Genomic DNA, 121896 nt, shown 5'->3' with positions numbered 1-121896 from the left:
AGTGGGGGAAGGTGAATGTGATAAAGGGAAGTTGAAAGTCAGTGAAAGTTCTTGATTTTGGTATATGGACGATGAATGTGGTATCTGGGGAATGTCTTAAAAAATTTTTTTTTATTTACAAGACAGAAAGAGAAGGAGAGAGCATGAGCGGGAGTGGGGCACAGAGAGAGGGAGAGAGAGGGAGAGAGAGAGAGAGAGAGAGAGAATCCCACATAGGCTCCACTCTCAGCAAGGAACCTGATGCGGGGCTCCATCCCATGACCCTGGGATCATGACCTGAACCAAAATCAAGAGTCGGTCGCCCAACTGACTGAACCACCCAGGTGTCCCCAGGGGATGTTGTCTTGATAGGAGGAGATGGAAGGATTGAAGGAGGAAGATGGAAAGAGCAGGCTCTTCCTCTAGAAACAGCTAGGGTGTCTGGATGAAGAATGCAGGGCACGTCACTTTGGGTTGTGGCGGTGAGAACGGAGAGGAAATGGTGAGTGGCGAATGGGGGATTAACTGTTGAATTGGGGACAGGAAGCGTCAGAGAACTGATGGAAGGGGTGGGGTCAGAGCAAGGCTTCTGGAAAGGCTCTTGAAACTGGCAAGAGGAGGACACTGGCGATAATTACGCTCTGTCTTTAGAATCAGTAAGAAAGCCTGTGGGCTGTGCACTTAACATAGGTACTGCTCGTGGTCAGTGGACCATTCTCATCGTCTAATGGAATTGATTGGTTATTGTCACTGAATAAACACAGAAGGAAGCTGGTTGTCTCCAATAGTTACAATTCCCTCTATCCCAACTATAAGCCTCATACTGTCCTGAGTGTTCTGTATCAGTGGTTCTCAATGGGGGGGGGGGTGCGATTTTGCCCCCCAGAGGACATGTGACAATGTCTGGAGACATTTTTGATTGTCACAGCTTGGGAGAAGGGTGCTCCTGGCATATGTAGTGGGTAGAGGCCAGAGAAACTGCTAAACACACAGTGCGTAGGACAGCCCCCCCATAATAAACACTCTCCAGTCCAAAGTGTTGATGGTGCTGAGGTTGAGAAAGCTTGCTCTCTGTATGTCGAAATCTCTAGGTCCTCATGACTTGGACACAAAGATAGTCTGTGTCTTTCTCATTCTAGAGGTGAAGTTTATGAGACTCTGAATGATCCAGTGGCTCTCCACTAAGTATGGCACTATCCCCTAAAGATATTTGAAATGTGTGGGATGATTTGGCGGGGGGGGGGGGTTCTCCTCAGGTGGGGCACTGCTTGCAATGATGAGTGGGTGGGTGGTTTTTAGGGTAGGTCCTATGATGAATGGACCCTCCTGCCATTACCCTTCTCATGGAGGAAGCTCTGGAATCCATGTGCCCAAGGCCGATGGCTATGGGGGAAGAGCCAGGCTTGGAACCTCGGCCTGACTGCCTACCTCTTCTTCTTCTGGGATGTGTTTCCTTAGATCAGGGAACTCACAGCTCTGTGACCACCATCTCCTACCAACTATGAGCAGAGTTCATCTCAAGAGGACTCTCCGTTGGCCAAGATGCACCAGATTCCCCCGCCATCTATCATGAACTTCATGTACTAACGAATGTCCTTGATTCCTCACCTGTAAAGTGGAGGAAACAATAGAACCCGTTATTATCATGAGGATGAAATGAGGAAGTCCTATAAAGTCTTACATATTGCCTACGACACAGTGAGCGGTGACAGTCTGGGAGGGGGACGACTTCACAGCCCTCATCAGAGAACCATGAGCGGAGAACCCAGTACTGGAGTCGTCCACGACTTCAGGTCCGTGAGCGTCCTCTGCAGGGCATCAGGGAGGGCCCGGGGAAACATAATAATCGCTAGAGACCTGCCGTGGAGTATAAGCTGCTGTTGGTGAGTGTGTTTGTTCCCTGGGCTGCCGTAACAAACCCCGATCGGGTGGCTTGAACAACAGAAACGTAATGTCTCACAGCTCTGGAGGCTGGAAGTCTGCTATCACCGTGTCACTGGGGTTGGCTCCTTTTGAGGGTGAATAGGACCCTTCTATCAGAAATCACTGCCCCTCTCAGCCCACCCAGTTCCTCTTCGACCATTCTGAGACACACACTGAGGGTCCAGCGGTGAAGGAAGCCTAGATTCTGGCCCCTCCGTGGCCAAGTGCAAGGCCCAAAGCAAAGCAACAGTGCTGGCTGTTATCCTGGGAAGGGAGCTCTTCCAGAAGAGTGACTTCAAGGAGAGAAACCAGAACTGCATGGACCCCTTTACCACCACCCCTGAACCTCACACCAGGGAGCTGTCGCGTGTGGCAAGAAGCCGATCCGGCACATATTTTTCGCCTTTGAATTATGTGTCCCCTTGCAACGTTAGCGGATGGCCATACACAGTGGCTGCATGCATGCAAATAGTTTTGCATTGGGTGTTCCTCAAAGGCACACGGAGAACAGCATTTGGTTAAGTCCAGTCTGCACCCCGATTAATCCCAGCTCCCTTTTCGCTTTCACACATTCCCTCCAACCCTTATCACTTCCTGCTTTGGGATGCCCTGGCTCTAAATCTCCGGGTTTCTGTTGTTCCATTGCCATGAATCACCCACTGCTGTTATCTCACGCAAATAAGCAGGGACGGGTCGGGGGACAGCTGGTGCGAGGCACCTCGGCAAACTTCCCTGGTCCCCGCGCGCAGCAGCTAACATGCAGATTGCAAAGGGCATAAAATAGAGGAGTCAGTCGGCCAGGGCAGAGCCCCGGGGCGGTCAGCCTGGGCCGCTTCTGCGGGGCTCGTGGAGGTCGGGAGCTGCTGGCCGTGACTGAACTCTAACCTGCTCTCGTGACCTGCCAGAGCCATTCATCCCTTCCGAGGTTCCTCACGGATGCCACTGCCCTGCCACTTCCCGCCTCGCAGGAGGACGGTCCCGAGTCTCGTCCCTGGCTGCCTCCCGGCCTCATGCCCACACTGGCCTCCGGTCTGGGTATCTGCCTCAGCCATTTGCACACACGGTTCTGTTGTTTCGAATGCTTTTCCCTTAGAAGGGCCCAGGGTGGGGTGCTGTCTTCATGGAGAGGTCTGCTGGAATGTTCTCTTCCCAGGGAGGCCTTCCCCCTGGACTTTGTGCACAATGGCATCTCACGAGCTCTCCGTCGCTTGCCCTGGCCTGGCCTGCCTTTCCTCCTAGCCCTTTGGACCACTCTGTGCCATCGGCGTTGTCTGCTGACAGCATGTGCCTCGGGCCTTCACCTTTGTCCCTCTGGTCACCGCCGTGACTCCACAGTACAGAGCGAGTCTGGCCTGGAGGAGGCCCGCTGTGTAGATTTGAAGGAAGGGACCACCAGACCACGCTCTCCCAGCTGTGAGGCGCTTTCACATAGGACATGTCACTTGTCCCTCACCGTGGCTCCGTGAGGTGTGCGGGGTGGGGGGTGGGAAGCGTCGGGGCCGTTGTGTAGGCGAGGAGAAGGTGGGTAGAGGGTCTCTTGGTCTCGGGGGTCAGTCGGCGCTGCATTCGAATTGCAAGGCATGCAGATGTAGAGAAACTGTGTAACGTGTGCCTGGAAGGCAGGGATGAGTCCACCTTTGGTCTCATATATTGTTGGCAGATTAACTGAGGCCTTGCATGTGAGATGCTTAGCACCTTGCGGACCCAGGACGCCCTTCACCCTGGGGGCTATTATAATTACTGCTGCTGTGGCGGTTATTGGGGCTCTCCTGACCGTGGCCTGCGGCTGCTGGTTCCCGTGACTCTTCATCCGACGTCTGTTCCACCGGCTCACGGAGGGGTCCCCATGCGGCGTGTGGAGTGTAGGGGGCTCAGGGCAAGAGGGGGACTTGTGAATCTCACCTGCACGTGCCCCACCTGCCTTCACGGTGCTCCTTTTCCATCAGATTCAGTAACTATGTTTCTGTCTTATTCCCTTCTTTCTAGACTTTCCCATCACACCCCTCCTTCGTTTCCTCATTTCCTGCAGCATTTCGAATCGTCACTCTTTCATATTTCCTTTTCTTCTCTGATCAGATTGAGCTGGTCACATCTTCTTTATAACACATTTTTTTAAAGCCAGCCACCGTGCCGAAGTGTCTTGAACCCAGCGCCGAGCCATCAAAAAAGAGATGCTCGGCCATCTGCAGTAGACAGCTGGGGAGGGCGCAGTCCAGGTGCCCCGTGTCACAGATGGGTGGGGAGGCTTTCTCTAAGCTTTGAAGCTTTGGTGTCAGCAGAGAAATATGATCTCGTTGATTTCATTTTGCATTTCCCAGCTTTTCTTGGTAAGTTTTGGAATTTGGATTTTAAACCGTGCCTCTAAACAGCTTGAAGCCCTAAAATCTGTCCTCGCAACTGCTCTGGGGAATAAAGAGGGATTGGAAGGAGACACTCTGGTGTCTGCCCCACTTCCATGACACCCTCGTGACTTTGTTTTGCCGTATGGCGCGGGCATTCACATGTGAGTTTTCTGAAACTCAGCAGCTAATATTTTAGAAAATCACCATAGTGTATTTTTATATGGTTTGGAATCATTTTCGGAGATCTCACTGTACCATGGTGTAACCCTCTTGTTCTAGAGAAATACATCTCCAGCTCCTACCATAAATGCCATCAGGGAAATACGATTTGATCCTTAGGACTGTGCTTAGAGAAAACTTTCCAGGAAAGGGAGATGTTGCAAATGGGATATTCCTATCACAGCCTGGGAGTGTTTGGGACAGATTATGTTGCACTCTGACTTTATTATAGCATTTATTTATTCTTTTAAGTACATATCTGTTGTGTACTTATGGTAAGCTAGGCATTAACCAGATAGCAGGGAATAAAGACCCAACATTGGTGCCCTTATGAGGTTTACTGGTAGTGAGGGAGACAGACAATAAATATATTTGTACCATTCATGTAGATAGTGATATACTGAGAAAAAAATAAAGCGGGGTCAGAGGACAGACAGAGTAACCACAGGGCTGTCGCAAGTAGAATGGCCAGGGGAGGCTCCCCAGAGGGACACAGGGAAGCAGAGACTGAATGAAGTATGGGAGCAAGCCATTGGCATGTCTGTGGGAAGACATTCCAGACAGAGGGAAGAGAAAATGCCAAGCCTCTGAGGCAGGAACATTCTTAGCATTTTCAAGACACAGCCAGAAGCCCAGAGTGGCTAGAGTGGAGTAAATGAGGCAAAAGTCCTATGGCAGGTGTTCAGAAAAGTAGGTAGGGACCAGATCACAGAAGGTCTTAATGGTCAGAGAAAGGAGGTTGGATGTTATTATCATTTTAAAATACATTTGTCCCGGGGCACCTGGGTAGCTCAGTTGGTTAAGCGTCCAACTTCGGCTCAGGTCATGATCTCACAGTTCGTGAGTTCGAGCCCCGCGTCGGGCTCCGTGCTGACGGCTCAGAGCCTGGGGCCTGCTTTAGATTCTGTGTCTCCCTCTCTCTCTGCCCCATCCCCACTCATGCTGTGTCTCTCTCTGTCATAAAAATGAATAAAACATTCAAAAATTAAAAAAATAATAAATAAAAGACATTTGTTCATCTGTTATCTTTACAGACTGCATTCCTGGAGAGAGGGAACATGGCTTCTTTGTTTTGCATTTTGGGGATCTGGGGACAGAGTGAGTGCTCAGCAAATACATGTTGAAGGGTCTCTTTCGGTTCCATGCGAAAATCCAAGTGGGAATAACTTCTCTCCCTCGTCTGTCTCCTTTTGGCCCGTGAGCTTGGAGGAGGGGTGTGGCGGCCCTCAGCAGAAGAACCCAGAATGTCTTTAGGGTGCAGCCTGTATGGCAGCATCTCATATCGCTGCTGCCCATTTTCCATCATCCTTTCCTCAAAACTGTGGCCATCAGTGCAAAGGCCCTCTGTGTATTCTCCACACACTAGCCCCCCCCCCCCCCCCCCCGCCCCTGTGTGTGTGTGTGTGTCCATGCGGCCTCAGGGCAGAGTCTCGTGGATTTGAATGGAGAATAACAACAGCCCGATTTGTAGATGTTCCTGAAGTTTTTAAAGGCCTCTTACGGACACTGGATCCCGACTGCCCGAGGGAGCGAGTGTCGGTTGGGCGGCTGAGAAATCACCATCCGCAGCAAGCATTTTGCTTCTTGATTCCTTGAAGGCCCTTTCAAAGCTGGATGGGCAGGGTGTGGAACCGGTCATTTCCCCGGTGGCCCCGGGGCGGGGATGGGACGAGGCAGGGGGGAGATGGTGTCTTTCTCTCCTGAGTGACTCCAAGAGCCTGTTAGTCTCAGCCTCTGACCAGAAAGCAAGATTTATTTCTCACTGGCTACAAGAGAGTTATTTCAAAATCTTCTTCCTCCATTACAAAACTCCCCTCTGGGAGCGTGGTTGGCTAAAGCGGCCACAATCTTGGTTTCTCTGTCTTCTGTGCATCTAGAGTTACATGCAGAAGTGAGGGTTGGGGTTATGGAGGGGCAGGCTCGGGGTCCCTGCTGTCCCTGTAGCTGTCAGCTGGCCGCCCTGGAAATGGGGCCGCCTTCTGCTGCATTCTGGAAGCCCCACCTTCTCGTTGTGCGTGCGGACAAATATTCCCTCTTGGTAGAGACGCCAGCGAAAACAAACCTCCAGCAAAAGCGTGGGGAGTTCTGTTTGTTTTTACATTTCTATTTTATTTTTTTTGTTTGTTTGTTTTTCTTTTGCTTTGCATAGCTCTCTTGATAGAATGCTCAATTTTTAGCCACAAATAACTATAGCTGAGTCCCAGGAAGTTAGGGAATCTTGGAGTGGGGTAGCTGAGCCATTCACTTTAGGGAGGCATTGCTAATGACCTATCCTTTTCGGAACTGTGACCAACGTTCGTGTCCCGTGTTAGCGTGATGTCTGGCCCTGCTTACCATTCTTTATAGTGGGTATCGCCGTCTGAAGATACTGTATGTTTCCCTGGGTGTGTTTGCTCTCGTCTCCGTCCATCCCCATTAGAACATTCATTCCACGAAGACAAGGAATTCATTCTAGTTTGTCCACTGCTTTGTTTCCAGTACCTAGAACAGAACCTGTCCGGGGCAGGTTCTCGCTGAACATCTCGTGAAATGACAAACAAACGTGCCAGGCACTCAGCTGTACCTGTAAAAGCCTTACCTCACGTTTTTGTTTTTCCTCTCCAACCTCTGTCCATAGGCATGGCTGTTCTCCCAAGCATTTGGATGAGGAAACAGGATTAGGGAGGGGATGGCACCTGCCTGGGCTCACAGGGCAGGTGAGCAGTGGGGCGAGGGGGTTGGGGGGGAGGTACCTGAAGTTTGGCAGGGGCACTGGGACTTGGCTGAAGCACGTGACCCCCACACGTGAGCACCTTTGGAGCTTCGCTCGCTCTGTCGTGGTCCAGCCCTGCCTGGCTGAGCGCCCGTAGGACCTGAGCTTTTCCTCACGGGACGGACCGGTCTGTCGTGTAGGGATTAACCCAGACACACTCGCACACAGTCACATACGCTCACACACGCTTACACACCCGTCCGCTCACACATGAACGCTCTCACGCTCACAGTGTGCCTGCACACACGCGCCCACTATCATGTTCATACTCACATGGGCACACACCCACCTCCCTCGCCCACACAGTCTGACGCCGATGCACCCACACACCCACACACACAGACACATACACACCATGGCCTTTGGTCGTGCTGCTCCTTACCGGGCGCCAAGAAATGGGCCCGGCTCAGCACCTTTCAGATTCGTGTTGTAAACGGGAAGCATGCTTCCTTTGGGCCCACCAGCTTTAGAAGAACCTAGTAGAAATGACATTTCGACTAAGCCTCAAAGAGAATCTACTGGTGGTTCCCAAGTCTGGATGCCTTGACCGCTCCCTGAAAGCCCATCAACCAGAACTGTTCCCAGGCCCCAGCCTCAGAGAGTTTGGTTCACAGTTCTGGGCACGATTGGGGACTGGGTTTCTTTTTTTTTTAATTAAAAAAAAAATTTTTTTTTTACATTTATTTATTTTTGAGAAACAGAGTGAGACAAAGCGTGAATGGGGGAGGGGCAGAGAGAGTAGGAGACACAGAATCTGAAGCAGGCTCCAGGCTCTGAGCAAGCGGTCAGCACAGAGCCTGATGCGGGGCTTGAACCCACAAACTGTGAGATTATGACCTGAGCCGAAGTCGGACACTCAACCGACTGAGCCACCCAGGCGCCCCCGGGGACTGGGTTTCTAATCGCTCCCCCAAGTGACCTTGAGGTTACCAGTCTACGGGCCAGGTGGCGAAGCTGAGGATGTCTCCTTAAGGACAGAGCAGGCCTTTGGTGTCTAAGGGGGAAAATATGCTGAGTGTCACTTACGGCCGAATGGACGGAGCACCCCTGGAAGATAGGTAGGGCCGAGTCACCTTTTAGCACCAGTGTCTTATTCCTCCTAGAAGATTCTCCCTAAATATTCGTTGAAGCCATTTGCCATCAGAGGAGGGAGCAGTAGCCGATTCTGAATCATTGCCAATTCTATAATTACACAAGGTTTCTCCCAACAAAGTCTAGACCTTAGCAGCATAGAAATCTCATCATGCTTGAGGCTACCCCTACCCCATTCTCACTTAATTGACCTGGGGTGGGCCCACATCACTTATTTTTGCAACTTGCCAGGTGATTCTAATGTAGCGCTAAGGTTGTCACTGTTCGAGACCAGGAGCTCGCAAACATTTCCTGGACAGGGCCAGGTTTTGAGGGTCACAGGATCTCGGTCACAATTATTCAACTCTGCCATTGTACTGTAAAAGCCGCCACAGTGTACAAACGAGTGGGGAAGGCTGTGTTTCAATAAAACTTTATTTGTAGAAACAGGACATGGGCCACATTCTGTCCATGGGCTATAGTTTGCCAATCCCCATTCGAGGCTATCCTAGCCTCCTGAAATGTGTGGTGAAAAGCATCAGAAGGATGTTTTAAACTGCTCGTTTCTTTTTTCTTTTTTTTTAACGTTTATTTATTTTTGAGACAGAGAGAGACAGAGCATGAACATGGGAGGGTCAGAGAGAGGGAGACACAGAATCCGAAACAGGCTCCAGGCTCCGAGCTGTCAGCACAGAGCCTGATGCGGGGCTCGAACCCACGGACCGCGAGATCGTGACCTGAGCCGAAGTCAGCCGCTCAACCGACTGAGCCACCCAGGTGCCCCTAAACTGCTCGTTTCTTGAGGCACCTGGGTGGCTCAGTCAGTTGAGGTTGAGTGTCTGACTTCGGCTCAGGTCATGGTCTCACACTCTGTGAGTTCGGGCCCCGCATCAGGCTCTGTGCTGATGGCTCAGAGCCTGGAGCCTGGTTTGGGTTCTGTGTCTCCCTCTCTCTCTGGGGCTCCCCCACTCATGCTCTGTCTCTGTCAAAAAATGAATTAAAAACGTTAAAAAAATTTTTTTTAACTGCTCATTTCTTGGCCCCCTTTGATGGTCTCCTAAGTCTAGGTGGAGGCCTAGGAATCAGCATTGATCAGAAGCCTCCCAGGATCTGGGGCTATTCTGATTATTGGGAGCTGGTGACCCACACTTCGAAATACCCAACAGTCATCTGGCTCATCAGCCAAGGCGCTAATCTTTCTCCAACGCCTTCACCCTGCCAGGGTGTCTCACTCCAGAAGTGTGTCAGATTACCTGGCCCATGTTGCCTTCCTTCTCTCTTCCCTCTCTGTTCTTTGTGCCTTTGTCCTTCAAGCCCTTCTCAGACATCAGTTATTAACTCCAACCAGTGCAAGGAGAGAGTTGGTGCCAGGCCTTTTGACCTGACAGGGTGGGAGGGAGGTGGCGAGGCAGGCTATGGGGACAGCAGGAAGGTGGCCCACTTCGAGGCTGCCCTTACTTTACTATCCACAGGCGTGACTCTGGCTCCTTCGAAGCCCAAACTCTGGTTCTCTGCACCCTGCCGCTGATCGCTGGCTTGTTTTCACAGGGCGAGGTGACAGGAGCCCCTCCCACGTTTCTGTTTCGTGATAAGATGCTTCTCTCCCTGGCCTTCTCCAAGCTCCGAGGTGATGGCTCTGCAGAGGCCCCAGCTTCTGCTTGGTTGTTGTAATTAAATTTGAAATCGACTTGAACAAGAGGGCTTTGGGAGCTCGGTGGGCTGTGGGCCAAGGGCCTGAGCAGCTACCACGGAATAGCACCACCTCCCACAGTCCTGATCCCCGGGACACGTGTACAGATTATGGAGAAATCCTTCTGCAATGAAGTTATATTAACTCTTTAGCCTGAGTGCCAGATTTCAAAAGCAACCACAGATCAGGGGCAGAGAACCCTGGCTTTGCTTGCTGAGTATATGGAGGGGTTATCTGGGGCCATGGGAATCAGGATCGCCCCTGCCCCAGGACTTCCAGTGTGGTGACTGGGGATCCTCGAGTCCTAAAACATGATTCACTGCACCAACTGTATCCCCCCCCCCCACCTTTATTAGAGGATTTTCCCTTAAAGTGACCTAAGGAGTTGGTATATCCAGAACAGAATATCTGGGGCTTTTAGGAAAAATACAGAGTACAGAGGTCGGGGTGGTGCCAGACTTCTACAGACAAGGGACAAGGAGTCAGCCCCCCGCAGAGGCGAACACTTCCTGGTACCTCCACATGTACAACAGTAGGTTCTGGGGAGTGCTTGTGTGTCACACACAGAAAGCAGTGGGAGTTGTGCAAGGCACAGTGGGAGATAATACCCAGCACATGCTTTAGGTTCGCTCTCTTATTGAGTCATTACAATAACATTGGCGGTCACCATTATCTCCACCAAAAGATGAAGAAACTGAGGCACCGAGAGGTGAAGCAATTTGCTCAAGGCCATACAGGTGGTAAGTGGCCGAACTGGTATCCGATCTCAGGTTCGCCTGTCACCAAAAGCACTGGGAAATGTTTTAAGATTTTACTTATTTATTTTGTTTATTTATTTATTTTTGAGACAGAGAGAGAGAGAGAGAGCACACGTGGGAGAGGGGCAGAGAGAGAGAGGGAGGGAGACACAGAATCCGAAGCAGGCTCTAGGCTCCGAGCTGTCCGCACAGAGCCCCACGTGGGGCTCAAACCCATAGACTATGAGATCATGACCTGAGCCAGAGTTGTATGCTTAACTGACTGAGCCACCCAGGTGTCCCAGAACTGGGAAATGTTTTTTTTTTTTTTTTTAATCTTTATTTTTGAGAGAGAGACAGACAGACAGAGCATGAGTAGGGGAAGAGCAGAGAGAGAGGGAGACACAGAGTCCAAACAGGCTCCAGGCTCCGAGCTGTCAGCACAGAGCCAGACGTGGGGCTCGAACCCACGAACCATGAGATCATGACCTGAGCCGAAGTCGGACACTTAACGGACTGAGCCACCCAGGCACCCCCAAGAACTGGGGAATGTTTCAAAGGTGACAGCGTATGCCCCCTTGTCACAACTGGAAGATGCTTTCGAGGCAGTCCAGGAGCAAATGCAGTGTTGCATGTTAGGGTCTGGAGGGAGGTCAAGGCGATGGCAGGTTCTTGGGGTGACCGAGAACTTGGAGAAATGGAGTTATTAGTGATTACCTCTGAATTCTTCCCGCTGCCTATAGCTGCAGGGAAGTGACACCAGTGTGTCACCGAGGGTCACATGCAGTGTGACAAGCAGTGGCAAATATAACAGCCAAATGAAGGACGAGTAAGGACCACCGAACACTGAGACCAGCCCTGGGCAGCACTGTGAACCCGTGTCCCTCTCCCCTCCTCCCCTGCGGCGGCTGATCCTTTCTTTCAGGGCCTTTTCTGACCTTCAGGCTTTCTTCCTCCTCAAGCCTCTCTCTGTTTTGCTTCTGTCCCGATGGAAGGAGGTTGACTAATAAGGGTTGTGTTGTGTCCCCCTCTCTCGAAAGTCACATGTTGGAGTCCTAACCCCCAGTCCCTCAGAATGGGACCTTATTTGGAGATGGGGTCTTTACAGAGGTGGTCAAGTCAAGCTGAGGTCATTAGAGGATGGGCCCTAACCCAATATGACTGGTGTCCCTATAGAAAGGAAATCTGGACACAGGGACACACATAGAAGAAAGATGATGTGAAGAGACACAGGGACAAGACGGCCATCTGCAAGCCGAGGAGAGAGGCCTGGACGACCCTTCCCTCGGGGCCCTCAGAAGGGGCCAGCCCTGCCCACATGTTGACACTGTCTTGACATCGACCTCCAGCTTCCAGAAGATGATAGGCTTGTATGAAGCCCCGTTCTGCGACACTTTGTGACCACAGCCTCAGCAAGCCAAGACAGCAAGCGATTTATATCCCAGCATGAAGCAGGGTTCCCACAATTTCAGGAGAATTTTCAATTTAAAACAAGAGAAAAAGGCCAGAGAAGTGCATCTGAAGGGATGGCATCCAAGGCTGTCTGCAAGGCGGTGGGGCAAACGTGGGTGTGGGGAGTGGGGGTGCAGATCAGGCCCCGGGCTTCCTGGCGTCTTCCCTTCTGAGAACTTGTGTCTGTTTAGCTGCTTAGTTTTGGTATCCTGGAAACTGAGCAGTGCTAGGCACCACCCCCCCCCCTCGCCCCCCAGCAAGCAGGGCTCCCTAGAGCTGTGACTTCTGGAAACAGAATGTTCCTGCTTTCCCGAAGGTGAAAAAGTTCCCTGGGGTCACTTTCTCCTTAGCGGCCAACGGGTAGTGGCCAAGCTCTGCTGAGTTTTACCCAGCAGCTCTATAGCCTGCCCTGCTCAGCGTGTGGCTCTCACAGGGGAAGCTGCACATTTAAACGTAGGGCTGCATGAGGAATTTGGGAGGGTTTGGGCAGTCTTTGGTGGTGCCTTTATTTGTGTCTTCTGCGGGGCAAGCGGAATTCCTCTGTTTAGCCGTGTGCTGGGGAGACCACCATGAACATGTCTGGGGCTCTTGGGCCGTCCATCCAAGGGGGGGAAGCGGATTTTCAGATGTGCTCATTGTTCAGAAAGGGAGAGTGTGGATTCCATGCTCCGTGCTCCTAACCTGATGTCTGTGGACCTTTATGTGCTTGTTCCCATCAATCTTAGATAATAAACGTTGAGGGCACGGCCATGTTGCCGCCATATTTCCTCCTAGAGACTTCATGTGCTCCCAGTATATGAAGGAAATGGCTTTTTTTTTTTTTTAAACTAACATATTTTTTTTTCAACGTTTATTTATTTTTGGGACAGAGAGAGACAGAGCATGGACGGGGGAGGGGCAGAGAGAGAGAGGGAGACACAGAATCGGAAACAGGCTCCAGGCTCTGAGCCATCAGCCCAGAGCCTGACACGGGGCTCGAACTCACGGACCGCAAGATCGTGACCTGGCTGAAGTCGGACGCTTAACCGACTGCGCCACCCAGGCGCCCCTGAAGGAAATGGCTTTTACCAAACCTGAGCAGACATTCATCGCTTGGGGAGGTTGTGAAAATGCAGCTTCCTTGGCCCTGCCTGTAGAGGGTCTGAATTCATGGATTAGGGGGAGGGCCCAAAGATATGCATGTTTTTAAGTTTATTTATTTATTTTGAGAGAGAGAGAGAGGCAAAAAGAGAGGGAGAGAGAGAGAATCCAAGTAGGCTCCATGCCAAGAGCACAGGGAACCACATGGGTTCAAACCCACGGACCAGGAGATCATGATCTGAGCCGAAACCAAGAGCTGGACACTTAACCGACTGAGCCACCCAGGTGCCCCAAGGATGTGCATTTTTAACAAGAACCCCACACCCCCAAGTGACCAGGATAGTCGAAATGTGTGCAGTACAGGAGAACATTCTCCTAGGATCCGGGGCCACTTGATACTTTTCTTTGTATTTCCACAAAGGAGACAGAAGAAACACACACACACACACACACACACACACCCCAAAAAACAAAAACAAAAACAAAAACCTGTGAAACTGGCAAATGTCAACGAGGAAAAAAAATATTTTGCTGAAACTAGCAAGTCAATTAAATGATGTTTGGATTGAATTGGATCCCTGCCATCAGAGAAATTTATTATTTTTTTTTGAGGCTTTATTTATTTTTTTTAGAGCAGTTACAGGTTCCCAGCAAAACCAAGAGGAAGGGACAAAGATTCCCCATATACCCCTGCCCCTCACACGTACCGCCTCCCCCCGTTGTCAACACCGGAGTGGGGCATTTGTGACAAAGGATGAGCCTACGTTGACACGACCTTATCGCCCTGAGTCCACAGCCGACATCAGGGTTCGGTCTTTGGCACATGCTGTGGGTGTGGACAAAGGTGTGAGGACGAGTGACCCCCATCCCAGCGTCCTAGCTTCACCGCCCTCAGAATCCTCGGTGCTCCCCCTATGCTTCCCTCCCTTCCCCTAAGCCCTGGCCAGTCCTCATCTTTTCACTTTTCTGTTTTTCAGGATGTCAGGGATTTGGAATCATACCATAGGCATCCTTTTCAGCCTGGCTTATTTCACTGAGTGATACGCGTTGAAGGTTCCTCCGTACTTTTTCGTGGCTTACTGGCTCATTTCTTTTCAGTGCGGAGTAATATTCCACTGTCTGGATGGACCACAGATCGTGTATCCCGTTGTTTGTTTTTCTAAGGGCAGTGGGTCCCTTAGACCAGCTGTGGGTCCCTTTCCTTTTTACTCATCAAGAGCCCCAAGAGCCCCGAACTTTATGGTGTTTGATTGAAAAACTTTCCATCAGAGATATTTGTCTGGTCCTTGGATCCCTTTGATTTTCTTATGATTGGGGGCTTGTTAATCACAGATCCTGGACTCTAGTCTGGACTGAGATGACAAGGTAGGTGGACGATGTCACCTGTGTGCCCATCCTGGAGCCCACAGGTGACAAGGTGGTGGAGAACTGTGAGGTCAGTGTCGCCATGGAGACAGACACGTGGGGTCCACGCACCAGCACTTCTGCATTGTCTTTGCACATTGTCTTGTCCTGGGGGCCAAAAAAGCGAAGTCTGGCCAGCCAGCTGGGTTGCTGTGTGTCTTAGATAAACTCCTTGCCCTCTCTGAGCTTTGGTTTGCTTATCTGCAAAACAGTGGTACCTAAGAACTGCACTAACTTGGACATTTTATGGCGTGGCTGCATCAAAGTCAGAACTAGGTCATCACCCTTGCCTCATCGTCCCCATCCTACCTGCCCTGGTCCATTTGTCAACCCAGGTCGGGAACAGTGTGAGATGCAAAGTAAGCACTCCGTACATGGGTACGACCACTCTGTGTCTTGGCATATTTCTATCTGAGTGGGTTAGGAAGAGAGAAGCTGGAGCCAGTGATATTTTTGCCCTTAGGGATTCCCCTCCTTCTCCTTCAGCCCCATCCAGCTGCTGGCACCCTGAGCCCTTGAACGTAGAGCCAATTTCCTTCCCACTTCTTCTGACTCATATCTTTCATCATGTCTCAGGAGAGCAGCGTCTGTCACTCCCTTCTCCTGGTGAACAGGAGGGGCTTGGGCGGAATCTGAGCTGGAACCCAGCACAACCGGGAGCAGGCATAATCCCGGAGCAGTTGGCAAAGCCGCGAGGCCTGCTTCGGGGCGCCGTGCACATCGGGGTGAAGGAAGTTTCCTGGCCACCTTCCTCCCTCCCCCATGAAGCATTAAGTAGAAAGAGGGAAGCATTCTTGCTTCTCGGCCCTCTCCTCCTGGAGGGGTGACTCTGAAGGACCCTGCACATTATCTTCTTTGCTGTGGAGGCTTGTGCACCACAGTGCACAGCAGGACGGACACACTCAGGGCCGGTGTGGACATTAGAAATGCCAGAGTCTCACCTCCTCCCACAACTCCGGCCTCTTTTCCATGAGATTTCCAGAGCCCATCCGTGCTGAAAACCCAACCCGAACCCTTGCCAATGTGTTTGGGAGAGGAAAGCTTACTTTAGGTGGGCACTCGAGTGCATTCCTATAATTACAGCTTGATTCTAAAGCACTAAATGGCTATTATTATAAAACCAGTGTGTTTTTACTGCCAAGGCGATAGGAAAGACACCCTGTGAGCCACACCAACACAAGCTTCGGGGAGATCAAGACTTTTCACTGGATTTGAGAGTAAGGCATAATGGTGAGAACAGAAGACGGGGCTCTTTAGCTGTTCTTAGGGGGACAGAAGAGAAGGAAGGAGATGAAATGGAGGAGAGAACCCCCTGAGGACTGGTGGCAGACACAGAAGGGACTTTGCACAGACACGAAGTCAAATAACCATTTGCAAGGATTCTGGAATATGCAGACTGCTGTGTGATGTGGAAACGTAGATTTCCCCAAACTCGTACTCATTTCCAAGTGTTTATATAGTGTGCTATGTGCCAGGCATTGTCCCAAACCCTCTACATATATTAACTCATTTAATTAAATTTCCATTGAGTTTCACAGTTTCTAGATTTATGGAATTTTCACCTGGAGACTTAGTCAAATCTGTGATCACTCCTCACCCAAAAGAAGCTCTTGGAACGGTGACAGATCATTCTAGAGTCCAGCCCACACTTTCTCTGTTAGCACCTGCACCTCTGTTGCCTGGCCTCTCTACTTCTGGGAACATTTAACCCTTTGTGTGCTGGATAAGACGAGAGCTAGTGAACAGGAAAGGGGAGGGAGGAGAGGTTGAAGGATCAGGGGAGAGGAGAAGACAGGTTGGGGAGCAAAAGGACCCGGATCTGAAAGCAAACTCGGAGGAAAGCTGCAGCCTAATCATTTGAGACTCTTTTTCCTAAGACGTACCACTGAAGCAGCAGGAGGGAGGTCTGGCGAGACCTCTGATTCTGCCACGCCTCCCCCTTAGCTCCTTCTGTGCAAGTTCATCTCACAGCAGCGAACAAGGAATTTGTGGCGGGCTAATGGCCTCAGGAACTTGGTAGAGGGGGTCATCTTTCTCGCCAAAGGCACTATCCCACTCTTTGAAGGATTGGTTTTGAAGAAGGCCCAAACTCAGGCTTGATGCGGCATAAACAGGGCGCACGGTGGCTTTGCTTTGAGCCCATTAAGAATCAGAGGTCAAAGTCTAGGAGCTCATGCTAAGAGGGCCAGAGGTAGACCACTTTGGAAGAGGTCCAAGCCCAGTAGTGATTGAGAGGGTGCCGGGTCTGGGATGAAGCAGACAGCACCCAAGACGGCCACGGGGAAAGGCTTGGGGGGCGGGGGGGGGGGGGGCGAGTGCTCCCTTCGGCATGGCACGTTTGGGGCTGCTTGGAGAGGTCATAAGCAGTTTCCTTACAGAGCGAGGCCAAAAGTCTGTTGTGGCTCTGTTAAATGACACAGTTCATGACGAGTGCCTAACAGAATGCCAGATATCAATATTTATTAGGTTAGCTTTTAGGATTATATTTTGTGAACCAAAGTCTTCAGAGGTCATAATAAAATTCACCGCTGTCTGGCCCGCTTACCAACAAGCACATGGTGCCATTTGCTTCAGGCGGCAGGAAACAGCCGGATACATTTTCTCCATCCCGGCCTGATATTTTCGGAGTCCCGGGTCGGTGGGTCTGTGGTAGTTTGCATGGCACAGAAACACGCGCTGTTGAGTTCGGGGAACTATAAAAAGAATCTAGTTTCAGGTTTGGGGATTTGAAAGAGGAGTCGCCGAGAAGGCGGTGGTAGGGTTTGGTTGCTCTCCAGCAGGAGTCTGACAATGACTTGGAGACGGAACGGAGGCAGCTTGGTTTATATGTATTTGAACTTGAGGATCCTTTGGTGTGTCTGAGGGGTGGGGAGGGGGAGGGGAAGCGGGCTGGAAGCGCCGGGAGGCAGACGATAGGGAGCTCCTTGCTATGAAGTCATCCAGAGCAGTGTTCCCCAACTGCAAGGGCGCCCCAAGTTATATTAGCTGGGCTAAAACATTTTGGGACTCCTGCTGTATCGTAAGCGGTGACACGATAGAATTCCGTTTGTTTGTTTGTTTGTTTGTTTCCTTGAAGCCATTTTTCTCTTGCTCCCTCCTTCGACGTGGCTCTGTTCCCAAGAGCCTTGCTTCTCTGGAGGTCTGAAAAAAGGCAAAATATCTTAGAAGCTGGAAAACCAGGGGTGCTTGGGTGGCTCAGTCAGTTAAGCATCCGACTTTGGCTCAGGTCATGATTTCACAGTTCGTGGGTTCGAGCCCCACATCGGGCTCTGGGCTGACAGCTCGGAGCCTGGAGCCCGCTTCGGATTCTGTGTCTCCCTCTCTCTCTGCCCCCCCCCCCCTCTGCTGGCGCTGTCTCCTTCTCTCTCAAAAATATATAAATGTTACAAAATTTAAAAAAAAAACCAGAAGCTGGAAAACCAGACTGGAATTGGGGTGCACCCCTTCCCGGCCGGCTTCCCCTGCATCCTCTTGTTCCCCCAGCCCAGGCTTGGCTTGTTGCTAAGTCGCATTATACCCAAGAAGCTGCAGGCCGGTGGGGCTGCAATGGTCGGCTTGACTCTGTCTCCCATCTCTGCTGGACTCAGGCAGCCGCTGATTCCTGCCATGACCAACAGAGAGAGTCAGTTTCAGGGAATTTGCAGTAATGATAGGAACGGTCTGTGAGAGCAGCAACCTAACACATGGGGAGACTGTCTGTTCTCTGGGGTGCAGACTGATCTGCTCCAGGAACCACGGTCCGGTGACCAGACGCTCGAAGGCAAGGCCGTTATTTCTGGGGTGGTGGGGAAACGGAGTCGGAGGCCAAAGGGGGCTTAGCGCGCAGTGAAGGCTCCATGGATTCGAGGGCTGGTTTGGTATTAGCGATCCCATACTTCAAATAATAGAAACTCACACATAGTTAGGGGCCTACTTACAGACATCCCGTGTTGGTTATATGATCCAATTTTCAAGGTAATATTCTAGATAAAAGCCTTTGTATTTGGACCTGGCTGCATTTATTGAGGTCATCGATGCCCTTTTCTTCTGTTGGCACATTTATTCTCCGTTGTATCTATTTGAGATTAAAGACTGGGAGTGGCGTTTCTTCTTTTATTTCATTTATTCAAGTATTCGCTCCACAGAATTTTATGAGTACTCACTATACCTGAGTCTAAGCCCTTGGAACATAAAGACAAAAGAACGTGGTTCCTCCCTTGGAAGAGAGCAAGAGACAGATCAACAACCCCATAAATGTGAATCTTCTGGTGTGGTCAGGAGAGACTCCTCAAGAGAGGAGATCCTAGAGCAGAGATCCCCAAGGCAGGCAAGAGGGGCACAGGGTTAGAGAAGAGCTGTTTCAGACGGATGAAAAGCAAGTGTCGAGGCACTGAGGTAGAACACGCGGTGGTGAGCACCTAGGGGTGCCTGGAGTATCGCACACGAGAGCAGCCATGATGAGAGATAAAGCCGGACAAGAGGGGAGGGGCCAAGCTCACAGAAAGTCTGATGCCGTGAAGGTACCTCTCCACCTGCCATCAGTAAGGAGCCAGTGAAGAGCTTTACACGCATGGGGACGAGATGATCATTTTTGCGTGCTGGAAGGATGACTCTGGCATGGCACACAGGATAGAGGGTAGGGAGTTAGGCCGGAGGCAGGAAGACCAGATAAGGGAATTTTCCAAATTCCGGGCAAAGGAAACTGACAGTAATGGGATGCAGGTGGTGGTGCAAAGGGGGTGGGCGGTTGAGAGATTTGGGGGATCAACCAGATTTAATTTTTAATTACAAGTGAGTAATGAGGGGAGCATTCAGCGTGGCCCTTGGTTTTCTCATTTGGACAATTCAGCGGTTGGTGGTTCTGTTCGCGGAGGCAGATAGAGGGGAGACGAAGGGAGCCAGTGGTTAGAGGGGTCTCTGACGTGCTGAGTCTGAGGCGCTCCAGGGAGGTCCCAGTGTGGATGTTCGGGATGCAGCTGGCAAGCAGCTGGTATGGGAAAGGAGGTAGTCTTGGGAAACACCGACATTCGAGGGATGGGGAGAGAAAGACAAGTCTACGTAGGGCTAATGGGGTGCATTGGGAGGAGAAGAGAGCCGATTAGGAGGTAGTGGCGAGTGTCTGAAATAAAGTCAGGAGGACATCCAAAGAAGGACACGTGGGTGACATGAAAACGTGGCAGAAAGGGCAACCCAAACCACTGAAAATCACTCTTGTGTCTGGAGGAGGCCACATGGGACCTTGGAGGGAGCTGTTTCAGTGCAGAGAAGGAGGGGACACATCCAATGAGCTGAGGGGTGTTGACAAGGGACAAAGTAGCTACTCTAAACATAGGCTTCACTGCAGAAACCCTGGTAGTGTGCATGCAGGGAGACAGACGGACGACTGTTCAATGGGTACGTAGATGATAAGTAGGCAATGGGCAGTATTCAGAGGGGATGCCTCTGAATTCAGAGTCTTAAAGTCAATAGACTCTTTAAGATAGAAGACTCTTGAAAATGTCGATAGACTGACAGGAAGAAGTCAATGGAGAGAGAGAAGTAAAACACACAGGAAATATCGAGGCCAGCTGTTCGAGGGAGGTTATAGGAGAAATGGGCGTGACATGTGGGTGCATCTTGGATGCAAGGCAGGTACCACTCGTATTAGCGATGTGGGAAGGAGGTATGGATGCAGGGAGGGGTGGGTACCAAGTGAGGAAGTTTATGGCCGCTTGCCTCTTCTTTCTTTCCATTTTGTTTCAGTGAAATGGGCAAGGTCCCCTCTGATAGGAAAGATGGCAGAAGGGGCTTCAATTATGTCATTGCTGTGAGGCAAACGGGGCATGAGGTTGATCAGAAACTTGCAACAAGGTGGCTGAGCACTGAGGGATTCATCCGAGTCTGACCCTTGGCACACGGGGGTCCCGCCCGTGTCGGGGTCTGTGAGCAATTCTCAGAGGTGCCCGGCCATCAGGACGTGGGAGCAGAGCAGACCGGTGGCTGGGCTGGTGCACGGTTGGGGCTGGAAGTGGAAAGAAACCCAGCATTGTTGCAGTTGTTGGCATGACGGTGGCCGTGGCTGAATGAGCTTACCTGGGAAGAAAAGGACAGTAGGAGGAAGTGACAAAGTGTGAGAAAGGGGAGGGGTCCAGAGTCTAAAGAGCATGACGAGGTGAGAGATTGAGCAAGAGAAAGAGCTGGAAAGTTGGGACACTATGTCAGGGATCTCAGGTTTTAAACGTCAGAGGCAGGACAGTTTGGGATGAAGGCAAGTCCAAGATGTGGGCCATAAAAGTGGGGTGGTGACAGGCGAAGAAAGGGACAGGCACTTAAACTGGGGCCAAAGAAGTAAAAAGCTAGAATGTCCACTGGACATCAGCCACCTCTGGGGCACTTGCGTGGTTTGTTGTGGGAAGAGGCCCAGAGAGAGCGGGCATGAGATGGAAGGATCCAGAGAGCTCAACAACGTGATTCTCATTTTAGCGAGAAGGACTCTAAAGTCAGAATTCTTGATAAACGTGGTCATCCCGAGCAAAACAGATGAGGGGCCGGGCGGGCCCCTACTGTTTGGTTTCATCACCTTGTTCTGCCAGGCCCTGGGCCTGTGGACCTCGGCCTGTTTTATTTTTTATTTTTAATTTTTTTTAATGTTTATTTTTAAGAGACAGAGTCCAAGCAGGGGAGGGGCAGAGAGAGCGGAAGACACGGAATTAGAAGCAGGCTCCAGGCTCCGAGCTGTCAGCCCAGACCCCGACGCGGGGCTCAAACTCGCATACCATGAGATCATGACCTGAGCCGAAGTCAGACGCTAAGCCAACTGAGCCCCCCAGGCACCCCCCTCTGCTTGTTTTAATAGCGAAGGGGCAAAGCTAGTTATTTCCAGGATGTGGAGAAATGGAAACTTCAATAAGCGTGTTGGTGACTTTGCCCAAAATGACACCACCGAAGTGTTGACCTCAGTCTGTCACCTCTTCTCCCTCCCTGCTTGGCTTCCTCTCTCTCCGTTTAACCTATTGCAGCAGAGCTGGTCCACACGGGCTTCCTCGATGCATGCCCTCCGGAGATCTGGCACTGAGCTCCGATACAGGGATGGGGACGGGAATTTTCCCACTTGGCACAGCGGTGTGAAAATCAGGAGGGAATGTTTTTCCTGCTCGGCAACCAGAGGTATCAGATCATTACTTCTTCTTTCTCCCTCCAACTCTGTTGCTATTTATGTACGTGTATCAGTTCCATAACAATACCTTTTGCTTGGAAAGGGCCTTCTCTTACTAAAAGTAAAAGAAAGAAAGAAAGAAAGAAAGAAAGAAAGAAAGAAAGAAAGAAAGGCTATATTTTTAATTCACTTCTCTCTCCACTTCCACCTTAAAAAAATAAATAAATATGATGATCTATATATACATTTACCTCAGGGCACTGGGTGGCTCAGTCGATTAAGTGTCCAACTTCAGCTCAGGTCATGATCTCACGGTGCGTGAGTTCGAGCCCCGCGTCGGGCTCCGTGCTGACAGCTTGAAGCCTGGAGCCGGCTTGGGATTCTGTGTCTCCCTGTCTCTCTGCCCCTCCCCAACTCGCGCTCTCTCTAAAAAACAAACAAACAAACAAACAAACAAACAAACATTATATATACACTCACCTCTCACCAATCTGACCCTTGAGATGTTGTGAGATCCTTGAAAGTTGGGCTCTACCGAGTCTTACTGATTTCAGAACGCTCTAAACTCTTCCGGTCCTTAGCACACAGCAAGTGTGTTTGTTGAGTGAATAAGGTATGTTTACTGAATGAACAGTGGTTTTGTCCACCGCTCTAAAGCAGGTGCTTTGAGGCCTGAATAACTGTGACAGGTTTCATTCTGCCCAGCCTTGGTCTCTGTTCTCTGTGGTAAAGGCCACATCTATGGTAAAAGGAAAAAGGACCAGGTCTTAAGACAGCCGGGTTTAATCTTGGCTTTACCACTGGCTGTGAAGCCTCGGGTAAATCTTCCAACCTCTGCATCCAAGTTTGTTCAGGCGAAAATTAAAACTCCTTCGTTCGATTATTAGGAGGATTAAATTAGATGTAGTCTGGTAGCCAAAGTCTGGGAACTGGTCAATTAAGAAAAGATTCTTTCTTGACTCCCATCCATATGGACAACCATCTACCCATCTTTGGGTCTCAGGGCAAGTGTCTCTGAGAAGTTGAACTGATTAAGAGTTGGTTCCTAAAGCCACAGAAGAGCTTTTTGCTCCGTATGGAATTAATCTGGAACTCCTTTCATGATCGGGGCCTAGGACAAGCCATGCTCTGAAAACACTAATGAGCTCAGGTGCCCATGTCAGGAAATTGAGGCTGCACGTAGAAGGTTCCCTGTAAATCATTGTCCCTCCTGTCACTAGGCGGTACTTTGGTTCAGAACACAATGAGAGGAAGCTCTTTCCTGAAAGAGATGAGGAGACATGCTGGTGGTGGCCAAGAACCTCGAAGATCAAAGAAAGGACATGAGAACTTACTTTTGTGGATATTCACCACGTCTCAGGCATGTGCTGTTTGCTCTCTATTTACAAAATCTTTCTTTTTTTTTTTTAATTTTTTAATGTTTACTTATTTTTGAGAGAGAGACAGAGACAGAACATGAACAGGGGAGGGGACAGAGAGAGAGGGAGACAAGGAATCCCAAGAAGGCTTCGGGCTCTGAGCTGTCAGCACAGAGCCTGACGTGGTGCTCGAACCCACAAACCGTGAGATCGTGACCTGAGCCAGAGTTCTATTTACAACATCTTTGAATTATTGAACAACACCCTTCAAGGGGTTGGGAGAGCTGGAAACCTGGAGGAAAGGAATTCTGGATATGTCAAGCTTTCAGACTACCTCTGAGTTTTAAAAAACAAGGGTACAGATTGAATGGTGCCAAGCTGTGCAATGCAATCAGAATCGAAAGGAATCAGAATCACTGCATGTGGACATATTCCAGGACATTCTCTGGACTAACAGTAGACTGCAAGACACAAGAAGTCGGGGTCCCGTCTGTTTGGCCCACACTTGTACAGTGCTTAGCAGATGATAGGTGCTCGGTACAGAGTTTGATGTTTGGATCTGCAGTGGCCATTTTGTGACCATGAGGAAAATTTCAGGGAAGGTGACCCAGAGCCCAGACACGTTTGAGCTGCCAAATTAATTCACCTTGGGACCACCTACCTCCAGGCCTCTTACTCTATGATATAATTAAAGGTTTTTATTCTTAAAAGTCATTTTTCTCTATTTTTTTTTTTAAATCATGGCCAGAAACATCTTAATTGACCCAATCTCCAAATAGGAGCTTGGGCTGGCCACTCGATGTTTTTGTGCTTCAGTTGGATGAGCACAGTCGTTCTGTATAATGAGGCAACACCATATGTGAATGATGGCAGGCATCTATTTCTTCAGGCTAAACCATAAAAGTTGTTGGGACCCTTGCGCGGATCTCCCCTACGTTTAAACAAAGTCTCACTTCATCCAGAGTTGGATTCCCGGCAGCGCGGGTGGTGGAGAACGAGCCTGGCCGTATTTGGTTTGTCAAGGGTGCCCCGTGGAGCTAGCTGGGTGTTATGTTATGTGAGCTGGGCCACTTCTCTGACCCACCCGCTGCCATGCCCCGTGGCAGGCCAGCAGTTGAAACAAAAGCATAGTTCACATTCTTCCCTCTCCTGGAGAATGCTATGAGGAAAGACACCTGAACTGGTGTCCTAGGCATTTCCTCCTTCCTTTTCCTGTTGGATCTGCATCTCTTGAAGCTAAACCATGCTGGGAGGGGGGCGCTGGTGCGCTCGGAGGCATTATTAACCCTTCATCAGAGAAGACGGTGATTTGCGTTAAGTGTTCAGGGCAAATATTTCGGAGTATGTGTGACTGTGGTGGGTGGTGCATCTGTCTCTCATGTAGATGAAGCCATCTGACTTCTTTGCCTCAAAAACGCTACCCTGACACACGGCTGGCTGCCTTGAAGAGCCTTTCCATCCTAGTAGCCCTGGATCCCCCTGTGACCTTCCCCGTGGGGACTCAAAGTAGTAAGGATAGAGGTGACACAAAGCCTGAAATGTATCCGGGGAACTGGTGCTGGAAGGTTTATTAATACTGGATAAGCAGGGGCTGTGTTTTCAGCTCCTTCTCTTGGAAGAAAGGAGCTCTTCCTGCTGAGTCTCTGTCATTGCCCCAGTGAGCTGCAGGCCCCCAGGCTCTGCAGAGAAGAGCGGGGAGAGGTCCAGGTAGGACAGATAGACAGCCGGGTAGGACAGATCCCACGGCTACAGCTAGCACGCTGTAGGGGAGCAAAGAAGCAAAGCCTGCCCAGGAACCTGCTGGTAAAGTCAATGGCATGGACAGGGTGTCCCAGAACAGAAAGACGTCCACAGTGAACCAGAACTAGGACGATTGTTTTAGCCTCATTGACTGTGAATCATCACAAGCTCTTTGGGGAGGAGGGGCTGAGGAGGACCCACTTTAGAATATTCCACATCTTTCCTGTGCTTCGTTGACATGAAATTGTAGAGTCAAGCCTGTAGCTCCCAATTCAAGTCTGGGCCCCATCAGTTGTAATCAACCTCTTGGTCTTGATAGAATCCCAAAGCTAGTTCCCTTACTACCACATTTTGGTATCTGTATCTCATTACCTTATGGCGTCTCTTTTTCATTACTTTTTAGGTTTTTTAAAAATGTTTTATTCAATTTTTTGAGAGAAAGAGAGAGAGAGAGAGAAAGACAGTGCGAGTGGGGAAGGGGCAGAGAGAGAGGGAGACACGGAATCTGAAACAGGTTCCAGGCTTCGAGCTGTCAGCACAGAGCCCCACGCGGGGCTCGAACCCATGAGCCGTGAGATCATGACCTAAGCCGAAGTCGGACACTTAACCGAGTCACCCAGGCTCCCCTAGGTTTTTATTTTGAAACAATATCAAGCTTACAGAAAAATTGCGAATACAGGACAAAGAATTTTTTTATTTTTTTTAATGTTTATTTATTTAATTAATTAATTTATTAATTTATTAATTTATTTATTTTTTAAATGTTTATTTATTTTTGAGACAGAGAGAGACAGAGCATGAACGGGGGAGGGTCAGAGAGAGGGAGACACAGAATCTGAAACAGGCTCCAGGCTCTGAGCCATCAGCCCAGAGCCCGACACAGGGCTCGAACTCACGGACCATGAGATCATGACCTGAGCTGAAGTCAGATGCTTAACCGACTGAACCATCCAGGAGCCCCAATGTTTATTTTATTTTTGACACAGAGAGAGACACAGCATGAGTGGGGGAGGGGCAGAGAGAGGGACACACAGAATCCGAAGCAGGCTCAGGCTCTTGAGCTGTCAGCACAGAGCCTGACACGGGGCTCGAACTCATCAACTGCGTGATTGTGACCTGAGCCAAAGTTGGACACTCAACCGACCGAGCCACCCAGACGCCCCAGGACAAAGAATTTTTGATTTTACGAACCACTTGAGAGTTAGTTGCCAATATGATGGCCTATCACCATGAAAACGTTAGTGTGTAATTTCTACCAACAGCATAGATCCTTACATAGCTGCTTATCCATAACTACATTCTCCATGGCCGAGATACAGCCATCCCAGTCCCGACGTTAGCACGGACACGTTACTCCTGCTTAACCTGAGGCCCATTCCCATCTCCCCAGTTGGTCCGATAATGGAGCCAGTTGTCGTGATTGACGTGTCTCGTTTGGACCCTTGGAACTGTCACAGTTTCTTAGTCTTTCCTTGACTTTTGTGACCTTCGCGGTTTTAAAGACCACAGGCCAGTAACTCTTAGAATAGCCCTTAGTCTTAAATTTGTGGAACGATTCTTCATGGTTACCGTTGGGTGATGCACAGTTGGCAGATATCACAGAAGCAATGCTGTGTTCTTTTCGTTGCATCCTGAAACGCAGTACACAACTCTGAGCCCTGAAGGAGGTGGGTCTGCCAGATCTCACCATCAGAAAGTTACCACTCTTCCCTGTGTAATTAGTATTTTTTCTGCATGGGGAGGCACTTTGAGACAATGCAAAGATTCTGTGTCTCATCAAAATTTCAGTTTATTTCTATCAGTATGGGCTCATGAAATCTTCTTTTCATGAGTCAGAAGCCATTACTTCACTGATTTTGTTGTTGTTCAAATTATCCCAGATTTGGAAAGTGGGAGCTCCCTTTAAGCTGACTTTTGGGGGCTTTGCAATGCCGGGCGTAAGGACCCACAAATGTGCTGCAGAGAAGCACAGGATAGCAATGTTTCCACCTCGGTTCTTCATTTCATCCATTTCCTGCCCCCAAGATTCTTGAACTGTGTAAATCCTTCCCCAGAGAACACAGTGGCATGGTCATAACTTGCTAAATACCGTAATTAAAATAGTTCTCTTATTAACTTCGTGATAACACTCCCCCCCCCCGCCCCTCCTCGAAATTACATGTTAGCGTTTTGTTAATTAAATTTCCAGTTCCAACAGAACTTCTTGCTGCTGCCATGAGGTTTCCTGGGGGCCCTCTTCCTGGGGGGTGGGAAGGTGGCCCAGCAGGTCAGACAGGCTCTCATCTTTTCTACTGGAAAGTTGAGGGAGGGAAAGAGGGGAAGAGATTGTGCACAGTCTGTGCCTAAGTAAGGTAGCCAGATTGAACAAATAAAAAGAAAAGGTACTCAGTTAAATTTGAATTGCAGATATATGATCAATATTTTTTTAGTGTAAGTATGCCCCCAAAATTGCACGGGGTGTACTTATGCCAAAAAGTTAATTGTTACTTCTCTGAATTTCAAATTTAGTGTGATGTCCTATACTTTGGCAACCCTACACCTACCTAACCTTGGTTCATGGCTCCAAAGAAGAGAGGTTTTTCACTCCTCTTTTAGTATATGTTGGCTCCTTAATTTCCGAATCAACATTGGAGGTTGTCTGTATTATTTTGGTCAGCTCCTTAATGCACACAACCTCAAAAAGATTTTCCAGCTACCTGTTTTACTAATACTTGTATGATGACTAATATGGATTCATTGATCTATTAATCTTTTTAAAAAATTTAAATTTTTTGAGAGAGAGAGAAAGAGTGAGAGAGAGAGAGAGGAAGAGAAGGGCAGAAGGAGAGAGAGAGAGAGAGAGAGAGAGAATATGAAGCAGGCTTAGTGCAGAGCCTGACACAGGGCTGGACCCTGAGATCATGATCTGAGCCAAAATCAAGAGTTGGACATTCAACCATCTGAGCCACCCAAGCACCCCACCATCTATTAATAATTTAAACAGAGTCTGCAATGCACTAGGTGTTGTGTGAGGTGCTACAGATAAAAAGGCCAGTAAGACATGGGCTTTAACCTCAAGGAGCTCACTGCTGGAGCAGGGGTCGTAAGCTTGGTCAAATCCAGCCGCCATATTGTTTTATAAATAAAACTTTATTGGGACACAGGCACGCCAATTTGTTTATAACTGTTTATGACTGCTTGTAGCGGCTGAGTTGAGTAGTTGTAACACAGACATGTAGCCCCCAAACCTAAAATATTTATTTTTGGCTCTTAAAAAAAAGAATTTGCTGGCCCCTGACCTTGAGAAAGATCTAGTCACCAATAGGAACAATAGGCTAAAAGAGATGTAAGCAAAGCACATGGGGAACACAAAGAAGGGAGCACCTAGTTCTGTTTCTGTGGTGTTGTACCAGTGAGTGAGGTGACATTAGAGCTGAATTTTGAAGGATTTGTCAAAAGGTAAGAAGGGACGGGAGTTAGGATTCCACGTAGTTCTGGGCCATGCCCTGGGGATATGGAAGGCATACGGTGAGGGCTGAGAAAATATCACATCTCAAGGGTCTCAACGTGTCAGGTATTTATGGGTGTTCATTTACATAACGCACATAGCAGAGCTTGGAGTTGAAATTAGAATTCATATTTTACACATGAGTAACTGAAGGCTCAGAGACGTTCATGGGCCACAGAAGAAAGCAGAGGAGTCAGAACACGAACTCAGGGTGACCCCGTTGAAAGGCCCATGTTTTCAGCATCTTCCATGCTCCATTGCTCTACGTGCCCGTCAATTCTACCAAACCACGGGCGGGCTCTCGGAGGGCAGGGAGCATGTCTTATCCTAGAACAGCAGTTCCCAACTGTGGATGATTTTGCTCTCTGAGGGACATCTGGCAATGTCTGGGAGACATTCCTGGTTGTCCCACCTTTGTGGGGAGTTGCCACTGGCATCTAGTGGGTAGAAGCCAGGGATGCTGCTAAACATCCCAGAATGGATGGGACGGGCCCCCACAACAGAGAATTATCTGTATGAAATGTCAATAGTGCCACAATGGAGAAACCATGCCTTGCATCCCTGTGCCCAACACAGCGCTTGGCAAATAAAAATGGTACTTGGTAATGTTTGTTGAGCTGAAAAAAAATTGATGTGTTTAGGGAATGGTGGGGGGGTGGGGGGTAGTCCACAGATGTTAGTGAGTAGAAGATGGGGCAAGAATGTGGATTGGAATGGGCTGTTGGAGTGCGAGGAATGATATCCAAGAAGTTTAGCTTCTTCGAAAAAGCGTGGTGACATCAGCGAGGCATTTTAGTTCAGAGATTACGGTGGCTTTTCGGAGGGTCACTGACTCTAGCACGAAGGCGAGGTGCCAGTCGGGAAGCTTGACGGTGGCCATAAGGAGGTAGCGCCAGCGGGAAGACGGAGGCAGAAAGAATCCCGTGAGAGGTTGGAAAGTGGCCTCAGCAGGATTTGGGTGTATGGGGCGAGAGGAAGGCTCATGAAGATACTTGTTTGAGCAATTACAAGATTGGCTGAGGTAAAGCATATAGAAGAGCTGAGGAGGTGTGTGTGCAGAGGTGGGGGGTACAGGGTTGGGGGGATGACGATGTTGGATTTGCCAATTTTGAGGTGGCTACAGGATTCCTATGTTTCTGTGTGGCAATTTTTTCATTAAGGCACTGGAAATCTGAATCTGGAACTTGGAAAATGGAGATGGAGTGAGAGTATCGACCTATGTATCTGTCTATGTGTCTTTTTCCCATTGATGTAATTCCTTCCTGTGTTGTTTTGCCCATTCTCCCTGACCAGACCATACATCCCCAAGGGCGAGGACAGTGCAGGCATCATGAGCTCAGACCGGATTGGGTTTGAATTCTGGCTCCCCCCGTGTCCTAGCTCCATGGGAGTAGGATGTTATTTTGCTTCTTTGAGCCGTAAAGTTTCCTCATCTGTAAAATGGGGATAAGATTAGCTACCTATAAGCTGTGGATGTAAACCGTGTAGAATGCCTGCAGTAATCGTAGCAACTCAGTATCTCACTCTCTGGTCCTGGTGTGCAATGTACACGTGTGTTCACACGCACCGCCTAGCGCATCTTTGCGCTGACCAGGTGGTCTTGAAATTCTCGGCTGAGGTGTTTATCTTCCCCAAGGACTCTTCCAGGGGAGGCGGTTACCTTCGTGTCCCCAGCGCCTAGCACGGCTCCTGGATCACAGATATCAAATCATTCCTGAGGGTTCTAACTGAGGCTAAGGCACATGCCTGAGGTTATACAACTTGCAACAGGCAGAGCTGAGGCTTGCCTTGGCAATACTGGGAGACTGAACCGTCTTGATCATTGTGACCAGCAGAGAACCCAGAAAAACAACATCAGTTATTAGCTTTGGAACACACGTGCTTAGCTTTGAAGGTAAACTCACCCTCACAACTCTACTTTCCTTCGGGCTGATGTGAGGACGAGTTCGCATTCCCGAAGTCGGCTTCACTGGCCAGTGATAGGAAGAGGCAAATCTGAAATATCAAACCCCTCCCAGAAGAGGCGCAAGTTAATTGGTTCTCACCTTGGCTTGGGCTTGGCCGTTTTCAAGCCTGGCCCCTTGGGACTCTGGACACTTGGAACCCACTCTGTGCTCCGTTCCTGACTTGAGTCATCTTGGAACACACATGGCCCCACCCAGCACGCCCACTGCCTTCTGACTGGTACCGTGTCTGCTCCGTAGAACAGGAACGAGTCTGCTTTCTACGGTTTTCTGAGCGGAAGGTGCCCACCCATCCACTTCTGAACACCCCTCGTTATTACCCACATGTTGCCTCACATGCAGATCATTTTCTTTGTCAACCTGGGTACAATGAGTGAAGAAAATCTGATGAAACAGCTTCAAAAAGCACTCTATTACAGATTTCAAAACCAGTCCTCTTTGGTACGGCGATAGTGTAAGCCAGAGAGGGGGCAGATATAGGCTCTCCTGGTTTCAATCAGCACACATTTCTGGAACTTTTACTATGTGCCAAGCACTGTGCTTGCTTTTCCCTTGGGATGTTCGACAAGTGGCAGTGACATCTGTCTTATCCTTGGTACTTAAGTAAGACATCTCATGGTGCCCTGGGAACGTCAAGCCGTGGGGTGTTCAGGCATCTCTGAACTCATCCCCAGGGAGCTCCTAAAGCCAGAGTTAAATTGTGCCCCTCCTCGACTTTTGGAAGGATCTACTTTGGGACACAGAGCACTGCGGAGTTGTAGGACTTCTACCTCGGCGCCCTGCGGTGTCTCATCAAGCAAGGAGGCTCCCCCCCTAAGCCTGCAGGCTCCTTGCTGTCTGACCCCAGCCATCTACCCTCGCTTCAAATTACAAGTAGGACTGGAAGCCAAGAGCCAGCCAAATGCATCATGGTTCCCACTAAGGAGACAAACCAAGCTGCCAGCCAGCAGGGCTTGGCTACAAAAGCCCAAGAGGCAGCAAGCTTATCCTGAGAAGGTGATTTTGTGTGTTTGTTCCTACATGCAGCTCCTCTCTCTGCAGAAAGCTACACATTTCTTCAACTGCTCTTCTATTTAGAGATGGGATGCTGTGGGGAGAGGGTTAAGGTGGCATGCAACTGACTGATTTAATTGGCTTCAATTAAGATAAGGACCACACACACACACACACACACGCACACACATACACACACACTGGAACTACATTTTTGTTTGTCAATCACTTGATACTACTATGATGGGCCGGGGGTGACTCATTAGGGAGAACCCCGGCAGTTCTACTTTTCAGCAGAGGTGGCTACGTCTGGGGTCCTGGGAGAGGATTGTCTCTGGGTTGTACACTGGGTAGTTAGGGATGCAAGATCTTTACAACTGGTTATTTTGTAGCTGCGAGTTGGCTTCGGAATCCAGAAACCCTGGAAAGAAAGATATTGAGGGTGTTCATCGATTCATTCATTCATCAAACATCTGCTGCCCTGCTCCATGTGTGGGACAGACACGGCACTTCCTATGAGAAGTACGTCGGGTAACTAGGCAATCCTGGGTGATGTCATTGCCTTTGTCGAAAAGCCCTGGATGGGAGGTGGGATCAAACCTGTCTTTGCTGGGTGACCGTGAGCAAGTCACTTTCCATCCCAGGGAGCCTTGCAACTCAGAGGCCCTGTGTTTCGGCTCTGGAAGTCAGGGAGGACCTGGGCTTCAGCCCCAGTCTCCCTCCACCTTCTGCTCTGGACAAAGACGGAAAGCCAGACCTGGTGGGGCCAGCCCTCGCTCTCCCTTCAGGCTTGTCCCGGGGATTTTTCCTTCTCCTCCTCCTCTCTCCCCACAGAGGTGAGGAACAGGTGAAAAGAGGAAGAGGGCTACAGAGAGAAAAAACAAAACACAAAATAACTCACGGCTTCCTGTAGAACTCTCAAGTTGGAACCTGAGCAAAAACATGCCTTCGTGCTCCCTGGCTATTACCTGACTTTGGAGCCCAAATGGATGTTCTCTGTCAAGTCAGCAATTGTGGCTCAGAGTGAAGACCGACTTATATACACATCACCATGGCAACGTTTAGGCAAACCGGCTTGGAGGCCTGAGGATTGATATTACGGGATAGCTTCCTTTCTTCTTCTTCTTCTTCTTCTTTTTTTTCTTTTCCCCTTTCTTCTCATAACAGTAGCCTAAAGTAAAGAACAGCAAATTTGGATTAATGGACTTCTTTTTAGAGATTTCTTACCCTTGGATATATTTGACTCTGAAATTGTTAGTGGAAATTTAGCTAAGGTGTCAGCCAAGGCATTCGGGGGTTCTTGAGTTATACTGATAGGTGGAGGGTGTGATTGATGATTCGTGTTGAACGTCACTGATGATGAAGCTGGAGGGAGAAGGGGCCGTGTGTGTGTGTGTGTGTGTGTGTGTGTGTGTGTGTGTGTGTGTATTGGAGTGAGGATAGTAATGTGATTTTAATTTGGATGTCTACATTTTCCATTCAGGTGTCATCTGCTCGTCCTAGATTCCCTCTGTAATGGTCAGATCCAGTGACACATTGTCTTTTGTCTGCTTAGCCAGAATAGTCTACCTAGTACCTTGTGATCAAACACCAGCAGGGTCGTGGAACACCAAAATGGGCTTCCTCCAGAGAGGCTCAGAGCAGATGCAGGAGATAAGCTGATGCCCCTTATCCCCTCTAGGGATTGACACTAGAGACCTCCAAAAGCTTATATTTATTTTTACATTTTTTAATGTTTACTTATTTTTGAGAGACAGAGAGAGAGAGAGGCTGGAGGAGGAGTAAGGTGAGGGAGACAGAGGATCCGAAGCAGGCTCTGATTGACAGCAGAGAGTCTGACGCAGGGCTCGAACCCACGAACTGTGAGATCATGACCTAAGCCGAAGTCGGACGCTCGACCGACTGAGCCACCCAGACGCCCCTCCAAAAGCTTATATTTAAAGCAATGAGTCTCTTGGACTTCCCAGGCTATTTTAACTTAATTTATTGCTTTTCTGACCTGGACTTTCAGGTTGCATGCTTAAAACATCAAGCTGACCCGCATATAAAAAAGATGGGTCCAGTAAATACTGATAAAGGGGTTTCTGGAGCTCATCCTCTAAGATGGGTGGGCAGCCTTTAAGGGAGAGCAGAAATCTCCTTTGCCAAGGTTCCACGCACCCTACAGAGGTGGGCTTTGGGGAGGGGATTCACAGCTGCACCTGGTAGAAATTGGTGGAACCAGTTCATTCTTCCTCCCAACCTGCCCTGTAACTGCAAATTTGTAAAGTGTAATTTCAACTGTCTTATCAAATGGGATAAAGATAGGATATCCTTTTCCGAAGACAAAACATCTGAAAAGTTAGGACTTCTACAGATGTGTGCCTTACATTTGCAGAAGACAGGTGCCTAGACATCCACGGGGATATGGACATTTTGAAGTGGGTGATTTTATATGTATTTAAGGAAATCATCAGAGGAAATCTTTGGGGATTCCCTCATAAAGTGCATTGTTACTTTCAATATTTGTTACCCAGATCTTTCTGCCTTAGGTTGGATTGGAATAGAGAGTCCCGAAACTTTGGACAAACACAAAATAGTATTGACCTGGGTAAAATTCACAGTAGGTAGTAAGGGCTTTGACACTTTCATATCTCTCCTTTTGACATCCACTTAGCATTTTGGGGATGTGTGGACATTTTTCTACTAGTCCCTATAGTTACTTGGGTCATATTTCTTCTTTATAAATCAAATGCTCTGGTCTGAAATTCTTTTATTTTTATTTTATTTTATTTTATTTTATTTTATTTTATTTTATTTTATGTTTTTGTTTCGTTTGTATTTTAGAAGCTTCTATGGCAGGGACACTCCTCAGAAACCAAGAATTTCTAGAATCACCTTTGAACATATTGTCAGCTTTAATGTATAATGCACTTCTTGGAGAAACCTGACTTCTTTGCCATCTCTGATAATAAACCCCATTTTGATATTCAGAGTATTGAGTCAGCAACTTCAACAGGAAGGAGTAACAGGAACTAACCAGAAGAAGCCTGCAGGGTTACTGGACAGAGACGGAATAAATGCATTTTAGACGGCAGATGCCTTCCGGACCCAGGTCTGGGGCAATATAAAGCTCCCAGGATGCTTCCAGCTTACGGAACTAGTGATATCTCTCCTTTGGTCTTTCCTGGGTTCTGATTGATTTTAATAGAACTCAGCTCTTGGCAGTGTAGACTTGGAAGCCAAAAGTGGACTCTTTATACTTTGATCCTTAAGGAAACTGGAACAAATCAAGTTGCTTATTAAAAAAAAAAAAAAAAAAAAAAAAAAAAAGCCAAGGGTGAGGTTCCCTGGGGTGTGGTATGAGGATTGTGCTGGAAAAAGAAGGCCATGGTCCAAGCAAACACTTCTGAGAAAAGTCTTCCAGCTGGACTGGGTTCCGAACAATTTCTCCGGGCAAAGGGGAGATCCACTCTCAGATAAAGAGCAGCCCATCGTCCTCCCAGCGGCAGCTGGGCGGGCGGCCAGGCTGGGAGAACAATGATTTCCTCGCTTTTAAATTTGATTATTAGTTCATATTTATTGGAAGCCTGTGCTACATTTAGCCTTGTAGCCAACATGCAAGAGGAGAGAGCCTAATGGGATTCATTTTTTCCTATTAGCTTTTTCCATATTTCATCAACTGAGTCAGCATCCCACTAGTTAAGAGATGTAGAGCTGAATCTCCCCTGATCGCCACACAGCTACTAAAATGGCTCTTGCCCTCCTTCTCTTCCCAGCCCCCACATCATGGTGGCCTGTGCTGGCCCCCAACCCCACCCCTCCCATCCCCGCCCCCCAATTTGTGCATCCGTATCAATGAAGTAAAACGGCCTATTTCGTTGAAAATGCCTCTTCCATTGAGGGTTTCCTATAATTGCCTGGAACAAACCATTCCAGTGTTTAATGTGGTATTTTAACTCGCTTTAGGGACAGAAGAAAAAGAAAATGGGTCAGGATTGTGAGCATCTTTTACTATTTGTTTTTTTTTTTTTTTTGAAAAAAAAATTTTAATGTTTATTTTTGAGAGAGAGAGAGAGAGAGAGAGAGAGAGAGTACAAGAGGGGGAGAGGTAGAGGGAGGGAGACACAGAATCCGAAACAGCTCCAGGCTCTGAGCTGTCAGCACAGAGCCCGACATGGGACTTGAACCCACAAACCGTGAGATCACAACCTGAGCCGAAGTCGGACACTCAACTGACTGAGCCACCCAGGCGCCCCTCTGTTTGTTTTTAGTATTTATTGAGTGCTACTGTCTTTTGGACTCAGTGTTTTGTGAATTATGTCACCCCTGTTCACCGCCTCCATGTTCTTGGCCCCATTTTACAAATGTGGAATCAGAAGCCAGCAGAGCTATAGGAAATTTCAAAGCCTGGCAGTTAATGTTTGTCTTCCCACCAATTCCTTGGGATGAACCACTATGCATACTGTTTCCTGTGGCTTTGGACACTGGTCAGAGCCTGGTGTTCTAAAAAGTCAAAAACCAATGGACAAATACCAAGTGGCATCCCCACTGCTCCTCTAGGAAAATAATTGGCCAACTGAATATAAAACTCAGGTCCGTAGAAATGTTTTTGATTATAGGTCTGACATGTAGGGTATCTTGAAGCTTGAGGCATCCATTTAAGAATGCTGCTTTTTTTTTTTTTTTTTTTTTTGAGAGAGCGCGAGTGGAGGAGGGGCAGAGGAGAGGGAGACACAGAATCCAAAGCAGGCTTCAGGCTCTGAGCTGTGCACAGAGCCCAACATGGGGCTGAAACCCACGAACTGTGAGATCACGACCTGAGCCAAAGTCAGACACTTAACCGACGCCCCTTAGAACACATGCTGATGCTTGAATTTGCTCCTGAGACCAAACTTAATCTCAGCTTAGATGCAGCCGGGGTGGGGTGGGGGCAGAGGGAGAGCTGCTTGCCTCCTTGTTGAACAAGCTGGTGGGTGTCTGAAAGTTGGGAAGTCTCACTCAGTGAGTCCAAATGGAGCATATATTGGCGACCATCCCTGGAGACTACTGGTTCTGGGGCCACCTGAGGTTGACCCTAATGAGGAATTGTTTCAACTCCTCTATTTGCCCATTAGATGAGCTCTGGGTGCAACAATTTGGATATGAGTAAGTGCTGTAAGGGTTTGCATCTGAGGCCAAGATTTTTGCAATACGTTGATGTTTATTCTTCTGGGGATACAGTGGATTGTGGTTTATAGCCAGGGGCAGAGCAATCATAGACTGCCAGCAGGAGTGGAAGCCAAGAGCAGAGGGAGCTTGATGGCAAAAACAGTGTCTTCTGGGGGATTTTATGAATGGCCCATGGATGTCCCTGAGAAAGTCAATGTAAAACATAGAAAGTCAAGTTTCCATATAATTCACTCTGGGTCCAGAAGGAAGATTTATCATGGCCCGAGATTCATTAAACACACTGTTAGGTCCTGAGACAGCACTGGGTATTTAGTAGGATCTGGGTGGAAGAACTAGTTGGGGAATAGTGGAGTGATTTCTTGTTTCCAGAAGGGGTAGTAGATAGCTGTGTGACCTGGCAGGAGTCCTGGTGCCCATGGGTCATGTCTACGTGATCATCTCCAAAACAATACTTCAGCGCAAGATGCAGGCATCGTTAGAGTGAAATCAGGGGTTTAAGCAAGGCGATCCCGGATGCTCTGGGATTCTAGCGGGCTACCCAAACAAGCCTTCTCCCTGAGCTGACAGGGCGCTGTAGCCATACCCAGCATGACGCACCCGAATGGGACAGATGGCATAGTTGATGCCGATAGCCACCAACTGGTCAAGTTCTAGACTGCTCTGTGGACAATGCTGACGAGGTCACCTGGTTCTACCAGCGTTGAGCTCATGGGTACATGGAAGTGTTGGTTCTGATGGACTATACTTAGCTCCAAAGCTGCTTAGATTATGTCAAGACAGACCTGCAATTGACACGTATTTGTTTTTGTATTCTTGCAGACTCTGACGTCCAGCCCAAATCCCTCTTTATCCCATAAGTATTTCAGATGGCGATGTTTTCTGTTAATTCCTCCCGCTGGACCTAATATGAGAGGCCACAAAGAGTGAGCATGTGTGTGTCCAATTGTATTGATGCCCTGAGATCTTTCTTCTAGATGTTCCATCCAGCCACTAAGTCCCCTTGTCATTGTCCCCATACCTAAGAGGTTGCATTCTAGGACTAATAACCAGTCAGAGTCCCAGTTCCACGTAACTTAGGGAAAAGTTTTAAACTTCTTAATCCTCACTCTTCTCACTTTTCTCAAGAAAAGGGTCGTCGTTGGAGCTAACATTTATCCCATGCTTACATGAGTGACCTCATTGAATCCCTATGGTGACCCCATGAGATTGTGCTGAGTGTTTTCAGTTTGCCTCTTCACCATGTTCTGGGTCCCAAGAGGCTGAGCTGTAGGGAACAGTGTCAATAGGTTGCCTTGCTCTTGGCTTCCAGTTGGGTTAAGCCAAGGAGGGCAGGAGACAAAGGTGAGCCAATCCTTATCTTTTAGAGTTACCCTGGCTGGTTGCATCTCTCCATTAGAATTCACAAGTACCATTAAGGGATATCCCTCTTCTGCATTCTTGCCCTTCAGTCCTGGGTGATGGCCCTGCTCTTTCCAGCCCTGGGGTACTGCACGATCCCCCCTGTTTCCCTGCACTCTGCCCACTCCTCTATAAGTCGCTCATTCATTAAACTCTCCTTAAATTACCCAATTTGAGTGTGTCATCTGTTTCTGCCAGAACCTTGACTGACACAGAGGTAGGTACTAATCTGATCCCCATTTTACAGGCGAGGAAACTGACCCTGAAGGAGGGCAAGCCACTAAGTCCAAGGGCTTCTACCTAATAAGAGGTCTCCAAACCCAGGTTTGTCTGAGCTCAGAGACTAGTGGTTGATGACTGTACCTCAGCACTTCTGTATGGTCCCTTATTGTGTTGGCTGTCCCTGGCAGAGACCCCAATAACTCACCAGCCATGGAGCACTGCTCTCAAGGCCTCCTCCATACCCCCTGTTCCCTAAAAGGGGAGCCATGCAGATACACCTGGTCTCATTCTGTCACCCTTGGGACAAAAGACGTGAGTCTGTGTGGCAGATGATCTGGTCTGGGATGCAAATGGTATTGCAGTGCGAAGAAGCCACTTGAGAAGTGGCTGAGCATGGCTTCATTGTCACTTTGTCCCTTCATCTGAGGGACATGGCATTGATGGAATGTTCCATGAGATACAGGAATTGCAGACCTGTTCGCCTCATCCTGGAGTCATTCCTGAGAGCATGTATTTACTTCCAGGAAGCCCAGGAAGTTGGCTTAAATCCTGTCCTGCACTTCTTCAGAGCTAGGTCTTAGCAAATGCAGGTGCAGGGGCACCTGAGTGGCTCAGTTGGTGAGTGTCCGACTTCAGGTCATGTCATGATCTCGCAGTTCGTGGGTTCAAGCCCTGCATCGGGCTCTGTGCTGACAGCTCAGAGCCTGGAGCCTGCTTCAGATTCTGTGTCTCCCTCTCTCTCTGCCCCTCCCCTGCTCACACTCTGTCTCTCAAAATAAAAAGGAAAGAAAAAAAAAGAAAAGAAAATGCAGGTGCATAAGATTGAGAGGATGCTAGGCACTCTCCTGTTTCTGTGCATCTTCGTTATGCTTTTTGTCACTGATGCTTTAATACGAGTAGAGTTTAATTGGTTAATATGCTTGATATGCACTAAGCTTCCAATATTGTTGAAAGAATGAATGAATGGGATAAGAGATCATACTCTGAGAACACTAAGAGGCATTTGAATCACTTCACATCCCTCTTTCAGAACACAGATTAAGGTCAGGGCCAACAGAAGAAATTCGCTGAGAATTTAGTTATGCTGGGAATACTTTCTGGAAAAATAATAAACGATAATGGCTACCATTGGTGAGAGCGTGATATTTACCAGACATTGTGCTAAGGTTTAATATGCAGTATCTCATTTAATCTTTACAACTCTGTGAGACTGATAGAATTATCCCCATTTTACAGATGAAGAAGTTGAAGGTCAATGAAAAACTCTGCATTGCATCCAGATTTATATTTCTAAGTGGCCGCATTGGCATTACAAGCCAAATCTGCCTTCAGACCTCAGAACTTTGGCTAATTATTCAGAACTCTGGGTTGGATGCCTGGCATTTATGGTCTGTTAATTTGATCTTGTGGGTACGGTCTAGATGCTGCCCTACTGTCCCACCACACCTATAACCTCGCCACCCCGGCCGCTTCTCTCCCCGTGTGATTCCTTCTCACCCGGTCCCCCTTTTCTGAGGTTTCTTTCTTGCCAGTTTCCTCTTCTCGTTGTGAAATGGTTTTCTCTCTGTTGCTGCCTGTCCCAGCCCTTAGGCGAGAGGCACTGAAATTGATTCGCTAGCGTTTGTTCTGACCTGTCTGTCGCATCTCACAGCACACCGGGAGATGCTTTGCCTCTCAGCCTTATTAATCATTTCAATTTGACATTCTGTGTGTTTTATGCTCTTTACTTCCGCCCCCACTTTGCCCCCATTCAATTATGTTTACCTTTTAAAGCAACACTGGAAGGGGAAAATCTATTTCTCCTGCCAGATGTTAAAAAAAATAGAAAAGAAAAATACTCCCTAGACACACACGCGCGCGCGCGCACGCACACACACACACACACACACACACACACACACATTTCTGCCTCCAGTTTTCCTCTTTAATGTACACAGATAAACAGGAGAAACGAGCAAACCCCGCCTTCTTGTTTTTCGTATGAGAAGCTGGGATGTTGTCCTGGTGTATGTGGACCTCTAAAGCAATGTGTCTCACACTTGAACGTGCGTCTATAACACCAGGGGCATGACGTGAGAATTCAGATTCTCATTCGGAAGATCTTGGGTGGGATGTGAAGTTCTGCATTTCATGCCAGGGAATGGCAAGGTACAGCTTTAAGGAAGGCGCCAAAGTTTCCTTCCCCCTGCCCTCCGCGTCTCCACTGCTGTGTGCCCGACGCTTCTCTGTTCTCCGGCGTGCAGGGAAGTGTGTCCTTGCCGGGAAGCTCTTCCGGGCTCCCCAGCTCAGCCACCTCTCCCACAAATGCTGTGCCTAACTCAGTGGCATCGCCTTTTATGACTGAGGGTCTTTTATGGTTTAGGTTGGAGTCTCCCTGCTAAGCCCTTCCAAGGATAACACTTAGTTGTCACTGGCTGGGAGACAAAAGAAATGCGCTTTGCTGGAGCCAGTTTTCCCCCAAACGCTAATGGTACCTTTATCTCCGGGTAATTAAAGCTCTGACTGATGAATGCATAATTATGCATAAGCCGGACTGAAATGATCACCTTGGTCTTTTCATCTTTTCGCTTACTTCAGTTAGAGGTAACAGTCTCAGGCCTGCTTCGGAGAATAGCTCTTTCGAGGTGTCTGGGTTGGGCGGGGTCACTTGGGGGCCCAGCCGCCGCCACAACTGCTGCAGTGTGTGGAGGCCAGAGCTGTCTCTGCGTCCATGATGTAGTGGCTCTTTGGTGGCTGAGGGGGCCTTGGGGAAGGCATAAAAGTTGTCAGGATTTGCCAGACTCTTTGGAAGTTCAAGCTGTGGCCCATGGGTCTGGTCCAAATTTGCCTCTGGATAAATGAGGTGACAAGGCTGGGCTCAGTCTCTGTCACTTGGGCCACTGACCTCCGCTCTGCCCCTCCCCGTTTGGGAACAGGCTCATCCTTCATCTGGGCTGCCCTTGAATATCGCGAGGCTCGTATCACTGTCGCCCTGTGACTGTCCCACCTCATGTCTGGGTCAGGGCTGCCTTCAGCCTTCTCTCCTCCTGGGCAAGTGTTCACGGAAGCAGGGAGAGCCCTAGGGAAGGCTCCAGGCCCCCAGACACCTCAGCAGGAAGAGGCCCATAGAGTGATGGCAGAGCTCATGGGTTTCAGACACGAACTGAGCTCAGAACCCTCTTTCTCCTCACGTGATCCCCTGCAACAAATGACAACTTGTGAAACTCTTCTGAGCCTCCTGTTTCCCACAAGTGAAATGGAGAAGATAATTTTGCCAACTTCATGAATTAAGTGAAATTAAGGCTGTCTGGGCTTAGCACATGGCCTGGCTACTGTCTGGGACGGCCACTATAGCCTCATGGGCACTGGAGATCCACAGGAACTGTTTGAGTCACCGCTTTCGAGGGGTCTCTCCCCGCCTCACAGGACCCCCAGAACTGCTGGGAAATCTGAGACCACGTGGGATCCAGGCCACAGGTGCAATTGGACTGTTGCCTTAGATGGTTGGCGTGGGTTTGCAGTGAGCTTTCTTCTGACCTCCACAAGCACAGGGGCAGTCACGTGAGGGGTGATTCCCTAGGCCTAAAACTACATGATGAAAAGGGAGAGATTATCAGAAGGCATTGAGGGATAAGTGGATGTTTGATGGGGAACTACTACGTGCCGTGCTCTGTGTTGTGTATTTTCATATCTTCACCACAATCCCACGTGGTAGATATGAACACTTTCATTGGACACACAAAGATACAAAGGCTTTGAGGGGTGGCTCCTGCCCGTTTATACACTGCTAAGTAATCCATATAGGGCCCCTCCACCATCCCAAGAAAGACTTGGACACCACTGTCCTCCTGGGCTTTCTAGCTCCTTTTTTTCTTTTCTCAATTCATACCCAAGTTTCTCAACTGTACCTCCCTTCCCCTAGGCTTCCATTCTCAGCCCTCTAGTGACACTGTCACTCAAAGGTCAACAATGACCTACCTCTTCGTTGTCAAGTTCAATGACCTTTTTTCACTTAGTCTTATTTTCTGGCACATTCCACTGTTGATGGAAGCTCTTGCCTAAGGCTCTCAGACAATCTATTCTACCAATTCACTTCTTCCCTCTCTCTCTTTCTCTACTGACCACTTCCCCCTCCCCCACCACCCTCTACTGCCTCTTTCTTCCTCCTCATATTTATGAATCTGGACCGATTCTTAAATCACATTACTTGACAAACTCATCTAATATCACAACTTCTGCTCCATCCTTTATGCTAACCATTGTCCATACTTGTATTTTTCAACTTTTCTTCTAATGAGCTGTAGGCATGGACCACCCCCCCCCCCCATCTGTCTTTTGCTAGACATGTTGCCACGATCTCCAGTTTCAGAATTCCAAAACAGAGGTCCCCATCTCTCTTTGAATTTTCATTCACTTTCTGACTTCTCTGTTTTAGCCAATGGATTGAGACACTTCAAAGAAAAATCTCTGTCACCTTTGACTACCCTGCATTCTGATCTTCAATATCAACTTAGTATCTGAATCCTACAGCTTCAGTTCCTGACCTCTCCATCCTCTCCCCGTGGTGAGGCTCTGACCACCTCACGCCTGGCTTATGGGAGTGATTTTCCCAAGTGTCCACACCTCTTCCATTGGCTCTCCAGACTTGGACACTCTACAAAACACAGTGAGAGTGTTTATTCTTCTGGAAATGCCGCACGTATTATACTTGTCTGCCCAGAGAGCCTATAAGATCAGTAACACGTGCCTTAACTTGATTCGAGAAATTCTCCACAATTTCCATTCTTTCCTAACCTGCTCTCCCACCGATCACGTACAGAACTCAGATCAAATCAATTTAGACTGTGTTCTAATTAGGATTAAGTTCAATTGCCAGTAACACTGTAGCCTAAAATAACAGTGACTTAAACTACATAGAAGCTCATTTCTCCCTCTTTTCAAAGCCCAGGACAGGAATGATAGTTGTACTTCACCAAGTGCCCAAAGACCCAGGCTCCTTCTATCTTGTTGCTCTGCTTCGTGTGACCTCCATTCCCAAGGTCACCCTGGATCCGGATTAGGCATTTCACATCCTGCTGTCAAATCCACAGTCCACCCAGAAAGAAGTAGGAAAGGTGAAGAGGGAACACAGACATTCCATTTAAGGACCTTTTTGGAAGTTGTATAGATGGCTTCCACTTAAATCTTATTGGTCAGAATTTAGTCACATGATCACATCCAGGCACAGAGGAGGCTGGGAAATGTATGCTTCACTATGACAGGGCATGTGCATGCCTGGTTAAGACTCAGAGTTTTATTACTAAAGCAAGAAGGTGGGAAAGGCTGTTGGGAACAGCCAGTAATCCTGGCTAGAGTCAATCCTTTCATTTGTTCACAAGATGATATTTGGGGAAACATGCTGTGCGGCATAATGGTCTCCCTTGCCTGACACGCTCTCCTGCTTGTCTAAGTCCTGCCTGACAGGGAAAACACTCTGACTAGGGAGGATGAGCATTGGCCCCAGAGTCACACAGAACCGGGTTCAAATCCTGGTTTTACCACCTTCCCTCGCTGTGAGACCTTGAACTCGCTCAGTGGCCCTGAGCCTCAGTTTTCACCTCTGTCAAATAGGCTGACAAAACTCATGTTGGTTCTCAGTATGAGAATCCCATGGGGGCAGTTTTGAGGAAGCACATAGTACAGGTCTGGCATCACCTATGCAGCTGAGAAATGAAGGTGACTGGTCTCATCAATAATCATGAGATTTACTATATTTTCCCGAAAGGTTCAACTCAGATCCTTTTTCTTTTGCAGAGAACGTCCTATCCATTTCAGAGTTCCATTTCCATTTCAGCCACTCCTGCTTTCAGCTCTTTCTAATAATACAACTACCATTTAAGACACTCCTGTGAAAAGGAAGTCAGCTGGTAACTTACATATTTATTTATTACCCTCAGAAAAGTTGAAAGAATAGTGCTTTGACTTTTCGTGAACTGTCACCTTCAGTTATTACCTCTTCATGCACACATGCACCATTTTCTCAACTAGATGAAATGTGTCTCGAAGGCAATGCCTATTTTAAACAGGAAGTTTCCTTTGTTTTTGATCCTTTGCTTTTTTTTTTTTTATCCTCTTAGTACCTCCAATGCTGCTTAAGAAAAATGTGCATTTCACTTCTTCCTGTCTTCTCCTGTCTTTGATGATTTCCATGGATGTCTGAACAGCTGAAGGCAATAAGGAATGTACAGAATAAGACTTTAAGACTTGTCAAAATTGTCTGTTATTGCTCTCAAGGCACCATCCCCGGGGCCAATGTGCCCTTCTGTTGTTTCCCTGTACATATCCTAACTCCCCATAGTATTTTTAAAACAAGCAAACAGCTGCAAAGTGAGTGAATGTGTGAATGAATGGAGGAATGGCCCCGGAGATCCAGCTTACGGTGATTGGAAGCGACTGAGATGGTCAGTGAGAGAGCACAGACTTGGATGTGTGTGAGTCAAGGGATCTGAACTACGTCCTGCAACAGCGAGCTCACCCAGAGGCGACAAATGGTCCTGAAGATGCTTCGGACGCATCTCCCATTTTCCCTAGGGAAGTACAAATGAACTAACTTCCATGCCAGTTCCCCCTTTTAAGAGAACTGGATTGCTAAGACAGAACATTTTCCAAGGCTCTGCGGAAGCTTGATTGGCTATAACTGATTGTCTTCCTCTCGTGGTCACTGCAGGGGGCTAAGACGGCCTCGCAGCAAAGGCAGTCAGAGAACACCGATCTCCTTCAGCAACCTACCTCTTTGGAGTAATACCCCCCCCCCCAGTTGCTCACTGGTAAATGATAAATGATAAGTCCACGTGCAGTGTTGGGTGTCCATGCGACCAAACTTCCAAGGTAGGAATCGTGATTCCGTTTTGCAGGTGAGTTTAACAGAGGAACAAAGGGGATCACAGGAGATCACACAGCTCCCAAGGAGCAGAGGCTAGATTTGAATCCAGGTTTGTTTAACCCCACAGCTTTTTTTTTTTTTTTAATTCTACTGTGGACGACCCTCCGTGAATTTTTCATTAATCGAGAACACGTTTGAGAAAACATCCACAGAAGCCAGTATGCTGCAAACAGGAAGTGAATATGCATTCTGTTACTCTTCAGTAATAGGCTGGTCAATTTCTCATTGCCCCTCTCCCTCCCTCACTGCACTCCCAGAAAATAGATGTGACCCTAGACAGCAAGGAAAATCTTTTGGCTTGTTCTTTGCCCAGGCTCTAGGGGAGCAAGAATTAACATAGCCATTTTTATTTATTTTTTTTTTATTTTTTAATTTTTTTAATTATGTCTACTTTATGAAATGGCCTCTTCTCAAAATCACTGCTTGGCTGGAGATGATCACAGTTAGGATGCCCGAAGGCCGGCTTGCCCAAGAGAAAGCAAACTCTCACTGAGTCAGAAGTCTTTGCATTCTCTCCCCTCTTCCTGGCACACAGTCTATATATTTTAGAGTCCATAATATGCATGTACACCCATGACACACACACATAATAAACCAAGCAGATACAGGACATTATTATGCCTTGTCTGGATCACCAAATAACGTCCCGGCAGAACAAAGGCTTTTAGCAGAAAGATTGCAGACTACGTTGTCCTTTGTCTTGCTTTCCTCTCCTCTTTTCCTTTCCGCTCTCCACCGCCCTCCACCTGTCCCTCCTTCCCCGGCTCCGAGCACTCCATGTCAGGACTACAAAGCGTCACATTCCTCAACAGGCTTAATCTCTGCAACATTCCGGCCTTGGACTTATTAAGAGGAGATTGTGCAGAGCCGTGATGATGGCTAGATGGAGACTTTTCCTGGATAAAAGGTCCTTGCCTGGGATTATCGTTACCTCATTTGCAGTAATCTCACCGCCCCCTCGGCTGATTTTGCCATTTTGGGGGCCGGCTGGCGTGGAGGCAGGTGCAGAGAGAGGGCTCAGCAGGGCTCTCGGAATGGACAGCCATGAGGGGAGTGGGCTGGGGAGGAGTCTGAAACCTCTAGTCTGCGGAGGGTAGAGTCTGAACGTCTGAACAAGGCCCTGCTGCAACAGCCTGGGTCAGGGGAGAGTCTCTAACACTTTTCTTCAAGATGCAGAACGAGGCCAAACCGTTCGGTGGGCTTTGAGGCTGATTGTAACGGTGGGTCCCGGTGCCCTGAATGGGCAGCATCTGGGTCCAAAATAGACAGTTTCTCTTCTGTTCCAGTCCTTTCCATGTTTTCTACACTTGCTACCTCCAACTGTGTCTGACAGAGGCGTGTGTCTTTCCCCAATTACTTGATTATTTCCACTGATATTCAGATAGGTAAAGGCGGCAGGGCATATGCAAATTGAGATTTTAAAGGGCTCAGATGTAACATGTCCTTCCTGCTGATGGGAGAGAGATGTGAGGTCACTCCCATCACTATCCATTTAATAAGAATTTTTAGGTGTTGACGGCAGAAGATTTCTCATCTATGAAAAGGGTATCCCGGTAGCTATGTAATGGCATTGGCATCGAGTGCTGAGCAACTTTATGGCACATGGTAAACAGGGAACAGATGGGGGCTACTTGTGGCTGATGAGATTGAGAATGTGTCCCAGGAGATACTGTGACTGCAGAGATTACCACTGTTCGAATGCCCACTGGATGCAAATGGTTTTTAATCATGGCGGAACACCAGGATTACCTGGGGGAACTTATTACGTATATAGCATCCTGAGTGCTCCTGTTTCAATACAGTCCATAAACTCTAGTGTCCCAGCTGGGGCACTAGACGAACACTGAGGGTGGGTGGATCGGAGCAGGACGTGAATGGTGGTCTGGAGCTATAAGACTGGTGGTCCAACCACAGGGGGCAAGACCTCTTCTAGGTCCATAGCAAATAGAAAGGGAAGGAAGGGATAGATCCATGAGACATCTTGAAGAAGAAAGGACACATTTTAGTTACTTACTGCCTGTGGGATATGGAGAGGACACAGGAAAAAGTTCTGTGCTTTCAAAACCGAGTGCCTGGGAAAACAGAAACGAGGGAGATACGGAATCATGGAAAATGCTTGCATTGATGGGAATTAGGCATACGGGGAGGAGAGGAGGGTTTGAGCGAAGATAACCTGGATGTGTAAAGATTCACAGGAAAGTTTGGAGACTAATGAAAATACCCAACAGGAGACTTGGGTAGATGGGGAGAACTTGACTTACAAACATGGGAACCAGCTGCACACAGGTACATAATCAAAGCTCTAAGAATGAATGAGCTCTCTGAGGGCTGCGAAGGAGAAAGATCATGTTACTGAACTAACACTCTACGCTTAGTACTCATCACAAAAAGCAGTAAAGAAAAACAAAAACCAAACCCACGAAGTGCTCTTATTATGAGGGCATAGTGGGTTCACCGGATGCCCAGCACACGAAAACAAAGACCGACGGCGTCTCTCATAAACGCTGGGACTCTCCCATGGCCGTCCAGAGTCCTAGAAGGTACCCAGTGGCCTTGAATGTGGCTGCCACAGGCTTGTTTCCTCTCAATGCAGAGACCAGGTTTGAGTGTCCAACTTCCTCCTCAATGCAGGACATCTGGCTCATTAAATTTCCTCTTTGATGTCTTTCCTGGAAAGACGTCATCTTAATTTCTGCCCCTTCCCTAAAACTTATGTGGTTAGAGACCCTCATGTTGAGGGCATTTGCAGATGCCTTTAACACGTGGCACTTGTACCTAGAGCCATTTTCCCTCCTGGAGGCTAAATGTTTATTCCAGTCATGTGTATGTTCTAAGGGAAGGGGCTTCAAAGTAGAAGTGCCTAGGTATTCTACGTCCAGAGACTAATCATGTCATTTCTCTCAGTCCCAGTTTCCTCCACCAGCTAGAAAGGAGGTAGAACTAGATCTTTTGAACCTATCCAGCACATTGTCTTTCAACAGTGTTGTGTTACTTGTTTCTTCACATCTGATTTATCTTTGCATTTCCCCTGACCATTATCCATATTGGATACCCAATAAGTGTTTGTTGAATGAATAACGAGGTATTGGGGTACAAACACCAAAATCAAGTAGGATATGGTTTACTCCTGAGCCCTGAGTGTACCTCCTTCCTTCTCTTTTAGCTCTGGGTTTCTCAAAATCTGTTCCTCAAACTTCTCACCCTGTGGGATCAAATAACACTGGGACGTTAACAAGTGGTGGTATGTGTTTGTGTGTGTATGTAATTTCTTGTAGGGAAATGCTGTGCTCTACTTACTTTGGGGGATTCTGTGTTCGAAACAGCGATGAGCAAGGCTCTCTTCCTGCAGGACATCTCAGAGCCTTGATCACACTAATGTATATCGTGAACATATACATTAGTGTATAGCTAATGGTCTAGCAAGACCCACTGTTGAATAGGCAGCCTTTCCCAATTACATTTGATTGCAAGGATCACCCTCACCCATTTTTAAAGAATATTTCGAGGAAATAATTTTCTGCATATTCCACTTTGGGAATCACTCACTAGTTGCTAGCCTATAGAATAGAATTGTATAGAATTCTATATTCTATAGAATAGAATTGTAAGAAAAAATACATATATTTGTATACTACAGTTGTAGTATACAGGTATATACAACTAGAGGGGTTTTTTTTATTAGTTAAGATCTTTGGGGATCCCAATTTCAGATGTTGTCTCTTCCCAGAAGTGGAATTTGAAAGAAGCAGCAATAAGTCTTTAGTGGGCCTTAGGATCAGGATATTTCAACTAAAGTCTTGACAATGTCCATACAGATTTTTGAAGCATGTTTCATTCCATTCAAAATAGTGTTTGTACTGCAAGTTTGAGGCTCCTGTAAAGAGAAGTTAAATCAAACCCCGGCACACCCTGAGTGCTATAAAATTACTCATGAGAAACTTGTTGTCAATTACCAGAGTAAAATAATAGGGCGTTTTTTTTTTTCTCTCTTTATTTAAAATACCACTTCTCAGCCAGGCAGTCATGAGTGCCGTCAACAGCCGGATGTGTTGTTTCCCAGCAGGGTTGGGCAGGTTGCTGGGGCTCACCCAATGGGTGGATTTATGGCTTAGCTGGCATTCTGGGCGACACAAGGCAGTCTCGTGAGGAGCTGCAGGAGGAGAGAGCCCGTGCATGTGACCGGTCCCATTTTCTTTCCTAAGATGGTACCAACCTCTTGGCCGCACAGTGGCTGTCCGTGCCCCTTGAAGATTTCTGTTCTGACCTTGATAGGCTTTCTGTGACCATGCTGGGATGACTTCTCCATGCTACCTATTGCTGCCTCCTCACCGTCGAGATGAATGGAGAGCTCCCACAGCCACGGAGAAGCTGCCATATTGGTCTCTGGAGGAAGTGCTCCTTTTCTCCACTCTTAGGATCCATGACAAGGAAACGAATGCCTTGGCAATTGAGTTGGGGTTTGTTCGTGGCTCAATCCAGATGGCAAAAAAGGAAAGCCTCAACGAATTACCATATTATAACATTTCTAAAACACTCCCAAATCACTAGCTCTCAACCAGCAAGAAGCATTAGCTAAGAGACCCAAGTTATGTTCTTAGCTATTATATTAACCAGCCATTTTTTAAACTAGCCATTTGAACATTATTTCACCTCTTGAGTCTGGATGTTCTGAGCTAAAGAATATCAACACTTATAAAGTCTCTTCTGGCATTGAGTACTTTTACTCATATTCTAGAAGATGATACTTAACAACAATACTGTGTGTTGAGCATTATCACTTATGTCACACACAGTGGAGAAGCGGGGCTCAGAGAGTTTGAGTGACTTTGCCCAAGATCACACAGAGAGGGAGAGACAGATTCTGGAACTAAACCCAAGTTTCCGACTCCAAATTTTGCACCCTTCTTCCTCATTACACTGAGGAAATGGAACTTGACAATTCAGCTTTTAACATCATCTTACTGTAGGATTCAGTGCCCGCGGGGAGGCTGTCCCCTGCACACAGCGGCCAGCCAGAATTCAAAAGGGCCATCTGAGGACATTTCAGCCTTTTATCCAGATAAAAAATGGAGTCAGAGTTCCCTCTTCGAATGTACTCCGGAATCATTTGGTCTTGCTTTTAATCAGCCTCACTATCGATGAGGCACCTTTCCTGGAACCTTTCTTCTGCTCTCTCCTGCTACAGAGCTCAAGACAGTTTTTAAATTTGTATTTCTTTTTAGCCATTGGCTTAATTACACAGGTCATTAATCAGTAAGTCTGTCTATTTTTCATCAAGGACTGGAACGCATGAACGCCAACAGTCAGTATGGATTCTCCCCCCTTTGATAAGACTTACTTCTCTCTTACTTTTCTCATGTGTGGTTTCCATCTGAGTCTGCCATCCACTTCCCCCTTCCTAAGGCTTCAGATGTGCCCAGGGTCAAACCCTGACATGGCCATGACCACCATACTGTTCACTTAGCTGCATATGTCCCTGTGAGGTGTCTATCTTCACACTTTCTGACCCTCCCTCCCTCCAGCTCTCTGAGTTATCTGTCCCCCTCTAGTCCTTCGTGTTGCCCCTACCATTTCACCCCTTCCTGTTCTGGTGTCAGTTGTCAAGAATCTGAAACCTGATGCCCAGCCAGCCTGTCTAATCCTGTTCCCTGGTATAGCAGGGCAGGGGCTGAAAAACCTGCACCCCAGAGCAAAGAGGGGGAGATAGGCACCCTCTCTTTCTCTTTCATTCGGACATGCCCGTCAACGCCCACGGGGGTGCTTTGAGGCCAAGAGGCCAAGGGAGTTCCAGATTGTTATTTCCCTTCATATGGTTTGGGGAGCACACTTACTTTTCTTGGAAAAGGAATGGCCAAGATGGCATGAGCTAAACAGAACCTTATGTTCCTGGAGGAGAGGAGAGGAAGAACTCAGGCTTCACTGACAGGATTACAATCCTGGACACACCGTCCGTTAGACAGGTGGCCATGAAGCCTCATTTACCCTTACCATCCATCTTACCACTTGAAACCTAGAGATTCCGATGTCCTCACGAAGTCTGTGAAGTTAAAATTTAGAGATATGAAGCATTTTGAAATAATACATACATCACATGATTTAAAGGATAGTTACTCTTCTGGAATGCATCACCTCTGTGGGGGGGAGGGGGAGTTCCTCTGGGGGAAGCATCAAGTCCCCATGGGCTTTCCCCGTTAGCTATATTCTGTTGTGGTTGATTGAAAAAGACCAATCGATTTTGATTTGTTTGGGTCATGTTGTGTAATCTATTCATGTCCGTTTTCAGATGTGACAATGATCTATCACTCACTGATCACAGGGTTTATGTGAATGATCTGGTTGGCTAATTGAGCAGCTTTTTTTTTTTAATGTTTATTTTGTTTTTGAGAGCTAGAGATAGAGCACGAGCAGGGAAGGGGCAGAGAGAGGGAGACATAGAATCTAAGGCAGGCTCCAGGCTCCCAGCTGTCAGCACAGAGTCCAACGTGGGGCTCGAACTCATGCACCGCGAGATCATGACCTGAGCCGAAGTCAGACGCTTAATCGACTGAGCCACCCATGTGCTCCTGAGCGACTACTTTTTTTAAATGTACATCCCTCCCACATCCTCATGCTCAGTCAAGAAGAACATTCTTCTTCCACAGAAACGGCCAATTCTTCCATCAAGTTATGTGAGTAGCTGACCTCCCCTGTTAAAACCCTCATCTCTTGTTTGCTGTTATTTTTTAGGTATGTAACATATATCACACAATAGGGGAATTTTCCAGAACTCTTTTAGTTATTCCCCTTACTTATATGTCACGTCGTCATGAGGAGGAACTCAAGACAAGCTTTGTTCCTGGGAAAAAGACCCTGTAAACAACATCTCAATTACCAGTTTGCAGTGAGGTAAACTGAGGAAAGATGAGGTCACCAGCACTACCTAATTATAACTGTCACCATCCAGCACTGATGGGTAAGTTTCGTCCACTCCTAGTATACTCTTATATAAGTAAATCTCTGGAATCCAACATATTGTAATATATTAATTCCAGGATTATCATTTTCAAAAGAAAAAAAAATCTAACCACGCTCTGAGGAGGGATGTGTTTTCCTCATATAAGACCAGATGGGGGCATCTCTGAGAAAAATACAGCGCTGCTGGCTTTGGTGAGGAGGGCTTGCTTCTTAGGTAACTTGTGAGTATATCAGCGGCAGCTTCCTGCTGAAGAAGGTGTAATGTGAACTTGAACTCCCACCACCTACGCAACTCTTGGGACTCATTTCCTTGAGTTTCCAAACATACATAGATGAGATCCTTCATTAGCATCTAATAGAATGCTCAGTTTGCTACATCTAAGTAAGAAATGAGGGAAGGGTAGATTTCTTGAGGAAAGAGCGTGGGGTACGTTCTGGAGGAGCTCACGGGAGGATACGGGGCCCGAGGAAAGGGACGGGAAGGAGAAGGGGTATCTCCACGTGGGAACTCCACTTTCCCGAGTTCTGTGATGCCTCTTCCCCTTGGTAAGGTACAAGGAGATAAGGAAGTTGAAGTCCCCAATATTGAGATGTTCCTAACCCCTCAGTGAAAAAATGTGCACATTCAAGCAGGTGGATCGGGGAAGACTAGAGAGGCAGAGGCTCCCAGGGCGAGGAGGGATGTCTGCTTCCCCTTACCTTGTGGATTGTTCCAACTCTTAGGGGGCCGGGGGGCACCAACCCTCATCTCTGTGGATCACCAGCCACATCACCTCAGGGTAGCAGCAGTTGCGGAGGGACCAGAAGATCAGCAGCGGCTGAGACAATTCCTTGAATGTAGGCAGGCATTAAAACTAATTCTGGGATGGCTCCTTCCCGTCCTTGCTCAGAAAGGAAAACCCCTGTGAGAAAGAGCCAAGACCCGTATACCAAGCAGGTTCTTCATGTACGCAATTTCCATGCCCCATCCTTCGTAACCAGTCCATGCGCCCCACTCATCACCTCTTTTTCCCCATTGCACAGCTAATACACGATCAAATGACGCCCAATAATGTAAATGGGAGCCAAAGCAACTCCAAGGAGGTAGAGAAGCAATTGCAATATAAAGCATTTTTAGCTCATCTCAAAATTAAACATAAGCACCTTTTTATGTACACTGTGTTAGTTAAACTTTGTTCGGGTGGATAACCAAGAGTAGCCTTTAAATCTCCAAGTGTGAAAATGAGGCATCTTTCTTTTCCTTTCTTTCCTTTTTTTTTTTTTTTTTTTTTTTGTTTCTGTATGGTTTAGCCAAGATCTGCTAAGATTTGCAACTGCAACCAAGCCCTGTCACTTTTCCATGGGTCTCTGAGCTCTGCTGGAGTCGTTGGCTGGGCTTCCGTGGCTCATCCAAGGGTTTCTTTCCTTCATCTTGGAGGATGGGACAGGTTGAGCTGGCTGTTGCCAACTTCTTGAAAGCATTCCCAGATAGGAGGGAATATCCCTGCCAGGTGGTTGGAACAGAAAGACTTTCTAGAGAGGAGTTCATGTTGGGTCTAGTTTTCATTACTAATTAAAATCTGTAGGTAATGGGTTACTAATTTGTTGGTTCCTTTTACCGTGCTATTGCTTTTTAAGGACTTGGGGGCTAAGGAGGTTACATTTAGTATAGCTATTGTTTGATTGGGGTGTGGGGGTCTGGTGATGGTCTCCAGAGCATCTGCCCTGGGTTCTCCTTCTCTGACTTGGTGATAGAATTCAGAAGGGCCTCTCATTCTGGGTCCCTAACCATTGGAAATCCAAGCCAAGCTGAACCAAGTTTCTCTTAGGTTTAAGTGAAAGAGAAATGCAGCTCATTGAGCAACTCTCCCTTCCCAGAGGGAAATTCATAATCCATTACCATCAACCCGCTTGCCAGTCAGCTTTGCAAGAAGTGGGACCAGTGGTGACTCTTAGTTTTCTAGAACAAGCTAGGGTGGAAAGTCTGAGCACTGGCCTTGGCATCAGAAGCTTTGAGTTTGAATGTGGACATGTCATGTGAATCTGGGAAAGTCATTTGAATTTTCCAAAACTCGATTTCTTTATCTGTGAAACCAGAGTAACGATCCCACCCACCCCCCGCCCCACCGTTGCCCATTTCAGAGGGTTGTGGGACGGAAGAACATGTAAATGAAATATTGTTTGTGAAAAGGCGATGGAAAACATAAAGTGCAAAACCTAGCGGGATGTAAACATTGCTCAGGGAATGTGAAGCCAGAGCATGTTATAACTTATAAACTTCATCCAAATAGAAGACACACTACCCCCAGCTCATTCCCTAATATATCCTCTCATCTGAGGCAACCCTCAGAGGACTTTGCTAGAGCTGTTGAGTATTGGGTCCTGAGAATAACAGATGTGTTCTTGACTTAACCCTTCTGCACCTACCTGCCGGACAAAGACAGCCTTATGCCCTCACATGCTACTTCCTGGTGGCTTTTTGGGTGACTTCCCATGGACTTGGACATTTCTAGAGCATGTCAGTCCCATTATTTAAATCTTTGCTTTAAGAGCTTTGTATGCTGGTTGGGGAGCATGAGTGGTTTCCAATGGCAAGTTTTCCAGAAGCTCGTGGCCCTAGCAGTGACTGCTGTGGAAACGGAGGCAGATCTCAACAGGCTGATGAGCGGGCAGGTCCAGCACCAGCCACAGGGAAGAACCTCAGGCCAGCTGCCAAGTTTCAGCCAGGAGGGAACATCTCTTCTGGAGTTTATAACCCTGCGAAGGAAGGAGTCAGTAACGAAAAGCTGCACCACACCCTTAATACCACAACATTACTCATGAACACCTTGCTGTTAATTAACAGCGGTAAATACCACAGTTATTTCATTTTGCTTATTAGTCTCTCAGGTAGCAACACAGAGACACCCAGCAGTGGGATGAGGGGTAGTTTGTCTTCACAACGTCCCCGAGGTCCCACTGACACTGGGGCTCGAGCCATCCCAATGGATCTCCCATCAAGGGGCCAGACTGAATCCTCGTCGAGCTGCTCAAACTCTTGAACCAAATGGAGGGTAAATGGCCATGACTTCTCTGGAGAGTTCAAGTTGGAACTTGCTGATTTTTGAATATTCCAGCAAGTGCTTATTTGATATAAACAAGTCTCCAATCGCCTGTGAGCCTCCCTGCTTCCTGAGAGGGCCTCCGGAATGATGGGGTAGCTCTGGCCCGGCGTTGACATGTGTTCGTCCCCACTGCCCACAACCTGGAAGGTCTCACTCAGGGAGCATTTTTCAACTGTCCACAACAACTCGGTTTCCCCCATATAGACATGTCCCCATCGGATGTTCAAATTTGACAAGGCCTGTAGTAGTCATTTTTCCTTTTATTTTACTTATTTATTTATTTATTTATTTATTTTTCAATATGAGAAACGTGCATTAAGGACTACTTCATGCCAGATACTGGAGAGAACGAAGGTGAGTAGGATAGGATCCTGGCCTCTGGGAACTCACGGTCCAGCAAAGTAGATAGACATGTAACATGTTCAAACATAGCGTTGAATCATACATGCAACGATGGTGGAAGTCGAGGGTACCATGGTAATCCCTGGGAAAAGCAGTCATTTTGCGGGTGAGAGATGAAATGAAAACTAAGTTTTGAAGGATGCAGAGGAGTTTTCTGGAAAGATAAGTCTTGCCATTCCAGGGAGAGATAATTGCAAGTGTCAAGATCTCAAGGGATAAGAAAAAGAAAGCAAAACATATTCCACACAGTGAGAACAAGCACATGGTGATTGCTTATCCCAAGTGGGTCTTTTCTTACAGACTTGGCTGGTTTTCTGATTCCTCCTCCCCTACAACACGTATACTAGGTTGGCTCTGTGACATTTCCTACCTGTGCTAGTGGGCTTATGCTAACCTACTATGCATCCCTTCACACATTCTTGTGTCACCCTGCAACAATACTGAGCTGCTTCGATGTTTTGTTCCTTCTGCCTCCTCATCTCCAAATATGGGGCTCAATCCCCATTCATCCCAGCCTAATTGCCTCCAAAGGTAATAAGTTCAAATGCATCTCTTTCAAACTTCACCCGGATGCCCCCTTTGTACCTGATGTCGAGGAGTGGGGTTGCAGGAGAAAAATATATGAGGCTAGTTGTTGCTTTCTCTCCAGCTCATAAGCCATTGCCCTCTGTTCACCCCCCAACCCCCGTGGAACAATTATCTAGATCTTCCAGTGGCTGTTTCCCTTCTGTGGGTCTCCAGTTACAACCCTGGTCTCATGTCTCACCTCCATGCGCCACAGGCTCAGCGAATGTCCTCCGTGAGGTCGATATGACAAACATGAGGGTGGAGAAGGTTCCTGGCACAAGCCTCGTGGGACTACAAAGGTCCACAAAGTGCTTCTGATTCATTTATTCGCTCCTCCTTTCTGACGCTCGCCTGTTGGGCTCCAGGAAAGCTGCTAGATGCTAAGTTTGCCACGCTGGACACAGCAAATGGTACCTGTCTCTGGGAAGCTTCTATTCACGGGATCCTGATTGGGAGCCACCAGCCAGGCTGAGATACGGGCTCTCTGGCACCCAACCACCTTCTAAGAAGGGCACAACACACTGTAAAACTACAAGTGCCTTTTGGGAAGGGGTCAACGAGCCACCATTGACCTGGAACAGCCACAGCTTCCGGTGAGGGTCGGGGCAGCCTCTTAACGGGCACACAGATTCTGAGGAACCGAGCTGCTGAGGAGATGATGCTCCAGAGAGTTTCTGGTGTTTGGGCTCCAAATGGCTTTAGAATGAATATTTTATTTGGGCAAGAGATCTGGAGATCCAATGAGCGTCCAATTCATTCATGAAGAAAATGTGCCTAAAGTCAGACCCCATAGGGCCTCGAGATCATAGATGTCTATGTTTTGGAAAAGAGCCCATAAAGTAAACAGTTTTGGATTTTTCTTTAAATGAGCGGTTTCCTGGCAGACCGGCTGACCCAGTGGCAGGACTGGGGTGCCACATGTGTAGAGATCGGACACCAGCCTCTGTCCCCAAGCTTCTTAGAGACTCCGTCTCATCTGCCCGCTACTTGGAGCAGGGGTTTCTGTCTGTTTTGCTCACGGCCACACCTCCAGTGCCTAGAAGAGTGTCTGCAACATGGCGAGTGCTCAGTAAATTTTTGTGGGCTGAGTGGTTGAATGTTCATTTTGACCCAGACACAACCACCCAGCTGCCAACACCTTGTGAAAAGGAAGGCGAGGTGCTTGTTCTTTTTCGGCTTAATAACAGTCTGCAGGAACTGTTGTCTTTTATAAGCCTGCTTAGCTCATTGTGAAGGCCCAATAAATATTAATTGATGGACAAGAAGCTCTGGGGTTTGGCTCCAGCCAGATCCAAGTACTGTTTTTTGAGGAAGTTTATAAGAGCGGGGGAATGTAGGGTGTTATGTTGTGAGTCTGGAGGCTCTCGGGACCCCCTCCTCCTTCTCCCATACCCAAAGCCTGAGAGAAGTGGGTGGGGACAGAAGGGAAGCGCCTAATTATATTCATGGGTTATGTAATTACACTTTCAGGTTCCCACTGGTGGTGGGTTTTAAAGAAGCTTTGAGGAATTTCAATTTTGAAATGCTTTGTTTTCCTGGGCTTTGTTTCGCCTATCCTTTGTTCATCATCCTTGATCTTTTCCCGGTGCCTTCCGCGGGGAATTATCTGGGGATCAGCAGATATTATGTCACCTCGTTGGGCCCCCAGTGGACTTGGTATCCACACACAACAAAGCAGAGACCTGGAGGGACTGACTTGCCAGTGGCTTTACCACAGGACCCAAATGCCCCCAATGCAGCCCATGCTCCATCCGTTCCAGTCCCTTCCACCGTCAGACCTCATGATGTCCTAAAATAGTGGTTCTCACAGTCTTGTCCCCAGAGCAGCCTCAGCAACAACACCTGGGAACTTGCTAGAAAGGCAAATTCGTGGGTCCCACCCCAGAACTCCCAGAAACTCTAGGGTGGGGCCCAGCCATCTGTGTTTTAACAAGCCCTCCAGGGGAGTCTGATGCGTGGTAATGTTTGGAAATCACTGCTCTAGATTCTAGAGTCTAGAACAACGATTCCCAGGCCAGGTGACTGCGTTATTACAATCAGCTGCCTACCTGCCACCCCAGACCTGCCAGATGAGAATTCCCCAAGAGTGTGGCCCAAGCATCAGATTATTGGTTAGTTCTTTGAAACTCCATAGGGGTTCTAATGATGCATGGTCATGGCCGAGAGCCCCCGAACCAGAGTAACAGCCTTTGCATTGGACGTGTGTCAGGGCTATTCCCATGAACAAAACCCCGCAGAGGAGATAGTGGTAAGAACAAAGGTGTGGGCTTTACGCATCCTGTGCAAGAGCACAACCAGCTCTTGCACGCTGACCACGTTGTGCCCCAGTACATGACTGCAGCCAGCAATGCGGCCTCTGCCTACGCAGAGGCTGTGATTCAGGGAACCGTGTGGGACGGCATCGTGCCACGGTTTCATGAGGAGCTGAAATGATTCGTGTGACATCTCCATTTGGGGAGATAAGCCAGTTTGAATCGGTAGCTCCATGGGGCAGAAGGCTGTCATAGAGAGAGACAGAGATGAGAGGTCATCATTCAGAACTTTAGCCCAGTGTCTGCCGATAGGCAACTGTGGGTGGTGTTTCTCCTGGTCTCCCTCATCAGTCTGGGTAGTGACTCTAGTATGTAGGCTCCCTCAGAGGTCCAGTAAAGACTCAGAGGCCTGGGCTTGTGGAAGTAAGAAAGGGCCCGGGCCTTTGCGTTTTTATAAAGTTCCCTGGGGATTCTGATATCCGCCAAAGTTTAAGGACCACTGCCTGTAGGCCACTTTTTTTTTTTTGTAAAGTGCCAGATAGTTACCATGTGGTCTCTGTTGCAGTTATACAACTCTGCCACTGTAGTGAGAAAGCTGCCATAGACAATGTGTTAAGTGAATGAATGTAGCTATGTTTCAATAAAAGTTTATTTACAAAATCAAGTGGTGGGCCATTTGGCTCATGGGCCATAGTTTGCTAACCCCTACTCTATGCAGTAGATCCTGACCATGACGGCCTCACATTATGCAGATTGTCCTCTTAATCCTCAGATCGATCTCCTGGGTGTTCAAAACGATTTGATGTCAATCTAGCTGTGTTTGAGGGATGAAACTAACACAGGGTCCCCCTGCTACAATGCCATCTTCACTCCTTATGACCATGACTGCACAATAGAATCACTGTAAGAGGTTTTTTGTTTTCCTCCCTCCCTCCCACCCTCCCTCCCTATAGCAGATGAGAAAATGAGGCTTGAGGAGGTTAAATCATTTGCCCCAAGATCATAGAGGTGATAAGCTTCATAAGAGTGTTAGTTTGTCCCCTGACACCTGCTGGGGTGGGCAGCTTTGAGAATGGCTACCAGTGATCCCTGTCACCTGGCATGCACACCCTTCGTAAGTCCCTCCCCTTGAGGGTGGGCTGGACCCAGCCACTCACCTCTAACCAGTAGAATACAGCAAAAGCTGATGGGTGTCACAGATGAGTGGATAAGCAAAACGTGGTCTATCCAAACAAAGGAATATTATCAACCTTAACAAAGGAAGGAAATTCTGACACCTGCTACAACACGGATGAACCTTGAGGGCGTAACGCTAAGTGAAAGCAGCCAGCCACGAAAGGACTGTTTTCCAGTCACATGGGGTAGCTAAAGTAGTCAAACAGAGATGGAAATAGAGTGGTGGTTGCTAGGAGTGGTGGGGGGGTGTGTCAGGGGAGTGTGGAAAGGAGTTTATTGTTTAATGGACGGGGAGTTTCAGATGGGGAAGATGAAGAAGTTCTGGAGATGGATGGTGGTGATGTGACACTACATTATAAAGGGATTTAATACGACTGAGCTGTAGATTGAGAGACAGTTTAAGCGGCAAATTTTATGTTATGTGTATTTTGCCACAATAAAAAAAATTGGGGAAAAAAGGGATGGGGTTTCACTTTCAAGATTGGGCTACAAAAAGTCTGGGATTTCCACCTTGCTTGCTCTCTCATTCTCTCTGTATTAATCAGGGTTTGCTAGAGAAACAAATAACAGGACAGATGGATAGCTGATTGATAGGTAGATGATTGGCTGATTGATTGATTGGTTGATTGATTTTAAAGAATTGGTTCATGCAATTGCAAAGGTTCAGTGAGTCCAAAATCTGATGGAGGAAGCCAACAGGCTGAAGCCTCAGGGAAGAGTTCAAGTCTAAAGCCCATCTGCTAGCAGAACATCTTCTTTCTGTGGGCAGGTCAGTCTTTGCTCTGTTAGGGCCTTCACATAATTGGATGAGGCCCACCCATACTACAGACGTAATCTGCTTGACTCAAAATCCACCCATTTAAATGTTAATCTCACCCAATGTACACATTCAGAGAAACGTCCAGATTAAATATTTGACCAAATATCTGAGTGCCATGGTACAGCCAGGTTGACGTATCCACTTAACCATCACATTTGCCCTCCCTCATTGTAAGGGAAACCAATAACTAGGTTGTGAGCCATGTTCCAGAGAAGCCCACACAACAAGGAACTGAAGGAGGCTTCAGGCTAACAGTTATTGTGGACCTGAAACCCTCCGTCCAGTGGCTATGCGAGTGACCTTAGAAGCTGATATCCTCCCCTACTCCCTGGGTCAAGGCTGGAGATGAATCCACTCTGTGAGAGTTGGGGCACCCAGCTGAGCTGAGCCCAGATTCCTGACGCATAGAAACTCTGAGATAGTAAGTGTTTGTTGTCCGCAGCTGCTAAATTTTAGGATCACTTGTTGCACAGCAATAGATAGCTAACACATTCGCAGTACTGCTTAAGCTGGTTCTGAGATTTTTCCCGAATATTTCATCTTAACTATGGGTGTGTGCCCTGGGTCTCCAGTAGAGAGACTGATCTGTGACCCATCCAACATTCGAACGGATTGACTCGGTGAAATTTTTAGTGCTCTCCCTTCCCATCTCCATTCTTACTGTGGACAGTTTTAATCCAGTTCCCAGATGGGAAACTGAGTTTGAAGTGGCCTGTCCAGAATTATGGAACCGCGTGCCTCCCAGGACTGGAGTTCACATTTACAGCTCTATAGCCCCATGGATTGACTATTCCCATGTCAAAAACACAGCTTTCCTTCAGTCAAGGCCCTTCGGCAAGGAGGACTTGATCAAATTCCATATTGAAGCAGAGACTTATTGCATCTGGGGAAGGAATTCATTCCGCTGAGCCCTCCGCAGTGGGGCCCTCGCGGTAGGCAGTCCATCCATGTTAATAAATGTCTCACCTACCAGACAGCTTCAATAAGGTGAACCGCCAAGGGGAGGTCACGCTTGCCAGTTTAGTTTTACTAAGACATGGAGGGCCCGTCTGATGAGGCTCTGGAATTTAGCTGTTGTCCTGAAGGAAAGACAGACTGGCAGCAGCTTCCCAAAGACCTGGCCCCTTCCCTTCCCAGACACGCTCTTATTCTGTTTCCACTCTTAACGGCTAGAGACCGCTGGAGTCATGCTGCCCTGTGTGTGTGTGTGTGTGTGTGTGTGTGTGTGTGCCACACGTGTGTATTATTAGATATAATATGCGTACAGCTTTTCTATTTTTAACAATGCTTCCCTAGCAGCTGTCTCATTTGTTGTCCCAATAAACTGTAGGGATTACTCCTCCATTTTACAGGTGGGTATCACTGAGTGTCAGAAGTGACCTGCTTCCCTCGGGTTACACTGTTATTGAGGGGTGCCCCCCGCCCCGCTCACCACTTAGGGGTGCTAATCCTCCGGGGACTGTGTTCTCTTGTTGGACACAGTATTCCTTTGCATCATCTTCCCTAAGGAAATCTTAGGGTCCAAGGGTTCCCTACAGTTTCTCAGAGCTTCAGATTTTCACGAAAGGAAGTAAGTAGCAGAACACCCCAAGCTTGTAGCGGGAAATGGAAAGAAAAGCAGAGCAGAATCTGACAATCAGAGAGATTATAAAAATCATGTGGGATCAGCCCCTTCACTTGACAAATGAAGAGACAGAGATGTGTATGGGAAGGTGAGTCAGGCAGGTTAAGATTGAACTGTGGTCCCGGACCCCAGCTGTGGCCACAACACCGTCCTTCCGCACAGACACAGACTGGAGGTTTCAATGGCCCTGAAGGATCTGCCTAAGCACCTGCGTCTTCCTGCACATGGAGGCTCCCCTGAAACTCTGAGAGCCAGATTTGCTCAGCTTGACTCATGGTCAGCTTTGAGCTTACTCTGGGGCCCGGCCTTGATGAACTTCCCTTCCGGGACTGTCCCTCTCTGCTCCCCCCTTCCCCGGATTCCCAGAGGCCTTCACCTGCCAGTTAGGTGCCCTCTTCTTCCTCTGGCCGTCTTCCCCTTAGTTCACTCTGCCGGGCCATGAGTAATGGCGCCTCTCCTTCAAAGAGGAAAAAGATTGATGGCAGAGGAAAAGGCCAGTGAAGATCCACCCCCCCACCCCGGCCCCCGCTCCTCTGGCTCCAGCAGGAAAAGTGCCTCTTACGGGTGGGTTTATGAAGTGGCCACATCTCCCCCTTCCAGATAAAGCCTGGCAGAGACTCGCCCACCCACGGTCCCATGTTTCCTCTCTGTAGCCAGTTCCAGGGCAAGATTCTCCAAGGTGGGTGTGCAAATAGGACCACCAGCGGGGAGCAGCGGCTACTTTTTCAGACGGAGAGAGATCTAGACAACCACGCAGACGTCCCCTGGTCTTCCAGTCCCGCCTGAATTCGGAGAGCGCTTCAGTGGGATTAAGGGGAGATCTGCCTTTTTTGTTTTCAATTACAGGTCAAATCCTGCTCCAAGAAAATGGAATATTTCCGCACCATGAGAACATCGCTCTGGGTTTTTTCCTTATGTGATCACCACCACCTGAAGTGAGTATTGCCAAATAAGATACAGGATCCCCAGGTAAATTCAAATTCCAGATGAATAACCAGTAATTTTTTTTTTTTTAGTGTAAGTATATCCCAAATATGACATGGGACACACTTATACTAAAACACGCATTCCTTGCTGTTCTGGTTGCCAAATCTGACAACCCTACCTGAAGAGCCATTTCTCTTGTCTCTCTTTGGTCTAAGTTCTGAGGATGAATTTAAAAGCACTTTGGGGCAACAGATTTCCTGAGGTCAGGAACTGGGCATGCTTCTTTGTATTTCCTCCTTTGCTATGACCCCCAGGGCCCTGCTTCTCCTGCCTGTGCATGGAAGGCCCTGGGAGCCAGCATGGTCAGGTTGATGGCATTGCCTGGAGGAGGCAAAAGGGAGAAGAGCAGTGATTCTCAACTGGGGGTGACTGTGCCCCCAAGGGCCATTTGGCGATGCCTACAGATATTTTCTGATTGTCACCACCGGGTGGGGGATGCTATTGGCATCTTGTGGGTAAAAGCCAGGGATGCTGCTGAACATCCTACAGTGCACACGCACGCAAAATCACACACACATGCACACGCACCAATTATCTGGTCCCAAATGTAAATAGTGCTGCAGCTGAGAAACTCCAAAGTGAAGGAGAAACCAGTTTTAAAGTGAAGGGCTTGAGTAGGCTCTACGCCCAACGTGGGGCTTGAACTCACGACCCTGAGATCAGAGTTGCATGCTCCACTTAAAATAATAATTGGGGCGCCTGGTTGGCTCAGTCAGTTAAGTGTCCAACTCTTGATTTCGGCTCAGGTCATGACATCATAGTTCGTGAGGTCAAGCCCCTCATTGGCTCTGTGCTGACAGTGCAGAGCCTGCTTGGGATTCTCCCTTTCCCTCCCTCTCTGCCCTCCCATGTGCTCTCTCTCTCTCTCTCTCTAAATAAACAAATAAACTTAAAATTTTTTAAAATAATAATAATAAAATAGAGGGCCTGAGGTTTAAATATAAACCTTCAGCCTATAAGTAACCTTAGGTCCCTGGGCAGCGTCATCAAGAATTGGAGAGCTAGCCTGGGACCTGTAATCCCACTCCCTCCTCCACTCAGTGCCCTCAGGCTGTAAGACCCATGATGTCCCCTTCAAGGCTAGCCTGGGTTCATTTTAACCACCTTTCATGCATGCAAGGATGCTGGGAGATGGGCAGTCTACACAACGTGGGGCTGAGCCCTCCTCTCCAGCTTCCTGCCCTTTCTGGCCACCATCCCTCCCTGACGGGAGTCATTTAAGGCTCTGTTCTGATTCCTGCAACACCTTTCCAATGTGCCAAGGAAAGTTCCTTATGCCTGGCTGGAGGCTGAAGGTGAGATGTCCTCTTGCTTGCTGCCCAGTGGGAAACTGGAAAGCCCTCAAGAGGCACAAATATCGGGCCTGCCCTACTCCCGGAGCCCACCTCTTCCCCAGTCCCCAACGCCAGAGTCCCCAGGCAGGATACTCCCAAAGTCAGGATTTATTCCAGACTGGAAGTTATCCTAGCAAAGAAGAAAGGCTCACCTTCTACAAATTAAATCAATTTTCAGTAGCTTCTGGTTCAGGGCGGTTTCCAAGGTCAGCCCTCCTGTGTGCCTGTTCATCCCCGTTTTATTCTCATGTAGCCCTCAGCAGAGATGACCAAGGTCTGAGCCTTCACACTCAGCAGCTTGCTAGCCTGCCAAGGATGGAAATACTGAAAACTCCCCACCTGCTTCTCTAAGAGCCCCCCATGTGGTGTGGGTGAGCAAAATCCAGTCCTTTCCTTAGAATGCAAAACCAAACCAAACCAAAAAACAAACAAACAAACAAACAAAAAAAAACCAGAACAACAACGAAAAGAAAACCTTTTTTAAAAAAGGAAAACCAAAAACCAAACACACAAGAAAATAAGGACAAAACAAAAGGCAAAAATAAGCAACCCCAAAGGCAGGGGGACTTTGCTTTGTCAGTAAAATCCTATGATATATAACTTTGCACTTGTTTTTGGAACTTGGAGAGTGAGAAAATGTTCTCGTCTTACAAATTAGATTTCCCACAGCCTCCTACTTCTTCACCTATCGCTGGACAAACAAAATACTTTATTTTATGTGACTTGTGACTTTCCCCTCTACCAAGCACGTGAGCCGGCGGCCGCCTGTTGGACTGCAGCGGTGAAACTCGGAGCAGCCCGCACCCCTCCCTCCTCTGACCCTTTCTCCGTCTACCCCTCACTCTGCCCCCCTCACCCCCCACTCCGCCCTCGCCAAAAGATTTATAGAGCAGAGTGGCTTGAGAACAAATGAGCAGACATTAGGCTGATGTGTTCTGCATACTAATGACAAGATACTGCTTCTGTACCTAGGGGCAAAGCCAGGTCAGGCCAGTTTAACCATAAACTTTATTTATGGGCTTATAACCTGCAGCTGCAGTACTTAAGCTCAATCTTGGGACTGAGATCTGTCTCTCTCTATAGATTCATGCATATCGCTTCAAACACATTTGGGGGATGGGGGCGAGCTTCCTTCGGGATCTCCTGAGCAGTTCCAGTACGAAGTTTAAACCGAAGGGAAACGTGAGTTAGACCAAAAAAACAAACAATCGTAGCGGTAATGGTAGTACCAACAACAGCGATACTAATACTTACCATAAAATAACGATTTCTCTCTCAGAGCTCCTGGAGGAAGAATCTGCTCGATTACTCTAAGTTTTTTCACAAGTTCGTGTTTAGAGTGACTCATCTGGAATCCTGAATCACAGACGGAACCAATCGCCTGCTTTGAAGTGACTCAAGACCCTTCCTTCCTGCAGAGAATATTCTGAGTTGGACTGCCTTTAATGCATCAGCGGGCTGGTCCCTCCAGTCGAGAGGGTGCGAGGCTCTGAGCTCGGCGACCGCTGGCTGTCCCCACCTTCCGCCCTCACCAGGCCCCTCCTGCATTCTGATTCAGTGTTCTGACCACGTCGGCCCAAGTTCTGTTGTTACGACCACGTTAGTGCTCCTCGACTCCAGGAGAGAGAAGGTGTAGAAAGTCTCGGTCATTCGATAAAGATGTATTGGTCACCTGCTGTGTGCCAGACCCTGTGCTTGGTGTCAGGGATACCACAGTGAACCAGGCGCGGTAAGCTCCTTCCTGCGCGGAGCCCAGCGGATGTAGACAAGCCACTCCCACTGCTGAATACATTTCAGAGTATTTGCTGGTCCCGTTCTGGTTTCCGACCCATTATTTGTAAAGCGTGTCTATCCTTTGAATCGTAAGATAAACAGGATTGGATGGGTGGTTGGATGTCAGGACCCTGGGGGCTTGGGTCATAATCCCTGCCCATCCTCAGAGTGGCTAATCCATTTCACCCACTTGCACTTCAGCCTGCCTTTCAGAAAACATCCAAGACGCTGTGGGTGAAAAGAGGGAAGAGCCCGTGAACACCTGTGGCCGTCAACCAAAGCTTAGGAAACACACGGTCACCCTCTGGCACTATTGCTTTTCTCTTAGTAGGAGCTCACTTGTCAGCTCTGCTTCCTCTGAGGTGGGAAGTTTGATGAGGCCATTCCTTGAGATTTGCTCACACCAAAATATTCCCCTCTGGGGAAGGACCCTGGCCAACCTGTTGTGAGATGCCAAAAACTGTTCTGTCAATACAGGCTCTCGTTCCGGGTGGCTTGGGTGCTCAGCTGTTGCTTAGTGCTGAAGGAAGGTAGTGAAAGATTTTCCATTGGTTCTTTTAGGGAGTCTACCCTCATTTTCATCCCCTTCTTCCTTGTTTACCCCCTGGAAGTGGTAGATGTCTCTTTGGTTGGAAGACACTAGAGGGCCACAGGGGTGTGGGAGGATGAGAAGAGGGTGGCTGGTTTGTGTGTACCTTGGGGATGGGTGAGGCAGTGGGTTGGTGCCACAGAGCTTTGGAGTTGGACCAGATTCACTTGCCTCTTGCTAAGAGATCCACGGAAGATGCCTTGGCCATTGCATTGGGAAGATGTCGGCTGAGCCTACGTGCTTTCTGTGCTGAAGGAAACAAAGCAGCTAGGCTGGAGTGGGAACAGAGTTTGCAGATGCTCCACAAGCAAAAGGTGGCCTGGATCATCTCTGGTTCTTGGAAAGGGAGCCGCTTTGTTTTGCCGGTCACAAGAGAAGGAAATTACCAAGCACCTCTGGGAGAGGCCATCTCATTTTGAAGCTCCAGGAGAGGAAAAGGAGACTCTCACCATTGCCTGCCCGGTGCCCTGGGGACTGCAGATTTCACATGGACAGAGACAAAAGGTTAGCACGTGAAAGCTTTGGGGGTATGTGGAAAGAGGAGGGAGCTGTAGGCTAGTGGGCAGTCCTTGGCTTACTAGCTGCATGACTTTGGACAAATCATTTATCTGAATCTCAGAAGGCAAAGATTTAAGATGGGTACAATAACAATTCCTGTGCTAGGTACTTTGCGAGGTAGATGTATTTGTAAAGTCTATGTAAACTGTAAAGGACTATAAAAATGTTAGTTTTGTTGTTGTTGTTTCATGACAAATCGGACAATGGAAATCAGATACTGTTGAGGATTTGTTATATACATGAATGAACAAACAACTGGAGAGTTTGAAGTCCCCACAATTTAATCATATTGAGTCAATGCCTATATCTATATCTATATCTATATCTATATCTATATCTATATATCTATGCAGTAATGATCACTTGTCTAAATGTGCTTTTTAATGGTTTCATTGGCTCTCCACGTGGGGATAGGTGTACCTGCATGCATGCTAGACTCCCCAGGACAGCATGAGGTTCCTGTGGGCAGAAAGCAGATCTCTCCCTTTGCCGATGTTCCTTCAGTGCCTGCTATGAAGGGCTGTGCTCTCAGCTGGAAGTCACTCCTTGTTTGACCAATCAATTGACTAGGAGTAGGTATGGGCTTTCATGGACGCAGAAATATGTCTGCTAATTTCTTAATGTCTATGTGGGACATAAGCATAATGTCTATGCTTGTGAGATCCCTGGAGTTGGCATCTATAGATATTGGCTGTATGATAGCAGGAAGCCGTGCAACATCTTGTGCTATTTGCTGGCATTTGCATTGAATGTGGCTGAAAGGTAACATGTGGCTGAAGATTCCTTTGCACCTCTTCCTCTAGTTAGTTTTGTCTCTGCTACTTCAAAACGAAGAGATCTTGAAGGAGTCACTTTGCTCTTTGATTCTTAGTTTGCTGATCTTTAAAACTGGAATACTAAGGGCTACCTTGCAACTATTGTGTGGTTTGGAAATAGTGTGTGTAAAGGGCCTAGCCTGGTGCCTGGAGCATGATAATGGTTAATAGGCTTTCTTCTCCCTATTGCTTTAGTACTGATACAGATACAACACAAGACTACATTTGCTAAGTGCAGAAACCAGTGTTCCTGTCATCTGTTGGCTTCCCTGGAAGACAAAGGACCATCCTTTTTATATATCTGCTGCTAGCTACATGGCCCATGCCTCTGTTCCATTCATCTCCATTTTTATAGCTCCTGAGGATATTACTTCTGCACCTCAGCAGTCCCCAGAGTAACTACTTGACGATTCTTTTGTCACACATCGTTCATTCCTTATTTCATTCATCCATCAAACATTTATTAAGAACTTCCTGTGCTTTAGGTGCTATGAGGGGCATTGAGATGCTGCTAGGCCAACAGCACTGAGTTCAGAACATAAACATAAATTCTATAAATAATCTACTTCTAAACTCTACCCACAAAACCTTGATAATAAAGGTTCCTATTGACCCTCTGTTTACTGCCTCTAAAGGAGAATTTTTAACTCATTGCTGAGGCTCGAGATACCCTTATTCCTTTTTAGATGCTCTCTTCTTTCCCAAAACCATAAAAGGGAAAGATCATTGAAAGCAGAGTTGGAAGAAAGAAGCTCAGCAATGTGAACTCTGCATCAGGGATCAGAAAACTTTTTCTGTAATGGCCAGATAGTAAGTATTTTAGGCTTTGTGAATTGTAGTTTCTGTTTCAGCTTCTCACGTCTGACCTTATAGTGTGAGAGCAACCACAGGCAATACATAAATGAATAAACATGGCCATAAACCAATGAAACAGGCAGGAAAATGAGAAACACTGGTGGGAAAAAATCAAAGATTTAAATAAATGGAGAGATATACCATATTCATGGATTAGAAGACTCAATATTGTTAAGGTGTCAGTTCTTCCTAACTTGATCTGTAGATTCACCACCATTCCAATCAAAATCTCAGCAAGCTATTTTGTAGATATTGATAAACTGATTCTAAAGTATATATGAAAAGACAAAGGACCTCAATTAGGCAACACAATACTGAAGAAGAAGGGCACAGTTGGAGGATTCACACTACCAGATTTCAAGGCTTACTAGAAGGCTAGTCATCAAAACTGTGATATTGTTTGAAGAACAGAACAATAGATCAATGGGACAGAATGGAGAGCTGAGGAAAAAACTCAGAGAAATGTAGTCAGCTGATCTTTGACAAGGGAGCAATGGCAATTCAGTGGAGAAAGGATAGTGTTTTCAACAAATGGTGCCAGAACAGTAGATATCCTTATACAAAACTGAAGAAGAAGAACCTAGACACAGATCTGACACCTTACACAAAAATTAAGTCTCGAGGAGGGCCTGGGTGATTTAGTTAAGTGTCCAACTCTTGGTTTTGGCTCAGGCAGGTCATGATCTCATGGTTCGTGAGTTCGAGCCCTGTTTCAGACTGCACTCGCAGTGCAGAGCCTACTTGGGATCCTCTCTCTCCCTCTCTCTCTGTCCTTCTCTGCCTCTTTCTCTCTCAAAATAAATAGATAAACTTAAAAAACGTCTTGAAGAAAACATAGAAAAAAATCTATATGATCTTGGCTTTGGTGATAAATTCCTAGATAAATCATCAATACCACAATCCATGGAAGCAAAGAATTGATCAGATTTATTAAAATTGAGGACTTCTGCTGTGCAAAAGACATTGTTAAGAGAATAAAAAGATAAGACAGAGACTGGAAGAAAATATTTGCAAAACACACATCTAATAAGGGACTTGTATAAAAATATACAAAGATCTCTTAAAACTAGGAAATAAGAAAACAACCCAATTAATGAATAAAAGATATGAACAGAACTTCATCAAATAAAGCATATAGATGGATGACAACTCAACACATAAAAAGAAACTCAGTGTGTCATCAAAGAATCAAAAATTAATAACATTTTTCTTCATATCTATTAAAATAACTAAAATCCAAAAATGGAGGGCTCCTGGGTGGCTCAGTCAGTTGAGCGTCCGACTTCAGCTCAGGCCATGATCTCCCCATTAATGGGTTCGAGTCCCATGTCAGGCTCTGTGCTGACAGCTCAGAGCCTGGAGGCTGCTTCTAATTCTGTGTCTTCCTCTCTCTCTGCCCCTGCCTTTCTCGTGCTCTGTCTCTCCCTCTCTCTCCCTCAAAAATAAAAATAAACATTTAAAAATTTTAATTAAAAAAATAAAATGCAAAAACTGACTACCAAATTTTGGCAAGGATAAAGATCAGCAGGGACTCTCATTTGTTCCTGGTAGGGTTGCAAAATGTTACAGCCTCTTTGGAAGACAATGTGGCAGTTTCCGATAAAACTAAACATAGTCTTACCCTACAATTCAGCGATCACACTTCCAGGTATTTGCCCAACTGGGTTTGAAAACTTTTGTCTACACGGAAATCTGACTGTGCATAGCAGTTTTATTCATAATTGCCCCAAACTGGAAACAGCCAAGAAGTTCTTTATAGGTAAATGGATAAGTAAACTATGGTATATTCATACAATGGAATATTATTCAGCAATAAAAAGAAATGAACCAGTAAGCCATCAAAAGACTTGATCAAAAGCATATTGTTAAGTGAAAGAAGACAGTCTGAAAAAGCTACAAAAGTGTAAGATTCCAAATATAGGACATTCTGGAAAAGGTGAAACTATAGAGATGGCAAACAGAGGAGTGCTTCCCAGGAGTTCAGAGGGGACAGACAGCTGAAGAGAGGGAACACAGGGAATTGTTTAGGGCAGTGAAATTGTTCTGTAAGATACTGTAATGATGAGTACGAGACATTAAACATTTATTGGAACCCATAGAACTTTATAGCACAGAAAGTAGACTTCATACAAATTTTAAAAAGTGACTTAAGTACTTGGAGGAGTCCCCAGATGGAACGTGGAACGTGACAAAAGAATGTCGGTGTATTACAGATGTAAGCACATAAATGACTGAAGTTGAGGATCAAAGCGTTGACCTAATTAACTTTGGAAATGACTGGAGTTTGCAAGACTACAGGAATAGGAGTTAAGAATTCTGAAGCCATAAGGCACGTATGCCAGAATTGGGCAACTATGTTGATTGGGGGAGGATGGTGAAAGTCAGGTTTTTCATTGTTGGAGTGGGAGATAATAAATAAACAAGGAGAGGAGGCCAGAATTAACCATGTGGTGATGCTTTAGAGATATCTAACTGGACTCCTATTTAGCTTAACAAAGATACAGATGATTACATCTAGAAATATTTATAGATACATGTGTATGCACAGGTTAGTGTACATGCATATGTCTCCTTGTTCTGTCAGCTGAGAGAAACTAGAAGCCATGACACCCCAGAAACAATGAGCACATCTAGTACCCAGATCTTGGTTTCTATACCAAGATCCTCTCCAGTAAAAAGACATATCCAGGCATCTTTAGAGAAATAGCTAATTATTCTATGGGGACAGGAAATATACAAAGTGGTCCTGGAACATCCTATAGTGCCAGAATATAAGAAGATGTTTAAAAAACAAAGTCACAACAACAAAAAGCACAAAACAAACACCCCACAATGATGGGAGTATGTTAAAGGGATACAGGAACCATCTGAAAGCTGCTTGAGCAAGAAAATTAAGTAATGTTATATATATCCCGAAGTATAAAACAAATACCCATGAGTTTATAATGACATAAATAAGCAATAAGATGAATAAATGGAGAGCAGAAGAATAAATGGAGAATGTCTCATGCAGATTTCCAAATATTTATTTATTTATTTACTTACTTATGAATGAATGAGAGAAAGAGAGAGAGCAAGCAGGGGAGGGGCAGAGAGAGAGAGAGCAGAACAGGGGATCTGTAGTGGGCTCTGCGAGGACAGCAGAGAGCCCATGTGGGGCTCGAACTCAAAACTGTGAGATCAAGACCTGAACTGGAGGCAGATGTTTAACCAACTGAGCCACCCAGTTGCCCCAAAGTAACTTCTATAGCTACTCCATCTTAGATGTGGCTTGTGCATAGTGACTTTCTTCCGAAGAGTAAGGTACGGAAAGTGGGGAGGCAAAGAGTGTCACAGTGGACAAACCTGGCAAATCCTGCCTCAGCCAGGTGAGCCAGATTAACATCAACAGTGATAAATCTTGTTGATTCCATATACCCTTGACGTGATATGATGAGAATAGCACTTAACATTTGTGGGCTTCCTCTCCAAAACATATTATCCCAGTCTAATCATAAAAAAAAAAAAATCAGACAAATTCCAACTGAGGGACAATCAACAAAATTCTGGACCAGTGTCCCTTCAAACTGTCCAGGTCACCAAAAACAAAGAAAGTTAATCCAGGAAATTATCACAGCCAAGAGGAGTCTCTAAGGAGACATGATGGCTGAATATAATGTGAGATCCTAGACAAGATCCTGGACCAGAAGAAGGACATTAGGGGAAACGGAGGATATCTGAAGTATGGTAATGAGTTACCTATACTTATTCATTAACTATGGCAAATGTACATGCTAATGCAAGATGTTAATAATAGGGGAATAACTGGGTGTAGGATATACAAGGAATTTCTGAGCTATGTTCTCAATAATTTTCAAAGTCTAAAATATTCCTAAATAAAAAGTTAACTAAAAAAAAAAAAATACAGGGGGCAGGCTGGGTTTTGTCCACAGGATGCAATTTGCATCATTAGCATCACTAGAGGAAATTTTTAAGAACTTTATTTTTTTTAACAGGTAATTTAGATACTCCAGAAATTCAGACAGTATCCCAAGTCTCTATCCAACCCATGTCCCCAAACATTTGTCACCCTTTGCTCCTCATAGTCACCACCTTCATTATTTTCTTGGGTACTCTTCCAGTCTTCCTTTATGAAGATATAAACAATATGAAAGCATATTCTTGATTTTTTCCCCTTCCTATAGTAACTACTCTGCCTGTTGCTTTTTTTTTCTTTGTATATACCCAAGATGTCTTTCAGTATCAGTGCAATCAGAGAGATCTTTCTAATTCTTTTTTAACAGACGCATAGTATTCTAGGTCACGATTGTACCAGACTCTATTTAACACATCTCTTCTAGATAAACGTTTGGCTTGTCTTCAATCTTTGCTATTACAAATTATGCGGTGTGAATAATCTTGTACCGATGGAAGTATAAGCTTGTGGAGGAATATCTTGGATGCCTACAGCCCACTTTCAACCAATTAAATCAAAAATTCTGGGGGCAGGTCCTGGCCATCCTCATTTTTTCAAAGTCCTCCAGGTAATCCTAATGTGTAGCCAAGAATGAGCTGATCAAACACATCCTTTAAAGGAAGGGGGCGGTCGGGGAGACTCTCAGCAGATTTTCCATGTGGGACAATGGTTCTCAAGCCTGGCTACCTGTCAGAATCATTGAAGAGCTATTTAAAAATACCCACGTGCAGGGCTCACCCCCCCCAAAAAAAAGGAATCCTAATCAATGGGGGTAGAGACCCAGCACAATTTTGTAAAGCTTCCTCTGTGAATCTGATGCACGATCAGGGTTAAAACCCACCACGCTGGGGGAAAACACACCCTGTTAAGAGAAAGAAGTTGTTTTCGAAGTCAGACCTCAGTACCTGTGCTTCTTCGCTGAGCTTTTCCACCCACTTTCCATCCGTCCAGTCCCCTACCTGGCCTCGTCTCAGAAAGTAATTTGGAGGTACATCTAGTCCAGAGGGTGAATGGCATGTCATGGCGAGTGCCCCCGGCGCAAGGGTGGGGTGGTAGGCTTGTCCAGCATGCTGCCGGAGAACGCGCATCACTGCCCATCCGTGAGCTTCCAGATTAATATTTTGCCAACCCTTGATGAACTTTTGTTTCCTTCCGGCAGCCTCTCTTTCCCATCAGCAGAACTGTGGTGAGTGATGAGGATGTTGGTGTACAAACTGAAACTTCTCTTTCCTCATCTTTACTCGATTTCAGTGAGTTGGCCTGAAATCCAAGGCATGGCATACTTTGGGCATTGCTTCCTCATTGTGTCATATGGAGAAGGACATATTTTCAAAAGAGAAACAAGGAAATATCCCTTAATAATTGATATGTGTTGAGTGCTTACTCATAAAACTCTTGCCCCAAATGTATGCTATTTTATCATCCTCATTTGACAGTGGGAAACTGAGGCCCAGGGAGGTTAAGAAATTTGTTCAAAGTAACACAGCCAGGCAGTTTCAAAGCAAGTGGATGTCAAAACCAGGGGTACACGGCTCCCAAACCCAAGCTCTATGCCATACCATCTTCCTCCAATAGGAGCTGAGAATTTTCTCCTCGTTTCTGTGAGCTACCCTAAGCCTACAGTATATTCTTGACAGTTGCCATCTTTGATGGAACCTAGAATGTTGGCCTCCATCTTGGGGAGAAATAAAAGCAGTTTGGGCGCCTGGGTGGCTCAGTCGGTTGAGTGTCCGACCCTTGATTTCAGCTCAGGTCATGATCTCATGGTTTCGTGAGATCGAGGTCCGCTTTGGGCTTCACGCTGAGCGCGAAGCCTGCTTAAGATTCTCTCTCTCCCTCTCTCTGCCCCTCCGCTGCTCTCTCTCTCTCTCTCTCTCTCCCCCCTCTCTCTCAAAATAAATACATGAACTTTAAGAAAACAAAAAGGAGTCTTTTACATTATCTGCTGTTATTCCAAGATGAACTTTCTACAGGCGGCAAAAAGGATCGCTTTTCACCTCCAATAAAGTCATAGTGATTTTTCAAGGTGTTGAACCCAAAAGTTCTTTGTAAAGTTCCTCCTAAAACACTGCAAATCCCACCTGTTACAGCACGTTAGAGTCACCTTCATAGTTACTAGACCCATAGAAGTGTTACCCTCATTTAATCCTCATTCCACCCTATTCAATAAGCAAACTGGGCTCCAAGAACTTCAATAGCTTGTCCAACATCACGTCGCTAGGAAGTGGTATGGCCAGGTTCAGATTCAAGTCTCACTTCACACCAGCACCTCTGCCCAGCCCGTCCCAGCGTGTTTTCTAGCGAAACGTTCTTTTCACCCCCGGTGCTTCTTGCAACTTTCCACATTCCTCTCGCTACCCCTAAGGATGTTCAAAAGTCTTAAGATTCTTTCTATTTCTTCTCCTGCCCAAGTCAGAAAGCATTAGGCCACAGTGGGTAGATTGATAGACGGCTAAGCTCCGCCTCCCCCAATCAGGGCCAGAAGAATTCCGGACATCGGAATTGGGGCAAGGGGCTGGAGTGAGAACCCAAGGGTTAATATTGCTATAGTGGGAAAGTTATCTGCTTTGTTGTACAACACGGCTTCCCAGCACTACAGAAGGGGCTATTAGCATGCAAATGTACTTTGCCTCTTGCTTTTTAATGTTTTACTTCTCTTAATTGCTGAAACCGGTTGTAATTTCTGAGCACTGCTGGCTTCAGGGAAGCAGTTTCCTCTAAAGGGATCCATCATTGCACCTGGAAAGATTTTTGAATTCTAATTTTATTAACCGGTTGGGTGAGGCATGTTCTCTTTTTTTCCCAAAGAGGTGGGCGGGGGTTGGAGGAGGGGAAGTCCAGGTTGAAGTTAGAAACCTTGTTTTGCCTTAGTTTGGTTTAGTGCTTGGCTTCTCCTGAATTCCTTGGTTTCGATATTTGACATCTGATATTTGATGAAGATAAGAGGGAGCTTATTAAAGATTTCAGGTTATCAGATCCCTGGTTATGACTTTGCGACGAGGAGATTTTCTGAATGCTACCTGGACTGGAGCGTCATCTGTTCTCTTACTCTGAGGTATTCTGGATGAGCACATTACTTCCGTGGGTGCTCTCCCAGGCTGCAACTACTTTCCATAAATCAGGAATGTGGCTGGAGAGCCTCTGTTGTGCTACGACCCGTGTCGGACCAAGCAAGACACTCTCAGCCAGTGTGAGGACTAATTGCCTCTCTCTCCCCATCACATACATCCCAACTGGGCTTTCAGGAGAGACTCTGAAACCAAGTGTGGGCTCCAGAAAACAAGTCGCTCTTGTAGACCTTCCGCAGGTGCCACTGTTGGTCAAGCCATCGCATCCTGGAAGTATCTTACTAGGGAACTCTTGGAGATGACTAGCCTGACCGGGCACTTCTTTATGGTTGAAAAGCAGCCTCGTGGAACCTGAAACCTCACCAGAGGTAATCATTGGATCATGCAGATCCGGGACCACCGTCTGCGGAGGTGGGTATTAGAGAGAAGGTGAGAGCGAGGGGAATGGCATCCTATGTGGGGAAGGAAGCAGTTCCCGCCCTAACCCACTCAGTGCAAAAGGTCGATAAAAATACAGATTTACCTCTGCTGAAGCTGTGCTGTCATACGTACATCTTCTGGCCACGTACTGTAGAGACAAGATCATTAGGGTCTTTGATGGGCAGCTCTTTATCTACCATTTTGTTATGAATTCTGAGTTTCTGGGAATGCCAAGTGCAATGAGAAATGATGGAGAGCCATGATCTCGTGTCTTGTTGAATGAAGACGTGATACACTCACCACCTCAAAGGCTAGGGCCAGCCCGCAGGGTGTTTATTTTCTCGTCTTCCGGGCACACTTCTCTGTATCCCCATGAAGTCCTGCCTGCGCTGTGTGATGACAAACGCACGGAAAAGAAATCCCCAACAGAAAACAGATCACGGGCTTACCCGTTGATTTATTTGTGGACGCATTTTCAGGGCTGGGGGACTGCGGTGTCTGAATGCACTGAACTTAAAGCAAACAAAGGTCGTGGCAGAGCCGAGTTCTGGATGGAGCTCTGGAAGAAACCAAAGAGAAGACAAGAGACGTGTGCTCCCAGGTCAGGGAGGCTAGAAGACCATGAGGGAGTAAAGTGACATTAGTCCACAGTATCAAAGCTCACCTTTGTCTATATCTTTTCAGTGGTAGTTGGGAGAAAGCCCGTCCCATTTCTGAGCACCTGATTGTAACAGACACTTTCCATTCCCTGAGGCTGCTCAAGGATCCTTGGGGCTGCGTTTTATCTCCTTTTTGCATGAAAAAGAAACTGAGGTTCAGAGACTCCCACTGATGCTCCAGGGCACAAGACCACCACCACCACCACCACCACCACCACCACCGAGAGACTGGCAGAACCGGGGCTCATACCAGTGCTCCCAGATTCCAAAACGTTCCCCTCCACACCACTGCCCACCACCCTGGCCCCCTGCCCGAATCTTCCATTTACCCTGGCAGAGCCTCAGAGCAGATGTGGCAGTGGGGAGGGCTCCCTGGAAGGTGGACTTAGTCCCAAGTGGCCTCACTCTGTCCCCCAGCCACCGACCAGCCCTTCCCCTCCCCAACAATTTCACCCTGTTTCCTTTGGAGAAAACATGACTTTAGCCATTGATGGAACTCTGAGGCCAACAATACACCCACTGCAAGCACACCCCACCCTCCCCCCCCCCCCCACCAAGCTTTAAGGCTGGAGGTCCCCTCCTACCTCTTATCCCCCCCACCCCCACCTGCCTTGACCTTCCTTAGTGGGAAGCTTTCTGCATGACAATGTCTGGCCCCTCCTGCCCCGAGCTGCCCTTGTGCTATTAGCACCTAATGAAAATGTAACCGTATTTAACCCCCCACAGTCCCAGATTAGCAGGAGAGAGCCCAAGTGGGTTTAATTCCTTTGTATGATAAGCATCCAGCTCTCCATTTGGACGGTCCAGCCCCTTCTTCCTGGAGAGGACGCAGAGCTGTGTAGGGCTAGCTGGGACCTCTCAGCTGTCCGGGCACAATGGGGAAAGTATCTTTTGTGGCATTAACGGCTTTGGGGAGGGGAGAGGGGAGGGTACGGGCTGGTGGGGAGGGGTGCAGTTGAAGAGGAGGAGAACAATGTGTGAGAAGCTGAGGCTGTGGGTTTCCCACACGGACCAATATGTCCCCCCCACCCCCCTCTGGGAGAGACAGATCTGCAGCGACCAGCCCACAGCTGATCCCGCCTTGATTGGCTTTTTTTCCCATTGTGCTCTCTAGGGACGAAAATCCTTTTGTGGCGTGAAAAGAGAGGCGTTCCTGCCATCCCCTCCCTCGAACTGATTGGCTATGTCACAAGATGGCCAAATCCACCCGGATTAATGTGCGGCCGACCCCGGCCCAGAGTGAGGATGTCTGAGTCCGCCCCTTCGGGCCAGCGTGTCTGCTGCCCTGGGAGCAGGGAAGGGGGACCTGGAGGGGCAGGCCACCACCTTCTTCATATTTATTATTCTCCCCACCCCACCCCACCCCACCCCCAGCCCTGCGGGGATGTTTATTCATGGGCCACATCTGCTGGCTGGCAGGCGACACATCTCTTGTTAGAATGCCTGGAGTCCCCAAGGAGCCAGGAAAATGGGGCACATTCCTTAAGACCCGCCTCTTCACTTTGCTCACATCACCCTTTGGCTTTTGAACCCACCTGTAATCTCAGCCCTCCCCACTGCCCAGCAACCCGCCTTTAACCGCCCCCAACTTCTCACCCATGAGGTTCTGGGTTCCCTTAGCTGCCTCCTGTGCTCTGAGCTGGACCAGAAGGAGAACACCTTCTCTCTCTGCCCTTTGCCCCACTGTTGCTTCGACCCGAATCACAGTTCCCCACGTGGCTTCTTGTAGGAGTAAATTCCGAGCCTTTAAAAACCAGCTCGGATTTTGTCTCGCTGACTCTCTTTATCCGAAGAACACTTTTCTTTCCCTGACTTCTCATATGTATATACATGGTAAAACCTTGGCTTGCGAGCGTAATTTGTTCCAGAAGCATGCTTGTAATCCAAAGCACTTGTGTATCAAAGCGAATTTCCCCATAAGAAATAATGGAAACTCGGGTGATTCATTCCACGACCCAAAAATATTCGCATGAAAATATATATAATATATTTATATATATAATATAATACAACTCTGTAATATAATACAAAATAATAAAGATGATTAAAAAATATAAAGAAACATAAATTAGCCTGCACTTACCTTTGAAAACCTTCCTGGCTGGTGCGAGGGAGACCAGAGAGAGGAGGGATATTGTGTAGGACGACTTTCACTGTCACTAATGGAATCACTGCTGTCTGTTGGCTCAATGGAATATTGTTCTACGTGGAGGCCATTGTATACGCTCACAGGGATGTTGACTATGGTACAGTATTAATAAACTCTTGTCATATACTGTATTTAGTGCAGAGAGAGAGAGAGAGAGAGAGAAGAACCACTGGCTCAGTTGTGATCACATGACATTCGACTACTTGTATTGCAAGACCTCACTCGAGCAAGTTAATATTTATTAGAAATCCTTGCTTGTCTCGTGGAACACTCGCAGAACAAGTTACTCGCGATCCAAAGTTTTACTGTATGTTTTTTACCTCTTTCATTGTGCTTCCCGTTGTCTACCATAAGTAAACGTGACTCCTGGTATGTTCTTTCCTCTCAGAAACTGCAGGGTCCTGGAACACAGGGTTTGTCTCTGGTTTACCTTTGTCACGTCCCCTGCCCCCATCTAGTGCTGATTCGTGATGTGTGTGCGCGTGGGAGGCGTCACTCAGCAGCCCTGGCGGAATGGAGTGGACGAATGCAGGCTGGACCCCAGGTCTTGGACCTCTCTTTCAGAGGTACCATGGGTACTGGGACTACTCCAGAAAGTGCGCGATGGCCTTTTTCCCCATTTGAAAAGTGACGCGAGTCTGCTTCAACGTCGCTTTCCGTTCGTCTGTCCTGTACGTGGTTTTAGCAGTAGTGTGCTTTGCTGCTTGACATTTCCAAAGATGAGATGTGAGGGAAATAGGAAGACCCCAACATGAAGAGGAGGGGACGACCCCAGACTTGAGGGGACAGGACACGCCATCGAGCCCCTCCCAGGTCTGTGTGTGTGTAGGACGAGCTCCGTGGCAGTCAGGCTGGTAACTACTTTTATGTTGACAGCTGGGAACGTCTTTGCTATTTTCTATTATAATATATAAAATTATATATTTTCTATATATAATTTTCTATTAGGATTATAAATAAGTATATATTTTCTACTATAATATAATATTTTCTATTATAATTATAATCCAATTATATAATTGGTTTGGAGAAATGGGATGGCCTCCAACAGACTTAGAAATATGGACAAGGAGGGAAAATGGGAAAAATGAGAGAAATTGTAGCATTTTTATGGACAAGCTGCGTCAAATCTTTCCAGGGTTTAAGTGAAGAAATACTAGCACACCAGGTTGTGTTGGAGTTACACGATTTTAGCAGCACTCACTTTCAGGAATTCAGATTAGACAGTGGCTAGTTCTGGATGTGAAAGAGGAGTATGTCAGTGAGATCCTGGCAAGGGGTGGGTGTGGCTTCCAAGTGGGATGGCCGATTTTAGGATGATAAGTGGGACATCCTTCAGGTACGATGTGGAGGGACTAGAAGAGATCAGAGAATGGGCCTGTGACTGGCCCAGGGACACTTTTACCTCTAGGCACTGCTCAAAAATTGCTCAATGGCATCAGTCATTCACATGCTAGTATGAAGTACTTTGATCACATTGCCCTTCTTTTACATCTTAGCTGATATCACCTGCCCTAGGTAATGGGAACCTGATTACCAGGAACAGATGTGAGAAGGGGGGAATGAAGGCTAAGAAAGCCTTAAGATCATCCAAGAAAGCCATAAGATCCTTATGCACACACAAATTTGAGCACAATTGGGCTAAGTAGAAGAGTCACATCCAGACCCTCCACGGCCCCTCAGAACCCACTGCAGTACCCACTGCCCTCCTGAGAAGATGCTTAGCTGAGGGGAAGCTGATCCGTGATCTCAGAGGTAAGCAGCAGTGGAGGTGATTACCACTTAAAATGGAAAAAAAAATCTCACTTTGAACTCAATTAACTTTAAGAGCCTACTTTTTTTTTTTTTTTTAAGAGGACTGGCTTTAATAGAAAAACGTTAATGTTCGAACAAGGAAATTCATCTTCCAAGGCATAGAAGGTTAAAAGGTAGCTTTGTGAAAGTGATGGGATAATAGAAATTTTGAGACTTTTCTTTTGAAAGATAAAAGGTTCGTCTCCGCGGTGAAAGTCCCTGGTTGCCATTAAAAGGTTGAGTGCCTCTAAGTAGGCTCATGGAAACTTCTCTGTGTTTGTTATCCACTTACCTGCACCAATGCACGAATAATGCATTTATTTGCTCTTAGCTTTCTAAGAACTCAAACGTCGAGACACAATTTATTCTGGAGGAATGTTGCATGAATCGGGCATTACTCTGAATGTTGTTTATGCCTCTGTTTCAAACTGGGTTGAATTGGGCTTAGAACAGGTGGGGAGAAGATGGCCCAGGGAATACATTAGGAAAAAAATCTCAGGCAAGTTTTGGTTTATCACAAGGAAGCATTGAAATTGATATTGTTTCTCTCAATTGAATTAGGTAACTATTTTATACTTAAATATATATCCTTTTTTTAAATAAGAAGAAACATCTTTAGCTCTGCTTCTAGGTTTAAGAAAATCTGCACCCATTTTGTAAAGGTCCAGTTAGAGCTGAGTTGGGGATGTCATAATGAATTACTTCCCAGTAAGGTGCATGGGTTGAGAACAACCTCCTAGGACAGAATTTACAACCTGAAGTTAAAAACCACAGTTTTCTAAAGCAAGCGTTCTAATGAAGTGGTTTGTTATGATGTTCTTTGGCTCAACGTTTCAGAACGATAGTACGGAGTACTAATACCATTCACGTCAAACGTGCTTTGTAAAATCTATAAATTTTCCTATGTATTAGTTTATGTTTACCACAGTCATACATGCAGTTCTTTGCTTTTTTATTGAAGTATAATAATATCCCTATAGAATAGTGCTCAAATTACAAAGGCGAGCGGCTTGATGAATTTCACGAGCCGAGCACACCTTTGTAACCAGCACTGGGATTAAGAAACAGAAACTTAGAAGCCCCTTCAGGCTTCCTTCCAGTGGCTCCTCCCTCCTTCCCACCAAGGGAAGCCCTTATCTTGACTTTTAACACTATCAGCTTGCAAGGCTTATTTCTGAACCTCATATAAATGAAATCGCGCAGTACGTGTGTGGTTTTGTCTCAGGCTTCCTGTCATCCAGTCTGATTGTTGCAGAGAGTCATAGACTGTTTATTCTCATTGTGGTAAAATATCCCATTGTGTGAAAATACCACAATTTATTTTTCCATTCTGCTGTGGATGGACATTTGGATAGTTTCCAGGTTGGGCTGTTATAACTGGAACATGCATAGAGTTTAAAGAGTCAAAAGCGGGTCAACAGAGCAGGCAAGATCAGTACACTCTCTAATTGATAAAATCCTATCTAATTTTTGCAATATGATGCTTAAAAAAAAAAAACAACAAAACACTCCCGAGTTGTAAACGTGTCATTGTACTATGGAAAACAAACAGAAATGGCCCCCTCATCTCCAGAGGTTATAACCTAACACATAGACGATACAAGTACTGAACGAGTCCGAGATGATGACGTTAAGGGTAATTTATTGAAATGCTCACAGTGTGCAGGTGTCAATTTTAATTTAGAACTAGTAACATGCTTCTTTACTACTGGTGCCTCTAGAGGATTTTGCTTGCCCTTGACCTGGTTTGCCCTGGGAGCCCAGTACTGCTGGGCCTCGTGAGCCCCGAGGGCTCGGCTCTCCCTCCCGCTCGCTCTCACATCTCAAAGGCCAATGCTCTCTCATTTCTGCTTTGCTGATAGATCTGCTTCCCAAGCCCTCTGCAGAGTTGCTTTGCTGCGTGCACTCGTGGTTTCTGCTGCACCATAACGTTGTGCCCATGACCATGGCTGGCCCCGTGCTGACCCAGCCTAGACTCCACTTTTTCACCTCCTCACTCAGCTCCCCCTGCTAACTGGAATCACATCTTGCTCTCTGTGTCCTTATTCCCCCAGCCCTTGAAGGTAGAATCTGCTTGGCCCGGGTCCTCTTGTGTTCACTTGGTGAATTGGACCGGTTGCCTGTGAGTCAGGAGAGGCAATCAACTATTATTTGGATGATGGGTCCAGACGACCTGCTTGCCTGTCAAGTGGGGTGGAATTGGCTGCTTTTTTGTTGTTGTTGTTGTGTTTGTTTTTTTCTAAAATAATGTATTGTCAAGTTAACTAACATACAGTGTCTACAGTGCGCTCTTGGTTTTGGGGGTAGATTCCAACGATTCATCGCTTATGTACAACACCCACTGCTCATCCCAACAAGTGCCCTCCTCGGTGCCTATCACCCATTTTCCCCTCTGCCCTGCGTCCCCTCAACCCTCATTTTGTTCTCTGTATTTAAGAGTCTCTTATGGTTTGCCTCGTTCCCTCTCTGTAACATTTTCCCCCCTTCCCCACCGCCTGCCATGGTCTTCTGTTAAGTTTCTCAGGATCTACATATGAGTGAAAACATATGATATCTGTCTTTCTCTGACTGACTTATTTCGCTTAGCATAATACCCTCCAGTTCCATCCACGTTGCTGCAAATGGCAGGATTTCATTCTTTCTCATTGCCAAGTAGTATTCCATTGTGTATATAAACCACATCTTTATCCATTCATCAGTTGATGGACATTTGGGCTCTTTGGAATTGGCTAAGTTTTAAGTTCCCTTCCAATCTGGACATTCTGTGAGTCCAAGAATGATGGCCCCATCCAGGCCTGTCTCTGGCACAGGCAGCAGAAACTTCTTTTCAAACATTCTACTCACTGCCTGGAGAGAACTTCATTGTCATTCACCATTATCATTATCATTAATTTTGATATTGATGCTCCCTGATTCATTTACTAATTTTACATTTTTATCTAAATGCAACATTTCCTTTCAGCCCAGAAACAAAAAGCAATGCTCAAGTACACACAAGGGATAATTGGTGCTCATGGGGGTAGTAAGTCTGGAAGAGTCCTCACTGAGCCCTGTTTGGACTGGAGCCAGGGAAATGATTTCAGGTCCCCACGTCCCCTCCGGGCCTAGCTCTAAAATAATGACACTGTCCGAAGAGCAACGAACATGTTCCCTGGATCTAACTGCACTGTGTGTGTCCTTTTTTTATGGAGAAGATATTCTGTGATTTAGAACATTGATTCTTAACTATTTTAACTATATGTGTGCATATACATGTCTATGAACATATGTGACATATATACATACATAATACATGTATATAATTAAATAAGATGGCAAGTACACAGATACATATATATGCGTGTTGTGTATATATATGTGTATATATAACAGATAATTATATTAATATATAAATTATATATTTATATAAAATTTTATAGAAAATATAAATGATTATGTTATATTAATATACAATTTTTTGATGCATAATATATCCTATAGTTTATTTGGTGATATCTAATATTAATTATATTAATGTATAATTTTGCACAAGAACAAAGTGGTTCTCTGAGCCAGTGTGATGGCCATCTCATTTAATGCCTGAAATGTTGGCACTAAAAGGGATCTCTTGGCTTTTCTGAAGAGAAAGTGAAGCATAGAGAGCAAAGCTGACTTGCCCAAGGTCACAGGATAAGCAAGAAAGAGCAAGAACGACCAGACCTCCAGTCTCTGGCTTCCTAACAGTCTCTGGCTTCCTCCAGTCTCTGGCTTCCTCCAGTCTCTGGCTTCCTCTTTCTGCCCACGGGCTGGAGAAACCCACTGAAGGGGACTTTGGACAGGGTGTTCTTTACCCTTTGGAGGAGTGGGCATGTCTGGGGGGCTCCAATGTCAGGCCATGGGAGGTGGCCCAGCTAGCACACCATGACATTAAGGCAGGAGCAAAGCACTGGTCTCCACTCCGTATCCTCAGTGCCCGAGTGCTCGCAGTGAACCGGAGTCCCAAAACGTTTGCTAAATCAACTTTCTTATTAAATTAGCTTTCCAATATAAATGACTACGGGGTGGGTTTATATTTTAAATTGTCACCTGTCAGCCGTGCTTTGGCATCAGAGAATGAATGAAATGTTCGGGGAGCAGGCTTTCTATCAGGGAGAGGGAGATAATGTGAAATCCCCGGGTTCTGGGAAGTGGGGAGTGAGAACAGGTACCGACCAGGAAGACAGTAACGACTAGAGCAAGTGTGCTGCGTTTCACAGTCTGTATGTGGACTGCCCCAGCCTCCAGAGCCCCGGTGGCCACGAGAGAGGCATCTCCCAGGCTAAGCCAGTGCCCCGCAGGTGATCCTTCCTGGGTATTTGTCCATTTCCTACTTCCCCTGAGCTACTAGAAGTTTCCTTTCTTTCCCTTACTGGCTTTAATGTCATAATTAAGACATACTTTTCAGCCTAGCGTTCTTACCTAGGGAACGGTGGTTATGGCCACAGATCGTAACCCCCTGAGCCCTGGCTGTGGTCCGCTTCCTTCAGCCCATTGCTTCCTTCAGCCCGTGCCTTAGTTCACCGTATAGTCTTACCCTTGCTGAGCGTCTCCTTGCGCCAGGCTCCATATACACAGTCTATATCATCTCCTTCCCACGACAGCCTTGTGTAAAAAGTAGGTACTTGTTTCTACACCTTATAGGTGAGGAAAATGGAACTTTCCTACCCAGTAAGTGGCAGAACTTGAATTCAGACTCTCTGTTGTCTGATTCTAAAGCCCCAGCTCTTTGAACAACACCACATATTGTCTCGCCCCGTGAGGCCTTCAACTCTACACCCCCCATGAACACCATGAACACCATGAACACCACCGTGTCGCTGGTGGGTTTTCAACAATCCACTCTTACTCAGATCTGTTATTCATCCTTCTTTCCAGGCTTGACACATCCCCCCATCCCCAGCTTCGGGCCAAGCACGACACATCTCTTCTCTCCTGCCAGTCATTAAGGTGCGTCAGTCATTTTTGATGTCTTTTTTTGGCATCCGCCAACATCAACTTGGAAGTTTCTCTAGTTTTGGGGCACCTGGATGGCTCAGTACGTTGACCGTCCAACTCTTGGGTTTGGCTCAGATCATGATTTCATGGTTCATGAGATCGAGCTCCACATAGGGCTCTGCTCTGACAGTGTGGCGCCTGCTTGGGATTCTATGTCTTCCTCTCTCTCTTCTCTCTCTCTCTCTCTGTCTCTCTCTGCCTCTCCCCTGCTCTCCGGCTCTTCCTCAAAATAAATTAAAAAAATTTTTTTCTCCAGTTTCAAGAGTTGAGCTGACACTTTTTATTTTTTTAAATAAACTTTTAAAAAGTTTATTTATTTTGAGAGAGAGAGCAGGGGAGAGGCAGAGAGAGAGAGAGAGTGAGAGAGAGAATCCCAAGCAGGCTCCCAACAGCCAGTGTGGAGCCCAACACGAGGCTCCAACTCACAAACTGTGAGATCGTGACCTGAGCCAAAATCGAGGGTCGGACACTTAACTGACTGAGCCATCTGGGTGCCTCTGAGCTGACATTTAAAAATGAAATCTAGAAAAAGGGATTTGACAATACTCTGATGTCATTGGGCAAGAGTGAGTTGTAGGTAGAGAAAATCTTGATTTGGGATGTGCTTGTCATTCATTCATTCGTTCTTCACTCATTCCTTCAGCCCACCAGACATCTTAAGTGTCGCTGAAGATACCAATAACTTCAGAACACAGTGCTGCCCTCTCCGGTCAAGGCCCCCAGTCTCCAGCCCGACAACCCTATGTAGGCCACCATACACAGAACAACTAACTTAAAAAGACTTTGGAGGAAAGTGGGAAGGCCGCTAACTGCATCTCGCAACCACTGTCTTGATCGTTAGTGTTAGATTGACCTGCATTCAACAAGTCCCCTTCTCTCATTCAGTGCCTCTGCCTCAGATCCAGAGACAGTGGTGATGAGCTCACAGGCATTTCTGCTAAAATCAGACTTATACTCCAGCTTCGGAAAGAAACAGAACAGTTTGAACCTAATGTGTTAGGTTCAAAGGGGCATCTTTCCACCCCCCCCACCCCAGTTTACTTATTTCCAAGTCTTAAAATGAATCGGTGACATCATTACACGACCACGTCATCATTCTTTTCTTTTCCTTCTTTTTCTTTGTTTCTTTGGCTCATCTTCAGGCAACTTTTCTTGTCAGTCAGTCCCGCCAGGATTCAAGAAGGGGTGAAAGAAGAATAAACGATGGTCCAAAAAAGAGCATAGAAAGTGGCACCGTTTGGGGGAGGCTGTTCACCCGGAGCAGAGTGATTTGAGATCAGGGTTAACAGCTACCTTTATCCTCGCGGAAGGAAGAGGTGAGACACTGACATTCACAGGACACGTACAATGGGTCGGACGCTTCTATGCAGGTTTCTCCCGTGGATCCCCAAGCCATCAGTGAGATCGGTGCCACCTCCAGACTTTCCCACGGGAAGACACTGAGGCTCAGAGAGGGTAGGTGATTGGCCTAAGGTGCTCAGCAGAACCACTGCCTCACCTGACTGGCTGGCTACTGCCCCCTTGCCCTTCCTGCCACCCCAGTGAAGCCTGTCCCCTGGTGGTGACGCTTCTGGCTCCTTCCACCCATCCGGAGCAGCGAGAGGACAGAAGGAGAAAGGGGAACTGTGTTGCATCAAAGACTTTTCCATTTCGATGGCACACAATTGAGGGGAAGGAGTCCAGGAAACTCAGTGATGTGGTCCTGGGGGCAGCCGGACCTGGGCTCAAATTGTGACTCTGTCAGTGTTTTGCTCTGTGTGCTATTTATTTCTCCTCACCACAACAGGCATCAATGCTACGGCACTAATTGTAAGCAATGCTGAACACGTAAGAAGGGTCATGTATCGGCAGGCGTTACCGATACCAGGGTGTTGGCTGGGTCTGGACTCTGTGATGGGCTGTGCCACCCTAGATAGACACTTCTGAGAAAGTCCTGGAGCTACGGCACATTTGGTCTGCTCACCTGCGAGATGCACTCTGCTTCCTTAAGGAGCGTCTGCCTTTGATAACAGAACGTATTTGAACCGCTCTGCCGCAAAGGACTGTGATCCTTTTCGCTCTGGCTTTCAGATCTCACGGCTGGATGAGGGGTGGTCTGGGAGTCCAGCCATGCCTTCTTCCACGATCTCTTTCGGAAAAGTGGCGCGGGGACCTGTGACTCCGGTCGGTGGGAGGAGGTGTGGTGGGAGAATGTGGGGCACAGCTTTCCCCAGGCCTGGCTCCAGGTGGGCCCGTAAGTGTCGGAGCCTGTCACGGAGCTAACCCTCAGATCCCAGGGCTGACGCAGGCACAGAGGAGGGGACGGCCAGAACCCCCAGGCACAGCTTCAGCCTCCCCTCAGAGCTCAAGCTCTCCAAATCCTCCTTGTTAATGACCCCATGACACCTGGAAGTAAAAGGCAGTCCCAGGCAATGACTTTGACTCTTGGTAGAAAAAAAAGGAAAAAAAAAATTTTTTTTTTTTATTTTTTAATGTTTATTTATATTTGAGACAGACAGAGACAGAGCATGAGCGGGGGAGGGGGAGGGGCAGAGAGAGAGAGAGAGGAAGACACAGAATCCGAAGCTCCAGGCTCTGAGCTGTCAGCACAGAGCCCGACGTGGGGCTTGAACTCACGAGCTGTGAGATCATGACCTGAGCCGAAGTCAGACTCTCAACCGACTGAACCACCCCGGTGCCCCTAAAAAGGAAAAATGTTTGATTGAAAACCAAGAATCCTCAGAATTTGAGATATTCAGCCTGCCTTTTTTTTTTTTTAATCCCAGAATTTTAAAATCTATGCAATTCAACGTTGTAACAGTTTGGTGTTCTTAAAGCATTTACATTGAACAAAAGAAGTTTCAATAGCACTCACAACCGGAACGATTTTATGAATATCCTTACATGGGCGTTAAGTCAAAACTCCGAATTCAAGGTGCTTTGGAGACCTACTGCCTCGCCTCACCACAGTGTCTGCGGATAATAAGAAATCTTCTGGCCAGCGGTCATGGCCCACGCCATGGCCCATGGCTCACTGGTATCTGAGAGACCTTCTCAGGCTTGGGGCTGAGCGTCCAGGGTGGGGATCCCAGGATTCCAGCACTAAGCCCTGGTCACCTAGACCTGCATGGAATGAAACACGAACAGCAAAATTTGCACTCCCAGATTGAGGCCTCTGCTGTGCCTGCAGGGTCCACCCCCCCCCCCCCCCCAGCCCTTGCACCAGATCCCCCTTTATGCCGCCAAAAACACACCTGAGGAATAGCCCCTGCCCCTGACTGCAAGCGGAGACCCCGCGCGACAAAGCCCCCCACCCCCCTGCGGCCGAAGCTCTCTGGACCCAGCCACCGCGGGAGGGCTTCGACGGCACAGGATTTTCCCAATGGAGGTGAAGTGGCCTCTGAGGCCCCGTGGGAGGGGCGGTGGCGGGGAGGCGGGCAGCCAGGCCGGACTGGGACTGTGTGAATGTGGCCGGCGTATTGTTCCGCAGCTTTGTGCTTCAGGCCTCGATGGGGCTGATTTAGAAATCCTAATCAGGGAGCTCTCAGGGCTTCCCGGGTGTGACATAACTTGAGCGGCTCTGGGGGATTCTTTGTTCTCTGATGACAGCTGACTCGGTCTCCAGTGGGAACAGTTTGAACATAACTCCACAGCACACGCACTGGCAGCTGCAGCCTTAACTCTTCGTTACCCACCTCGGGGGCCCCTCTCTCGTCCGCTCCTTCTGCGATGTGTCGTCGGCGCTTTCCGCAGCGTGTCAGCTCTTCAAAGCACCTTTCCGCGGAGGGAGGGGACGTGCTGACTGCGGGAGGGGCGCCTTGTGTCCCACACCTGGGACCCTCTTGGAAAATCAAGTGTCCCCGGCCCCGTGCGGTCTCTGCTAGCTGTACCGGCGGCCCGGTCTGACTGCGGCACAGAACATGACCATTCGCCTCTCCGCGGGTGCTCGCGGGGATTTCTTCCCACCCCTGGCACCATCTGAAACACAGGCTCACGCTCTGGGGATTCTTCTGGTCTAAACACAGAGCCAATCCGTTCGGGAAATCCGACGAGAAGGCAAGGCGGGAAACTGGTAGGAGCACTGACTTTGGAGTCTGGCAGAACCCCGTGGGGCTGCAAGGTCACGGACATCGGGCCAGTCGTTTCCTCTGTCTGGGCCTCCGTATGTCCAGCTGTACACGTGGAGATGGTCCTGGTGAGAGCGCCACCCAGCTGGATTGCCGGGAGGATAGCGCGGGGTTGCGCATGCGCAGGGCGGTGGTGGGCATCCCCACTGCTGTGGTCGCTGTGATACCGGAAACTTTCTCCGGAGAGAAGGTGTGGCTACTCCAGGAAGCACGGAGGAGGTGAATGCTGTGGGTGTCTCTTGAATTAAATCGTTCTTAATCTTCTCTTTGGTGATGAGCTAACAAGGCAGCCCTGGAAACTTCTATTCGGCACCAGATCGGTTCTTTGTTCCACAAGCTTTGAGTGCCAGCACTGAATGGGCATTGAGGGTAGCAGAGATGACAAAGTCACAGCCTTGGGCTCCAGGGGCTGACCTGTAAGGGGGGCTGCATAGCTAGGGCGGTTGGCTGCAGACGTTGGAAGCCCAACTCCGATGAGCACGCGTCAAAAGAGAACTGAAAGGAAGAATGCTGGGGTAGCTCATGGGATCCCAGGAAGAGTCGCACAGTGATGCACCTGCCCGCGGAGGGGAGCAGCTAGCACCAGAGGTTTGATTGTGCTCAGTCCCCCTCTCTGGCATCACTTCTCACTTTCCGTGTGTGCTGGCTCCACCATTCTGTCTCACAGCAGGTTAGCGTGAAGCATAGCAGACAGCATAGGTGGGAAGCGTTCTCCGGTCGGACATGGCATAGAATTCCCGGTGAGAAAACTCATTGACCCAACAATGATCGAATGCCCATTCAGGACTGAGCAGTTCTGGCCATGGGACCGGCTCATGTTCTGACATGGCCATGTCTTCTGAAGCCCCCCAAATGCAGATAGGGGGACTTAACCACAGCTCAAAAGAGTGGGAAGAGTGTACAACTGGGAAGACAGTTGTACAGGAAACCACTACGGAAGCAGGACCGGGTTACGAATACGGTTGACTTTCTATCTCGAGACCAAAAGGAACCACTGAAAAGTTTTAAGCTGAGGAGTAAAAAAAATGGCCATGTATATATTTTCCAACTATAATGGGAAGAGCAAATGGAAAGGAAGGGGATGATTTGGGAGGTGGAGAGGTCTATCAGAAGGCTACTGCACCAGTCCAAGCATTAGATGATGAGGGCCTAAAGTTGGGTGATGAACAATGGAGATGGCCAGACATGAGAGATATTTAGAAGGTAATCTCAGGGTGCCTGGGTGGCTCAGTTGGTTAAGCGGTCGACTTCAGCTCAGGTCACGATCTCATGGTCTGTGAGTTCGAGCCCCGCGTCGGGCTCTGGGCTGATGGCTCAGAGCCTGGAGCCTGTTTCCGATTCTGTGTCTCCCTCTCTCTCTGACCCTCCCCCGTTCATGCTCTGTCTCTCTCTGTCTCAAAAATAAATAAACGTTAAAAAAAAAAATAGAAGGTAATCTCAACAGAACCAGTTAACTAGATACTGAAAGAGGGGAGTGAAATGTTGACTATGACCCCTAAGTCTCCCCTGGGAAAACACATGTTTATAAACACGGACTAAAGCAATAGCCCACTACTGGTCGTATCTGATAAATTGGTGGGTCGGTGAAACTCCCAGGAGTGTGTGTGTGTGTGTGTGTGTGTGTGTACATGTAATTTAAATTTGATATAAATATAATATATGTAAATATATAAATTACATATCCGTTTCAATCTGTCTATCTGGAGGGGTATGATAGGATTGTTTTGGTCCCTGGGAAAGAGATGAGGAGACAAGGGTAAGTTGCCAACAGAATGGTGACCATTCCCTAGCCTTGTCCCAAACACAAGCCTGATTCTCTGTAGAAAAAATCAGCTCAGAGTCAGAAATGGTGTATATCTGGTTGACACTATGAGATCCAGAGATGGGGAAAAAGGAATACTTCCTGTTGCTTCAAGGCTCTAGAAGGGATCCTAGGCCAGTGAGGATGAAAGGACACCACACTCTTTGACAATCTGAAGTTCTATGCTCTCAGCATCTGTTCAGCGGCCTTTTCCTGGAAGGCACCAGTGGCAGCAGCAGGAGGGAGGCTTCAGCTGTAGGGTGTCACAGGGCTACCAAGGGACTGTCATGGAGGGCAATGCATCACCTGCTCCTTTACCCCTGTTCCAGCTTTATGTGAAGAAACCTTGGTTTTTTCCATCTTGTGTAAGGCTTCAATGGGGGGGGGGGGAAGGGTGGTTCTTTTGGAACAGTATCGTATTTTCTAGTGATGGATAAGATAGAAAAGCATGAGAGGGGGGCCAGAAATAAGGAGGTCAAATAAGATGCGATTACATTGTTTAAGTGACACGTTAATGAAAACCTGAAGTCGGAGGTGGGGGTAGACAAAGAAAGGAGGGGGCAAGGTGAAAACCAATGAGCAGGTGGGCTCTTCAGGGCTTACAAGTTGCATGTGGGGGCCAAGTAGGAAGTAAGGAACAATGATGATTTCCTAATTTGGGGCTTTGATGAGGAAAACGGTGTTTCTATTAACAGAGTTTGAGGAGTCGACAGTTTGGTTGGAATTCAATGACTCTAAGGCACATGTAAGTCCTCATTTGAGAAGGAAAAAAAAAGAGAAAGAGGTGTATGTGTTAGTTGGATGCTAAGGCCCTGCAAGGCTGAGACACAAGAGGTAGTTTTCCATCATCAGATTTGCTGAGATACCTGAAGTGGTGAAGATTACAGAATCTGGGTGTGGATGGATGCTATTGAAGAATGTGTTTTGGACCAGCAATCACAGAATTAAAGATGGGTTCCTGCCTTTGGAAGGAATGTTTCAGACTCGATGATGTGGTGTGGATCAGTGTTCTTTTCATGGAGAGCTCCACCCGTCAGCCTTACGTCCATCCATCCATCCATCCATCCGTCCATCCATCTGTCCATTATTTCTTGGGCTTCTCCTCTTTTCTTAACTCTGCAGTTGTGGGGAGTCAAAGAACAAAGAACAGCTTCATCCTTGGATTAGCAGAATACAGCCAGTAAATCACTAAGTCTCCAAAAAGAGTATTTGGCATTAACTTCTCAGTACTTTCCCTTGTGTATCTGGTCAGAGTAATTAGGGGGTCCTTCTTGCAGACCAATGATGAGTTAACATGTTCTTTTCAGCTACATGACAAATAGTTTAATTCCAATAGAATGCCTAAAAGTCTTTCTCAGCAACTGGCATTGGGATTATTGACATATTATATTATTCATTTCTAATTCAAATTCCTTATCGGTTTCTGGAATGCTTGAGCACTTGCAACATCATTCTCCACAATGGTCCACGTTAATGCTCAGAGAATGCAAATTCATTTAAATATTAGCTTTAGCTACATATAAAAATGGATCTGCTTTTCGTAGAACATACAGTGCACTACAAAATGTTCGCTGTCTCCCCTGACTTTTCCCCCACCTTTTAACAAGAACTGTCAAGAGTGGACTATGCTTGGATACCTTGGACAGCACAAGCTGGTGACACAGTTTGGTCATTCACCAGTTTGTACCTCTCCAAAGAGGAGATTTCATTTGTAATCTCAGACTTCAGATCTTCAAAACTTGTTTTTGTTCATTAAGGGCAAAATTGTCAAACAGATGACAGTTTGGGTGAGTATGTTGGTTAGGTTGTTTGTCACTTTTAGAAATGTTTAAACGATTAAAAAATTTTTAAATTAAAACATTTTAAACAATTTATTAGGACTCTTTGTTTTGGAAAGAAAACAAGTAAACCAAAAGACAGCCCATCTCAAACTGGCTTAAACAACAGAAGGGATTTATTGGCCTAGCCCATTGGAAAAAGAATGGATAAAGTGGAATTCACGGTTGGTTTGATCCAACAGATTAATTAAGTCATCAGGACGGGTTTTGTTTTGACCTTGCTCTGTCTTCATTGGTGCCGTCTTTATCTTCAGGCCAATTTCCTTCAGGGTGGCAAAGTGTTTAAAGCTCTAGGATTGCCATCTTCAATGTTGTCCAGGAGCGAGGCTTTGGTGGTTCTCCCTGACACGGTTAAGAACTTACTCTCTCAAAAGTGGTGGCAAAGTTTCCCTCAGGACTCAGGAAAATGCTGTGTGTTGATTGGCATAGACTTCATTTACCTCAACCAAACATTGTGGCAGGAGGATCAGAATCAAATCGCTGGTTGATCCGACCCTGCAGCTGGGTGGAGTCAATCTCTATTTAAATCCCACGCAATGGGATTATACAGTGGAGGAAAAAGAACTCTTAGGGATTCAGCTGTAACTTCTAGTATAGCGAGGCTTAGAATTTTCCAGTGTTCAACCAACCAGCATGTTTTGAGTACCTTCCGCAAGCAGTGAACCCTGCTAGTTCTTTGGCAACTCATGCTCCACAAAACCAACTGCAAAAATCCTGGTCTTGATCCTCACGGCTACTGCAGTGACAAAGCAATGTTGTGAAAGTCTAGAACAATTGGCTCAATCTGTCCTCCAGCTGCAGAGGTGAGTGCTGTGAGCGTCTTGTTATAAGAATCATGGCAGGTACCCAGAATTAGAACAATGCAGATGACTGAGTTCAAAGTACCTAAGTAGGAACATTCTATTTACATTTTTTTTTTTTTAAGTAGGAGTACCTGAGAAGGTTCTTTCCTCCCATTTTTATGTTTGATGACAGTTTGGGGAAAGTAATGTCCACTAGACCTACTGAGCTGTGATACAGCTCCAGTTAATATTTGACTGTTAGCTTCCTGTTATACAGAAAACTAATAGCGAAGGATAAACCACAATATCTTTTAAAATGATGCCTTTCTGCCTGTCAGTTTCGAGGAGGTGTTTACTGTTTCTCCCAACAGGAGAGAGTGGGGAGAATCCTTTGTCGGTATACAGGTCCGGTCTATTTTCCAAAGTGATTGAAGGAGGTTCCAGTGACCAAGTCTTCTAAATATTCTGCCAGATTTCAAGGCTTCTTGTGCATGTATCCATTATTCAGACTTGTGGGTGAAGTAGAAAAGGGAAGAAGAAATGGGCACTGAAAACAACTAGAGCTTTCCATGTATGGCATCAACATGTATCAGAACGATGCAACTCTCAGTGGTGAGAAAAGAGGCTCCTGGTCCCAAGGACAAAGCCCACCTGTGTTACTTCGTCCCCAGTCCCCCTCCAACCCTCAATAGACTAAAGGTTCTTGTTGGCTCATATTGATTCCCTAAACACCTGTGTTCACCAGACTGTCCTTTATGGATATTTCCTGATCTCTTGGCTTCGGCTGGCTGGTGTCTCCATGGTAACAGGGAATGGGGAGGGGGATGTGGGGGCAGCTCAGCCCATTTGTCATCAATTGCCACTGTTTTGTTCTGCCTGGTGTGTGCCCTCAATTGAGTCCTGGAGGAGGCAAGCAGAGCAGAAGGGATTCAGCTGACGGGCTGCCCCCCGCCTTCTGAAAATGGGGGTGGAGGGACATAACGGAGGGAACTGCCTCCAGAGAGAACCAAGGCATGGGGATCGCAACAGAATGCCCAGCTTCTCTGGGAGAATAATGTGTTTTGTTTTGTTTTGTTTTTGTAACTGAGACTTTTGTTTTAAGAGGGAGGGTGGCATTTGTGTCAGCCCAAAGACCTTTACTATTTTGTTGAATGAAGAGGGAGGAAATTTTGCCCATAATATGGAATAGGATGCTCCCTTTCTTTTTCTGGGTTGGAATTCTATGTTAAAAAAAACAAAGAGTGATTGGGCTACAACGTTACCACTGCCTTAAACAGAGCATGAGTTGTGCATCCTGTTTCATTGAGTGCCCCTCCTATATGCTATGCATTCATTTAGATAATTCACAAAAAAGACTGCTCCCCCACACCATCCCCTCAATCAGGCTTTGAAGGGTGGGAACATTCCTGGTTGGACTCAGCCTATGAAGGTTCCTCTTGCTCATGGCCCGATGAACTCTGTTTTGTTTCACTCCCATCTTTGCCCTTAGCAAAGGCTCAGACCGAGCTCCTCCCAGACTCGTGGCCAGTTGAGTGATGCCTTCTCTCTTATTCCATGAGGAGCTCACCAGTGGGGTCAAATGAATGGCTCCTTCTCCATGTTTTTCTGGGTGACTTCTCTGCATCATGTTCAACTACCCCTCCTCTAAATCTCTCCTCTTAGGGCCCCATAGGCCAAGGTTCCATGTCCTCCTTCTTCCTCTCTATTGACTCATCTTGACCATCTTTTTTGGCTCTTTTCTTTCCTCCAGTTGAAGTTGGATCTGTCCTTGGTCCTTTCTTTATACTTCTCTTCACTTCTTGCAGTGTCATCTACTCCTGCAGCCTTAACTGTGAACTTGGAGTCTGGCTCTAAACCTGCCTCTAAACCAGGTCACCCTCCTAAGCAGCCAGCTCTGAGAGACAGCTTTGCATGGATGTGGCCCATCAAACCATTCAAAACAAATTTGACTTTCCCTTAAAATTTCCCCCATTTTCTTGGAGCGTTGCTAGCATCCCTCCCAATGCTCAGATTCAAAAGCTTTGTATCATCTTTACTCCCACATATGACATGACTCTCAACCCCCTCACTTTCCTACTCCCCCTCTTTCTCCTCCCCCTCCTTCTTTCTCTTCTCCTTCTTCTCCCCTTCCCTCCCCCCCTCACTTCCCACTCTGTCTCTCTGTCTGTCACATGGATGCAGACCATCTCAGTACTCCCATTTTCCCCCACCTGCACCAGGGCTCTATGCTGGGTCAGTTTCTCCTCCTGTTTTTGCCATTTCTGGCCAAGTCCATCCCTGCTCAAAACCTAAGTCTCTAATCCTTATAAATCAAAGTCCAGTCTTTACTTAATGTCACCCAAGCTCCCCCGCAAACACGGCTTGCACTCTGACCCCCCCTCCCCACTCCAGCCATTGTCTCCTGCTCACACGTTCTCTGACTAAGCCTTCCAACCCCCAGATGTGGCTGCTGGGATTACAAAAAGGCACACTTTTTGGCAACATACATCCAAAACCTTGAAGGTGTGTTTTAACCAAGTTCTTCCATTTCCAGGAATTCATCTTGAGGAAATAATCAGACAGTTGCACAAAGATGCGTGCCTAAGAGGTTTCTTTACAGCATGATTTGCAATTATAAAAAAATGAAAACAATGTTCAGTGTCCAATAATATCAATACAATGAAACACTAGGAAATCATTAAAAAAATCATATGGATTTATTTACTGACATGGACACATAGTTCCAGAATTTTTCTAGGTTTTCTAAGTAAAAATGAAGGCATGTGGAGATAGAAATACATAATTAATACTTATTAATATATGATCTTTATAATTAATAATGATATGCACAAAGAACAACTCAACTGGACAAGGATGTGTATGTGTCTACGTACATACATCCCGTTGCTGGAACTGAAATTAGTGGTTTCTCTTTTCTTTTTTTTTTTCTTTTTTTCAAGAGAAAGAGCATAAGCCAAACAGTGGAGGGAGAGAGAGAGAGAGAGAGAGAGAGAGAGAGAGAGGGAGAGAATCTTAAGCAGGCTCTGTACCCAGTTTAAAGCCCAATGTGGGGCTCGATCTCATGACCTTGAGATTATGACCTGAGCGGAACTCAAGAGTCAGTTGGATACTCAACCGACTGAGCCACCCAGGCACCATTAGTTTTTTCTTTTTTTTTAATCAGTGTTTAAACATTTTTATACAATAACCATGGACTAAATGCATAAAGTAATGAATAGTTAAATTGCCACCACGCTGAAGTAAAGCAATTTAAAAAATTCTTTTTTTTTAAGTTTATTCATTTATTATTTCTGAGAGACACGAGGGAGGGGCAGAGAGAGAAGGAGACACAGAATCCAAAGCAGGCTCCAGGCCCCAAGCTGTCAGCACGGAGCCCGACGCGGGGCTCAAACTCACCAACCTCGAGATCATGACCTGAGCCGAGGTTGGATGCCCAACGGACTGAGCTACCCAGGCGCCCCAATTAAAAAAATTCTTAAAAGGAAAATGTCTTCCACTCTCTTGTTACCTTGTCTTTGTTAATCTCATCATTGTGCCTATCAGTCTTCAATTCCTCACGTTGCTGTAAAGTATTATCCATTTCCAAGTACAATTAAATGCATTCTTCAAGGGAGAAGCCAAGGATCTGGGGTCAAAGGTCCAAGGTTAGTGTCCTCATTCTGCTCATCACTATCCCAAATTTCTTCCCCTGTAAAGGAGAGAGGGGTAACAATATAGAACTCATAGACATGACATGAGGATCAGGCAATGTACAGGAAAAGCATTTCAAGAAGGACAAAGTTATCACGCAGCAGTCAGGGAGTGTGGTTTGTTATTATTACTGACGCCCCTGGGTCTAACTCGGTGGACTGAATTGCCACACGAGGATTGGAGCCTTTTCAGCCTCAGCTTTGAGCCCAGTATGGACACAGCCCAAGTTGCATATTAGTTTGAGCCCTGGCCCCCAAGAGTTGGCTGTGTGGGGTGGAGGGGAGGGGTATGGTCCCTCCTCACACACCCCAGGACTTTCCGTCCCTTCCAATGTTTCCAAAGCGATGCTTAACTCTAGAAGTTATGGAGAAAATGCTGTGTCCTGGGCCAGTCTGTCTGGCACCCACCACGTGGATACCGGTGCAGCCTTGCCGTCTGTCTTCTTTCAGTCCCCTACTCAGGATCTGAGGAGGTGACCATTCCCAGGAACTGGGGGCTCTCAGTGCCACTGGCCATGTGGTTGAGAAGGAGGCCTCCGTTTCCCATCCTAGCCCTGGCTGGAGCACAGGCTGCACTGCTGCTGCTGTGTGTGTGTGTGTGTGTGTGTGTGTGTGTGTATATGTGTGTGCGTGTGTGTCCCTCACCTACTTTCAAGTCTCTGTCCACAAGAAGACTGGGCCCACTGCATGCTTTTTAAAGTGATCCAAGATGCAAAAAAACACCTACCGAGGCCCCTAACAGACCGAGCGGGAAGGAGAATTTGGGAGGAAGTAAGAAGGGTCCATGAGGATCCATGTCAAGCTCTGGGCAGCCAGGGGTGTGGGCTTGGAGAGCAGAATCGGCCTGATCCACCTGGGCCTACTCATCTGCCTGTGGAGCAAGGGCCATCTGGAGAGGGTCCACGGGGCATCTTGGAGGTGGACAGCAATCCAGGAGGAGGACTTGGAGACACGGAGGGGTGCAGGCGCTGGAGATCATTTGTCTTGGCGTCGTTGGGATGCTGTTTGGCCAGCCTGACTGAACCTGTCAACAGCTTGAAAGTGAGGTCAGCTGGGCGCTGGAGGCCTCATTCGCTATCTCCAGAGCTTGAATCTCAACCTCTTGAATCATCCATGATGAAACTCTTTATCAGCCGGGGAGGAGGCAGCCCCGGGGAATAACACTCCTGTATAAGGCTTGATTCTGAGCAAGGCTGCATCCGGAAGGACTGGCCAGGATGACTTAGCCCCAGTACGCACTCCAAGATAACCAAACATGCTGGCTTGCCCAAGGGAGTTATTCAGTATTCTCCATCTGGGATCGGGGGAATGCCGTTGTTCTTCTTCCAAAGCCAGGCTGACTTAACCCTTCGAGCCCCTGTCTTCGTCTTCCCTCCCTGTAAACTCCAGCCTCACTCAGGAGGGACGGAGGAAAACCACAGGGGCGGCTGGGGGCTGAGGCGTGGAAACAGCTCAACTTCTGCAGAAAGATTAGGAACCGTTGTGAGGCAGGGAGTGATAGGCCTGGGGGAGAATTAGTTTTGTCCCGGGGTTTCTGCTAAAAAGAGACAATTGCAACCCTCCCTCAACACATTTGAGAGATAGGAGAGAAGGGGCATGTCCTGTGCCTCCCGCATCTCCAAACGCTTCAAGGCCTCCCCCTGCACCCCCGCCCCGGGGGAGGCTGTGAGCGACCCCATCCTGTGAGCGACAAAGAGGGACAGGCTGCCTGCCCTGCTAATCCTGGAGGCTAGAATCATGAGGGAGGCTGGAAGTCTTAGTACAGCCTTGAAAGAAACTATCAGCCCACCCCACCCCTGGGATGGGAATATGATAGGAGGCTAGCAAAATAAATAGAATCTGCGGTCCAAACTGACCAGGCAGAAATTGTTACTTGAACGGCAAAGAAAAACATGTGCCAGATATCCTTCCCAGGCGTTGTTTCCCCTCTTCTCTTCCTTGTGTCCTTTTATCAAAGTGTTTCTAGAAGAAGCCGTAGAGGGAGCAATTGGGTGAAGGCTGAAAGGGAGCGGGCCTGGAAAAAAAGTGTGAGGTTTGGGGGAGCTGGGCGAGGGAGCTTGGGGTCCTGCAGGACCCTCAGACTGGCATCCCCTTCCCCAGGAGGGGCATCCCTGACTAGGGAGTTGGCTGACACCCCCAGAGCTAGGACTGGCTGTTTTTAAGAAGTATAGACATCTCCTTCAGACTGCCCAGGGACGCAGCACTAACAGAAAGGAAAAGTGGGCTGCATAAGGCTTCCCAAGGAATTTCAGTTGTTATTCAAGTGACTCGGGGGCACCTAGGTGTCTCAGTCAGTCAAGCATCCGACTTTGGCTCAGGTCATGATCTCACGGTTCGTGAGTTCGAGCCCCGCATTGGGCTCTGTGCTGATAGCTCAAAGCCCAGAGCCTGCTTCTGATTCTGTGTCTCCCTCTCTCTCTCTGGCCCCCTCCTGCTCATGCTCTGTCTCTCTCTCTCTCTCTCTCTCTCTCAAAAATAAATAAACATTTTTAAAAAAAATAAAATAAAATAAAGCGACTCAGTTTGCAGCCCCAGGGAGTTTTGAATTGTTCTCCTTTGAGCTTTAAGTCTGTTGTTCTTGTATCTTTTGTCCATAATGTTGCCATCAGCAGGGAACCAGAAAGATGGCTGAAGGCAGTCCCCGGCACCAAGCTCTTCCGTCCTGCCTCTTACTGGGAGGTGGCCTCGCTGTAACCTCATGGGTGAAATTAACCTCACTGCAAAGTGATTCTGCACTTATGAGGTTGTTACACTGTTAGGCCAACCACAAAGGCCCAGCCCATCCCCTAAAGGGTGCATTCACTCATTTCGGTGGCAACTGCCGTGTTGCTGGGCATCTGGGCGAAGGGGGCTGCGCGGGAGCACCCTGGGTGGGTGGCCGGGGTTCGCGATCTCTGTGTGGGTTGCACCAGCACAAGGTGACCAGAAGAATGTGCTGGGACCCTTTCCACATGGAGACAGTCAGGAACTTCGGGGAGCATGCAAATCCTCTTAAATTGTCCCAGCACCTTCAACACAGCAGACAAGCTGCGGACGGAGACACGGTCAGGGGGCCTGGGAATGAGCTAGCTGTGAAGGTTCAGAAAAATAAGCTTTGTAATCTGGATGCTCGCTAAACTTCCTGTGTTTTCTTTGTTTATTTTCCTTTGGTGTTCTTTTCTCAGTTTCTCTGTGTGTCTCTATCTCCTCTTTGTGTCATTAACATTTCTGTCTTTCGGCGGGGCTAAGGGAAAGCAAGCGGGGCAGATGGCTGGCCACACTTGGGCTGGAACTCTGAAGACTGAACGGTAACTCGGTGCTGGGCTGACATAGTCGTGGCTGCGAGAGTCAGAGGGAGAGGAGGGCAAGGGAAAGAGGAAACTCAGGAGAGGTCCTGGCTCTGCTTGGTCAGCACCCCCGCCCCACCTGGAGACTTGGCTTCCAGTTTTAAGGCCTTGGGGACTCTGTGTTTTATTTAAATAAGGGAAGCTGTTTCCCTTACCTCCTTTCAAAGACAAATAAATAAAAAGGCTGTCATATCATCTTACAGATGCTGCTACCAAAAACAAAGGTTTCAGAACTCTGGCCACTTTTTACAAAATTAAAACATCAGAAGACGGGAGGGAGGTACGAGGAAGGATTTTAGAGACAGAGAAGGCCAGTTACCTGGTTTATTTATGTCTTGTGTCATTTTCACTGCCACCACTCGTGACAATAGGGGCGTGCCATCACCGTCATTGCCACCGCCACAGGCACCAGCATCAGCTGGTTGATGCCACCACCATCAGCATCACCAGCAACATCATCACCACGACCATCAGCATCACCATCATCGATACGGCCACTGTCCCCACCGTCTTCCACACTGCGGTTACCCATTCACCAATCCACCATGACAACCACCACCCCTGCTGCCACTGCCACTCCCCCTCGTTACTATCACCAGAGCCACTGCCAAGTAACTCTTCAAAACCCCAAAACGAGGGGGTTTAGCCGAAATGACGCATTCCAGACTGGTGGAGCCTACGGTTGCATTATGCCAGGCGATGGGACCAAGTAAGTACATTCTAGAGGAATCCCCAAACTACTGGGCAACAGCAGAAGGTGATGGAAAGCTTCCGTGTCTGGAGCCCAAAGACTCGTGTTCTTGCTGTGGCTCTGCCTTTTACCAACCGTGACCTTGAGCAATCCCCAAAGTCTGACACATAAAATGGGGAAAATCAATATCCATGGCCTTACAGATTTTAAAGGAGAAAACCCACGTAAAACGCTTTTCACGTGACTTAACCTACCAAGGTGCTAAAAATCCTTCCTTTTGTCCATCCCTCCATCTTCCTCCACCCTTTGTTCTTCTGATTCTTCCTTTTCCGATTGTTCCCAGATTCGAGACCCGCATCCGTCCCCAAACGGCAGACTCAGGCAGAGAACCATGACTATAGGATAATAAGACGCGTTCCGACCCGTGAGCCTCATATCTGCCCCCACCCTCCCATGTGCATAGCACACTCTTCTTTTTCTCAAGAGGACCGAAACGAATCCTAGTCCTTGGGCACCCGGCACGTGGAAGATGGGTGAGGACCACGGCGGAAGAGTGGAGGGGGAGGTCCGGTCCCTGCAGAGAAGGGGGTCAGGCTCTGTGCAAGGGCTAATTAAAAGGTTAGGCCCCGTTTCTCGTGTCCTCCAGGAGAGCTCGTAGGGCGAGCGGGGGGGAAGGCCGAGGCTTCCTGAAACAGTCTGCCAACTCTGAATTGCAGCTGCTTGCTGGAGATCGGCTCCAGAGAGCTGTTTGCTTTGGCCAGATGCGCTACACGGAAACAGTAGTAGGACAATGTTGGGGGAGTGGCAGGGACCGGGGCAGAGGGGGCCCTGTGCATTTTCAACAGGGAGGAGAGTTTTCTTTCCAGGTGCTGTCGGGCCTCGGGCTGCCTCGAGGAGCCCGTTGTGACTTGGGTTCCAGAGGCCGGCCTGCGGGGACATCCAAGACGCTGGGGCTGAGCGTGGCGGGAGGAACAGCTGTGCCTGTTCGTGCACAAGTGGGCAGCGTTCCGAACGCAAGTTAAGCAAGGGTCCACGGAGAGCCACACTTTGGCTTTTTTCTTTTCTTCTTCTTCTTCTCCTTTTTTTTTTTTTTCTGCCTTGTCTCCATCTGGGCTGAGTTTTCATGGGATAGTGAAAAGTCTGTGGCTCGTGGACATATGTGACCCAGAGAGGACACAACCTGAAAGCGGAGGAGGGGGGCATCCTGGCTGGGAGGTGGCGCTGGTGCGTGTGGCCCAGGCAACATGAGCTTCCAGATCTCACTCTTGCCGGTTTTCACTTTCTTTGCGGTAACACGTGAGATCTCTTGCAGACCACGTGCCCTCACAGTGTTTGCGTTTCACACGCATATTCTCATTCAGCCTTTTCTCTTTAAATAACTTTTTTAGGTTTATTTTTGAGACACACACAGAGAGAGCATGAGCTGGGGAGGGGTAAAGAGAGACAGAGAGAGAGAGAGGATCCAAAGCGGGCTTGGCACTGACAGCACAGAGCCCAATGCGAGGCTTGAGCTCACAAACCGGGAGATGGTGACCTGAGCAGAAGGCAGGCACTTAACCGACTGAGCCCCCCAGGGGCCCCTCTCTTTCCATCCTTTAAAAATAAACAGGGACGGGTAGCCTGAAGCTCAAGCTGTCCAGAGAGGACGGGTCCTGCAGCTAATGAGGTGTGGGTCAAGTCGTGTCCGCCTGTAAGCCTGTCTGCTCGGTAGTCCTGTCACGGGCACCAGGTAGTAATGACCGCTTTGCAGCAAGTTGTACAGCTTCGCCGAGGACAATGCGGGGATGGGACCGACGCGGGGTTGAAGGCATCATGCGTGATACTGCAAAGAGCCAAAGTCACGGTGAAGCCGAACGAAAGCTGGCTGGCAGCCTCTCCTGATCGGGGGAGGAGGTCGCCGGTCCTCCCGTGTCTTGGAGAAGCAGCCTCTCTGTGAGCGAGCTGTGATCTACCAGAGTAATCGGAAGGCTTTCCACATGGCTGGGGCTGAAGGGAAGAGAGGACTAAGCCCGGTGAGAGAGGACAACCCTACGCCTACAATTCCTTGAGCAGAATTGCTAAGACTGACCTGAGTCTCACGCTTCAGCGTGGGGAGCAGCTCTGAGAGGTAAGACTCTTCCATGGGAGCCAAAAACGGCAGAAACCCCAGTGGAGCTTCCAGGCCCCCCAGACTGTGAATGTTCCTTCCCTTGATAGAACCCAATAGACTGTTCCCGGCCCCTTGGTCATGTACCTTGTTGCCCTCTGGGGCAAATAAATATCCAGGAAGGATTTTTCTGCTTATCCTGCTCTCAGAAGAATTCAAAACAGCTGGGAGAAGCAGCCACATTTGGCTGCTGGGATTGTCTGGGGGCCTCAGAACGAGTGGAGGCGGAGTTAGACAAAGGATTGCTACCCCATCATTTAAGGAGAACCCCAAGTGAGTTTGCAGCCTCCTAGCTTCCGGGCACCGTAGTGGGTCCCTTCTGCCTCCCCAGACTCCAGCTGGTCACCACAGAAGACCTGATCACCCCCACCCTCTGTCCATGGAGGAAGTTTGAACTTGCAGGCTCCAGCCCAGAGCCTGACCCTGGCCTGCCGCACGCCTGTGATCTTCTCCTCCCCCTCCTTCCTCTGGTCCGACTTTCTCCATGTCCCAAGGAGGGGGTTCCAACACTAAGAGGCTAACACACCCTTGGCAAGTGCAGGGAAGAGGGAAATGTGTTTGACACATGCTCACCCAGAGTGCACGGGAGAGCTCCCAGCAGGATACAATTAATGATCAAGGAGAAGGAGGGGGTTGCAACAATATGTTTTTTTTTTTTTTTTCCTCCTCCCCCTGTCCCTAGTTCCTGGGCTTCCGCAACATTTCATGGTGGAGAGAAGAGCATCCCAAAAATCTGTAAATAAATCAGCAGGGCACATTGGCCTCTGGAGTAAACTGAAGGGGGCTTAAAGGTATGTTGTTTATCCTGCAGTGGAAATTCAAGGATTTCAGAAGAAAACTGGGTTTTAAACCAGAAACCAGCTAAAAGGCATTGGGAAATTTTCCTCAACCTTTTGAGCCTCTGGGTTAATTTTGAAAAAAAAAAAAAAAAAAAAAAAAAAAAAAGCAGGAAAACTAAAAGCAGGAACTAAAAGCAGGAAAACTAAAGTTATCATTGATTGATTAAATTTAGGCTAAGTAATCCATGAGCATCAGAGTCTGATAGGAGATCAACATCAAAAATGGGAACAGAACTTTCTGTTTCCCATCTTTACAAGCTGAGTTTGGTTCTTGGAAGTCTCAAGACCATAGGAAGCCCAAATCATACTCCCTTTGAGAAAATCTAATTCGCGGTCTCCAAACCACCAAGCGTTTCCTTAAGCCGTAAATGATAATGAGATAGACTTATTGATCCATCATAGATCTGTTGTATTGTTGTATTGTAGTCCGCCAGCTGCTGAAGAAGCTCTGTGTGGATATAAAACTCCAGAATCCTGAGCTGTTTTCTTCCTGCATCTCTGGGAAAGAAAGAAACAAACACACAAAGGAAAGGCAAGGAGAAAATGCTACCGATCATACGTTGTTTAGGGGAAATCAGATTTGGAAGGAACAGAATAATTCCGTTTTGGTGGACAAGTTGGAAAAACTTTCAGCCACGTCTGTTTTTCTGGGACAGAAAATATGGGACAAGTGGCCGCCCCAATCCACACCTGTGTGGTGTCCGTTGTGATTCTCAGCTCTCTTGTGAGAATAAGGCCAGGGGGACTTTCAAAGCCCCCTTCTGTAAGGAAGGCAAGTGAAAACCCTAGTGAGTTCCACAGCTTCTAAGCCTTAGGGTTAGGACTGGACACCAGTGTTTCCTTTTTGCTTGTCTGTTTTACTTTGCTCCAGTTTTCTTTGCCTGGACGTGATGCTCACGAGCTGTGGGGCGACGTGCATGATCTTGTAACGATAAAGTGAGTGGTGCTTCGATGCGGCCAGACCAGGAAGGTCTAGGGTCCCAGTCTTTTTGCCCCTCTCAGTGCCCTCCTCCCACCTCTTGTCTGGACACGCGGCTCTCCCGGAGGCTGGGTGTATCAGGTGCCCAGCTGCACACACAGTAATCAGCAACTAGTACTCTGTGTACATAATGAGGACGTTGGGGAGAAAGAAACAGAGACCTTGGACGTTGCTCCCACCCTCTCTTCATGAGTGTCCTGCAGGTTTTCCTGACCTGCTCCTAGAAGGTTATTACCTGTTGTTTATTTTATCTGAGGTAGCCCAGTAGGTTCCATGATCTTGCTCTGTGATCTTTCTTGGCACAATGCTAAAGCTAAGGTTGGGATATCTGGGTGTGGGCTCAACAGAGCTTGGGGCCAAGGCAACTTCCTTCAAGCCAAAAAAACATGAGAAATTTCAAAGACCAGCACCGGCAGAGCCAACCGGGGGCGGAGAGGCCCATTCGGAAATGCCCTGAGTGGAGCCTGACATCGGGAGCTGGAAAGCGACTCTCGACCAGCATCAACGGGAAGACGTTTGTTGCTTCTCATTCGAGGACGAGGTACAGCTTGACGGCTGGAAGTTGAAGGAGGTTTGTGAACCTTAGGCTTTTAAAGAGCCTATCGCTGCATAGTGTCTGGGAGGGCAGCGGTGGTGAGGTTAATGGAAGAAGTCCACATTCCTTCCTGCCCATCCCTTCCTTTGTCCAATGGAATCACGCCCCCTCCCTTTCCCCACGTGACATTGGCTGTCACAGAAAAGCCTTCAACAAATATTAGCTCAACCTGGATCTGGCCGCAGCAAGCACATCGTGCTCCCGGTTTCATCCCAGGGTTTGGCGAGGAGGCCAGCCCTTCAGTGCCTGGCACCCCGCAGAGATTTATAGAATTCCAGAACTGGAAGCCACTTTAAAGTTCCTATTGTTCTACCTCCTGTCCTGGCTCCCAGGAGGGAACACCGCATCTTCCCCCACCTGCCCCCCCTCACTCCTGCTTCTCCATCATCATTTTGTATCCTTTTCACCTCGGCCAGTATATAAAGAGCTACTTTAGGTGTCCCCGCGCTTCTAAACAGTGGAAGTTGAACAAAACTACTGTGGGTGGGACAAATCCTCAACCATAATCTTGGTCCTTGAAGTGAGGGCTGCCTGAATACAGCGTGCTGTTTATGCAAATCCCATGCAAATCAGGGCAACGGGATTAACAGGGGAGAAAAAAATCCCATGGTCTTTCGGAGCCTTCCCAGCACTCCATGTTGGCCTCAGAAAGGATGCTTTTTTTTTTTTTTTTTTTTTTTTTTAAGGGCTGTCTTCTGTTTGAAACTTCTCTTCTGCACTGGTAGCCTCAGCCCGTCAGAGTCGGTCTCCCAACTTGGCTCTTTCCATCTCTCTGGCCCATGTGTGAACAGGGAGGTTTGTTTTAAGCTCTGTCAACGGGGCCTTGTTGGAAGTCACCACACCTTAGCCAGGCTTGCCAAGGTCTCTGTAGGGGGTGCGCATGGGGGAAGCGGCTGGCAGTGGCCAGGGCATAGGGAGGACCCAGTCAAAGCACATTTGCTCAGCCAGGGTCAGGGTACCTCACCATAACCAGGGCAGAGGAAGAACCTCTTTGGGGTGGGAATCTGACTGTAGGATCTTGGATATCCGATTTGAAAACGCAGTCAGTTGCCATTTGACATCCTTAGAGACACCAGCTCAGCCACTGGGCTTGCATATTTATGCAAAACAAAATGCAAATGAGCCCACTGAGCCCTTTGTATATATCCTGCCAAGCTGGGAACCTGGGTCTCCTGACAAACTCCTCCTCCCAGCCTTTATCCCCTCCAGAAGAGTTTTTCTAATTAGGACATGGAGCCTCTGAAACTTGGCTTGTTCAGTGAGATTTAACCGAATACATATGTTTGCTCAACTCCTACTAAGTGCAAAGCACTGTGTTAGGCTTTTAGTGAAGTGCAAAGAAGATGAAAAAAAAATGTAGTTATTCACTGTGAACAGCTCCCTATCTCCTTTCATGAGATTTCCAGTCTTGGTTACTCTTCCCACGTAGTGTGTGAGCACTGCTATGTGTACTGAGCACCTACTACGTGCCAGACCCTCAGCCCAGCACTGGGGATACAGCACTGAGCGAGCTCCTGCCCTCACGAGCAGACTCTGGGTAGATGACGAGCAAGGGAGTGATCTGGTCTGGTTCACAGTTTTGAAGATTTTAATCAGCAGCTCTGAGCAGTGGTGAGACAGCGGGAGGGCCGAGGGGGAAGCTGGAGCTACAGATGTCTGCAGTAGTTCAGGCAAGGGGCAGTGGCAGTTTTAGTTCAATGAAGACTGTGGAGCTGATCTGTAGGGAGCAGGCTCAGCCGTATGTGGGAGGGCACGCTCACCTGACCGGTAAGTGGACTGGATTTGGGGTGTGGCAGAAGTGAAAGGTTTAAGAAAGACCCCTAGGCTTCTGTCTGGCACAACTGGGAGGGCGGTGATGCATATGTTATGCTTTGGGGAAGGTTAGGGGAGCAATGGTTTGAAGGGCATTAAGAGTTGTGTTTGAGACATAAGGAAGGTTGGGGCACCTGGGTGGCTCAGCCGGTTAAGCGTCCGACTTCAGCTCACGTCATGATCTCATGGTTGGTGAGTTCAAGCCCTGCCTTGGGCTCTCCACTGTCAGTGCAGAGCCTGCTTCAGATCCTCTGTCCCCCTTCCGGACATATTTCCCACCATTTCGTAAATGGGCTTAAGGGACAGAGGGCTTAAGGGACAGTGAGGGCTTAAGGGACAGAGGGGCTGAAGGGGCTGAAAGAAGGGGGGACAGAAGGGGCTGAAAGAGTTGACACGGTGGGGCTGTGCTTGAGGGCTGAGGGCCACATGGACTGCTTGTACATTTCTGAAGTAGGAAGAGGGCAGAGCAAACTCTCACGGCCTGCTGGTTGCCAGTATCCTGACCTTCCATGGATTTATCAGGCTTGCGTCAAAGAGGTGACTTCCTGGAGACAAAGTGAGGAAATTCTCATTATAATCTGAGGGAGTGCCTGGAGTGCCAGGTGTTCACTCCTGGGAGGGCCTGACATGAAGCCAGCCAGCCGAGAAGAAAGTGGCCTTGCCTTTTAGACCATAGCAACTCACGGCTTTGCAGATGAGGAAACCAAGGCCTGGAGGGGAGATAGGCTTGGACCAGAGGTATACCATCTAGTTGTACGCACAGCTGGGCCCCGGAGTAGGGTCCTACTTAGGTTCCCACAACAGTCCTTTATGTGGGGACCAGCATGAACGTGCTGTCGAAGGCTGTGACCTAAGAGACGAGCAGGCTCCTGATATCCACCCTTCGATGGTACCTCGATACAGGGTCCCAAGGAAAGGCAACAGGAACCCTCCGGTATCTCACCTTCAGTGGCTAATGATGAGGTCCAGAGTCTGGACCATGTTGGTGCTGCCTGAGCGAATGATTCCATTCGATTCTCCTGCAAATGCTTCTAAAGCCTGACAACAAATCCAACCACTGGAAAACAAAGCAAAACAGAAGAAAAACCCTGTCTTTGAGGTGACCATTCTCATTCGTAAGGCTAGATGTATTCGTAAGGCTATGGATGTCTATGCATGTTCTTTCTGGACACCACCACCTTCCCCCAAAACAAGGTTTGACCTGTGTGTTGGGAGATTTCTTTTTTTTTTTTAATGTTTATTTATCTTTGAGAGAGAGACAGAGAGACAGAGAGTGAGTGGGGGAGGGGCAGAGAGAGAGACAGGAAGACACAGAATTCGAAGCAGATTCCAGGGTCTGAGCTGTCAGCACAGAGCCTGACGCGGGGCTCGAGCTCGTGAACTGCAAGATCATGACCTGAGCTGAAGTCGGACGCTTAACCGACTGAGCCACCCAGGTGCCCCGGGAGATTTCTTAAGTTGTCTAATTTTACCCCTTGAGTTTTCTGGGTAAAATCTGCTTATGCATGCAATTAAAAAAGAGGAAATAGTAAATAGAATAATCGAGAGCAATGCCTGCCACCTGATTGGCTCCCAGGCGGGGTGCTGGGCAGTCTGTTTGCCAAGGATGGAATTAGGGGGGGATGTTCCCCAGACTTTCAGTCCTAAACCTGGGACACATCCAGGCAAACAGGACTCTAATTCAGAGTAAAAAATAGACACAAAAACTAAAACTAAAACCAACCCCAAACTAAAAGCTCTAAAAGATATTTGTAAGGCAATGAGGGGATTTGAGAAGGGGCTGCATAGCAGGTAATGATGGGCAGAGTGACTTTTCTTAGGCTCACCAGTGTTACGTGATTATGTCGGAGCATGCCAACATTCTAGGCTTTTGAGAAGTGACGTGAACCGAGCCCTGCAACTTGTCTTCAGCTCGTTCAGCAACAAAACACAAATCACAAATCAAAAATCACACACACGGAGACAAAGCGAATGTAGCAAGAGAAAAAAAAAATTCAGCAGAACTATATGGGTTCTCCCTGTACTATTCTTTCAAGTTTCCCGTAAGTTTACACCAAAAGTTGAGAAAAAGCTTTTGAGTAGAAAGGCTACTGTTATCTCCTTGTTAAGGATGTAGGTTCTTGTATGGGTTGTCTAAGTTGTAACTCAGCTCTCAGTCACAATTCAGTTGTAAAGGTTGCTAACTGCCGAAAGAATGCACCTGATCATATTTTAGCAAAAACCTATTGACAGTCACGAGTCAGAAGCAGGGGGAACTTAAGGCAACCCTCCACCCAATAAAGAAAATAAAAGGAAAGAAGGTGGAAAGAATTAGGTGTCAGAAGACATTCTTCTGGCAGAAGGGCTTAGCCAAACATCCTTAGCCAGAGGGGCTAACGTAGTGGATGATGAGACACAGCAACACATAGTTCTCTTCTTGCTTCTTCCACTTGGAAGGTGAAGGAAGAGCTCTATGAGGGAAAGGAGGTCAGTGTTGGGAAATAAAACCATCATGGGGAAGAGTGGGGTGGGAGGGGGTGTGCGTGCAAGAGAACGGTTTCCTTCCTTGAAGTAACTAAAGATAGTCATGGGGGGCGCCTGGGTGGCTCAGTCGGTTAAGCGTCCGACTTCGGCTCAGGTCACCATCTCGCGGTCCGTGAGTTCGAGCCCCGCGTCGGGCTCTGGGCTGATGGCTCTGGGCTGATGGCTCGGGGCCTGGAGCCTGCTTCCGATTCTGTGTCTCCCTCTCTCTCTGCCCCTTCCCCGTTCATGCTCTGTCTCTCTCTGTCTCAAAAATAAATAAACGTTAAAAAGATAGTCATGGTTTTAAAGCCTCTGAAATGCTCTCTAATGCCTGGCATTCAATGGGAACTAAAACAAACAAACAAAAAAACTAGCCGAAATATTTAATCAAGCCGAATGGAGCTGAGAGTCACAAGAGAAGTGGCTGACTTTGCTAGTCTCAGAACTGCAGAGAAATATTCTTATTATGTCTAGTCCCACAGGTAAGACCGGCATGGGGACCCAGGAATTAAATATTAGTGTAAAAGTTTTCAAATTATGCCCATTTGGATGTTTCTTTAAAAGGGTGTACTAAATCTTTTTATCAGCCTTTTGAGCTGTTGAATACAATTTTGATTTTAATTTTTTTTTTGAGAGAGAGAGTGCAAGCAGGGGAGGGGTAGAGAGGGAGAGAGAAAGAGAATCCTCAGCAGGCTCTGTGCTCAGCATGGAGCCCCGATGCAGATCGTGGGATCATGACCTGAGGTGTAATCGAGAGTCAGGCGCACAACTGACTGAGCCACCCAGGGGCCCCTCGATTTTAATCTTAAAAGATGAGAGGAGTAAATATATTATTCTGACCTTGCTTTCAGATTAAAATCAAGGTGGCCACAAAATAAATCTTGGTTTTCTGGGGCTGTGGACAATGCAGGCAAGATATCAAGGTTCTCTTGGTAGTGTAATTTTGTAGTTCACAGGCAGAGATCTCCAGGGAGAGACAGCAGATGAATTTGGTTGAGTACTTGTGTTCAGGATCAAACAGTTCTGCCGGGGATCCCTAACTCTGTTTGTTTCCTGCTTAGGTGATCTCAAATCTCAGTTTCCCTATGTATAAAATGAGAGAATAATAGTATATCCTTCATAGAGTTTGTGAGGCTTAAAAGTGTCCATGCAGGTGAATTAGCATCGTTTCTAAAATACAGTAGCTTTCAATAAATATCACCTGTTATTATGTCCTTTACTCCTCATAAGGACATAGGTCTGATGAACTATTGTAAACTTTCAGCCTTAGACATATCTCCCTGCAGTGATCTCATCAGGAAAACACATTTTGAAGACCACTCTCCTTTAAGAACTTCTGGAGACGTGTGCAGTGCTCTTCTGAGAATATGACCTTGTTTAAGTATTTGGTTCTAACACACAGTGCTTTTTTTTTTTTTCCTGAAACCACATGCTCTCATTTAGAAGGACTTGCAATTGTCCAGGGTCTTGGAATTTGGGGTTAAGTCCTGGGAATGAGGGGAACAAGAAAGCAGTCCTGAATTGGGAGGGGGGGGGCACAGTATGAGAAAACCAGAGAAGCAATATTCTGCCCCAGCTCAGGAATACCTGGCCCCAAGCACTCACTCTGGAGGGCAGGTGAGCAAGAAAGGGTGCTGGGACCCTTTATGGTGCGTAATAACCATTGCAGCTGTGCAAGCAGAGATCAAAGATCAAATCAAATTTCAAGCTGCAGGGACCTCAATCTGATCACCTGCAGAGGTCAGGGAAAGGAATTTTTCTTCCCTGAAGAGCCCCAAGATTGGCTGAATTCCCAACAGGGGGGGTTGGCAGTGCCTTGAAGGATCACATTACTGGCTACTGCCCAGAAGCAAGGGGACACGGCCTCGGGGTTGATGGGACCGGTGTGGCCACTCCATTGTCCCCCAGCAGAGCGTCTGACAAGCAGAATGAGAGACGCAGAGAAAGTCCAGGACTTGGCATCCAGGGGCATCCGTGTGGTCAGTGCTCAAAAGCCTCCTTTTAAGTGTCTACCCTCAAGGTAGGTACCTAGAATGTTGAACGTTGACGCTTCTGTGGGTGCTATGTTGGCTTCCGTCTCATCCTCCTTTGATGAGCCTGGGGTGAGATGGGACTTTTTCCAGAAGGAGGATGGGCTATTGACGGCATGGCCATCTGCACTGCATGCCATCCCCCAACCCCAATGCACACAAAGGAAAGTAGCTGGAGCCCAGACACTCAGGCCTGTGCCCAGTTGCCCCACCGGAGACAAGGCCATCTGGTCAAAAGGAGCCCCCTGGCATCTCTGAACCATCGGAAAGGAACAGCAGGCTCCGGCATTAGCTCTGCAAGGCCCCGGGGAACTATCTGAACTGGGATCTTCGACAGCAGATCTCTGTCCTTGCTCGTCCGGGAGAAATTAGGTAGATTCACTGCAATGGTGGAGATTGGATTTCATTCGATGATAAATAAAAAGAAACCAAAATTTAGTTCTCGAGAGATGTAGTAGGTTGGTTTTGTTGTTGTTGTTGTCATTGTTTTAAATATTCCCCCAGTGGTATTTCAACGGTCTTCAGCAGAAGGGTGTCCTTCGGGGCGAGAAGGGGGTGTGTGTAAGCCATGGGGAGGGTGGGTGGAATTAAATGCATCATCCCGTGAACGTGGAGAATGCCGTGAGGGTGAACTTGGCCACTTGGACTGTGGACGTCAATCAAAGTAATGTGTTGGGGGAAGGGGGAGGAAGTTTGTCACCCGTTTTAATATCAGAAATTCCTTTACGTGGGTGGTAACTTGGGAACAGCTGCAGGTAGCTGAATCACAGCCCAAATCCTTGCAAAAACGCTGGCGGGACCCCTGCCAACAAGTGAGCAATGGCTTTTCAAGCTGGAAGGGAGCAAGTCCGACTAAGTAAGGCAAAGTGGGGGGGGGGGGAGGGGGAGGAGGGAGAGGGGAGTGTGTGTGGGGGGGGTGGGGAAGCCAGTTTTTAAAAAGCTGAGTTTGGAAGCCGGTGCATATTTAATAGGATTAGAACACATGAGTTAGAGGCTGAAAATTCTCAACCTGCCTCGTTAAACAGCCAGCCTGCAGGAAAGGCCGGGCTCTCCCAGCGAGGCAGGGAAATAGGGGAGGGAGGGAGCTAAAACACCTGGGGTTCTTCCAGGGGTGCCGGGCAAGGCTGTGGAGAGATTTGGGAAGTCCTTGCCTCTCCTCCAGCTTCTCTGCAGCCGTGGAGTTTCCCTCCGTCCCACTCTCTCGGGTCCACGAACACACCCGGTTTGTCAATAATGCCTTCGGATGCCCTGTCCCTGTTTGACTTGGCCTAGGCTGGTCCATGCACTGCCTTGGCCAATCCTGGGGAGAGAAGCGTTCGCTTTTGCCTCCTCGTGTGGCTGAGCGGGCCCAGCCTGGCCTCCAAGGTCTATTTGGATACCTGTTGGATGTGTCTCAGGTGCGGCTCTGAGTCTGGGGTTTGGGACGGCAGGTAGTGGGAAAGCGTTCGAGTCAGCTGGAACATTCTCCTTCTAAATATGGATCCTTATTTGCTTGCCTGATGACTTTAGCCTGCAGATGAGCGGGCTGTCTGGTCCCTGATGCCCCGGCTGGACGTCCTGGCCCGCGATGCCGGGAGTTAGCTGGCTTCTCCCAGGCTGCAGGCTCTTGAGCAACTTCAGACAGCCCCTCTCAAGGGCCTCTGTTTCCCTTACTTTCTTACAGGGGTCGTAGGTCATTCGAGCCCTTCTTAGGGCGGCTTTCAAAGCCACTGGAATGAGAAACAAGTCCCAGCTTCGCTACAAACACTTCATCAGAGCCACTATGCAGATCAGGTAACGAGGGTCAGAGATCACAGATGCAGCCGTGTGTGCACGACTGGGGACCACTGGGCACTTCCTGTGATGGCGCCTGGATTTGTCTACACGGTCCAAACCATCTGTGTGTTCCCCACCGCATCCTAGGTACTGCGCTTAGCGGTCCAAAGACATACAGCCTCTCTGAAAAGAACTACTAGAAGGTGTGGAGGCTTAGAGACACGAACACTGTCCTTCCTTGGTTTTTCATGCTACAGACGGTCCTCTTCCTAACGTTCTGATGTGGAAAGAGATAAATCAGCCTCGCCTATAAGCCCAGGAGGTATTGGCTCTATTTTATCCTTAAATGTAGGTGGAGGCTAAAACATCTGCATTGAGAACCCAGGTTTTAGGATTGGACAGGCCTGGGTTCATGCTCCGGCCACCACCCATTAACTGTGCAAGCTTGTGAGAAGTACTGACCCTTTCTAAACCCCAGTGTCTCTGATCTAACGTCGGTCAAAAATAGGATCATATGGAGAAAAAAACCAACGTGCACGTAACATGCTCAGCATGCAGGTATATGCTTCCTGTACCTGGAAACACAGTCCCGGCGATGATGATCATCAGTCAGAGAGCGGTGATGATCACTAATCATAGCTGACCTCCCAGGGGTCAGGCACTGTGCTAAGGACGTCACACGATTCATTCCTCGCCGTCCTCAGCTCAGCGGCCTACTCAGCCCGATCGCCCTCCTTCTTGGTTGAGGCAGTGACTTCCCGAGTCCTCCTTCCCGGACTTGACGCCCAAGGCCTTGGACTTGGTAGATGAAAATCTGGACCCGGCCTGGGGAGGTTCTGGAGGCCCCCGGCTTTGGACAACCCAAGGGGATTCTTGAACCCCTATGAGGGGGGGGGAGCTGAACACCCGGATGCGGGGGCCTCAGGAATCCGGGGAAGCAGGGACCATTCCGGCAGCTCTGGGGAGCCCTGAGTGAACAGTGTGTGTCCTGCCGGCTGTGTAAACACAGTAACCCAACACGCTGATGATTTCCAGGGCCCGCCAGACGGCAAGTACAGTGGGTGATGTGGTTTCCGTTTCTTCTCCTCCTTATTTTTATTTGCTCCCCGTGCCTCAGGGCAGGACAGAATGTGAGCCTCACTGGAAGCGTTGTTATCATCCCAAATCTTTGCTTTATAGATTTGCACCCTCCCTCGTGGGGTCCTTCCCGGCTTTGCTAAGATGTCCCCTTCTCAGTGCCGCCTCCTTGGACCAAAATCAACCAACCAGCTTCCCAGCACTTCACATACTGTTGCGCGACTGTCTTTTCCTCCTTGGAGCTCACTCTCTGGCATCCATGGATTTTAACTGCTCCCTTGTTTTTTTGGTTTTCTCATCCCCTTTCCTCTCCAGCAGAAAATGGGTTCCTAGAGGGAAAGGATTTTGGTGGAACTTCTTTTCTTTCATATTACCGCTATCTCAGATCCCGTAACAGTGACTCTATATTTTGAACGAAAGAATGTATATGTGTCCATCGTGGGCCAGGCTGACACGAAGCTGAATCCTGCTGAAATATTTTCTGGAGGCTTAGGGATGTCACATGCCGCACTTCCAGACTTTTTTAGAAAGGCTAGAACAGAGGTCAAAACGGGATCTTCACGCCCATGTTTCTGAGATAGAGAAGCACTCCGTGTTCAAAGGCAGGGCAACAGTGAGTGCACAACAGTCAGAGGGGTAGGATCGCCCCCCCGCGTCCTGCTGTGGGGGCCGCAGCCCCGCGCACACCCTCCCTCCCACCTGGCTCCTCATACTCAACAGAGATGGGGCTGATGACTGGCTCTCAAGCTTCTCCCTCCTCCATGGCCCACGGCCTCTGGAGGTTCCAATCCAGGCTGTGCTCCTCTTGGAAGCTTCAATGCACCTTTCCTTTCACAGAAGCGAAATACACTTTTCTATGTCCTGCCTATTGTTTTTACTGCTTTGGGCGGTGAGCGTGGAGGTAACAATAGTGGCCAGTGTCCCTGGACATTGCCCAAAAGCCAGCACTCCCAGCTCGCTCTCTGCACTCAGCGTGAGCTCATCAAAGAAAACAGAGTGAAGGAAAGGAAACTGGGCTCGGGACAGATGGAGTCATTTAGTGGGAAAGCCGGGAACTTGGGAGGGAAGGGGCAGCAACAGGCAAGCTGAGGTAGGGCTCTAACGGGTTTGCCCACGCCGGTTTGGGAACACGGGTAGCTCATCTGAGGGTGTCCTCAACATCCTCCACAGTCTCCCTGCCACTCTAGGGAAATCAAAGTCAAAGCCCCAAGTGATTGCCTGTCCGGTTTTGGCTTCTTGCCAGCTTTGCTCTTGGGACATGTGCAGCCGCGCTTCATGGTGGGGGCAGTCATTTTGCCAAGTTCTCCGTCATGTGAGAGCAGGCTTCAGTTATGTAATCAACGCAACGAAAACGCAAAAAAAGCCCGTTATTTATTTATTTTTTTCTCTCCCTTGGCTGAAAAAAAAATGCATCTTTCACTAATCTCTTTATCTTCCTTTCATTTTCCTCTTTCTGATTTCTCTCTCTCTTTATTTTTTTTTTCTGAATAAATTACCGGGTCCCAGAGGAGGGATATGAAAGGCAGAGTTGACGGATTTCAAGTTTGTCTTTATCTCATTCACAACCTATGTTTTGTTTTATGATAAGAAATGCCAACATGAAAGAAGAATGTCCCCGTACTACAAACACTAACACTGAGTGTCTACCAAAATACGCTTCTGATATGATCCCTGCTCCTGGCCCAAGGAAGGAGGCAAACAAAGATAAAGTGCACACTCCATGCTCTGCGAAGTTTCTATAACCTGCATTAGGAGTATTGTGCCAGGTAAGCAGTAGGGGATGAGGGAGGGTGCTGGGTGGATAAGGGATGGATTTTCAGAGTCTTCCCAGCAACCGAAGGGAGGAGGGCCATTGAGGGCCTGGAAAATAGCCCCCACAAGGATATTGAGTGGCAAAGAGCATGGCCTGTTTGGGGAAACCATAGTCATTGCATATGGCGGCATGTTGGGTCAGTAAGGCCTGGGGAGTTGGAAGTAGGCATGGAAAAGAGGCTGCAGAGGTGGTGGACTGGGCCCTGGCACACTGTGGTTGCCACGGTAGCACATGGGACTTATTCTATGGGTGACTAGAAGGCCTGGAAGCATTGGCCTCCATCAAAGAGTGTGGGTTAATCTGTGTTTCAGAAAGTCAGTCTCGCCGATACAGGCGAGGGACTGGCAGTTAGTTACATGAGAGTGGAGGGAGGGAGACCCGTTTTTTGGTTTATTAAGCAACTATTTATAGAGCTCCTTTTGGGTAACAGCCATTGTTCCAGGTCCTGGGGTACAGCAATGAACAACACAAGATTGTTTTCTGGAAGGAAAAGCTACAACAAATGTAGGATACACATCCAAGTACACACATGGTATATCAATGTATGATATGTAGTTACATAATATATATGGATGCATGCGTGATGTGATGAGAGGCATGAATAAGGCCTTTTAAGAAAAACGGGGTGGATAAGAATAAAGAGTGATAGGAAGTCACATTGTAGATTGGGCGGCTAGAGAGGGGCTCTGCGAGCAGGTGTAACTGAAGCCTGGACTGGATAAAATGAGGGATCCAGTGATGCTAGTGTTGGGGGGAAAGTATAATAATATTGTGGAGAGAATAAACATGGCCCAAATTAAACGGTGATGCTAGGGAAAGATGAGGGAAAATTTTAGGAGGTCAAGTTGAAAGGGCTTCTAGCTGTGGAAAGTGGGAGGAAAGGAAAGGGCACAAGATAGGGCCTGGTGCTCGGGCTTGGTCATCCGGCTGGCTGTCTGTGTCATTGGGTAGAACAGAGAATGAGCGTGGAAGACTATTTCTTTAGAGAAAAATAATGAATATGTTGCCTTTCAGTGGCTGGTGGCACATCCCAGGATTCTCTTCCTTTTTTTTGTTTGTTTGTTTGATCGTTTTTCTTCCTGAGAAGTCACTCCAGATCTTGAGAAAATCATACAATATCCATTCTCCTTTTTTTTTTTTAATTATTACTTAAGAGAGAGAGAAAGCATGTGAATGGGAGAGGGCGGGGGGGGGGAGAGGGGGAGAGAGAGAGAGAGAGAGAGAGAGAGAGAGAGAATGAATCCTAAGCAGTCTCCACACCTAGCCCAGAGCCTGATAGGGGGCTTGACGTGAGCTGAAATCAAGAGTCAGATGCTCAACCGAGTCACCCAGGCCCCCTCCACCCATTCTCCTTTAAGAAGATGATGGAAAATCGCAGTCCCTAATGTCAGGAGTTTAGGGACTGATCTCAAAGGTGACTTGGTTTCTTTTCTATATTTTTTCTACTTCGATTTTCTGTTTTCTGTTTTTTTGCTTTTCTTTTCGATTTCAGTCAATGAGACCACTTACTAGGCAAAATCAAACCCTCTTATACCTTAGAAGAGTATACTCCAGACAGTGTGTGAAGATAACACCATGGACTTCAAAGCACAGGGACTCTGCTACTCCCACAGCAGAGGTCTGGAGGCCCATAGTCTGACTACCGGGCTGACTTTAAGACCATTCTAAGCAGATCTTGTGTTCTGAAGACCAGCAGGCAAAGGTAAAACTGATGACAACTTTAGCCTGTTCAGGAACAGCTGAAAATGAGTTTTCTGAGCTGAATTCTTGAAGGGGTTTTTGAACCAAACGATTGCCACAGTCTGGAGAGTTCTGAGAGTCACTTGCAAAGTCACCCAATGGCGTCAGATACTTGTGTTTTGGCGCTCGTGTGCTGAATGCTGTTATGTGTTCATTTAGGGGGACCCCGGTGCTACTTGAATTGCTTACATATTTTCCCATCATTTTGCTAATGACACCACAGCTCGTTTTGCCTCCTGTGCAGCTGTTAAGCTGGAAAAGGGGGCTGTTAGCAAAGCCACTTTTCCATGGGGAAGGGACCTGTGGCTGTGTCAGGACGTGCAGGGAGTGGTCGGCTAACCTGTGGAGTTGCCCCAGTAAATGTGTACTGGCCCCACGATGGGATGGTCAGTTACCCATCTTGGCTCCTCAACACGAATATCGTGCCATCTTGACACATTTCCAAATGAAACAAGAGAGGAGTTGGGTCACCTTTACACTTGTTTTCCAGCTGGGCTGAAATTCTGGTCCAGGATGGGGGCCCCATCTCTTTGGAGCCTTCTTGTTGCTGATTTTCAGACTTTGAACACCCACTCTGTCTTCTTCATGTGGGGCATGTGATGTCAGGGACTGTTGTGGGTGGCATGACATGAAAGACGCTCTTTGGTTTCGGGGAAAGACTTTTAGTGTGGATAGGAGTAAAATTTTAACTCAAACCAGAAGGGTGTGTCCCCTCTGGAAGAGCACGGGGGCAGGAGAAGGGAAGGGGCAGGATCCATGGCTTCCCCTTCTTCTTAGGCTGAAGCCAAAACCTTACGATGGCCTCCGGGGCCTCCTAGTCCTGAGGTACCAGCCCTTGCTTGCCTCTCGGGCCCATTCTGTGCCCTTCCTTTCCTTGGCAAGTGTTCTCCATTAGTTTTGGCCTTTGATTGTTGTCTGTGTCCCCAAGCTGTGTGCTCTGTGAAGTCAGGGATTATGTTTATCTGCTCACTGGATTTGTTGGTTAAATGAATGGTTGGAGGAAGGAAAGAGAGAAAGAAAGAACGAATGAAAGAAAGAAAGAAAGAGGAAAGGAGGGAAGGAAAGAAGGGAGAGAGGAAGGGAGGGAGGAAGGAAGGAAGGAAGGAAGGAAGGAAGGGAGGAAGGGAGAGAGGAAGGAAGGAAGGGAGAGAGGAAGGGAGGGAGGAAGGGAGAGAGAGAGGAAAGAAGAAAAGGAGAAAGAGGAAGGATGGATATGCATTTCAGGAGCTTGAAGTTGGAAAACTACCATGGCGCCATGGTCAACAGCTCAGCCTTCCAAGCTGGGGCTCAAGGGAAGGTCCTTTTCCAATAAGCTACCCAGGTCTAAAAAGGTTAAAAGCTCCTTTCCTGAAGGAGAAGATACCTCAGAAGCCCGAATGACTTAATCCTGTGGAGACTTGGTAACAGGGGGTCCTGCATCTGGGAAAGGTGTTACCCTGCAGCCCCTCCTGAATGTGGGTCTCAGTCCCAGGCTATGGCTAAACAGTGCTTCCCCAGACACACGTCCAGCAAGAGGGTCCAGTGTTTAAAAGCAAGGTATACGTTCGGAGGATCATTCAAGCTAAACACCATGCTGGTCATTAAAAGGGACCTGAGAATAATTTGGCATTTGATTTTTTTTTTTTTAATGTGACATGAACTTTGCTTTGAAACTTTAGAAATAAATGAACGCAAAAAAAATTTTTTTTCAATAAAAATGTAAACTCACCACCAATTCCGCAAAAGGAAAAGAAAAATAAAAGCGGGTCAAATGTTAAGCCCGGATCACCCTGACAGAGTGTGTTTAATATGTATATAAGCAGCAGGGTTTTCGGCAGCCAATTTTCTTCAGTTGGGAGGCTGAACGGGGGCAATCCTGCTGATTCTTCCAGAGGGAGGGAGGAGTCGGGTTTACACCCCTATAAAAGACGACTTATCAAGGCTGACTTCCTTCCAGCAACTTTCATCTTTTTATACTATTTGTCTTGCAACTCCTGAAGTCTAAAAGGAACTTGGAGTCGAAAAGCAAATTTTCCAAAAGATAGGGTATGTTTGAATTTGGATCAGAGGAGCCGGGGGAGGAGTGGAGCTCGGCTAGCAGAATATTCTGGATCAGACTTAGCGTCTTGGCCAGCGGAGGCCCAGCGAGGATTCTAGGTCCATTGTGTAGAGCCTTCAGAAATTATTAGAACAGACATAATGTGCTTGGCTCCGAGGACCTTTCACTTTACCTCTGCTTTCTGCTCTAAACACTCTTTTAGGATGTCGTTGCATTTATTTAGGACCTGCTTGCCATAAATCCACCTGTAAGAATCCCGAATGGGAGAGAGGGGCTCTGATGGGAAGGGCTTGCGGAAGCAGCAGTCAGAGGTCTTGGACACTGGCCAGCCGTCCGAGAACGCACGTCGTAGGAAGGGCACTCGATTCGGCGTCCAGCCACTGGTATTCAGGTCCCGCTGTCCCCATGACCCAGCAGTGCCACTAATTCTGACCGGGTCACTTCTTCTCTCTGGGTCTCGGGTCTATCAGGTATAAAAAGAGACAACTGGATGGAAGAGCTTATCAGTTTCAG

General features: G+C 47.6%; 1 long non-coding RNA gene across 1 annotated transcript; it reads left to right on the top strand.

The window, feature by feature from the left end:
* The first annotated feature begins 6011 nt into the window (after positions 1-6011).
* On the top strand, positions 6012-65384 carry LOC128313452 (uncharacterized). Its single transcript, XR_008294190.1, has 2 exons — positions 6012-7159; positions 62702-65384. It is a non-coding gene; the product is annotated as an uncharacterized LOC128313452 (long non-coding RNA).
* The last annotated feature ends 56512 nt before the right edge of the window (positions 65385-121896 follow it).

Source organism: Acinonyx jubatus, chromosome E1, assembly GCF_027475565.1.
Source record: "Acinonyx jubatus isolate Ajub_Pintada_27869175 chromosome E1, VMU_Ajub_asm_v1.0, whole genome shotgun sequence".
NCBI classification, from domain to species: Eukaryota; Metazoa; Chordata; class Mammalia; order Carnivora; family Felidae; genus Acinonyx; species Acinonyx jubatus.
This window is presented reverse-complemented; position numbering and strand designations above follow the sequence as displayed.